This window comes from Mangifera indica, chromosome 10, assembly GCF_011075055.1.
Source record: "Mangifera indica cultivar Alphonso chromosome 10, CATAS_Mindica_2.1, whole genome shotgun sequence".
Classification (NCBI taxonomy): Eukaryota; Viridiplantae; Streptophyta; class Magnoliopsida; order Sapindales; family Anacardiaceae; genus Mangifera; species Mangifera indica.
In genome coordinates this window covers 9,398,041-9,542,219 of record NC_058146.1, presented here as the reverse complement: position 1 = coordinate 9,542,219, position 144,179 = coordinate 9,398,041, and the positions used below count along the sequence as shown (strand labels likewise).

The 144,179-nt window shown below is 32.6% G+C and overlaps 7 protein-coding genes and 1 pseudogene across 16 annotated transcripts; 4 read left to right on the top strand and 4 right to left on the bottom strand.

Annotated features, from left to right (window-relative positions):
* Positions 1–44,206: 44,206 nt before the first annotated feature.
* On the top strand, positions 44,207–47,121 carry LOC123226704 (eukaryotic peptide chain release factor subunit 1-3-like). The gene is made up of 3 exons (XM_044651240.1): positions 44,207–44,313; positions 44,890–46,302; positions 46,451–47,121. Exon 2 carries the CDS (start codon positions 44,907–44,909, stop codon positions 46,218–46,220), a length of 1,314 nt encoding a protein of 437 aa, XP_044507175.1. The 5' UTR covers positions 44,207–44,313; positions 44,890–44,906; the 3' UTR covers positions 46,221–46,302; positions 46,451–47,121.
* A 17,572-nt stretch (positions 47,122–64,693) lies between these two features.
* LOC123226909 (hsp70 nucleotide exchange factor FES1-like) lies at positions 64,694–70,688 on the top strand. 2 transcript variants are annotated; one of them, XM_044651476.1, is made up of 8 exons: positions 64,694–65,018; positions 65,109–65,200; positions 65,400–65,550; positions 69,023–69,150; positions 69,333–69,491; positions 69,582–69,767; positions 70,038–70,239; positions 70,320–70,688. In XM_044651476.1, the coding sequence occupies exons 1-8, from the start codon at positions 64,760–64,762 to the stop codon at positions 70,343–70,345; spliced, it is 1,203 nt and encodes a 400-aa protein (XP_044507411.1). In that variant the 5' UTR covers positions 64,694–64,759; the 3' UTR covers positions 70,346–70,688. The 2 variants fall into 2 exon arrangements, with proteins under 2 accessions (XP_044507411.1, XP_044507410.1); XM_044651475.1 differs by having other exon boundaries at positions 64,696–65,018; positions 70,038–70,244.
* A 10,647-nt stretch (positions 70,689–81,335) lies between these two features.
* Positions 81,336–81,506, bottom strand: LOC123228439 (dolichyl-diphosphooligosaccharide--protein glycosyltransferase subunit 4A-like). Its single transcript, XM_044653873.1, has one exon. It carries the CDS (start codon positions 81,504–81,506, stop codon positions 81,393–81,395), a length of 114 nt encoding a protein of 37 aa, XP_044509808.1. The 3' UTR covers positions 81,336–81,392.
* A 2,245-nt stretch (positions 81,507–83,751) lies between these two features.
* LOC123226962 (DNA repair RAD52-like protein 2, chloroplastic) lies at positions 83,752–86,305 on the top strand. The gene is made up of 4 exons (XM_044651548.1): positions 83,752–84,266; positions 84,369–84,406; positions 84,563–84,654; positions 85,934–86,305. The coding sequence occupies exons 1-4, from the start codon at positions 83,932–83,934 to the stop codon at positions 86,069–86,071; spliced, it is 603 nt and encodes a 200-aa protein (XP_044507483.1). The 5' UTR covers positions 83,752–83,931; the 3' UTR covers positions 86,072–86,305.
* A 14,461-nt stretch (positions 86,306–100,766) lies between these two features.
* LOC123227660 lies at positions 100,767–111,081 on the bottom strand (annotated as a pseudogene).
* Positions 111,082–111,137: 56 nt separating this feature from the next.
* LOC123227658 (probable glycosyltransferase At3g07620) lies at positions 111,138–113,914 on the top strand. The gene is made up of 2 exons (XM_044652755.1): positions 111,138–112,076; positions 113,122–113,914. Exons 1-2 carry the CDS (start codon positions 111,259–111,261, stop codon positions 113,603–113,605), a joined length of 1,302 nt encoding a protein of 433 aa, XP_044508690.1. The 5' UTR covers positions 111,138–111,258; the 3' UTR covers positions 113,606–113,914.
* A 190-nt stretch (positions 113,915–114,104) lies between these two features.
* LOC123227659 (UPF0664 stress-induced protein C29B12.11c-like) lies at positions 114,105–116,602 on the bottom strand. The gene is made up of 5 exons (XM_044652756.1): positions 116,290–116,602; positions 115,634–115,745; positions 114,727–114,798; positions 114,434–114,645; positions 114,105–114,345 (listed from the first exon to the last, which is right to left on the bottom strand). The coding sequence occupies exons 1-5, from the start codon at positions 116,397–116,399 to the stop codon at positions 114,237–114,239; spliced, it is 615 nt and encodes a 204-aa protein (XP_044508691.1). The 5' UTR covers positions 116,400–116,602; the 3' UTR covers positions 114,105–114,236.
* A 17,215-nt stretch (positions 116,603–133,817) lies between these two features.
* On the bottom strand, positions 133,818–137,768 carry LOC123228350. Of its 9 annotated transcripts, none has more exons than XM_044653714.1 (8): positions 137,611–137,768; positions 136,820–136,950; positions 136,619–136,681; positions 136,482–136,529; positions 136,324–136,380; positions 134,589–134,646; positions 134,379–134,449; positions 133,818–134,207 (listed from the first exon to the last, which is right to left on the bottom strand). In XM_044653714.1, the coding sequence occupies exons 2-7, from the start codon at positions 136,910–136,912 to the stop codon at positions 134,406–134,408; spliced, it is 363 nt and encodes a 120-aa protein (XP_044509649.1). In that variant the 5' UTR covers positions 136,913–136,950; positions 137,611–137,768; the 3' UTR covers positions 133,818–134,207; positions 134,379–134,405. The 9 variants fall into 9 exon arrangements, with proteins under 9 accessions (XP_044509649.1, XP_044509653.1, XP_044509651.1 ...); XM_044653718.1 differs by having other exon boundaries at positions 134,379–134,443; XM_044653716.1 differs by having other exon boundaries at positions 136,324–136,377.
* Between the last annotated feature and the right edge of the window lie 6,411 nt (positions 137,769–144,179).

The window sequence follows — 144,179 nt, the reverse complement described above, 5'->3', positions numbered from 1 at the left end:
AGAAGTGGATATAGGAGGCTTGCAAGAGAAAGTGTCGAACTACTCTGAATGAGCATTTCTACAACTCTATCTCCCTAAATATTATTTGTTATTATTGATATTTATTGTTGTTCTTATTATTATTTATTGCTATTTATTGTTGTTATTATTGATATTTATTGTTGTAGTTAATATCGACATTTATTGTTACTGTTATTAGTTATTTCAGCTTGTTATTTGTCTTTGTTACTGTTATTGTTTATTCCTGCTTTAAAGTTCATTACTGTTGAATTTATTGTTAGTATTTCGGTTGTGTGGTTAGTAAAGTTTACTCTAAAATTTGTTACAGTGTATCATTTAATTTATTTTTAAGAGTCTATTCACCCCTCCACCCCTTTAGGTTTATATTAGCCATTACAAGAGTGTTTAACAATTGGTATCAGAGCTTGGACTCTATTTTTATTAAAGTCAACGATTTTTAGAGATACAATCCAATTTTTGAATGGCTAATACGCCTACTCCTATTTTTACTAAACGACAATGCACCATTAAGCCTCCCTTATTTTGTGGAACAAATTATACTCAATGAAAAATTAGAATGAGGCTTCATGTTAGGTTTATTGACTTTAAATTATGGAGAATTATTAAACATGGTGATTTAGTGCTAATAGACCCTAGAACTAATGAACCTAAAAATGAAATGGACTTTAATGATGAGGATGAAAAGATGATGAGCTTAAATGGTAAAACCATTAACATCTTATTTTGTGCTCTTGATGGTATAGAATTTAATTGGGTATCGACTTGTGAGTTTGCTAAAGAAGTTTGGACCATATTCCAAACCACACATGAAGGAACAAGCTAAGTTAAAGAGTCAAAGATCGAACTTCTCTTTCGGGAATATGAATTATTTGAAATGAAGTCTAGAAAAAATATAACCAACATGTACAAACGCTTCTCTAACTTAGTGAATGATCTTAAAGGGCTCGGAAAGAGGTTTGAGACGATCAAATTGGTAAAGAAGATTTTGATGTCATTACTGGATTCGTGGACCATAAAGGTAACGACTATTAAAAAGTCTAAGGATCTTAGTAAGATGGGAATGGATGAACTCATAAGAAGTCTTTTTACTTATGAAATGAAGAGAAAACCAAAGGAAGAAGAAGTTAAGACAAAAAGAGATACTGCATTAAAGGTGATGGATGAAAAGGAAGAGGAAGAAAATTCTTCCATGGATAAGGATGATGTGAGTCTCTTAGCAAGAAAGTTTAGCAAATTTCTAACAAGAGCAAAGAGGAACAAAGGAAAAGGGTGAAAAGAGTAACAATGAGATAATATGTTATGAATGCAAGAAACCGAGCCACATTTGTCAAGATTGTCCTTTAAAAAAGAAGAAGGATAAAAAGGAAAAGAGATTCAAGAAGAAAGTGCTTGCTACCACTTGGGGTGGAAGCAACGACTTAAGTGATAAAACTGAGTCAGAGGAAAAAAAGGCCAACATATGTTTTATGGCCAAGAGTGATTCAGAAGATGAGGTAAATGATTCAAACTCATACTCTTTGCATAAATTACAAGATGCATTTGAAAACTTGATGGATGAGTATGAAAACATATAAGCAAAGTATAAACCATTAAAGAAACAATTAATTTGCATTAAAAAGGAATATACTTCTACATGATTATGCTGAGTTGACTAAGAAATATGATATTGTTCGAAATGAAAAGGATTCATGCCATTAAAGAAAAAGGCATCTAGTTCAAATGAATTATTTGAAAAATTTTAAATAGGTACTAAAAGGTTAGATGAGATGCTTGCATATAAAAAAGTGGTCTTAATAAGGAAGGATTAGGGTATAATGGAAATAACCCTTTTTCAAACACATATAGGCTTTTAAAGAAATCTCATACATTACATATGAAATGCAAATTTTGTTCATTTATTGGGCATACTATTGGACATTGTCCAATTATGAATGGTAAACCTTTTAAAATAAAGAAGGTTTGGGTTCCTAAAGGGACACTTAAAACTAACATTGTTAGACCTAAAACTATTTGAGTACCAAAAAGTAAATGGATATATTTATCTTATAGGCTTGTTTACAATCTTCTTTGAGGTCCTCTAGCAAGTGGTATTTAGATAGTGGATGCTCAAGACATATGACAGGAGATAAGAGTTTATTCTCTTCTTTGAAGGCTAAAAATAGAGGTAATGTCAACTTTGGAGATAACTTTAAAGGAAAAGTTATTAGCATTGGCATTATAGGTAACTCTTCTTTTTCAATAAATGATGTTCTACTTGTTGAAAGTCTTAGGCATAATTTACTTAGCATAAGTCAATTATGTGACAAGGGCTACAAGATTAATTTTTACTCTTTATGTTGTGAAATTGTTGATGTTGGCACAAACGTAATTGCATTCATTAGGCATAGGCATTTAAATATGTATATTATAGACTTGCATGACATTGCATCTAGAGACCTATGTCTCATGTCAACCAAAGAGGAGGGCATGTGGTTATGGCATAGAAAGTTAGGACATGCAAACATTGACGTTCTTCAAAAGCTTTCAAAAAGAAACTTAGCAAAATGTTTGCCAAAATTAGTTTTCAAAAAGGACCATGTGTGTGATGCTTGCATGAAAGGAAAACAAACAAGAATTTGTTTTAAGTCTAAAGATTGTGTTTCAACTTCAAGACCTTTTCAACTTTTACATATGGATTTATGTTGACCATCTAGAACTACAAGCCTAGGTGGAAAGCAATATTGTTTTGTAATTGTTGATGATTTTTCAAGATTTATTTGGGTCTTACTTCTTGTAAATAAAAGTGATGCATTCTATGCATTTGTACCATTTGTTAGGAAATTACAAAATCAAATAAGTTATGCAATTGCATACATTAGAAGTGATCATGGAAAAGAGTTTAAGAATTCATATTTTGAAATGTTTTGTAATGAACAAGGCATTGAACACAACTTTTTGGCATCTAGGACCCTTCAACAAAATGAAGTTATTGAGAGAAGAAATAGGACACTTGTAGAAATGACTAGGACCATGTTATGTGAATATGATTTGACTAAGTATTTTTTGGGTGAAGCCATTAATACTTTATGTTACATTATAAATAGGGCCATGATTAGGTCAATTCTCAAGAAAAATCTTTATGAGTTATTCAATGGAAGAAAGTCTAATGCTGCACATTTTCACCCCTTTGGTTGTAAATGTTTTGTATTAAATATTGGTAATGATAACTTAGGAAAATATGATGCAAAGTCAGATGAAGCAATTTTCCTGGTTTACTCTTCCTCATCTAAAGCATATAGAGTCTTTAACAAGAGAGAACCCTCTTAGTTGAAGAATTTGTCCATGTGGTATTTGATGAATCTCCTAAGTGTGTAGAGAATAGAGATGAAGATGAAGTCATTAAACTCATGGAAGATTTACAAATCAAGGACTCATCTCAACTAAAAGAAGAGAAAGAAGATCATCAAGTTGAGGTTGAAGACCAAAAGGATGAACTCATGGAACCTCAAAAACCATAAAGAGAGATCACATATCCAAGGTTGAATGGTGAAGTGAAAGAAGAACGAATTATCAGAGATTCTACCCAAGGAGTAAAAACTAAAGCTTTATTGACAAACGCATGCCAATTTGTGGCATTCTTGTCATAAATGGAGCCCAAGAAGGTAGAAGAAACTCTTAAAGATGAAAGTTGGGTGCTTGCAATGCAAGAAAAGTTGGACCAATTTGAGAGAAGCAATGTTTGAGAACTAGTTCTAAGACTAATGAATCATCCTGCCATCATCACAAAATGGGTATACCAAAACAAGGTAGATGAGTCCAACATTGTTATTTGAAACAAGACAAGACTAGTCGCTCAAAGGTGCTCTTAAGAGGAAGGTATTGATTTTGATGAAACTTATGCATCTGTAGCTAGACTAGAAGCAATTAGGATGTTCCTTACATATGCATGTCATTTTGATTTCAAATTATTTTAAATGGATGTTAAAAGTGCTTTTTTAAATGGTTTTATTCAAGAAGAGGTTTATGTTGAACAATCTCTTGGTTTCAAAAATCATGAATTTTCAAATCATGTATTTAGATTAAAAAAGGCTTTATATGGTTTAAAGCAAGCTCTAAGAGCTTGGTATGAAAGATTAAGTATTTTCTTAATTGAAAATGGTTTTTCAAAAGAAAAAGTGGATACCACCTTATTTACAAAAAGGCATATGCAGGACATTTTAATTATTCAAATTTATGTTAATGATATCATCTTCGGTGCTACTAATGAGTCTCTTTGTAAAGAATTCTCTAAGATGATGTAGGGTGAGTTTGAAATGAGCATGATAGGAAAACTTAATTACTTTTTGGGACTTCAAATCAAACAAACAAAGGAAGAGATTTTGCTTAACCAAGCCAAATATGTCAAAGTCCTTCTTAAAAGGTTTAACATGCAAGATGCCAAAGAGCAACCCACTCCCATGAGAACTTCTCTAAAATTAGATATGGATGAAAGAGGTAAAATTATTGAAATCAAAACATATAGAAGCATGATAGGTGCATTGTTATATTTAACCGCATCTAGACCTGATATCATGTTTAGTGTATGCATGTGTGCACGTTTTCAAGCAAATCCTAAGGAATCACATCTAAATGCTGTGAAACAAATCATGAGATACCTTAAGGGAACCCAAAATTTTGGTTTATGGTACTCAAAGGGATCCTCATTCGAATTACGAGCATTTTCAGATGTCGATTTCGGAGGATGTTAAATAGATAGAAAAAGCACAAGTGGCAATTTTTATTTTTTAGGTAATATGCTTGTCTCTTGGTTTTCAAAGAAAAAAATTCAGTGGCAACATCTACTACAAAAACCGAATATGTTTCCGCAGCTAGTTGTTGTGCACAACTTTTATGGATGAAACAACAACTTATGGATTTTGGTTTTAAAATGAAAAACATTCTAATATTTTGTGACAATGCAAGTGCTATTCAACTTTCTAAAAATCCTATCTTACATTCTAGGACAAAGCACATAAATATTATACATCATTTTTTGCGTGATCATATTAGTAAGGGTGATTCGAATTGAATTTATTGATACCGACAATCAACTTGCTGATATTTTTACTAAGCTTCTTGATAAGGATCACTTTTGCTTTATTCGAAGAGAGCTTGGTATGATTAACGCAAGTCAAGTAAGTGTTTAATGCCCTTATTCATATAAATTTGTGATTATGATATGATATTAACTATATGATGTTTGCGTTTGTTAAGATGAATATGGATAATTTGTGATCACTTGAAAATCTTTTTCCATTCACATAGCATAAATGCATAATACAAATTTGAATCGAATCAATTCAAACCTGTGTTCAAAGTTGATCGAATCTCGAATTATATTAAATGTCCTTGATTCGATCAAAATATTCAAATTTCATATATTTTGCAATATTTTGATAAATATATATATATATTTTATATATCTATTTTTTTTTTGTCTTGTAGTGTCAATGCTTTATTACTTCTACCTTATTCCTTTTTTCCTCACCGTCACATGTTTTATTATTCTCATCTACTTTGTTTTATTCATTTGCCTAGTCACCATATGCTTTATTACTTTCACCTACTTCTTTCTACTTATTTGCTTTACCAACATACACTTTCTTGATTTTCTTTCCTTGCTTCATTTTGCTCCAGTGTGCTTCATTTAGCTCCAATTTGCAACATTCTGCTTCATTTTTTAAAAAAAAAATCTCACAAGGACAACACTCATAGCATACTCACATCACATTGCACTTCTTCACGAAAGATTCTTGTGGATAAGTTCTCATAGTTTACTCTCGAATTCATCTTGATTCTCACAAATTTGTGTTTACAAAAAAATTTCAAGTCCTTATTATTGTGATTCATCTTCATGGCTCCAAGAACTAGAGGTAATCCTCGATCATACTATAATATTCTTGTTGGAAGTGATGAACAAAGGGTTTGCTTGAGTGAAATTAGAAATAGAAAAATTTTTGTGGGAAGGTGTGTATTCTTGCCTATTTTAGAGGAAATTGGTATTATTGGTCCGTTTATGGAGATTGTAAATAGGATGAAATGGAGAAATCTACTTTTCATAAATCTTAACATATATAAAAATTTGGTTTACGAGTTTTACAGTTCTCTAAAAGTAGGTATGGATGTTGAACATCATATTGTTGGCTATACTGAATGGTTAGAATGTGATTGTGATGGAATAAAAAGTGCTCTAGAAAACTTTAATCATTCTATAGCTTGGAATGAGCTAAGAGGTCGAGAAGTTTATGATTCTCATCTATCTAAGTCTAGAAAATTCGATAATCCAATTTATAGGGTACTTCATAGGATAATCACCTATACTCTAAATGCCCGAATAGACTCTAGTGGATCTGTATCAATTCGTGACTTACAATTGATGTTTTCTACTCAACATGGAGTTCGAGTTGATACTGTTCGTTGGCTTATCTATTGAATATACCTTATCAAACATGATGATCATGCAATTTAGTTTGGCATGATCATATCCTTTATTGCAAGTAAACTTGGATTAAACCTAGCAGATGAAGATCCAAAGTAACTTATACAATTTAGAGATCTAGACCTCCTTTTAGCTCAATCTTTGATAAAAATGGAATTGCTTGAACAAACTAATCAAAGAGGCTCCCGATTTAGAGTTTACAATCCAAGGTATCAAAAACTTATTGATGGTGAAGAAGAACAAATTCCTCCAGAATATCAAGTTCCTTTACTACCTTGCAATCTTCTGGGAAACAGTTCTCATACTAAAAGACGACCCTGAATAGGAGGTGAAAAAATGATGAACTTATTCCAAACTTAGTATGCTAATATGATGAACTTCTTGAACGAAGGATTTTAGGCTCCCCATCTTCGTCTGGATGGCATATATGAAAGGCAAGATCATATCATGCTTAAACAACAATGTTTAAGAGAAGATCATGAGAATTTTCAACAAGAAGTTCGTGATTCGATGAATCATCATCCGTGATCATGCATTTCATATTTTTTGCATTTCATAATCTTAGTTTCTTATTTTTGCTATGTTTTGATGGTGACATTCATTTCTTATATATTGATATTGATTCCTAATGATGATATTATGGATAGTATGGATTAGCTTTATTATTAATTCTGATATTATGTGGTTGGTTGATTAATGTCGATTGATATTGGAAGTGTGTTTCTTTTATTAGTCATTTTGAGCTATTCGAAAAATTAAGGAAATTCTATCAAGTTTTTTTATAACAGAAAGGGGGAAAGACTGAGCCAATAACTTACTAAATTTGCAAGAAATTTATCCGTTTGGTATTGCATGCTCATATTTCTACTTGATTATTATATGAGTCTGTTGTTTGTTGCTAATTCTGATATCCTTTTTTTTTTATTGCTAACAAAAAGGGGGAGAAATTAGTAAAAGAAATATTTTTATGGCTTTAAGTGAGAGGGAGTAACTATGATTTATATTACTGTGACTTATATTTAAATTTTTTTTACTGTGTATTATATTTTTTTAAACTAGATTTTTCTCATCAATTAAAAAAGGGGAGATTGTTGAATCTTAATGTTTTGATGATGATAAAAATCTAAGTTTAATTTATTAATATGTCCAAAGAATGTTGAAATGCATTACAAATGGACAAAATGTGAAATTTGCAGATAAATTTGGATCATGAAAATATTCGTGAAAATTGGTCGCCTATGACCAAACTGGGATCAAACCATACATCAACCGTTAAGCTTTTTGGAAATAAAATGATATCTTCTAGCCATGTCCCAAAATAAATATTCATGCTTTTAAATATAAATTTAGTTGACCCAAATCAACTAAATTAGTTTCTTTTTTTTAAGCATTAAATGTCCTAAGGAGGACATTTGAAAATTGTCCCACCCATGACCTTTTTCCTCACATTTTCTTGCCAAGTGTCATCACTAACAAATTGCTTGCTGCCATGTGTCCAAGAAAGTTTTTTCTTCTAATTCCATTAAATGTCCCAGCTGGGACATTTGAAAACCATCCTAGCCGTGACATTTTCCTCTGTATTGTTGACAGACTTGTCCAATTTGTTATCGCTATGTGTCAAAATATTTATTTTTCCAGTCAGACCATTCTGAAAATTATCCCAGCCATGACATTTTCCTCTAAATTGTTAACAGACTTATCCAATGCGTCACTGCCATATGTCAAAATATTTATTGTCCCAGTCGGACCATTCTGAAAATTATCCCAGCCGTGACATTTTCATCTGAATTGTTGTCAGACTTGTCCAATGCGTTATTGTCATGTGTCAAAATATTTATTGCGTTGTCAGATTATTCTAAAAATTATCCCAATCGTAACGCAGAATCCAGTAAAAGTATGACAGGTGTAAAGTTTGTTGCTCTTGTGCAGTTTTTTTTTAAGCTTTCCAGCCGTGCCATTCTTAAAATTAAACCTGTACTTTAACCGTATGCAACCCAACATATACCCGTTCAAGCTTCTGGATTATTTTTTAAATGCAGAGATAAAGCAAGTCGTTCGTGACACAATTTTGCCACTCGTATTGAAAGTTATCCGTTGAAGCATTTAAATCTATCCGTTGAACTCTGATCAAGGTCCTTTTTCTTCACCAATTTTTTTAGAAGACTGTCGATAGAAACTCAACCCAACGGAATCAAATATCTCTATAAATTTGGTTTCAAATTTAATAGCAGGGTGATGAGAAAAAGTGAGAAGAAAAATCGAAGAAAGCAAAAAAAGGGAAAAGCTAAAAACATTTTACTTTGATTTCTTTGCAACTCTCTGTGAGCTTAAAACTTTTATTCTTTGAGAGTTCTATTCACTTAAAACTTATTCATATCTTGTAAGCAAATATTGTGGGCACACTCCTGTATCAATTAGTGTAATGGGTGAAATCTCGGATATACTACATGTAGAAAATTCTTCAAGTGATAGTGAAACTCTAAGACAGTTTGCTTGGAGAAGTGGATGTAGGAGGCTTGCAAGAGAAAGTTTCGAACCACTCTGAATGAGCATTTCTACAACTCTATCTCCCTAAATGTTATCTGTTATTATTGATAATCATTGATATTTATTGTTGTTATTATTGTTATTTATTGCTATTTATTGTTGTTAGTATTGATACTTACTGTTATTTATTGTTGTAGTTAATATTGACATTTATTGTTTAGTTATTTCAATTTGTCATTTGTCTCTGCTGTTGTTATTGTTTATTCCTGCTTTAAAGTTTATTATTGTTGAATTTATTATTGGTATTTTGGTTGTGTAGTTTGTAAAGTTTGCTCTAGAATTTGTTACAGTGTATTATTTAATTTATTTTTAAGAACCTATTCATCCCCCTCTAGGTTCATATTAGCCATTACAAGAGTGTTTAACACTAACCTATCATACCACAGTGATTAAACACAACCAAAATCTTCTCTTCAACACATTATCATTCACGACTTATGATAATTCCGTTAAACAAATTTAGCAAATAAAGGCATTGCTATTCTGATTATCAATATATCAATTAAGCAAACCAGCACACATTACACTATATAGATCAAAATGACTTAAAGATTTTATCTTTTCTTTGTAAAATCATAACTTCGTCATCTTATAACACAATCTTTATCATGATTCATATTTAAAATCTAAATTCATCCAAGAATAAGAGAGGGCAAGCGTTACCTTGATTCATATTTAAAATAGTGCATGAATAGACCCTCTTCTCCTTAGAATAGTTACTAATTAGGTTACGGGGAAGGCCACTAGAGTTGCCAAAAGAAAACTGGATGATCAAGCTTTTTCACCCACTCAATTTCTTAGGTTTTCGTGCATTTAAATATTATGAAATTGTAATCCCAAAAATGCAGCGACATGTCATATATAAACTAAAAATGCATTACACACACAGGCGTTCACTTGAAGCACACGACTATATGTCACTTAATTTTGAATCACGTAGAATTAATCTTATCTTACTGATACGGCACAACACACGAGTGTGGCCTCCTTATACACAGTTGTGTGCAACCAAAACTCACACTTTGCCTTTCAAATAACATTAACACAAACATAAAGACAATATCACCCTTAAGACATACCTATGGGTGTTACAAGTAAGCTATCAATGAATAGTGTGTATAGATGGTATAAATAATTGCTAAGGGACTTGAATTAAATTTTTGCGTGGTTAATGGAGTTTTAAAGTTTAGTGATCATGTATATGTTCCTCAAGATGATGATTTGAGGACTCAAATTTTAACAAAGATGCATAACGCACTTTATATCGCCCACCCTAAAAATGTAAAGATATACCAAGATTTGGGAAAAACTTATTGGTGGGTTGAAATGAAAGTGGCGGTGGCAGAATTTGTGTCAAAATACATGATTTGTTAACAAGTTAAGGTAGAGCATCAATGACCATCCATATTATTGTAGCTTTCGACCATTCCTAAGTGGAAATGGGAGGAAGTTTCAATAGACGTTATGGTTAGACTACTGAAGGTTAAAGGTGGATTTAATGTCTTATAGGTCATTATGGACTGATTAACCAAGTTGACACACTTCATTTTGGTAAAAAATAATATAGGCATAAATAAGTTAAGGCAAATTTACGTGCGAGAGATAATCAAGCTCTATAGGGTATTAAGAAGGATTATACCAGATAAAAACACACAACTTGTTTTGGCTTTTTGGTAGGGACTACAAAAGGCATTGGGTACTTGGTTTTCTTTCAGTACTGTATCCCACCCTAAGTCGAATAATCAAATGGAGCAAGTCAATCAAGTGATTGATGATATGTTAAAGGTGTGTTGTCTAGTTCATAGGGTGAGTTGGATTGACATTTTACCTTTAATGGAGTTCACGTACAACAATAGCTATCAGACAACTATTTAAATATCATCGTATGAGGCATTTTATGAGAGAAAATATAAATCATCATTGCATTAGGATGAGATTAGAGAGAGAGATGAATTGACTAGAACTTTGGGGCCTGAGATGACCCAATAAATGATTAATCAAGTAAGGTTGATTGGAGAAAGGATGAGACAGGCCTAAGATCAACAAAAGAGCTACGTTTATCATAAAAGGCATGAATTAGAGTTTGAGGTCGGTGATTATGTGTTTATCAAGATTGCCCCTTATCGACATGCAATGAGATTCAGTAAAAAGGGAAAGTTGGTACCGCAATATATTTGGTCGTACAAAATCGTCAAAAGGATTAGCAGGGTGGCTTATCGACTTGCATTGCTAGCAAACATGGAACACATTCATCTGTTCCATGTATCGTTATTACCTAAATGTTTGGGAGATCCATCCTAAGTTGTTAGACTTGAGGATATGGAACTAGAAGACAATATAGTATATGAGGAATGCCTAATACGGATTGTGGATTGACAAATTAAGATACTTACTCACCAGTCAATTCCTTTTAACAAGGTTCAGTGGCAAAATCATTGAGTGGAGAAGGCTACTTGGGGTATAAAGGAGGAAATAAAGTAGAGGTTTTCCTAATTGTTTAAGTGAATTTCGAGGTCAAAATTATTTTAAAATGGAGAAATGTAATACCCTGGGTAAGTGTAAATGACATTTCGATCATTTCCCTATTATTCGGTAATACATTTTATTGCTCAAATTTTAGTTTAACTGTGTGCACGTGCCTATATTTAAAGATTGTGTACACCTAAGTGTAAACTCGAAGGAGATTGTGTAAGCCTGTGTATGTAGTTATATATATAAATATATTTTTGTAAGTTGGGAATTAAAACTGCAGTTACGTGTGTGTGTACACACACACACACACACATATATATATAAAAAATATATGTATATATTATTTTCGAATTTAGAAATCACGATCCCATAAACCTTGCATGGGATGATCATGACTTCCAAAACTTACGCCACATAGCCATGAGTGGGAGAGTTGCCATATGGAGAACATATGTATACATACGTTCACTCGACATCCATTCACGAAGAAAGGGAGAGGGTACAGTCTTACGCGCTCCATTCAAGGAAGGAAACTGTCAAGGAAAACTTTGCCACGTGAAGACCGCTGTAGTCATCGTAGGAAATGTAGGCCACCCACCTTTATTTTCTGGCCTTGGAATTTTTGATTTAAAATTTAGTATGTTATGTATGTGCAGCTCATAGGCTTGATGATGATGCATATAATGGTGCCAATGTGTTCATGTTTCTGAGATGTTAGAATCAAAGGGGTTATGGCATTTGTACATGGGTGATTTAATATATGATTGGTGATAATGTTTTGTGATATCTCCTTATGCTTGGGACTTCGGAGGCTGATAGGTATGTCTTATTTGGGTCACCGTCGAAGTGGTCAAGAGCTAGGCTACAACATACAAATGTCAGACGAGCACTGCGCACGTTCGACGAGTGTCCTGTTGCTAGACAAGTAGTGCACACGTCGGATGTGCATGTGCAGGAGCTCAGACTGATATGCCTTTATGCATCAGAGAGAGGCAAGACTTCGTGGATAATTTTTTTTAATGCGCACTTGCATGCCAAATATATATCCTTGAGCTGATAGGCTATGCGTGCATCCTTCTATGTTATGGTGCACTTCCTTCATTTAAAATATACTCCAATAACCCATAATTGCACCCATGCCAAATAGGTCATGTGTGCGTATCTTGGGAAGGTAATTTTCATGATATTCATAACATAGGAACAGGGTTAGTGTTCGTAAAGGATTAGGCTCAAAAACATAGGCATAATTATGAGTATAAGTAATTACAAGTCATAATAGAGGCTAATTGATGAAACGTCCTGGTTTGAGAACACATAAGCTGATTGATATAAGATGTCTTAGTTTTTAATTGGAAAGTGGAATTAAATTGATTGACAATAATAATATAAGTGGCATTTGAGATGGCTGCCCCTCCGAACCATTTCTACAAGGAAGGAAAATTGACACCATCCAATACGAAAATGTAGGAGGCACTTGAGGCAAATGTCTAATCGATTGTGTTTAATATTTGTAAGGAATATTATATTTAATATAAATGTCTATTGATTATTACAACTCACATGTTTGTTTTTGAGTGTTTAAGGTATGAAAAATAACAGGACAAGTGAAGAGGCAGGTGGATTATCACACTAAGGTACGTGTTCGGCTATAATTGTTTTCTTTAAGTAAATTATTGTTAAAATCAGAGTCTACAAGGTTCATGCACATTGAATTAATAATATTATCCATAACTACAATTTTTTTTTTTTTTTGGACGCCTTTCTGGGCATGCGTGTTTACTTCAATAAACACATAATATTTATTCTTCATGAGATTAAATTATTTATTTTATTTTATTTTTATATTCCCATTTGACACATTATTTCAGAATAATTACTGCTAGGGTATGTTTTCGAAGCGGTATGTTACACTGATTAGGCAAAAAGAAAAGGATAACCGCAAGGAGAAGGATCATGGCACGACACAGGACGCCAACCTGCACTCAAGAACTCGACAAACAATAAACTCCCAGAGTGAATGGTTGATACAAAATGAAGGAAGACACCATTTTTTTGCAATAGCTAAAGCGGCGCTAGGAGGAGGAAAATTCGACAACTCTGCCCCTTTGTCTCTAACAATCTGCCTAATTCTTTCCACAATGACTTCTTTTGGTGAGCATTTCTTGGAAAATACTCTGGCATTTCTCTCCCTCCAAATTTGGTAAACCGTGGCTTCCAGACAAAATTTTCCCATAACAAACTTTGAATGGTTTCCACTCCATTCCACGCTATTTCATCAATATATCTTGGCCAGTCCAGCGCACTATATTCTAAACAACTTTTTTCCAAAATTGCTTTCCAGACCCCCTCGACTAAACCCACAACGGAAGAAGAGGTGATTAAGACTCTCACCATGATTCTTGCACAGCACACACGTTGCATTATTAATCATCCCAAAACTTAAAAGTTTATCTCAGGTAAGGAGTCTTTGTTTAATGGCTAGCGAAAAGATAATAGTATGTATTGGAATATGTTTCTTATGCCTTGGAATATGTTGGAAGATTCAGTTGTAATGATTAATTTGCTTATAGTAGATTTGAGATTTCTGAATTTGGTCTCATTGATGTGGTTTATGTTTATTGTTGAACAATGTGAAAAATAACTCCCTCTTTACATTAACTGCACGTCTATATTTTCCGCAGCATGAGCTCCCAAATTTGTAGTTACATGTATTATTGACGTAAATACTTAAATTGCGTTAACGAAGTGTGACCACGGCCAATATGTTTGTTATTGACAGACTAGCCTTTGAAAAAGCTTTATGATCTCATCCCTCTTTTATTCATTACAGATATGTTTGCATACATGTTCAACATGAATTAAGAAGATATAACTAACTAAAACACATTCAGATAACGAAAGAGTTTAAAACTAATTGGAATGATAAAAAGATGCTCAACTAGTTAGCCACCGGGTAAATAAGAAATAGGAAATGGGCATCAAAACAAGTGGGAAAATAAAAGAAGTGGGACTGTAACATGTTGTTTCGTTACTAACGAAACACGAGTTTTTCTGACATACAACTAAAAACTAATTACTTGTAACGTGATATTCTTACAGTGTACCTTTTTAGCAAGTGACAAGAATTATAGTATCATGCGAGAGCCTTTTATTTGTAGCTATGTAGTTAATTCAAACGATTGTTGCGGCATCATTTGGATTGCCTATGGAAGATTTGTCTTTGATGGACCAGTAGGCTTAGGGCTGCTTGGAGGAACCTCAACACCTGGAATTAAGTCATCAGAGGTCGCCAAAAGGCTAAATAGAAGAAGGAACATAATGATCAGAAGGAAAGAACAAATAAGTGAACGAGAAGTTATAATAGAGCTAGCCATTTATGTATTCTTCTGGCTTGTTTATTAATAAAAGATGGAAATGCCTACATATATAGGAAGAGAGTAGTGACCTGACCTGAGACATCACTTGCAGGAAAATTATCAAGAAAATTAATTCACTGTTCCTTGTAGACTTCAAAAGCGTTTGCTTGACGGGGTTGCTGAAAATCATGGTGTATTAAAAATGGTCAAACATTTGTTGAAATACTCTTTGGTATTTGTTTCTAAAGGGGCAATATTTCAAAAAGAAAAATATATTAACCTAGTTAAAAAGAGGGATTCTTTTCGACAAATCTATACAAAAATTGGAGTGACATATCTGAAGGTTGTTGTTGATCAAGTCCTCGAGAGATTGTGACAAGAGAAAACTATTATAATAAAGTAATTAATTCAGCGTGCCAGATACGTATGCATGATTTATTTGTACCGTTCTATAGTAATTGGCGGAACCGTTCAAGAGATGAGATAAGTCCAAGGCAGTTTCCCTAGAAAAAGGTATAAGACTACTTCAAGAAGAAGACCTCATATGAAGAAAGTAACAGCTCCAAGAAGATGATCTAGTAAGAACAAAAATGAGTCAATCCAATGAATATATAGGGGGAGAAGGTAGGTAGTAGCAGTTAAGGAAGTAGAAGAAATGAAGAATGAAATTAAATCGGTTATTTCCTTCTGGAATCTTTTTCGTGGCTGACGGTGCTCCATGCGCAACAGAACAAAAATTAAATCGATGTAATCACATTCCGCTTGGGTGATGTTTGACGATGGTTGATGATGCCAATTGGTACTTTTAATTATTGTCTAGTCAGAAATTCACTTTTAAGTTTGTTCTCTCATTTGAGATTTTAAATTTATTTTGAAATATTGAAAATTTTTATTTCTGTTGTTTAATGTAATGATTGTGTTGTTTAATATATTATTTACCCAATCCCTACCTAATTAATTGACTGAGTAATTTTTTTTTCTGTTAGTAGAGACCCCAATACATGCCTGTTCTGGATCAAGTCCCAGTTCACCATAATAATTTAGTCTATAGTTGGTTGGTCCAAGGAGACTTCTTCCTTATCGAATACATATATTTTACTGTCTACAAATTTTTGTATTATTTCTTTCTTTGTTGACCTGACATCTTAACTTATATATACTTTACTGCAATAGGTATTTGTCTAGATTTCTTTAAGGAATATATTAATTAATAGTAAAATATCTTAAAAGAATAGACGCAAAGCAAACATAATTCTTAAAAATATAAGAAGAAATAAATTGTAAACTATATAGATAAATAAGTTAAAATGTGATAACGCTGTCAGAATTGTTGACAGGACAATAATTGCAAAACAGTTAGCACTTGCCCTATGCATTTTATTTGTTCTAGAATAGATTGAGTTCTAAATTTGTATAAAATATTTTTTTAATGAATTGTGCTTGATATAAATACTTTTCATTATAATAAATTTAAGTGGATCGTTAAATTCGTATAGTTTTTTTTTTGCTTTTTTTAGATTGAGAGTTTTTTTCATATAAAAAATTATTTGTGTTATTACACCCTTTTGTTTCATATTATTTCTTCTGTTCAATCTTTGGTTGTTTTAAACTTGAAACTTGTACAATAGTTGGTTTGGGATTATGTCTAATACAGTAATTATTCAAGATTTCACCCAAAAATGTTTGATTGCAAGTTTTTGGTGTTCAAATGTCACTCAAAATTTTGAATTTATGCTTACTCTACTCCAAATTATCTCAATTTATAAGTAATAGTCGTTTGAAAATGTAATAGATCCATTGGGTTTGAAAATATAGTGTTGACTTTGAAAAGTAATATTTTTTTTCTTTAAAAATGTGGTTAAACAAACAGTACCAGTAATTAGAATGGTTGGTAATAACATTTTCGACTCAAGGTGAACTTTGGTCAAATTTCTCAACGGTCAAATTTAATTTCTTGCGCCACAAGTGAAAGATTGGTACTGATGAGATGCACGGTTGTTCTTCTCTTTATTGCTTTAAGTCTTCAAAATTCTAGAGTCATGAATGATGGGGATACCAACTTGATGAACAAGCCTTTTAATGATTGAAATTTGCATTAAGCTCGAGTAGTACACCCTTATGCATAGTCGATACTGCTTTCTTGACTTTAAATCTCATTGACTTTGAGTTTGACCATGAACAAAGTGTATGAATGCATATCATCCTCACTACTCTTCACAAATCTAGAGGAATGGATTGTATAAAGCTTGATGAAAGGATGATATGTTATGGTTGACTTTTTCTCCAGTTAATTGCGTTTGACACAGTGAACATACATGGATACTTATTAACCTTCTTTGTGCATAACTTGAAATCGGTCATGAACGTTTGGTACACAACCAAGAACACTTGTGCATGACTAAAGTTAACTTGTCCAAAATTCCAAAAGGATGAACGAGGAATGAATGAGTTTTTGCACGACTTGAGGAATGTGTCATTTTTGTTCATGGAATGAACGTGTGCTTTAAGATTCCAGTTGTTCATAGGGTTTATTCCTGTATTTTTCATATTTTATATATTTTGTATTATTCTAATACATTTTTTAGACATATTAGTCACTTTAACTTAAAGTTTTAATCATTATCAAAACACTTAGGGATCAAACAATCTATCCCCTTTTATTAATGGAAAAAACTAAGTACACATTTAAAAATTTATCAAAGTGAGAAAATGCATTTTAATTTAAGGTGCTCCCTCTTTCTTTTGGCCTATAAACTCCCTTCACTTTAACACATTTCAGCAAATTACCTTACCAAGTTTGTTGTTAAAACAAGTTCATTTTACACAATTTTTGAAAAATTTGGCATGGTCTCCCCTGTATATTCTTTCTCCCCTTTTGGTTATCAATCAAAAACTCAACCAACTTCAAGCAACTCCAAACCAACTTCAAAATTAAATAACAACCAACACAACTTCAAGCAAATAATCTCAATTCATCCAAGCCAGCTCCAGTTTGATACAATTTCATGAAGCTGAATGGCACTTCAATTTAAGCAAAACATATTCATTAAAATAAGCAACATGAATTACATTAGCAATTGATTTTGTCATTTATACAAGATAACAAAATTAATGTCGAAAGAGCAAAATTATCAAAAACTAAATTAGGCAATAAACAAAGTTTCAAAATGTAATACAGAATGTGCCTCAAAATATATGCAAGTGCAACAAAATGATGTAAAAACATGAGTACTATGTAATGTTTCATGGAAGCCTATCCTGAATGTCCTTGACTTGCTTGTTTGTCTGATGTGGACGAGCATCCAAACTGGTAACAATCTCCCGCAAACCATTCATTTTTGCTCTAGCCTTTTGAAACTGTCTTTCCAACTTCGCCAATCGAAGATGCATGGCTTGGAACCTTTTGCTCATAAATTCGATCATACAAGCGAGTTGCCTGTCGATCCTTTGAAACGGATCCTCATTACTCTCATCCAGTCTGGGTCTCTTTTCTGCCCAGCAGCTTGACTCACGAAAATCATAAACTGGAGCTAGAGGAGCTTCAAATTCTTGAAGGGCCAAGAGGCTTAGGAATATCAACTTGAGCAGCTTCAGGATCATGTCCAGGGGTTGGTGCTTCTCCTTTTTCCAGAGGAGCTTCTTGTTTATCCAAGCTCTTCTCTTTGGTCTTTCTTTCCTAATTCTATATCCATCACCTAAAGCCTTTTCAATCATCTCCATTCTCATAAGGGATTGAGCTGTTAAGAAATCATTTTCTCTAAACTTGATTCAATTCTCAGCTTCTTCTTCATCAAAATTAAGTTCCAACTTCGTAGCAATTAATGAAATAAGCATTTCAAAATGAATTTCGTGCGTATCATTCTTAATATAGTACAACCATCGAGATGTGTCCACTTGAATGTGGTTCATCGCTGCATACATCTATACGAAGTCTTGAACAGTTACTTGCCTGTTGGACCTTTTTTAGGCATTCAAAGTGAAGGAAATTATCTGATGCAACATCCTCAAAACACAGCTATTCAACTTGGTCGACTTGGATGCATGTGAATCATATTGTCCTCTATCGCCTAAATCTGTCCAAGCTCCAACCAAACTGAATGTCGAGGGTGCATTTAAAATACCCTCACAATCACATTCCAACCAAACTACCAATGTTTCAGGAGACATAGTACAATTATCCCCACGCAATTGGAAACTTCTTTCATAATAAAAAATGTTGTCTCCATTTTAATTAATAAAAATGTGAATTATTCGCTTTTCCATCTAATTCACGTTTTAAACACATTATTTTAAATTTTTTAATCCAAAATATATTAAACACGTATTTTTGTTATTTTTATGAATTTTTTAAAGTACAAAAATGTCCTTTATAATTTCAATTAATTATTATAATGTCATAACAAAAAACCTAATTTTTCCTCATCTAAATCCCTAACCTCTTTCAATAATTTTTGACAATGATTAAATCTTAATTATATATTATATTACATTAAGTTTAAAAGTCAATTAGATACTTTACATTTAAATTGTTAAGTAGAAGAACTATGAAAAGTGTTAAAATTATTATTGATATTATCATATTTTTATATATTATTGACGATATACCATATTAAACTTGTATATATATATTTCATATCTTTTTCATATATGACTTTTATAAACTTTTTTTTGTAAATGTATTTTTCACTAGTTAAAATATTATACTTGTATAATTTCTATACCATGTAATCTAATAATCTCTCTAACATATAATCTTTCCAACTGATCTGTGGTAATAGTATCTTTGATGGGCACGAAATGAGGTGACTTGGTTAATCTATCAACAATCACCCAGATAGCATTAAATCCATTCTGAACTCCAGGGAGTCCACTGATGAAGTCTATGGAGATATGCTCCCATTTTAATTCTGGAATAGGCAGAGGCTGAAGCAACCCTGAAGGTCTCTTGTGTTCAGCCTTAATTTGCTGACATGTGAGACATCTGGTAACAAACTCACCTATATCCCTTTTCATGCCTAACCACTAAAAATGTCTTTTTAAATCCTGATACATCTTTACACCCCCACGGTGGGCAGTGTAAAGAGAACTATGAGCCTCTGTAAGAATTCTCTGTCTCAATTCAGTTATTTGGGGAACATACACATCTTTACACCCCTAGGGTGGAGATCTCTAAATTTGAGAACTCCATTTGATACTTGAAACTCTATCTCGAGACCCTCTTGCACTTTCTGAATTTTCTATTGACACCACTCATCTCTTGTCTGAGCCTCTCGAATCTCATCTATGAGAGTGGGTTGAATCTCTAATCTGGCGAGGGCTCCAATCACAAGCTCAATCTGCTCTCGGTCCATATCTCTCTGAATTTCTTTTTGGACCGTCAATTGTTATATCATCACATTTCTACTGAGGGCATCTACAACCATATTAGCCTTGTCTGGATGGTATTTAATATCACAGTCATAGTCTTTTACTAACTCGAGCCATCGTCTCTATCTCATATTTAACTCTTTCTAAGTGAAGAAATATCTAAGGCTCTTATGGTCAGTATAAATATTACATCTTACCCCATATAAATAGTGTCTCCAGATTTTCAAAGCAAAAATTACTATTGCTAACTCCAAATCATGAGTAGGGTATCGGGTTTCGAATTCTTTCAACTGTCTTGAGGCATATGCTATCACCTTGCCTCGCTGCATCAATACTACTCCTAAACCACCATGTGAGGCATCAGTGTATAAATCGTACTCAACTCCCTCCTCTGGAAGTGCTAACACATGAGCAGTAGTTAATCTTCTTTTCAATTCTTGGAGGCTTGCCTCACAAGCATCTGACCACTGAAATGGCGTTGCTTTCTTTGTGAGGGTTGTAAGAGGTCTGGCTAATATGGCAAATCCCTCCATAAACCTCCGATAATACCCTGCCAAACCCAGGAAACTACGAACTTACTTGACTGTCTTTAGTCTCTGTTATTCAACTATAGCCTCAATCTTATTGGGATCTACAGATATACCCTCTACTGAAATCACATACCCCAAAAACGTAACTCTATCTAGCCAAAATTCACATTTCGAGAATTTGGCATACAGTTGTTTCTCTCTCAATCTCTGGAGTGTAAACCTCAAGTGTTGTTCATGCTCCTCTCAACTACGAGAATACACTAAGATATCATTAATGAATACCACAATAAATTTATCTAGGCAGTCGTGGAATACCCTATTCATCAAATCCATAAATACTACAAGGGCATTCGTCAATCCAAATGGCATCACTACAATTTCAAAGTGGTAATACCTCGTTCGGAAAACTATCTTGGGTATATCCTTCTCTGCCACTCTTACCTGGTGATAACCAAATCTCAAATCTATCTTGGAGAAGACCACGAATCCCCTCAACTGATCAAATAAGTCATCAATCCTGGGTAATGGGTACTTGTTCTTAACTGTGATTTTATTTAGCTCTCTGTAATCAATGCACATCCTCATGGACCCATCTTTCTTTTTCACAAACAGGATGGGAGCTTCCCAAGGAGAATGGCTCAGTCTGATAAAACCATGATCTAATAACTCTTGAAGCTACTTCTTCAATTCTTGTAACTCAGTAGGGGTCATTCGATAAGGTTCTCTTGAAATAGATGTTGTGCCCAGTGCCAACTCTATACTAAACTCAACCTCTCGCTCACTTGGAAACATATTTGGAAACTCACGTACCACTGGCATCTTATCAATAGTTGGGTCTGACTTAACCTTGCTCACTACATGAGCCAAATATCCTATACACCCCTTTTTTAACATTTTACTAGCTTTCAACATATTGATCATCAAACTCCAGATATGACCCTCACTGAACTCGAATTGATCTCCAGAGTTTAGGTTAAATCTCACTTTCTTCTTTTTACAATAAATCTCAGCTTTGTATCTCCCCAAAAAGTCCATCCCTAAAATCATGTCAAAATCTGGCATTTCAAACACAATTAGGTCTACTAGTAACTGTTGACCCTAGATCACAATACTCTATCCTAGCAGCATCATCTCATTAATGACTGATCCCCCATCAGGTAACTCTATCATAATCCTCTGTGCTATTCTAACAGGTTATACCTTTAGCCTTTCAAGCAAACTCTTGGCTACAAAATAATGAGTAGCCCCACAATCAACTAAAACATAAATGAGAGTATCAAGATAGAAAATCTGACCTGTGACTGCTGATGGGTTAGCCTTTGCTAGGCCTTGGGTGATCATATAAACTCTAGCTGTGGCCTTTCCTATAGGCTGCTATTGCTCTACTCTCACTGGGGCATCTATACAAAAATGAGCAATATGTCCAGGTTGACAATATCTGAAACAAACTGTCTGGCCTGTCAAACACTCTCCTTTATATTGCTTCCTACATTTCTGGCAAGCTAGTATCTCAGGTCCTCTCTGTTTCTTTCGACTCTTCTAGGTCTTTTTCATGCCTTTGAACTAGAGAGGTCATTTACCCTTTCTGTCTCAATCTGGAGGAGAGTCTCTCTGTGCTAAAACTGAACCACTGCTCATCGAGGGAACTGGCATGGTAGTAAGGGGTGTAACCTTTTACCCTGTGGTTTGACCAAACCTCCTCCTCACAAAAACCTCTACCCTCAAAGCTATATCAAAGGCCTATGTATAAGTCTTGAGTGACTACACCTCTGTCATAACATCTCGAGCTATCTTCAGATCTAACCTATACATGAACTTCTACATACGTCCCATCTCTATACTAGCTATCTCGAGGGCATACTGAGACAATTGATTAAACTTCATGGAATATTCTTTTACTGAATCTGTCTTCTACACTAGATTAATAAACTTTTGGGCCCTAATGTAAGTAACATCGACACCTCTATACTCTGCCTCATATCGACGCCTAAACTTGGACCATGTCATCTCTGAGACATTGATCGTCTCATTGACTAAGTTCCATCATATTCTTGCCCTTGACTTGAAAAGATAGGTGGCATATCTCACTTTCTCCTAGTCGGTCATATCAAATAGGGTTATTGCACTCTCTACTGATTCCAACCACTATTCAGCTGCTATTGGGTCTTTTACACCATCAAATTTTTGAGGCTGATACATACAGGGAGGTTAAAAATAGGATGCAGTTGAGTCCTCATTGGGGCTGCTGTAGATGCTAAAGTAACCTCTATCATATCATATCCTCGGGTCGGCAGTGTATGCATCGTCTAACTTCCCTACGTAGGAGCACTTCTATGCTCTCTCATCATCTCTCTGAAAATCTTTTACACATCATGTGCACTGAGTGCCCTTTAGGGTACCTGGGGAACTGCTCCTTCACTCTGGCTCCTCTGAAAGGGATCTACTAGTGTTTAACTCATAGGTCCTAAAAATGAACATATCAGTCCTATAAAACTCAGCAGGTATAAGTGAAAACTTTACTTACAGTGATCGGTTGCGAGGGTGGTCAGCATGGCTAGAAGGTATTCCATCTTTGTGTTACTTGGATTACTCCATTTTGTTTTAAAAAACATCTTTTGGGTTTCCAAAATCATGCTCTGATACCAACTTGTAACATCCCTCATCAAAAGTACTACCCATTGAAGAAAAAATGTTACGAATTAATATCTCATATAAAAACTCATCTGAAACATTTAAGATCAAGGAGTAATCATATACATTCCCTTATATACAACTATACAACTATCTGAATAGGGCCAAAACTTAACAGTATCATATGTATGTAACACAAACAATAAGAAACTAGCCCCAGCCTGGGTCTATCTTCGTTGACCTGACCTTACCTCACAGCTAACTCAATCACCCGTACTTGCAATCATGAAAGAAAAGGAAGTGAGAGATAAGAACACTCAGTAAGGGGAAAAAATTAAGTAAACTATCTCATTGTCTGTTCTAACTAACTCTTGGGACTCAACCCCACATCATAACTTCCATAAGAAATTGAGGGGATAATCTAGTTCATTCTTTACTATTTGGATTATACTTTGTCTCATCTGGTATTTATTTGACACTTTCTGGAAGCTGGCTATAAGGATTTGGCATTTTCTAAGCTCGAGCTCTCTTCCTTTCTCTCACTACACTATTTTTGAATTACGCTCTACTACGAGTATGCTTTACTACGAGCGGATCCTATTATAGGTCTATGTCCTACTACGGATGTGCCCTATTACAGGCGGTGTAGTGTAAAATGCCCCTTCATAGTTCATAGCATGCATGTGTGCATTATATCTTACTAATCTTGCTTCCATCTAAAACTATTCATAACTCACCAGACTATACTCTTGGGATGACCCCTGAATGTTGAGCCCCAAATTCCTTTTCTTACTTTTCTTTCTTTTCTTCTTCTTTTCTTTTTCTCTCATTTCTTTCCTTTCCTTTCTTTCTTTCTTCCTTTCCTTTTTCTCCTCTTTTTCTTTCTTTCCAAAAACTGGAAAATATGTTCACATGACTGTTCATGAGTTAGGGCAACCTTCTTTTTCATACAATTTAATAGTCCCAACATTTTCTACATCATACAAACTATATATCGTTGAAAAGAGGATTCAAAGAGCTTTCCAAAAAGCTATAATAGCACTCATAATTAATTAGATAAGGCAGTCAAAATGGGAGATGAAATTAGTGGCAAAAAACTGTCTTCACTATTTATTTGGTAAAGCAGTCCTTTTGGTTCATACAATATTTAATAGTTCAAACGATCTCTAATTTATACAATCTATATATCATTGGAAATAGGATTCAAATATCTTTCCAACACGCTATATTAGCACTCATGATTCATCAGATAAGGCAGCCAAAACGTGGGATGAAATCAGTAGCAAAAAACTGTTTTCACTGTTTATTTGGTAAGACAGTTTGTTTTGTTCATGCACTTTAACAGTGCAAACGGTCTCTAATTCATACAAGCTATATATCATTGAAAAGAGAATTCAAGGAGCTTTCCAACAAGCTATAATAGCACTCATGATTCATCAGATAAGGAAGCCAAAACGTGGGACAAATTTAGTGGTAAAATTGTAAATATTATCCAACTCTCTGTCATCAACAAAATAACACACATAGATACCCCAAATGGCAAAACAACATTTCTCAACCTCAAAATCATCATTTATAACATAGATCCAAGGAACCAAAAGCATAAAGCATGAAACATATCAAGGATAATGCCCCTTACCTTGTTTCAAGTTAATCCTTGCAAGTTGACTTTCCCCTTTTTGTCTTGTTTCCTTTATCACCAAAACCACCTTAAATCAACACCAAAACACATTAACATATTCATATAATATGCAACCAATATATATAAACAGAGGTAAAGGGAAAGGAAGGAGATCTTTTGGTAACCAAGGCTTCCACAATTCTTCCTCTTATTTTTATTCCTTATTTATCTTCCAAAACCCTTCCAAATCACCCACTTTTCTTTAAAAACACAACAAGGAAAGGAAGAAAACTGCCCTCTTTTGGAAGAGAAGAGAGAATGATGGAAAAAGGGTAAAAGTTGCCTTTTTTGAATTTTCTCTCTCTATATATATTTACATACTTTTTAATATATTAATATATATATATATATATATATATATATATATATATCTTTGTTTTTCTTTGTAATTGTTTTGCATATAACACACATACATACATTTCAACATATAAATTTAAAATTGGAAATGTCTCAAAATAGGACCAAAAGACACAAATGGCCTTGGAACGTACCTAAAAGTATTACAGAAAGGTTAAGTTTAGTATAGAGTTAGCATCAGACACAACACCTATTTTGAGAACACCTTATCGAATAGCCCCTGTTGAGTTACAAGAACTGAAGAAACAACTCTAGGAGTTATTAGATCATGGTTTTATCAGACCGAGTCATTTTTCTTAGGGAGCTCCCATCCTATGTGTGAAAATGAAAGACAGGTCCATGAAGATGTGTATTGATTACAAAGAGCTAAATAAAGTTATAGTTAAGAACAAGTACTCATTACCTAGGATTGATAACTTATTTGATCAGTTGAGAGGATCCGTGGTCTTTTCCAAGATAAATTTAAGATCTGGTTATCACCAGGTGAGAGTGGCAGAGAAGGATATACCTAAGATAACTTTCTGAATAAGGTATGACCACTTTGAGTTTGTAGTGACGTCGTTCAGATTGACAAATGCCCTTGTGATATTTATGTATTTGATGAACAGGGTATTCTGTGACTGTTTGGATAAATTTATTGTGGTATTCATTGATGATTACTTAGTGTATTCTCGTAGTCAAGAAAAGCATAAGCAGCACTTGAGGTTTACCCTTCAGAGGTTAAGAGAGAAACAACTATATGCCAAATTCTCAAACTGTGAATTTTGGCTAGACAAAGTTACCTTTTTGGGGCATGTGATTTCAGCAGAGGGTATATCCGTGGATCTCAGTAAGATTGAGACTATAGTTGAATGGTAAAGACCAAAGACAGTTAAAGAGGTTCATAATTTCCTAGGTTTGGTAGGGTATTACCAGAGGTTTGTGGAGGAATTTGCAAAATTAGCTAAACCTCTTACAACTCTCACAAAGAAAGCAATGTCATTTTAGTGGTCAGTTACTTATGAGACAAGCTTCTAGGAATTAATAAGAAGATTAACTACTACTCTTGTGTTAGCATTTCCAAAGGAGGGAGTTGAGTATGATTTGTACACTAATGCCTCACACAGTGGTTTAGGAGCAGTGTTGATGCAACGAGGCAAGGTGATAGCATATGCTTTAAGACAGTTGAAAAAATTTGAAACCCGATACCCTACTCATGATTTAGAGTTAGTAGCGGTGATTTTTGCTTTAAAAATTTAGGGATACTACTTGTATGGGGTAAGATGTAATATTTATACTGATTATAAGAGTCTCAAGTATTTCTTCATTCAGAAAGAGTTAAATATGAGACAGAGGCGATGGCTCAAGTTAGTAAAAGATTATGATTGTGATATTAAATACCATCTGGGCAAGACTAATATGGTTGCATATGCCTTTAGTAGAAACGTGATGATATCACAACTGACTATCTAGAGAGAAATTCAAAGAGATATGGACAGAGAGCAGATTGAGCTTGTGATTAGAGCCCTCGCTAGATCAGAGATTCAGCCTACTCTCATAGATAAGATTCGAGAGGCTCAGACAAGAGATGAGTAATGTCAACAAAAAATTTAAAAGTTTAAGAAGGTCTCAAGACAGATTTTCAGGTATCAAAAAGAGTTCTCAAATTCAGAGATCAAGTGTATATTCCCTAGATAACTGAATTAAGATAGAGAATTCTTGTAGAGACTCATAGTTCTCTTTATACTACCCACCCTGGGGGTGTAAAGATGTATTAGGATTTAAAAAGACATTTTTGGTAGTCTGACATGAAAAGGGATATAAGTGAGTTTGTTACTAGATGCCTCACTTATCAGCAAATTAAGACAAAACACCAAAGACCTTCAAGGTTACTTCAACCTCTGTTTATTCTAGAATGGAAATAAGAGCACCATAAACTTCATCAGTGGGCTCTCCAGAGTTCAAAATGGATGCAATGCTATTTGGGTGATTATTGATAGATTAACCAAGTCAGCTCATTTCCTACCCATCAAAGATACTACTACCACAAATCAGCTGGAGAGATTATATGTTAAGGAGATTATTAGATTACATGGGATACTCAAGACCATAGTATCTGATTGTGATACGAGATTTGTATCAGATTTTTAGAAGAGTCTTCAGAGATCCTTAGGTACTAATTTGACATTTAGTACAACCTATTATCCTCAAACAGATGGTCAGACAGAAAAGGTTAATCAAAATTTGGAGGACATGTTGAGAGCTTGTTGCCTGAATTATAATGTTACATGGATATTAATGTTACCTTTGGTAAAGTTTTCTTATAATAATAGTTACCAGACGACTATTCAAATGACACCTTATGAGACATTATATGATAAGATGTGTTATTCTCATCTCTATTAGGATGAGATAGAAGACAGAGATATGTTATCTCAATCCCTTGGGCCCGAGTTGACTTAAAAAATGGTCAATGATGTCCAGCTGATCAGGCAGAGAATGAAACAAGCCTAGGATCAACAGAAACGTTATGCAAACCATCGACGTCGAGACTTGGAATTCAATGTATGAGTTTATATTTGTAAAGATTGCTCCATTCAAGCATTTGATGAGATTCGAAAAGAAAGGAAAGCCAGCTCCTAAATATATTGGTTCATATGAGATAGTTGAGAGAGCTGGTAAAGTGGCTTACAGATTGGTCTTACCAATTAGTGTGGACTAGATTCATGATATATTTCATGTCTCATCTTTGAGGAAGTGTCTTGGTGATTATTTCCAGGTCGTGAATACAAATGATATTCAGTTAGTAGAAGACCTTAGTTATGAAGAAAGACTGATTAAGATACTTGACAGGAGAATTAAGTAGCTAAGGAACCGACAGATTCCTCTAGTAAAAGTCTTATGGAGAAACCTGAAGATAAAGGAGGCTACTTGGGAAATGGAGCAGACTATGAAGGAGAAGTACCCAAAGCTATTTTTGTGAATTTTGAGAACGAAATTCTTGTGAGGGGGGAAGAGTTGTAATACCCTCAGGAATATTCCAAGGGCATTTATGTCTTTTAACCCTATTTTAAGATATTTCTAGTTTTCAATATATATGTTCACATGTATATGTGTTTATATATATATATATATATATATATATATATATATATATATATATATATATATATATATATATATATATATAATAATTACAAAAAGATAAAGAGATATATATGTATATATAAATCCATATTAAAAGGTATGGATATATATAAAGAGAGAAAAGACAAAAAGAGAAAAGGAAACTTCAAGCCTTTTTCCATCATCTTCTCCTGTCCATTCTCGTAGCCAGCCTTTTTCATGCTATTTTCTTTTGTTTTGTGGTGAAAAAGGAAGGAATTGAAAGGGTTTTAGAAGACAAAACAAGAAAAGAAAAAAAAGGAAGCACTTTGGAAGCCTTGGTAACCAAAAGATCTCTTTCTTTCCCTTTACCTATGTTTACATATATTGGACACATGTTATATGAATATGTTAATGTGTTTTGGTGTTAATTTAAGGTGGTTTTGGTGATGAAGGAAGCAAGACAAAGAGGAGGAAGCCAATTTGCAAAAATTAACTTAAGACAAGGTAAGGGGTATTATCCTTAGTATGTTTCATGTTTTATGTTTTTGGTTCTTTGGCTCTATATTATAAAGGATGATTTTGAAGCTGAGAAATATTGTTTTGCCATTTGGGATATCTATGTGTGTGATTTTGTTCATGGTAGAGAGTTGGATAATATTTATAGTTTTACCACTAATTTCATCCCACGTTTTGACTGTCTTATCTGATGAATCATGAGTGCTATTATAGCTTGTTGAAAAGCTCTTTGAATCTTTTTTTCAATGATATATAGCTTGTATGAATTAGAGACCATTTTGACAGTTAAATTGCATGAACAAAAAGACTACCCTACCAAGTGAACAATCCAATAAATAGTAACTTACAATTTTTGGAAAGAAAATAAAGAAAGGAAAGGAAAAGAAAGAAAGAAAGGAAAGGAAAGAAATGAGAGAGAAAGGAAAGAAAGGAGAAAAAAAGAAAAGAAAGAAAAGGAATTTGGGATTTAGGATTCAGGAGTCATCCTAAGAGTATGGTTTGGTTGGTTATGGATAGATTTAGATGGAAGCAAAATTAGTCAGAGATAGGCATGCATGCATGCATGCTATGAACTATAAAAAGGCACTTTACACTACACCGCCTATAGTAGGGCACGTCCACAGTAGGACACATCCATAGTAGGACATAGACGTGTAGTAGGGTTTGCTCGCAGTAGAGCATGCTCGTAGTAAAACATAATTCAGATTTAGAAATGGTGTTAGTGAGAGAAAAGAAGAGAGCTTGAGCTTAGAAAAGTGTCAAATCTCTGTAATTAGCTTTCAGAAAGTATCAAATGGATACCAAATGGGACAAAGTGTGACCCAAATAGTAAATAATGAACTAGATTATCCTCCCGATGCCTTAAGAAGGCTATGATGTGAGAGTGAGTCCCGAGGGTGATTTAGAACAGGAATGAAGATAGTTTACTTAATCATTTCCCTTTACTGAGTGTTCTTATCTCTCACTTCCTTTTCTTTCATGATTACAGGTACGGGTGATCGAGGTAGTTGCGAGGTAGAGTCAGGTTAGTGAAGATAGATCAAGGTTGGGGCTAGTTACCTATGGTTTTTGTTACATGCATATGAGATTGTTGATTTTTAGCCCTATTCAGCTAGTTGTATAGTTGTATCTAAGAGCATGTATATGATTACTCCATGATCTCGATATTTTTAGATGAGTTTTCATATGGGATATATACATCTTTTGTTCGCTTCTGATTTTCAATTTTCTTATAATAATTTGTAAATACTTTTAATGATAAGTTTATTTTAAAGTATTTTTTTAGAATGATTTCTAAACACTTTAAAGTATTTCTAAACACTTTTAGTGATAAGTTCATTTTAAGGTATTTTAAAAAAAACATAGATGCTCCGAATATTAATTCGTAACATTTCTCCTTCGAAGGGCAGTACTCCTAGGGAGAGATGTTACACTTCACTTTTATAATAATTTGATAGAGTGTTATCTTCATTATCACTATCATCATAAATAAACTCATCTTCTTTTTGCAAATTTCGTTTCTTATTTTCAACAATATTAGCTTTAAAAATATTTGGATCTACATCCCCTCTAAACAATAAATCAATTTCTTCATCCCCATTTGTGGCCATATTTGCATTTTCTTCCAACTCATTTTCTTGATAAATTTCATTACTTGAACTAGATAATTCATCCTCATCCATTACCTCTTTTTGCAATTTTGGAACACTGAAAAAAGTGTCTCTGTTGAAATTTTTGCATTACTCGCCAATTCTTTCCCAACTGTGTCAAGAGCATAAAATATTTGTTTTACATAAGAATCATTTTCATACTAAGTGCGACTAACATTGACACTTGTGAAATTTCCATCAACACAAACACTTGCTTTTCTATTACTAAGATCAAACCATTCATATTTAAAAAGCACAATTGTTTTATCTTTTAGGTAATCCAACTCAATAATATCAATAAGTACACCATAAAAATCAATCATGCCATCTTCATGATTCCCTTCAACTTAAACCCCACGATTTTGGCTTCTAAGTTAGCTAGCTCGATCCTTAGTGTGAAATCTCACTCCATTCACAATGTAACATTGATACTTCTTAACAGTTTCTTTTTGTCCATAAGCTAACACATGTAATGCCTTACTAAAATCTGGTGCTTGAGAATTATATAAATACATCACTTACAAAATGTATGGAATAGCCTAATGATATTGTATAAAATCTAAACTAATGAAAATTACTTTTTCATATATAATTAGTTACTTACCATTTGTTTAAACCATAAGGGGAACTTTGTTTGTGTCTTTCTTCTATGTCAACTTCACTTTCTTTCATAAGTTCTTCATATGTTCCCTAACAAGTATTGTATTGTTATCAATTATGATTATATGACAACCACAATAACTAATTATTTAAGTTTGACAAAACTAGCAATAACTTACTCAATGTAAACCAACACCTCTTCACAATTATTTAAGATACACTAATGACACATATTAATCTCCTTCTCCATGTCAACATATTTTGCTACTCCAATCAGCCTTAACTTATGCGAAAAGACTAACAATCGACCATCCTTAACAATATCATTGTTTCTCTCTTCTCGATTAAACTAGGTTTCAATATCATTGAAATACATTGAAGAAAATGTCAAACATTCATTAACAATGTATGCCTCAGCAATTGAACCCTCTAGACGAGCTTTATTTTGAAAATATTGTTTCAAATGTCCCAAAAACCTATTAAGAGTTAGAATTATTTGTTGCAATTTAATCAATTAAATAATTTAGAAAACTTGCCGCTTAATGCAAATCATCCATCTAAATTGGATTGGACCTCCAAGAGTGGCTTCTAATGGTATATGAATAGCTAGATGCATCATTACATCAAAAAATGTTGGTGGGAAAATCATTTCAAGTTTACAAAATATTGAAATGATATCTCCTTGTAACTTTTTAAGTTCGTTTACCTTTAGTGTCTTATAACATAATTGTTTAAAAAACTCTCCCAATATAGCTAAGGTAGAGGAGATATCTTTTCATAAGCATCCTCGAATGCCAATAGGAAGCAACCTTTGCAAAAGGACATGACTATCATGACTTTAAAGTCCTAATACCTTTCCCTCGTTCATATTTACACACCTAGAGATATAAAAAGCATACCCATTGAGAAACTTTACTGATTTTAAGAATTCACAAAATTCTTGTTTCTTCCTCTTAGATAGTGTGTAATGTGTCGTTGGAAATGTATAACTTCCATCATTAGTTTTCACTAAATAGAGCTCCCTTATAATATTCTTGTCCTCCAAATCTTGTCTTGCTTTAACTGTGTCTTTATTTTTCCCATCCATGCTCAATAATGTGCCTAAGATATTCTCACATATATTTTTCTCAATGTGCATAACACCTAAATTATGCCTCAACATTATTGTATGCCAATAGGGCAATTCAAAAAGAACAACCTTTTTTGTCCAATTTAGCTCTTTAGGTGAATGTTTTCTCTTTTTGTTATTTAGGTGTCTTACAAAAGAATTCCCTCTCAAATTCTCTAGTTAGAGCAAGACATTGTCCTCAGATAGCTTATTAGGTGCTAATCATCGTTTAGTTTTACCATTAAACTTCTTACTATTTCTCTAACAATGATTTTTCAGTAAAAATTAACGATATCCTATGTAGCAAATTTTACTTCTTAATCTTTGGGAAGATGTGTCCTCATTACAAATTGGACATGCCATGTATCCTTTTGTCATCCATCTAAACACAGTACCATAAGTAAGAAAATCATGTATTGGCCACCAAATAGCAACATGCATTTGAAATTCATCCCCAAGAGGTTGCATATATATATATATATATATATATCAAAGTCCCTCATTGGAGCATTAGGCCTTGGAATTAATATATCTCAAATGTGGTAGGTTATATGGCATTAAAATAACCAGCCACATGCTATAAGAGTTACTCATATTACTAAATGGATTGAATCCATCAATTGCCAGACCAAGACATACATTTCGAGATTCTTGTGTAAACCATGGAAAATCCCTATCCAAATCTTTCCATACTTGAGAATCAGTTGGATGTCTCAAAATTCCATCATCTACTCTTCCATTTTTATGCCACATTATTTCTACAGTTGTTTTTCTTGACATAAACAATCTTTGAAGCTTTGACTTTAAAAGGAAGCATCGTAGAATTATATGAGGAATTTTCTTACTTTTCAAATCATCTATTTTCCATCTAAAAGTACCATACCTAGAACAAAGTTTATGCTGCTCATAATCTTTCCAAAATAAGGTACAATCATACTTGTATGAATGTATAGAGATATATCGTAAACCTAAATCATGTAACATATTTTTGGCTTCATAATAAGATTTTGGAAGTTTCTCACCAATTAATAACACTTGTTTAAGTAACTCAAGCAACATGTCAAATGATTTGTTGCCATTTGTTACACGCCTTCAAATGTAGCAACATTACTATGAATGACAATATTGTGAATTTTGAACAACTCAGATACAACTCTTATTAAGCTTCCTTCAACAATTTATCAAAACTTGTAGATGAATGTCCTACTACCTCACTGTGAACATTGCCATAAGAACCACTTCCCATACAATTATCTCTTAATGTCTTAAAGTCATTTAACATTTCATGGATCTCATCATCCTCTTTATCATCATTAGATGTTCCATGGTATTCCGTTTCAATATCACCACTATTAGAATGAGAATTAGATCCTATATCAAAATTAGAGTGCTTGCCATGATAGATCCATCTATTGTAGTCGATATCCATCCCTTGAATAAGTAGGTGATCACAAACAATATTTTGTCTTTGGATGTACAAAATTCAAACAATCCATGCATGGACATCTAATATCACATTGCCTGCCTAAATTATTTTCCACAAATTTTATAAAAGATCTTATTCCTTCCACATATCTTTTAGACCATTTTTTTTCCTTTAACCAAGTCTTATCTATGATTAATACCTATAAAGTGAAAAAAATAAAACCACTTCCTAAAATAAAGGACTAATAAAATCAATTAAACTATTCATGATTAGAGGCACTTCACACATACATTAGTACTTTTAATGTTCATTTATAAACATATAACAGATTCTACTTTTCCTTCTTATGGTTATAGTTATATAGTTTTTCTAATTCTGGTTTGCCTAGTTATCAAGTTCAATTTCAAAACTCCTCAAATTAAATGAACTAATGAGGTAACAAAGACAAAACCTTCATCCTAAGCATTCACATATTTTTTCTAGAATACAATTATATTGAAGAAGCAAACAACTTTCTTAAAAAGCTATAGTAGCTTAAGAAATTAACATAAAAGGATTGAAACCATACACTGAATGTCTGACAACTTTGAACAAAAATGCCCATGAAGTTATGTTATTCAATTTCTATATAATATTTTGACTACACCACAAGTTCTAATGAAATTAAGCCCTTATTTTTTGTTCTTCAATTTTCTCTTGCAATTCAACACTCAACCTAATGTACTTCACCTTTGTTGAAACCAAGGTTTTCGAAACTGGATTGGGATAAAAACCATTTTAAGTACTAGTTTCGATCGAATCGGTTGGACCATTTGAACTGATCGATTGGACCAAAATTACAGTTTTATGTAAAAACCTAAAAATATTATGTCTAATTAGTAATTACATGTGCTTTACACAGTAAATTTTATAATATGCATACTTTTCAGTTTTCACAATTAACAAAGTATATGCATCATTGAACATAAATCTAATAAGTAATAACAACTAACTTTGCATCAAAACAAAACATATGCATTAAACAAATCCAATTCTACAAACACATGCACTATTAATTATTGAACACTCAAACAAATCAAAAATCTAATATATGTATTAAATAAAATATAAAATCAACCAACCAACATAACCATTATTAAACAAATAATATTTAATTCAACATTTAACAAAACATACCAAAAACATAATTTGTTTAACATAAAATTTAATAAATGAATAATTGGTCATTCTTCATTATCACTAATGATAAAAGATCATGTCATTGCTTCTGTTGCACCCTCTATCAATTGTTCATCTTCTTCTTCAGTAGTAGTATCTACAAAATTTATAATTGAACATTTTATTTTCTTTTAGCCTAAAAAATCAATCATTTATATAAGTGTGTAAATATTTGTGTAAGTACTAAAAAAATGTTTTTACCTAGAAAATTATGTGACAAATCATAATTTGCTGGATCATTATTGATGGGAATAAATCCCTCTCCATAAAGCATTTGATCCAATTCATCTGCATTAAGTTCACCAAACTCTTCTTCCTCGTTTACTATCCAGAAGTCTGTTATATCAATACTTTCATAATCAATTGGATCAAAATTTGATTTCTTGTAACATAACCTAAATAGCCAAAATAATAAAAAGTAAATAATTAAAAGATTAAAGAGCACTATACTAATAGCCATTAAGTAGGGCACAATCATATGTGAAGTTGTAAATAATCATTAAACATGATAAAATAGTTTAAATAAAAATATTTATAAATGTAATGATGCATAATTGATAATTGAGTTACCTATTTTGCAACCGTAAGTTATAATGAATAAAAACAAGATCATTTACACGTTGATGCTCTAATCTATTTCTCTTCTTAGTATGTATGCATTCAAAAACACTCTAATTACGCTCACAGCCTAAAGATGTTGAAGTTTGACAAAGAATTTTAATTGCAAACTTCTGTAAATTAGGAGTATTGTACCCATATGTTCTTCACCATTCATCTAATACAAAATAACACGTAAATAATTATGTAATAGAATTTTACAAATTGAAAAAATAATCAAGACACAAGAAACATATATTTAAATTCATACCAGGTCGTGTGGTTTTGCATGTTTCAATAGCAAGCCGACATGAGAAACTTCTCTCATAATCACAAAACATTATGCTCTTTTCTACTAACTTCGCCTTATTAACATTAAACATACATGTTTTACTCTCAACAACATCTAGAAAACCCTGTGATACCTTTGGTTTTGTGCAGAAAGATTCACAATCATATTGAAATGCAAGATTCAAGTAATACACAGCTACATGAATACCTCGACGCAATGTCCTATCCCACCTCAACTTGATTATTTGAGTATAAGGCTTATAGAATTTCTTTTTATTCTTAAACAATTTCTTTATCCCCAACCTAGCTTTATACATTCCATCATAGACAAATCCCAATGAAGGTCTTTCATCTAAGTCTACAATACCAAGCAAACGCATCAATGGTCTCACAACTTTTACAATTATACCCATTTCGTTCAAAAAATCATTATTCAAAATTATGGTCACAACCTCTTTACCTTGATTGCTCTTTGCATATCTAAAATCAACAAAAAATATGTTAGTGACCATCGCTCGTAAGTCATGCTTATGCTCAAAAAGACTTTGCAATACTATGAAAGTCGTAGCAAATCGGGTTGCACTAGGCTATATAATTTCTCTTCAACCTTCTCTTTTCCTTAACCAAGCTATCAATAATGTATGATTATAAATAAACTTTGTGACAAGAGATGCACATTTGGAAATTCTGACAATATGATCCATTTCACCAATATCCTTTAAAATCAAATTAATACAGTGTACTGCACAAGGTAACCAAGTAATATTTTGATATTTTTCAGCTAACAATCTTCCAGCTATTTTATAGTTAGTTCAATTATCAGTCATAAAATGGACAATACTTTTAGGCCCAACCCATAATACTATTTCCTCAAACATCCCAAATAATGTGTTTGCCCCTTTTACAACATCAAATGCATCCACTGATTTGATAAAACAAATCCCTTTTGGACAATACACTAAGAAATTTATCAATGACCTACTAAAAATGTCTGTCCAACCATCAGCCATAAGTGTACAACCAACATCTTCTCAATTTTTTCTATAACTATCAATAAGTAATTGAACTTCCTTTTTTGAATCGTTTAACAAATTCACTCGTGTTTCATAATATGTTGACTACTTATATCCAAACCCAATTGCAGTTGTGGCATCTAACATAGGCTGAAAATAAATAGAATTTAGTGCATTAAGAGGGATGCAAGCATCATATAGAAACCTTACAATAGCCATGTCAGCTCTCCATTTGACTTTTTTTCTAGTCAAAACACACGTTGTTGAAGGTTGAGACCTACTAGTAGTCCTTAGAGTAAAAAAACCACCAACACCAATTGGTCTTTTTCTTTTTGAATCATTTGTCGTTCTATTTTCTTTTCTAGAAGATCCAGTATTACTTTCATTTATGTTCATTAGAGAAGACAACCCTTCGAATTCTTCACATGCAATATCACCCTCAAATTGAGATACACTAGCACTAAAAGGAGTTGCATGCCTACGAAAATCTTGTCTTTCTTTATTTTTTACAACAATCTCATCTAATGCATTTATCATTTGATATCTAACATCATAAGGAACTTTAGTGCATGGACAAACATCACCTTTCTTTCTAGCCAAATGTTTTTTCATTCTATATATACTACTTCCTCTAGTTGTCTTATCACAATATAAACAATTCAAGATTTTCCTTTCATTCTCATCAATATTCTCAGAAATATGTGCCCAAGCAATATCACCTTTTACTCGACATTGTGTCGAAGAAGCTCCAGCCCCAGATGATGACATACTTCTAGTTTATATATCTATTGGACATAATAACAAACCACCATGAAAATATATATCAAATATATATACATATATACACACACAAACAGAGAGTATTATGAATAGAAAACTTCTATAATTCGCATATGTCATTTTTGAAATGTGAAACATAATTTCTATATGTATGCAAATAAATGTATATATTTTTATTATAATAACATAATTAGGTTTTTAAAGTATAACTTTTAATTTTTAAATTAAATAACAACAATATTCGTAATGTAAAAGTTGGAGACTCAAAAACTCATAATCAAGTTTATTATTCAACATACATAACTTTATACATTCGTAATAAACAACAATATTTGTAATTTGATTAATCACTACTTTGGCTTGCAATAAGAAAATTGTGATATATTGGTTTATTATATATATATAGGGTGTCATAGAATACCAATATTCAACTTTCAAATTCTTAGAAATTAATTACATTATGAATGAAGTACATCCAAACATATAACATAGATTCATAATAAAATTACAAATTAATAATAACATATTAAATACACAATAACAATAAGTTAATTTTAAATTAGCAATAACAAATTCACTTATTATTAAGCACTAAAAGCCAAAACATATTGAATTACAAAAACAAATAAACATGATGATGATTTTGCTGGCTTGCTGTGCATCAATTAACCAAAAGAAAACAAAAACTTACTGTTACACGTTTTGACAAAAGAATACAAATATAAAGTGTCACTGTTGCAGCAATTCAAAATAAATATAAACAGTCTACTTTTACTTTTCCAGAACGCACTTTTCCAGCTATCAATTTATACATTCAAACGGAAAAAATTTAAATCAAAATTACACAAGCTTACAATGACTAGCCTACCATCGATACTGTTGGAGTACAATCGTTGGTTACTGTAGCACAAGAATTTGTCGCCTCAGCTTGCGATATCGTCGACAGCAGCAGCAAATACAGACATTAATATTTGTTGTTGTATAAACCTTTGATCAAAACTAATATTTAACAGTGTCCTTGTCGTCATCAATTGTTGTTGTCGTCGGCAAAAGTCTTCCAATCGTCGTCAGCAAAAGATCAACTATTGGGATGAAGTTAGAATAAGTCGTCGGTAGCCAAAACTTCACAGCATGGAAGAAGAAAAAAAAGAAAGAAGAAAACTGTTCACTTTTAAATAAAATACTGAACAGTGAACCGCTAAATCGGGTTTGACCATGAACCGACTGTGAACCGATGGTTCAACCACGATCCAACCCGATTTTTACTCTAAAATGGTTTTATCCATTATATAAATTGTCTATAGTACCGGGTCACATTTAAACCAGTCAAACGGGTCGGTCTGATCCAATTTTTAATCATTGGTTGAAACTACCATAGTGACAAATGAATTCAACCAAACCAAACAAAGATCTAATTTAAAAATTAATTTAAGACCTTATGTTTTTTTTGGATACAGTGGTATCCACCTTGCCTTTTGAAAAACTATTTTCAATTAAGAATGTACTAAGTCTCTCATACCAAGCTCTAGGAGCTTGTTTTAAATCGTAAAGAGCTTTAGTTAATTTGAAAACATGGTTTGGAAATTGATTGTTTTAAAAATCCAGATGTTATTCAATATATACCTTTTCTTGAATAAAACCATTTAAAATAGGACTTTTGACATCTATTTGAAAAATTTTTAAATTTAGATGGCATGCATAAAGAAGTAGAATCGTAATTACCTCTACTCTAGCTATGGGAGCATAAGTTTCATCATAATCAACATCTTTCTCTTGAGAGTAGTCTTGGGTAACTAGTCTAGCCTTGTTTCTTATAAGAACACTATTTTCATCCATCTTGTTTCAGTATGCCCATTTTATGTCGATGGTAGGATGATCTATTAACCTTGGAACTAGTTCTCAACTTTATTCCTCTCAAATTGATTCAACTTCTCTTGCATGGCCAATACCCAACTTTCATCTCCAAGAGCTTCCTCCACCTTCTTTGCCTTTATTTGTGACAAAAATGCCATAAATTGGCATGTGTTCCCTAATAAGCTCTTGTTCTAACTCCTTGGGTGGGATTTCCAATGATTTTGCCTTTCTCGACCTCATCCCTTAGATAAGCAAACTCTTTTTGTAGTTCATGAGGTTACATAAGTTGGTCTTCTTGCTCCTCAATCTCAATTTGAAAATCTTTTTCCTCTTTTGGTTATGAGGTCTCTTTGATTTGCAAGTCCTTCATATACTTAGTGATCTCATCTTTATTTCTATTATCTACATATTTAAAAGACTCATCAAATACCATATGCATAGATTCTTCAACCAGGAGTGCTCTCTTGTGAAGACTTTATATGCTTTTGAGGTGGAAAAGTAACCTCATTCAACTTGATATCAAATTTTCTTAAGTTATACTTCTTTTTGTTAAACACAAATCATTTATATCCAAAGGGGTGGAAGTATAAAATATTAGGTTTTTTCCCTTTGAATAACTCATTAAGAGTTTTGTAAGGATTAATCTAATCGTAGCTCTATTAATAATGTAACATGATATATTGTTGACTTCACCTTAAAAATATTTTGGTAATCCTATCAATTTTATTAGTGTCTTTTCTATCCTCTCAATAACTTCATTTTGTTGAGGAGTCCTAAGTGCCGAAAAGTTGTTCTAAACATGCTAGCATTGATTTCAAACCAAAAATGGCATATAAGAGTAAAAATTATAATAAACGATGACTTCAGTCTAGACGCACTTGTTCTATTTGATACAAAAGCAAATTTAAATTACATTAAAAAAGGATTAATTCCCACAAAATATTATGAAAAGCATATGAATTAGTAAGGTCAGCCAATAGTTCAAAACTTCATATCAAATGTATTAATAGATGTAAAAGTTTGTAATCAAGGCATTTGGTTCAAAACAACCTTTGTTTTAGTAAAAGATTTATCAAGAACAATGAATTTAGGAACCCCTTTCATAGGATTAATACAACCATTCATAATTGATGAAATCAGAATTGAAACCAATATAATGGGAGCAAAAATAATTTTTAAATTTATTCACAAACCAATAACAAGAAACATTAACATACTAAAAGAAATATCGAGTCAAAAAATAAAGTAAATAATATTATTCAAAATAAAGAAAAACATATGCAATATCTTAAAAATGAATTAAAACAATAAAGAATTAAAAACCAACTTCAACAAAAAGAAATTTATAAAAATTTTCAAGTTTAAAATCTGAAATAGAAAATCAAATATGTTCTAATGTCTTGAATGCATTTTGGGAAAGGAATAAATATATTGTAGGGTTACCTTATGAAAATTCTTTCAATGAAATAGATATTTCCACAAAAGCAAGACCAATCTAAATGAGTGCTAAGTTAGAAGAATATTGCAAAAAAGAAATTAATAATATATAAATCATTGAACAAAGCCTTAAAATGGATGAGACACCCAATACCAAATAAAAGAGACATTTTACAAAAATTGTGCAAAGCTAAAATATTCTCAAATTTTGATATGAAGTCGGGCTTCTAGCAAATTCAAATTGATAAAAAAACATAGATATAAAACTATATTTATGGTACCATTAAGACAATATGAGTGGAATGTAATTCCCTTTGGACTAAAAAATGCTCTATTAGAATTTCAATGGATAATGAATTAAATTTTTAATCCCTATTCAAAAGTTTTAATTGGATACATAGGTGATGTTCTAATATATTTTTCTGATATAGATTAACATTTTAAACACATTAGAATATTCATCCATGTAATTAAACAAAATGAACTGGTAGTTTCAAAAACACAGATAAGTCTATTTCAAACAAACATAAGATTATTAGGACTTAATATACATAATGAAACAATAATACCCTTCTAGAGATCAATATAATTTGAAAATAATTTTCCTGATAAAATAACTATTTTCCACTATTTTCTTCAAACCAATAACCCTTACTATTGTACTCATAGTGGATCGAAATCCCATTACATTAATTCTTTCATTCAATTTGATGAATAAGTTTGAATTAATTAAATAGATAAATTTCAAATTAATCACAAAAAGCTGATGATCTCAAGTCAAGTGTTTTCCCAATAAATCATTTCATATCAAATGTGACTCTCGATATCAATGTATAAGGCAACTTCCATGATTTTAAGACTTCTTATTGATTGTAGTTGATTATGCCAATTATAGACAATCAATCTATAATTATTTTGAAATATTTTCTTTTCCTTTAATTTCTTTAGGATAGTTTACTATAGTAATTATTGTACAATCAATATGTGATAATTCTATAATATTTTCTTTCTTGTAATTACTATAGGATAGTTGACTATGAATATAATCTCTATAAATATATAATTTATATCAAGAGAAAATAATAACCAATTACACCAATTCTTATACTTATAACTCACAAAAAAAAAAAAAAAAATACAAAAGATTGTTAGAACATTGTCTTCAGTAAATATTTTCTTTGCTTATATCAATATTAATAATATTTAAATCATATGATAAATGTTACTGTCATAAATACTAAAATATTAATAATTATATAAATATAACACACTAGATAAAATAAGTTCAAATTAGTAGTATTTATAATACACCAATGAAAAAAAAATAAATTTAGAGGAGTATTAGAACATTGTCTTTATTGAATAATTTCTTTGTTTGTATCAGTATAGAGATGTCAATGGGCCGGGCAGGCTCCAGCTCGGCCCATTGGGTTAATGGGCAGGGCCCAAGGCCCAAACAGTAATGGGCCTTCAGGTCGGGCCAACCTATTGAAATATAAAGGCCCAAGGCCTGGCCCATATAATAACAGGCCTTAATTGGGTTAGACTAGGCCGGGTTGGGCTTTAATCGGGGGGGCCCGACCCGTTTAATCAATATTTTAAAAAATGTTTAAATACAAATTATTTTTCAATTATTAAAATCGATGACAGTATCCCGAATATTTTATTTATAATCTCTCACTTGTGGTGGAGAAATACCGTAGTTACATGATAAAAAATATTATAAATTGATAACATAGTACAAATAAATTAATTTATATACGGTATAAATTACAAAACATAAATAAAATATATCTACTATATAACATTTATCTACTCATTTTTTATATCTAAATCTCTGAATTTTTCAAAGATAAAGAATTATTATTTGTGAATTTAGATATTTTATAATATTTTGTAATGATAAAATTAAATTAAAAATGAAATTATAAATATAAAGAATTATTATTTACGAATTTAGATATTTTTCAAAAGAGAGTTAATGAGAGAAAATGAGATTGAAAATATAATGAAATAATTGAGATTGAGAGATTAAAAGATTTGTAAATAAAAGTGAAAATGAAAGAAAATATAATAGATTTATTTAAAAAAATAAATAAATTTTAAAAAAATTAAGCAGAGGCCAATCTGCCATTTGGCAAAAGCAGATTTTCTGCTTCTGTCGTAAGGCAACAGAACCAGAAAAAATAAAAAATAAAAATTTTTATTTTATAAACAGTGTTGGACCGGGCCAGGCCAACCTATGGGCTTAATATTAAAACCCTAAGCCCGACCCGATACTCTACAATGTCAAGTCAGGTTTTATCGTGCCCGGATTTTTTTAGTGCTTTGGGTCGAGCCTCCATTTGTCACAGCCCAATTGACATGTCTATATCAGTATTAGTAATATTCAAACCATATGATGAATGTTATTGTTATAAATACTAAAATATTAATAATTATATAACTATGATAAATTAAACATAATAAGTTCAAATTAGTAGTACTTATAATACAAATATATATATATTTTAGAGAGAGAGAGAGGAATGTTTGAGCATTATCTTTATTAGATATATTTTTTACTTTATATCAATATTAGTAATATCCTCCATAAGCTCATTCAATTTAAAATTATTATTTCTAAATCAACATATAAAAAAGGGTGAAAAATAAATATATAAATCATTTTTGAAATAATAATAATTTAATAGTAATGTTATCAATTTAACCAAACAATCTATCTCTAATACTAACAAGTGTTTTTATTACATTGGGTTGGTTTTCAATACCAATTTTAAGTAGTAGTATCACCAATAATAATAATAATTATAATTCAAAAATAGTGTTACTCATTTTTAGATTAGTTCAAGTTAGTTTGTATTAGTTTCGTATCAATCCAAACACAATTTAATTTTTTAAGGTCAATGAGAATATAATTTGAACTATTTTTTACATCAAAATTACAACCTCAATTTAATTATTTTTATATTATATCATATCAAATTAACGAATCGTATTAAATTTTATCATGTCTAAATTATATATTCAGGTATAGTGTTGCTCTTTCTGCTTAATGCATCCAAAGTGTAGAGAAAAAACCCAACGTTAAGTGCTCAAGTGAAGTCAGTTTACTTAACTCAAGTAAACCAAAGCCTAACCATGGTTAAAATGTCCGGACAGGGTGGGATACCTGGTTAATAGTAAGACTATATATGCCTATTTATATTTATTTTATTTTCTAATTGGCGTCTCATAGCAGCCTCTCCTCGTAGAATTTAAGCAATTGCAATCCTGTTCTTCTTCCTTCTCTCAGCAAATTCGATCTGCCATTCTCAGGTGTCTGTCTCTTCTCTTCGACCGCATGCATGTATCTCTTTTTAATCGATTTATTCGTAGTTTCATCAATTCATCTGAAATCCTTTTCAGTTTCTTTGATTATTTTATATTATTTTATTTTTGTTGATTTTGTGTATCGATTTACTGAGAATGAAAAAAGTGAAATTTGATTGATATCAGAAATGTGATGTCTCCGTAACATGACCGTAATAGCATTTGTGTATCGATTGATATTAGAGAATTTTACTGTAATAACTTTTGAATTCGATCATTTCAATTCTGAGAATAATAATAAGAATATATGTATGTTTGGCTTGAATAAGGAAATAATATAATCTAATATGTTTTCTGCATGGGAGATGTGTTTGTATTTGCTAGTTAAAGATTTGTTGTTAGAGATTTGTATGTTCTCTTTTGAATATTAATATTTTTTATGTTGATGTCTCCTTTTTTTTTATTTAGTTAGTGATGTAGCATCTTTCTGCAAGTTGCTGTTATTTAATATATAAATTTCATTGATTATGGTTTTGCTTGCTGTTTTAATGTTTATTTAATCTTTTTTTTTTTTTTGGGCAGTTATAAAATATATTGCGATGGCAGACGGTCATGAGACTGATAGAAACATTGAGATATGGAAGATTAAGAAGCTAATCAAAGCACTTGAGGCTGCAAGAGGCAATGGTACGAGCATGATTTCTCTTATCATGCCTCCGCGTGATCAGATTTCCCGGGTCGCTAAGATGCTTGGGGATGAATTTGGAACTGCTTCCAACATCAAGAGCAGGGTTAATCGTCAATCTGTTTTGGGTGCCATTACTTCTGCCCAGCAAAGGTTGAAGCTCTACAACAAGGTTCCTCCAAATGGGCTTGTGCTTTACACGGGAACGATTGTTACAGAAGATGGCAAGGAAAAGAAGGTCACTATTGACTTTGAGCCTTTCAGGCCCATTAATGCATCTCTTTACCTTTGTGACAACAAGTTTCATACTGAAGCTCTAAATGAACTTCTGGAATCTGATGACAAGTTTGGTTTTATTGTCATGGATGGTAATGGGACACTATTTGGTACACTAAGTGGAAACACCCGCGAAGTCCTTCATAAGTTTTCTGTTGACCTTCCAAAGAAGCATGGAAGAGGAGGGCAGTCAGCACTTCGGTTCGCTCGGCTCCGTATGGAAAAGCGCCACAACTATGTTAGGAAGACTGCTGAGCTTGCTACACAGTTTTATATCAATCCTTCCACTAGCCAGCCAAATGTTTCAGGGTTGATACTTGCTGGGTCAGCTGATTTTAAAACTGAGCTTAGTCAGTCAGATATGTTTGATCCCCGCCTTCAGGCAAAAATCCTGAATGTTGTGGATGTTTCTTATGGAGGGGAGAATGGGTTTAATCAGGCAATTGAGTTGTCTGCTGAAATCCTGTCTAATGTGAAATTTATACAAGAGAAGCGCCTGATAGGGAAATATTTTGAAGAAATAAGCCAGGACACTGGGAAGTATGTTTTCGGTGTTGATGACACACTGAAAGCTTTGGAAATGGGTGCTGTTGAGACACTTATTGTTTGGGAAAATCTGGATATTAATAGGTACACCTTGAAAAACACCATTAACAATGAGATTATTATAAAACATTTGAATAAAGAGCAAGAAACAAATCAGAGCAACTTCCGTGACTCACACACCAATGCTGAATTAGAGGTTCAGGAGAAGATGCCACTCCTTGAATGGTTTGCTAATGAATACAAGCGTTTTGGTTGTACACTTGAGTTTGTTACCAACAAATCGCAGGAGGGATCTCAGTTCTGCAGAGGCTTTGGTGGGATTGGGGGAATCCTCCGCTACCAGCTTGATATGAGGACGTTTGATGATTTTTCTGATGATGGAGAAGTTTACAGTGATTCTGAATAGCAATCAATCAAACGTACTCCACTGCTGGTGCAGGGAGATGGGGTGAAAAGCCTGCACCAGCACACACCGCATTGCGCCTGAGGTTTAAATTCCTGCTTTTGTCTTTAATCCTAAAGTTTCTTGTTTTGTGTATTAGCTGTATTGATTGATGTTTCTCTACAATTAATAGTAGAGTTCACTCTTAACGGTTTTCTTTTTTCCGTATATCACCTTAAATCTTTCTTTATCAGGGGCAATCGCATGATATATCTCTGCAAAGCAAGCTTAATTCCGTTACGCCATATGGACTTTGCGATGGAGCTGCTCTGTATGATCAAATGGAAAGAAATCATGGATACAGAATGTCGGAAGGGCTACTGCTTAAGGATGGAGGAGGCCTCTGCAGTCTGTATGTTGCGCACTTGGTTATTGCTGGAACAAACACCCCTTTAAAATATATGATAGATAGTGTATATATATATATATATATATATATATATATATATATATATATATATATATATTTATGTCATTGGTATGAAAGCCATGGATTGTTTGTGATAAGTGCTATGTCTCTGACATACCCTCTCACGGTTTCGATTTTTTTTTTTTTTTTGAGAAGTAAGGGTTTATTAGACAAAAACAAAGCCCATACTTAACGAAAGGCAAGGGAGAAACAGCTTAAGCTCATTTTGTCATGCTATCTCTACAAAAACAAGATAGGGGACAAGATAGCGCGAAAACCATGCATGGAAACTATTTTATTTTTTATAATATGTTTTAATGGGCAAATTTTGAGTGAGTTTTAGGCAGCAAGTGGTCTGCATTGTTTACAAAAGTATTAGTCAAAGATTCTTTTTATACCTGTCTTTGCTAATTGCAACAGTGATTTTTGTAAAACTTATATTTTTACCATTTTACAGTTTGTACTCTCAAAGCTTATATTTTTATTAATTCCTTAGTCTCTGCTTGTTCTCAAACTCGCATCTTTTTTCGAAGAAGTTTGAGAAATCAGTTGTAAATCAACCTAGTTAGTGACATTGTAATCAGTTTTTACTTAAACAAAATTGGGCAAAATTTTGTATAAATATTATATTGGGAAATATCTTGATAAACTATTACAAAGGCGGAAGACCCAACAAAACTAGTGTATTGAGTTGATACATGTTATTGGAACTTTAAGGGGGTCTCATTGAAGAAGTTGAATGTATGAGATTTGGGATAGAAATTTTAAACCTCTGTAAACTGATTGAGCAATCTCTTCTCTTCTCTCTCCTTGATTAACTGCACTTTATATATTGTTTAATTTTTTATTATTCGTCAAGATTGATTGTGTTTGATTAAGTTTCTAATTCACAATATTTTTAAACTCTTGTTAACTCTCTCTCCAGGAGTAATTTAACAATATTAGTTTTACAATTAACATCAAAACTTGGATCCTAGAATAAAAAATTTAACTACTTCTAAGGTTGAAGACGATTAAAATATGGCTAGCACATCAACACCTTTGTTAAGTGAACGATAATTCAAGACTAGACCACTAGTATTTTGTAGTGTAAATTATACCTAATGGACAATTATAATGAGACTACACTTTAGGTCCTAGATTGTAATTTGTGGAAAATTATAGAATGAAGAGATTTTATACGTAAAGACCTTTAACAAAGTCGAATATACGGTTGATAATGAAAAGAAATTAAATTTATAAGTAAAAACTATTAACATTTTGTTTTGTGCTCTTAATGCTATAAAGTTCAAATCAGTTGCGCATGTGAGAGCACAACAAATATGTATTAGAGCTTTCCAAATTTAGTTTTGAAAGGATTAGAAGAGAAATTTGAGACCATCAAATTTATTAAGAAAAGTCATTACCAAAATGTCGGAATATTAAAGTAACAACAATTGAGGAGTCAAGGGACTTGAGCATAATGCAAATGGATGAGTTGATGTAGTCTTCTGACTTTTGAAATGAAAAGAAAATCAAGGGAAAATGAGAGCAAAGAGCAAAAAAGCAAGAAAGGTATAACTCTCAAGGTAGTTAGTGAAGAAGGAGATTCCTCTATGAATGAAGAACAAAAATGAAGAGGATGTAAGTCTTCTAGCAAGAAAAGTACACAGTTTCTTGCACGAAATAATAGAAAGTGAAGGAAGGAATTTGCATAGGCATAAAGTGAGAGATGATGATGAATATAAAAGGCAAGTCATATTATATGTTATGAATGTAAGATGTCTAGTCACATCAAACAAGAATATTCATGGCTAGAGATGTCAATGCGTAGGCCAAGTCGGCTTTGGCTTGGCCCATCGGACTAATGGGTCGGGTAGAGCCGAGCCTTAGGCCCATACAGTAATGGGCCTTCGAGCTGGGTTGACCTATTGACTTGTGAAGGCCTAAGGCCTAACCTACATATATAGGGTTGGGGTACCATAGTTATATATATAGGGTTGGGATGCCATAGTTATATAGGTCTGGCCTATATATATAGGGTTGACCCATTGACTTGTGAAGACCCATTGACTTCGAGCTGGGTAGAGTACCATAATTACATAATAAAAAATATTATAAGTTTATAATATATTATAAATTAATTAATTTACATACTATATAAATTACAAAACATAAATAAAATATATATATTATATCATTTATCTACTCATCTTTATAAAATAAATATAAAATTATAAATACAAAGAATTATTATTTATGAATTCAAACAGTTTTTGAAAGAGAGTTGATAAGAGAAAATGAGATTAAAAATATAGTAAAAAAAATTGAGATTAAGAGATTTGTAAATAAAATTGAAAATGAAGAAAAGTTGAATGAGTTTATATAAGGAAAAATAAATAAATTAAAAAATTAAAAAAATTGAACAAATTAAAACAAGTTGAAGATGGGCTTCTGCCACAAAGGAAGAAGACCCTCTTCAACAATAGAAGCCATTGAACAATTTTCCTAAAAAATAAATTAGATATTCAAATAACAAATAAATTTCAATACAAGAACTATTGAATGGAAAGAATAAACAAAAGTTCAAAATTTTAACCCAATCACACAAGTTAATATATTGTTTGATGCATTGTCAACTACAAATTGAACTACATGTTGTGCACCAATCTTCTTCACCATTTGATCAAACAAAATTTCCCCTGTTTTTGCATATGTAGAAGTATCAACAGACTCAAAGATTGATCTGCTAGGGAAGTTCACCAAAAAATTAATTAGAGTCCTATAAGTCTTATTTGTCCATCCATATACCATCATGCTGTAACATTATTTTGCCTACTTTTCCTTATATTTTTTAATTGAATTATTCACCCTTTCACACTCCTTATTTAGTAAGGGAACTCTCACATCATGATAATTGGGAGGCTTCATCCTAATTTCATACTGCCCAATTGGCTAAATCATAACCATAAAACTACACAGTATTAAAAGTTATATCTGCATCATATATCATAGTTATATCTTAACAAGCTTTATCCCTAAATTCTTTCAAGTAGGCCATATTTATGGTGGATTGTCTCCTCCCATCTTTCTTCTTATCTTGCCATATTTTCTTATAGTCTTTAGCTATGTATGCATCCATAAGGCTCTAAACATTAGATCGTTAACTGTAGTTGTAACTTTGAACAAAATATTTACTTCCACCACTTGTAAATTTCTTTGCGGAAGAGACAATATCATTTTCATTGTCATCATCTTTCAAACAATCGACATTACATATATCAGTAAACAAGTTCCCACTTTTAATTGCTTTACTTGAAACTTTAGCATTCAAGTAACGTAAATCTCCTCACGGACATGGGGGGCATTTGGTACACTGCTTCACATCTTTATACCCTCCAGCAAGGTGTTTCTTTGCTTAAAATACTCCCCTTCTTTTTACTTTCTCACAAAAATTACATATTAAATTCCTTTTGTTGTTAGGATCAACTAAACCTGCATGCTTATAAGTTGGATCTCTGTTAGCGTCATTCTAATCTTGAGAAGAAGACTTATACATTGCACAAAATTAATAAAAGTAGAATATATTAATAAATTATTGGATGTATAGTGTAATGAAAAACATATTATATTATATTACATACATAATAAAAAAGTACATTGATATGTCAATGTCACAATAAATTTTACATACACAACAAATATATTACAAGCTCAACACTACACCAACAAAAATATTTCGTATTTTACCAAAGATGAAAAACTTTTTAGACCTAAAAGTTGTCAAAGACTTGCTAAAAAAGTTCATAAACACACCGGAAAGTGTTCAATGTTGACAAAAAATATTATAGTTGCCAAAATAATTTCATAACGCACTAAAGAAACTCCAAAGAGTCAGAATATTACAAAAATCTACCGAAAATCTTGTTGGGTTGATAGAGATTCCATGAAGAAATAGACCAAAAAGCAAAAAGTTAGTTGCTATAGTAACTTGTATATAAGAGTGATATAAAAAAACAATAACTTATATTTATAATATTAAGGTACGCTAAAAAGCGCATTTTGTTAGCGTTTTTTCCTTCTTCTAAAGTGTAATAAAGTGACACTTAGAATATGCCTTTGAACTTTCACTTGCCTTGGATGTCCAAAAGCATTGGACCTATTGCCTTAAGGAGCTTGTCGTCTAAGCACACTTTTAACAACTATGTTGGCTTGCTATTCAAATATTGTAATATTTTGTAAGTAGCATTTATATGTTTTTTAGTAGGGTTATTCATAAACCTACTCATCATACTCACAACAAAACAAATATCAAGTTAGGTATGAGAAACATAGATTAGTTTTCCAACTAAGCTTTGATATATTCTTTTATTTACTAGAGCGTCTCTTTCTTCAACCCCTAGTTCATTTAAAGGATCTATAGGGGTTTCAATTGGTTTGCACCTAAGCATATCGATCTCCTTTAGTAGATTAATAACATACTTTCATTGAGAAATAAAAATACCAACTTTTGACCTGATGACCTCCATTCCCAGGAAATGCCTAAGATTTCCCATGTCCTTAATTTCATATTTTTTTGGCCAAACGTTTCTTAAAATCCTCTATTCCTTTATGATCATCTTTGGTGATAATAGTGTCATTCATGTGAACTATGAGAATAGTTTAATTACCCATATGAACCAAGTCCGTGGAAATTGCTTTAACCTGTATAACAACTTGCAAAGTTTACACACTTTCCCAGTATTGGATGTTGATTCTAATCTTTAAGGAATATCCTTGTAGACTTATTCCTCTAGGTCAATATTTAGGAAAGTGTTTTTAACGTCAAGTTGATGAAGGGGCCAATCCATATTAACTACCAGAGATAGAAATACACAAATGGAGTTATGTTTGGCAAAAGGGGAAAATGTCTCCTCATAATCCACTCCATATGATTGGGTAAACCCTTTTGCAAGAAGAAAAGCCTTGAATCTATTTATGCTTTTGTTAGTGTTGTGTTTGATGGTAAAAATTCACTTAAACCCGATCAAATGTTCTCTATTTGGAAGCTCTTGTTATTCCCACATGTCATTCTTTTCTAAGGCTTGAACTTTTTCAAGGACAACAATTTTCCACTTAGGGTGACTTAAAGCCTCATTTGTATTATTGGGAATTTTAATGTCTGTTAAGCATAATTGTTAAAAGCATGCTTTAAATGCGCTTAAGCAAGAATCTCCTCAATACAATAGGTCCAACGCTTCTAGATATCCAAGGTGAGAAAAAATTCAAAGACACAACTTAAGTACCATTTCATTGTGCTTCAGAAGAAAGAAAAAGGACCAACAAAGTGCACTTTTTAACTTACTCTAATATTATAAATATAAGGTTTTTTTTTTTATATCACTCTTATATACAACTTACTCTAACATCTAACTTTTTGCTTTTTTGTCTATTCCTTCGATGGAATCTCCATCAACTCAACAAGATTTCTGATAGATTTTTGTAATATTTTGGCGCTTTGGTGTTTCTCTAATGGGTTGCAAAATTATTCCAACAACTATACATATTTTTCGTCAATATTGAACACTTTTCGATATGTTTGTGAATTTTTTCGACAAGTCTCTAATGACTTTTAGGTTTAAAAAATTGTTCATCCTTGGTGAAATACGAAAGATTTTCGTTGATATAGTGTTAAGTTTGTAATATATTTGTTATTGTGCAAGTAAAATTTCTTGTGACATTGACACATCAATGTATTTTTTTTATTACATATGTAAATATAATGTAATTTGTTTTTCATTCCACTATACATCTTACATTTTATTACTATATTCTATTCTTGTTAATCTTGTGTTGCGTGTTTTTTTTTTATTATATATGAAAAGAGCTGAGCCTAAGTGCACTGTACAATACAGTGTAATCTACTACAAGTTCTTACATTGGTAGGGTTGAGGCCACAACAAAAAAAAACCAAAATCTCTTCTTTTGTTAAATCTAACCCTAAATCAATGTATAAGGATAAAGAGCTCTTATAATACAAATCCTCTTATGAAGAAATGGATGAAATCGGACATTAAAAATTTGATAATGAAGAAGATGCGATATTTGATGATGAAAATGAAGACTTAGATTTTAATTAAAATACATGTTTGATAAAAGTTTATATAAATTGAAGAGTTTTAATATTTTTTCATGTTTATTATAAAAATTTATCTATGCTTTTGAGACTTCATCTATGATATTATGTTTTGGTATTTGAGTGATTAGTCTCTATTATTTTTATTTTATCACTTTTGAGTAATTAGAACTCGTAACATATATCTTCGCTCTTCATCTGTACATGGAGATAAGGATGCACTAATCTTGAAATGAGGAGCAAATGAAGTATTTACAGGTTTTGACTTCTCAGAAATACCAAAATGGTGTAGCACTTTTTTCAAATATTTTTTCTGAGACAAACTAACCTTGCTTCTTTTTCTATCTCTACTAATCTCCATGTCTAGAATCTTCTTGGCTTCTCCCAGATCTTTCATTTCAAATTCTTGATTGAGTTGTGTCTTCAATTTCTTAATTTCTTCATGATTCTTTGAAGTTATCAACATATCATTAACATACAATAATAGATAAATGAAAAACTTATCTTGTAGTTTGCGAAAATATACACAATTATCATACTTGTTTTTTGTGTACCTATGCTCCATCATTAATCGATCAAATTGTTTGTACCACTATCTTGGTGATTGTTTCAATCCATAAACTGATCTTTTCAGTTTGCAAACCCAATTCTCTTTATTAGCAACCTTAAATCCTTCAGGTTGAGTCATGTAGATTTCTTCTTCCAAATTACCGTGTAGAAATACAATTTTCACATCAAGTTGAACTAGTTCAAGATTCAATTGTGCTACCAAGGCCAACAAAATTCTAATGGAGAAATGCTTAACAACTAGAGAAAATACCTCATTGAAATCAATCTCTTCTTTTTGAGCGTAGCTTTTTGTTACCAACTTTGCCTTAAGTGAACATCTTCTTTGTTAGGAAATCCATCTTTTCTTGTATACACCCACTTGCATCCAATTACCTTCCTGTTCTTCGATAATTGAACTAACTACCAAGTTTCATTTTTCTAAAAGGATTGTAATTCCTCATTCATGGCTTTCTTGCACTTTTTAGCTTCTAAACTTCTAACTGCTTCTTTATAGGTGGAAGGAATATCATCATCTACAATTGGAAGTGTATAGGCCACCATATCAGCAAATCGAGTAGGTTTACATATTTCTCATTTTAGCCTATGTGATGTAATTGATTCTTGTTGCTATTGAGATTCTTAGGTTAAAACCTCTCCATTTCACTCTCTTTCTCTACCATTGGAGTATCACTATCATTTTTAACAACTCTTGTTGGGTTTATTGTTGTGATTGTCTCAAACTCCACCTGTTGCGGAGTACACTCTACTTGTAGTTGGGTATCATCGGTCTTCTTTGTTTCCTTTTTTAACATGACAGATTCATCAAAGGTAACATCCCTACTGTGAATGATTTTTTTTTTTTTAATTTGGACACCAAAGACGATATCCTTTCACTCCAAAACTAATCCCCATGAAAATTGTTTTTTTAGCTCTTGGATCTAATTTAGACTCTTTTGTATGATAATAGACAATAGAACCAAACATACGTAAGGAATCATAATCATTAGTATGTTTTCCAAACCATACCTCAAGGAGTGTTTTTCCCTCAATTGCAATGGATGGTAAACGATTAATAAGATGACATGTATATGTAACTACCTCAGCCCAAAATGTTTTGCCCAACCTAGCATTGGACAACATACGTCTAACCTTCTCCAACAAGGTTCGATTCAGGCGTTCAACCACCTTATTCAATTGTGGTGTTTATTTGACTGAGAAATGACGTATAATACCTTCAGCCTGACAAACTTCAAAAAACAAATCACTAGTATGCTTACCACTATTATCAATCCTTAGTCGTTTGATCTTTCTGATAGTTTAAGTTTCAACCATCTTTTTTCCATTTTAGGAAAATAACTATTACGTCATTCTTCTTCTTTAAAGTGCACACCATGTTCTTCTAAAAAAGTCATCAACAAAAGTAACAAAGTAGTGTTTACCTACCATGGAAGTTGTTTTAATAGGTCCCCACACATTAGAGTGAACATAATCCAAAATACCTTCAGTATTATGAATTGCAGTATTAAATTTTACTTTAGTCTATTTTCCTAAGACACAGTGCTTACAAAAATCCAACTTGCAGGTATTTACTCCTTTCAATAAGAGTTGTTTCACTAAACTAAATAAAGTTTTTTCCCTTGCATGTCTCAAATGCATATGTCAAAGTCTAGTTGCTTCATCATCTACATCTTTTTTGGATACTGCTACTGTTGATTCAAAAACTGTACCACTATTATAATAATACAAGTTATTTCTTCTTGTACCTTTCATCACTATAAGGGCATCAGAGATAACTTTCAAAACTTCATCTCGTATTGACACATTGAAGCCTTTAGATTCTAAAACTCCTTAAGAGATGAGATTTTTCTTCAACTGTGGTACATATCGAACATTTATCATAACTCTAGTTGATCCATCATTATTCTTTAACCGAATTAAACCTATCCCCATTGTTTTACAAGGGCTATCATTACCCATGAAAATAACTCCACCATTTAGTTTTTCATAATTGAAGAACCATTCCTTGTGTGGACACATTTGGTAAGTGCAACCCAAATCTAGAAGCCATTCATCACACTAAGATATCGATGGTAGACTTACTAAAGCAAAGTCTGACTCATTTTCTTCAAGTTCAACTACACATGCATCTAGAGTAACTTTGGTCTTACCTTTATCTTTCCTTTGTCACTTCAAGCAATCTTTCTTCCAATGTCCCTTCTCTCAGCAAAAAGCATATTCATCTTTATTAGGTCTTTTTTTTACTGAGATCTACCCTTTCTTTCTTGCTTATGACTTTGTAATACCCTCAGGTACATTTCAGGGGCATTTATATCTTTTGACCATATTTTGGGATATTTATAATTTTAAATATATATATGTATGGGTGTGTTTATATATATATACAAAAAGACAAAAAAAAAAAACAAAAAGAGATAAAGAGATAAAGAGAAGGAGATAAAGATAAAAAGAGAAAAATAAAAGACAAAACCAAGAAACTTCAAGACTTTTCCATCATTTCCCGTCCATATTCCAGCAACCACCATTCTTCATGCTTTTTCTTTGTTTTCTTGAAGAAAAAGGAAGGATTTGAAGGAGTTTGGAAGACAAGAAAGAAAATAAAAAAAAAGGAAGCACTTGGAAGTTTTGGTAACCAAAGATCTCCTTCCTTTCCCTTTATCTATGTTTATATGCATGTTATGTGAATATGTTAGTGTGTTTTGGTATTGATTTAAAGTGGTTTTGGTGATAAAGGAAGCAAAACAAAGAGAAGGAAGCCAACTTGCAAAGATTTGGCTTGAAACAAGGTAAGAGGTATCATCCTTGATATCTTGCATGTTTTAGGCTTTTGGTTCCTTGGATCTATGTTATAAAGGATGATTTTGAAGTTGAGAAATGTTGTTTTGTCATTTGGGGTGTCTATGTGTGTGATTTTGTTGATGGCAGAGAGTTACATAATATTTACAGTTTTGCCACAGACTTCGTCCCATGTTTTGGCTACCTTACCTGATGAATTATGAGTGCTATTATATCTTGTTGGAAAAATATTTGAATCCTCTTTCCAATGATATATAGCTTGTATGAATTATGGATAATTTGGACTGTTAAATATTGTATGAACCACAAGGACTGTTTTACCAAATAAACAGAAAAGGTAGTTTTGCTATTGATTTTATCCCATATTTTGACTGCCTTATGGAATGAATTATGAGTACTATTATAGCTTGTTGGAAAACTCTTTGAATCCTCTTTCCAATGATATATAGCTTGTATGAATTATAGATCATTAAACTGTTAAATATTGTATGAACCACAAGGACTGTTTTACCAAATAAACAGAAGGGGTAGTTTTGCTACTGATTTTATCCCATTTTTTGACTGCCTTATGGAATGAATTATGAGTACTATTATAGCTTTTTGGAAAGCTTTTTGAATCATATTTTCAATTATATATAGCTTGTATGAATTGGGGATCATTTGGACTATTAAATATTGTATGAACTACAAGGACTACTTTACCAAATAAACAGATGAGGCTATTTTTGCCACTGATTTTTATCTCACCTTTTGACTGCCTTATTGAATGAATTATGAGTGCTATTATAGTTTTTTGGAAAGCTCTTTGAATCCTCTTTTCAACTATATATAGCTTGTATGAATTAGGAACCGTTTGGACTATGAAATTGTATGAAAGAGAAGGCTGCCCTGTCAAATGAACATGGTTGTGAACAGTATTTCACAGTTTTGGAAAGGAAAAGAAAGAGAAGAAAGGAAAGGAAAGGAAAGAAAGGAGAGAAAAAGAAAAGAAGAAGAAAAGAAAGAAAAACAAGAAAAGGAAGAAAAACAAGAAAAGGAATTTGGGGCTCAAGATTTAGGGGTCATCCCAAGAGTAATGTTTGGTGAGTTATGAATAAATTTAGATAAAAGCAAAATTAGTAAGATATAAGACCGCATGCATGCTATGAACTATGAGAGGGCACTTTACACTATACCGCCCGTAGCAGGGCACGTCCGTAGTAAGACATAGACCCTTAATAGGGTCTACTCATAGTAGAGCATGCTCGTAGTAGAGTTTGATTCAGATTCAGAAATGGTGTAGTGAGAGAAAAGAAGAGAGCTCGAGCTTAGAAAAGTGTCAAATCCCTATAGTCAGTTTTTAGAAAGTATCAAATAGACACCAGATGGGACAAAGTATGACCCAAATAGTAAAGCATGAACTAGATTATCCCCTCGATTTTTATGGGGGTTATGAGTAAGGATTAGTTCTGAGAGTGAGTTAGAACAGGAAATGAGATAGTTTACTTAATTCTTTTCCCTTACTGAGTGTTCTTATCTCTCACTTCCTTTTTCTTTCCTAATTGCAGGTATAGGTGATCGAGGTAGCTCCAAGGCAGGGTCAGGTCAACGTAGGTAGATTCGGTTAGAGCAGGTTATCTATGGTCTACAGTGGCATGTTCTTGTCGACTTTTAACTTTTTGAGATTATGGTATAGTTGCATATGATTACTCCCTGTTTTTAGATACTTTCATATGAGTTTTCATATGAGTATATACATCTTTTGTTTGCTTCCAGATTTTTAGTTTTCTTGGAATACTTCCTAAACACTTTTAATGATGCGTTTATTTTAAAGTATTTTAAAAAGAAAAAAAATAGACGCTTCAGATATTAATTCGTAACATTTCTCCTTCGGTGGGTAGTACTTCTAGGGAGGGATGTTACAGACTTTGACTTTATCCTCTTGTAGTAAGGGTTTCAATAGTTGTCTTTCTATTCTCTTGTCGATCTTTCTTTCGAATTTCATTATTATTCAAAGTAACACATACTTCATCGTTAGTCAATTTCTCCTTTCCATGAAGTAATGTAATGCTTAGGTGATCTAATTCTTTAGGAAAAGATCTTAGTAGAAGTATTGCCTTATCTTCATCTTTAAAGGTTTCATCCAGATTCAGTAAATCAGTTATTAACTAGTTAAAAATATCAATATGATCACTTATACTTGTACTAGGTTTCAATTGAAGACGAAACAATCTCTTCTTCAAATAAAGTCTATTCTTATTGCTCTTCTTCGTATACTTGTTTTCTAATGTTTTCTACATCTTACTTGCAGATGTCTCTTTCATGAATATATATTTCTACTCTCTACAAAGACACATATGGATTGTACCACAAGCTTGGTGGCTGATCCTCACCTATTCTTTGTCATCCATCTTCTCTGGTTTTTCCTCCTCCAGAGCTATATCAAGATTTTCTTAATATAGGGGTCTATCACTTCACATTACCACAAGCCAAAATTGTTTTAGCCATCAAATTTTTCCACATCAATTTTTGCAGTTGTCATAATTGTCTTTGTTGATGTCGATGTCATTTTTTGCTAACTACAATTTACTTGGTAAATAGTTTTTCAAATAACCAAGTCTCACAAATTTATATTCAATAGCTAAAAAATTACTATAACCTATGTTAGTAGTAAGTGCCAAAAAATGATAATATATGCATTAGGAAAATACCCTGGAAAGATTGGTAGGAACAAAGCCTCCTTAAAAACCAACCTTCTTAGATAGTATTTTCCTAAACATGCATATAACCATATAAATAACTACCCACTATCCTAAACTTAGGCTTTGATACCACTTGTTATGTAGCGAAAATATAAAACACAATTACTATGCTATTAAATATAAGAAATAATTAAGGCAGAAAATAAAAATGCAGAAAAATAAAAGAAAAAAACACAAGAATTTACAAGGTTTGGTAAATATACCTACATCTTAGGTATCTCTGACTACTTTCACTATTTTCAAAAAATAGTTACAAAGGAAAAATAAACTATTAGAGTTCCCTAATAATAGGATTCTTTCAATACAATTATGTTTGACTACAATTGTTTTTGAGATGATTTTGAATCAAAACCAAGGCCTCTATTTATAGCCTTTGGTAAAATACAAAGAGAATAAATTAACCAATGTGGGACCTAAAAAGCCAATTTTTTAATAACCATACGTGCACTTTAACCCATTTCTATCAATAATCTTCCTTACTTTTGTACACACATGGTTAGGAGTTCATTAATTGACCATTTTTCCTTATGTGTGTTATAAGAGATTTTGAAAGGTCTATATTGCTATGAAAGTGAATTCAGTATGAAGTGCACAAGAAAGATTCGGACATCTCAATCTCAAGAGCCTTTAATTGAGCCAATATATCCCTTATCTGCATGATATGCTTAAGCACACTCTAACACTATTCTAGTCAAACAAAATTTTAATAAAATTTTGATGAATTTTGAAAACAGAAGAACCAAAACAGCCCAATGGTATCCTAAGGAGTTGTCTAACAACAATTCATATATGCAAATTGCAAAATAGTTTTATAAAAAATAATTTTGATTATAAATCAATCAACAAACTAATAGTATAATTAAACAATGTAATCATTAAAAGAAGTAAAAAGCAAAACTAGTTTAATGGTTCAACAACCAAGTCAGTAGGTCTCATTATCGAGTTTAAGTCACCTAAAGACAAAAACCTTTTTTTTATTAATAGGAGATAAACGACATGTTGTATACATATTCTAAATGCAGATGACATGTCTACTGAATAAGGTAATATAGAAGACACTAGAGAAATAAGTAAGACATGTAGGTTGCAAAAACCATGTGCAACCAACATGTCATCTAAATGTCATCTCTAACCTTTAGTCGGATCATGATTCGGATTGATTGATCTAGTTTTAGACCCAAATAGAGAAAACACCCTAAATCAGCCTACAAAACTCTAATTTTGATGTTCCATATATCAGAGTTCCCAAATTTTCATGTAAAATTCACATAAACAATAATTGTAAGCAGAAAATGCCTAAAGTAAATTTTCACTCTCTAAAGCAAAATTTGATTAAACATAAAATTCAGGGCAATTCAACAACAAAGCAAGGCACAAGTCATAGATGTTCTAATACCAAATGTTGGACATAAAAAAATGTTTCTATTTATGCACAAACACAAAATATGCAAGATAGAAATACAAATTTACAGAATATAAAATTACTAACCTCCCACCATTGCTTGATGATTTACTACAAAATAAACCACTGAAAACTTTGAATGTTGAGTCTTCTAGGTGATACAAATTTTGACAACAGATAGTGTATGTTTGTTTTCAAAAATTCATCACGTTAGGACCTTCATTTTGTGAGCTTTAATATATCCCACCATTAAAGATATAATCAATGGTTAGTGGAGGAGTTAACAAACCATTTTAGCTTATATAACAGTTTATACATTAAAGCCTTATTAGAGTAGTTTTATGAAAGGAAAAAAATCATCATCGCATGACCATTATAAGATCACCATTCACACTCGAACAAAAGCATCTCAAAGAGAATACATAATCGACATAGACCTTACTTGAAGTGCTCTTCAACTACCCTTGGCTCAACTTCTTTTCTTTGAATATACAATTAAAAAGTCCCCATTTTTGTGCAATCTTATCATTCTCTCTAGAGATAGGCATATTAGAGAGTTCAAGCATAGCCAATGAAATGAATAACTCGAAACAATCTCAACCTCTAGTGGTACATAAATATGAACTAGATTTGCATGCTAGAAACTGCGTGTACCTTAATTACCATAATTGACATGGATTCTCTCCTCAAACTCAAGTTAATTAATAAGAATAACATCAATTTCTTGACCACAATAAAAAAGGGATCCCAGTTCAAATCTTTTCTTTATTTCCATGTAACTATTCCATATAGAAATAGTAACTACAATCCAAATTTAGGGTCCCCATCTCTCCCTCACCCTAATAGAGAGTGGATTCTCCGATAACAATAGGAAAGGGAATGATGATGAAAAATATTTTTGTAATTAAGGATAGGCTAGAAACAAGGACACATGTATCTTATCCCCGTTCTGTTCCGTTTCCACCCCTTTATATTACTATCTTTAGAAATTTCATAATTAAATATATAAGTATAATATTTAAAAAAATCAATATGAATGTGGGAAAATATCAATTTACACATGTATAGTAAAATATTAATTTACCCTCCACATGGTCAAATATCAGTTTCCCCCTATAGTAAAATATCCATTTATGCTAATACCAAAGTTTCCTATATATATTTCGTAATTAAAATAATGAGAAATTTCATAACTAAATGTATAAATATACTCTAAAAAAATTTAATACAAATATTGTAAAATATCATTTTACTCTATCTATGATAAAATATCAATAAACCCCTACATGATATAATATTAGTTTATCCCTCACTTGGTAAAATATAAAAAAACCCCTATATAATAAAATATAAAAAAAAACTCGAATGATAACTATCAGTTTACCCTTCCTACATGGTAAAATATAATTTTAAAAAACTATATCATAAAATATTAATTTACCCTCATGTTTTTCTATTAAAAATATATCATGTTAGTCATTTCTATCATTTTTTATTTTAAAATACATTTCAAAGCTTGTCAAATAAATTCAACACACCAAAAATAATAAACAATCATCAAATAAATAAAATTTAGAGTTAATATTAGTATAAATACATGAATTTAATGAATTTCCTTCTTCTCAAAGTTTATAAGGTTTGTTTATGATGTTTTGTATAAAACATTAGGATTTATAAAAGGAGTGACGGTATTACGTTAGACATTTTTGTTTTATTTGTATAACCCTAAAAAGTCAATCAATTTCTTCTAAATCCCCTTGAATTTGATCATTTTAATTAATTTCACATTTTTAAATCATTACTTAGTTGTATGCTTAGTGTTGTTGTTGGTTCCCATTTTGTATATGGTTCTTGGGCGAAGTTAGGGAAAGGGATAACTACTTATTAATTTATGATGAAGATCACCTTTACACTAAAATTTATATAGCTCATTTTTTTTACTATATTCAATTCAATTAAGTTAAAATCAAAGCTCTAGTGGGGGCTAACGAGGATAACTAGCCTTTGTCGTAACTCTAACTGTGTACATATTTTGAATAATACATTACATAATTCCTAAATATGCAATCAATATTGTGATAGTTGTAATATTATAAATTATGGTTGAAATTTTGCGGAATCATTTTAGATAAAAAGGGTCGTTTGGTTGAGGAAAATTAAATATTACTTGAATAATTTATCTTTTATTACTTATATTACTTTGTTAGGTTTATAAATAATAAAATATTTCGATAATCTGATTACCACATCTACCTTATGTATTAAATAATAATCTTAATTTTATTATAATTATATCTTTATTTATTAATTTTTTGAGAACAAAAATAATATTATTTTCAATTAATATAACAAATAAAATAAAAAATATTTTATAATAATTATACCCAAATGTATTTAAGTAAAATGCCCTAATCAAAGTCTCAAGTAAAAATGCCCTAAAATTTTTTTAAAATACCAAAACTACTATTTACCACTTCTCTATAAACTTTCACTCTCATACATTTCTCACATCATTTAAACTTTCACTCTCTCTTTCATTTTTACTCAATATTTGATACTATGAGTTTGTTCGAAAGAAAAAAATTTGTATTATTAAATTTGAGTTGAAACAAATCAATTCATGAGAAAAACGTATTTATACAAATCTTAACTCAAAACTTAATTTTATTTATTAAATCAAGTTCGTATATTATAGGGGCATTTTGATATTGAACAATGTATGAAGGTTTTAAATAAAATGTTAGAAAAATATAGGGGCATGTCAATATAAAATAACATATGAGAATGTTACATGAAATGTTAGATAAATATAGGAAGTTAAATGAAATGTTAGAAAAATATGGGGGCATTTTGATGATAAACAATGGATGAAGGTTTTAAATGAAATGTTAGGAATATGGGGACATTTTGATCCAAGACAACATATAAGGGTGTTAAATAAAATATTAGATAAATATAAAGGGCTATATAAAAATGTTAGAAAAATATGAGAGATTTTGAAATTAAAAAATGTGAGAAAGTTTTAAACAAAATGTTAGAAATATATAAAGATATTTTGATAAAATCTAAGGACATTTTGATACAATACAATATTTGAAGATGTTAAATAAATGTTAGATAAATATAAGGGTATTTTAAAATTAGATAAAATATGAAGGTGTTAAATAAAATACACAAACAAAGAGAAGGTATTTTGATATTCTAAGAATATCAAGTTTGTATATGTTATGAAAATATAGGGTTTATTTTGATAGTATATAATATATTAGGGAGTACAATGAAATATTAAAAAAATCATATTTCCCCCTTATATATTTTCTATTCTCCTACAGGTCATATAGTTTCAAAATATTAATTTTTCCTCCACCACCCGAATTCTCCAAGGTCCCCAAGAGCACCCCTTACTTTCCTCCTCAAGGTTTCCCCCGTCGTCCCCCGAGTCCTTACTGTTTCAAAAATTGCATTCCCTCCCTCTCACATGGCATCGTTTCAATCTGGAAGAGATTTTATTCACCCTAGGGAATCCCAAGATTTCCCCAAGGTGGATCTTTGGTCAAACTAAGCCATTTTTAGATCAAAAAATCATTTCAGTCTTTAATTTCAATAAAAATCGAATCTACACATTCTATAACACAATAGCTCTAAAAAAAATAAATCAAAACTAATAAGAATCAATACATTTTATGCATTATTCAAAACCAAAACTCTAAACATTCAAATCTTGAAATTTTCATCAAATCAAAATAATCCTAACAATAAAATGATTCAAATAAGAGTAGATTTGAATAATTACATTTTATGCATTATTCAAATATATTGATTCAAATAATCCTAACAATAAAATGATTTACATAAGAGTAGAGATGATATACTAACATTTTTTGTCATTTTCATCCTCGAAAACAAGAAAAATGTAAAAAAATTTCCGAAGAAGTTGAACAACCACTGAGCCAGTAGAAGTCTCAGGTTTTCTACTGAATTTTAATAGTGAATTCAAGGGAAAATGGATAGGGATATGAAAAATTTTATGCTTAAATACAAGAGCATTTTAATTATTTTAGATAAATAGGACATTTTTACTTAATTTTTAATTTTTGAAGTAATTTTGTTTAAACCCTTAATATTTATGCTAATTAATTTAATTTTTCTTTTTTTATTAATTTTAAGATTATAAAATACAACAAATATAATTATAATTATAAATAAATCCAAATATGAGTGGTGCAATTTGCAACGGATGTACCTTTTTTTTTTTTAATTTTGCAAGTTTCCTTTTATTTTTTATACTTTAGAACTCTATCATATCAAAGTGTTATAATCGCTACAAGTATCCAGGACCGTCAGATGGAAAACCAACGGTAGTAATTGAAAGATGTGACGTGTTAAGGAAAAATCAAAGAGACAGTTCATAAATTCCCAAAAGCAAGAGCAACATAATTCACCAAATAAAGGGAAGCTGCGTGGTGTAGCGGTGATAGTATCTGGATTATATCCATGGCAGGACGACAGAGTGTAGCCTCACGTTACTCTCTTTCTCTGTGTCTAATATTCTTACTGACAGCGGCGGCGACGGCGGAGCGTGAAAATAACTCATTTTCGTCAAGTCTGTTTTGGTCTACTGCCAAAGAAGGGGAGGATCTGCTGCGAAAAACCGAACCCAACGATGATACTTCGGCGGCTTCTGTTGTCAGAGATCCTGATCAACTTGACGGTGGTTTTTCTTCACTTGATGGGATGTTACAGTGGGCCATAGGTACGGTTACTTAACTAATCGTTACTTCCATTTTTTTTCCCAATAACATAATTCTAATTCTAATTAAATTAAATTTCAAATTGTTGTCAGGTCATTCTGATTCAGCCAAGTTGAAGGAAACTGCGCAGGATGTCCAGCGTTTATCTCCTTCTGAGCTCAAGAAGCGCCAAATGGAAATAAAGGTCAAACATTTTCTCTTTAAAGCTGATTCATTTTGGACTATTTGAAGGAGAATTAATCTTGTACTAAAACATTATTGATTTATGTTTGTCACCAATTATTTCAGCTATTCCAAGTGGATTTTACATGTTTGGTATGCCCTGTTTCTACTATGTTTAGCACATGTTTCGGATTTTTATTTTTGTTTCAGTGCTGACACAGGAACTTATGGAGAAGTTGAAAATGCCATCAGATTCACAGTTGATGCAAATTGCGTTAGGTGATTTGAACAATTCTTCTCTGTCCGTGGAAGATCACTACCGTGCCCTGCAGGAGCTTTTGATTCTTGCGGAGTCCATAGATAACGCAAATGGTATGTATGGTTCTCCTATTTTATCTTAATGCACATATACACTCCAGTGAAAATATAATTTACTGCATTCGTTTTAATATTTTTGATAATGATCTTTCACATTTTTAATTTCTGTTGTCAACAAAAAATGGTTTCAAAATTAAAAATTGGTCAAAGGAAGTGAGAAGATCTTTGTAAAACATTTTAGTTCTTTGAATTGCCACCTCGAGTGTTTTTATGCTTCTTTTGGGATGTAGCAATGACACATGATAAACACTGATGGGGATGTCGTTCACAAGAACGTTTAGGGTTGATATTGTTCAACAGATGCAAAGAGATAAACAAGAATTCAATGCAAATTGCAAAACAATTATTAAAAAACTCAAACTGAATTTTATTAATAATATGATAATTGATTGACTAAAAGACTTAAACCCTTTATATAGGCTAGTGACTTTCCTAATTAAAATAAAAATGCTAATTCTATTAAAATAGAAAAATTATTAAAATAGAACAATAGTTTAACTGGAATTAGGAAAATTAATTAATTTCAAATTCTAGAGAACTATAATTCTAGGAAGTAATATTAATAGACTTCTAATTAAAATTGAGTTTTCCTAATTAAATAAGCCTAAAAAGCTTTTTATTTCCTAAATCAAAATAGTATTCCTTTAAGACTTAATAATTAACCCAAAATAAAAGAAAATTGACTTTAAATTAGAGACTCAATAACATTAGGAAAGCTAATTAAATTAAATTCCCCACAACTAAGAAACATGCCAACTCATGCCACATTGCTTTGCCATGTCATGCCAAACATGTTGTCATGTCATTCTTAACTGCTACATCATTCACTCATCCTCTCTTTTGCCTCTGGTTCGTTTCTTCAATGTCCTCATTCGCCTTTTCCACCCAACCCCTCTCTTTCCTCATATTTTCTGTCGACCTCATTTCCTTTCATAATGTGGTCTTATTTTTCCTCCACAGTTGAAATGCCTTGGTCTCCCATCAAGTAATTAGTAATGTCAGAGTGGCAAATGAAGCCCCTTTAACAGTCTAAATAGTTAAAAAGTTCTTTATTATTGGGCCTAGGCATAAATATTACTTTGCAGTGTTTGTGTGCACTTTGAAGTTCAAATTCTTTAGGATGAGGAGGCACAAAATGAACCTGTGCCAGTACTCTTCTATCTCCTTTCTGTAGTGTTCTCAAAAATATATGTAGTTTCTGGTATCTAACCTTGAAGTAGTAGTGTTTGAAAAATATGATCTAACAATACCTTTAATTTATCTGAATACCCTGTTGTTAGGAATGAAGCCCTAACTTTTTTCTAATATTTTTTCTCTTAATTATATTTCACTCTTCCCATTTATTTGAATTAAATTGAAGAGTTTTCTATTCATGCATATTAGATTGATGGTTTTTCAGTTTGGGTAAAAAAACTGATGTGCCCAAAAATCAAAGTTTGAATGTAATAAGAATCAATAAGAATTAATTGCTTAGATAAGAATTGGAATAAAGACAAATAAAACTATATGTAATTATTCTTCAAATCATATTCTTAATTTGTTTCTTACAACCCTTTATATAGGTTAATAACTCTTGTAATTGAAATAGAAGCCTAACTCTATTAGAACAGAAAACTCTAATTTGACGAAGACAAAAAATGCTAGGAAATTATCCTTTTAAGAAACAACTCTTAATAGAACTAGTACTCCAAGACATAGCCCTTCAATTAAAATTAACTTTCCTAAACATTAAATACTTCTAAATACCTTAGGACTCTTTAAAAACTCAAAAATTCCATAACAACTAGGAAACTGACTCCAAATGAATTCTCTTGCTTTCTCCACATGAATTTCCACCTAATCAATTTACCTCATCATGTTTTGTCAAGTAAACGTGTCACCAAGCATGTGCCACATCATTTTCCACATAATCTTTGGCTTCCAAGTCATATGCCACATTATCCTTGGCTGCCGTGTCATTCCTCTTGCCTTTAGCTTGTGTCTTAAACATTTTCAATGACTTTGGCTTGTGTCCTCCATTATTGGATCAAACATTCTTAGACTTCTATGGATCACATCAAAAACAATAACTACTGATGTGATAGTGTCATTTCTTTCCATTTATATTTCTAAAAGTTCATTATCCACTCTTTTTATATTAATTATCATAAGCAATATCAGGAATAAAGATTTTCATTGCTTTCTTATGTTCCCCCAAGTTGTTAAGCATAAATATGCATAGAATGATGAAATACTTCTTGAGGGCTCAAAACTACCTCTTATTTAGTGAATTAGATATATATTAGTATGAATGCAAAATAATATGATCATTTGTCATATTGGATAGTATCTTTAACTCATCTGAAAAAGTTTCTGCATAGAATGCTTGGACTGTGAATATTTGTCTCCTTTGAACAAAATTTCATCTCTTGAATATTGAAGATATTTGAAATAAAAAATGTGAAAATAGTGGATAATGAATTTTTTGGGATAGAATTAGAAAGTTATGGCAATTCAACAACATCTACTGTAGTATTTTTTTTCAAATTGAAAATTCTTTAGTTCTCTTTTATGGATGAATTAGCATAGTGGGATATTACTATAGGAGATAAATCAATTACAATTATACCATGGGTTCATTCCATGACAACTTATTACTGCTGTAAATTAGGGACACTCATATGTACTCAAGTAATTTTACAAACTTATTCTACAAGTGTATTAGGCTTAATAGTGGGAACTTCCTTAATTACTTGAGCATCTGATGGTTTTTATTTGGCCACCCTATCAATTTAAGTGGTCCATTCTAGATTTCTTGCAATTATTGTGGGATGAGCATTAGACTCCTGAGATCGATGTTAGAACCTTAGGTAACGATTTTAAACAGTTGAAATCATTCACAAGTTATTCTCACTTGCTCTAGCTAATTTTTAGGCATGGCTCTTCTTTGATTAACAAAAACACTCGTTAATCTATTTTATTTCCTTATAAACCCATGTTTCCATGAAAGCTTAAAAACTTGAAGAAATGTCAAAATATGTTCCAATAATTTTTCTTGTGCTGACATTTTTCAATAAGAGAGCTCAAACACAGCTCAATGATGGGCCTCTGCACAGAAAATTTCTTTCTTGAATTAGAAGTATGCACCTAAGTATTATACTGTGGAGTGTATGTGTAGTGCTGAAGAATGCCATTTTTCTTCTCATTGTAGGCGATGGGAAATTAGTGTACGTATCTTCACAAAAGCTGATGATAAATGCTATCAGGGCATTATTACAGTGAAGTACATTATATAACAAATTGTTTTTTGAATTCTGGGGTCTCCCAATTATTGGGGTGTCCTCATGTTATTCTCTTTTTACTCAAATTGGTGGTTTCTGAACAAATCATTTTCTGAGTTCTGGGGTCTCTAAATTATTGGGTTCTCATGTTATTTTCTCTTTTTACTCAAATTAGTGATTTTCATAGCTAATCTTATGCCTCACAGATCTGAGCAAACTTGGGGGCTTTGATGTGCTTATACGAGAGATGAATCACCCAAACACAGATATAAGGAAAATTTCTGCATGGATTCTTGGGAAAGCCAGTCAAAATAGCCCATTTATTCAGAAGCAGGTAGTTCATTTTTTTTTTGTCTTTTTTGGTTACAAGGAAACCTTACTTGCGCCATCATATGGTTTTATGTTTTATTATAATTGTCATGGTGAATATGATCATATGTGTTTGAGGATTTGACTTTTAGTTTGAATGAGATATGTGAAATTAAAATTGATTAACAATAATTTTAAGTGTCTTAGGTCCTCAGACTTGGAGCGCTGTCAAAGCTAATGAAGATGGTAAAATCTAGTTTCATAGAAGAAGCTGTAAAAGCACTATATGCTGTTTCAGCCTTGATTCGAAATAATGTAGCTGGCCAGGAATTATTCTATGCCGAAGCTGGAGATCTGATGCTTCAGGTGACTAGAGAAGGGAGCTTGAAAAATTTTTGTATATATAAAGTAATTTATTTCCCTAACTATTGCTATTTATGATCAATATTTTATCAGGACATACTGAGCAACACAAGCATTGATATCAGACTTCGCAGAAAAGCTGTGTTTCTTGTTGCTGACCTGGCTGAATGTCAATTAGAAAATGTACACAAGGTGGAACCGCCATTTTTCAGCAATTGCTTGTTCTTGAAGTCTGTGGTTGATCTAACAGCATCAGCTGATCTTGATCTACAGGAGAAGGTGTCTCTTAAACTTCTCTCTTGCGGTTTAGTGTTTCACACATGTCCATGCTTTGTTAGCACTGCTGCCTGATTGCTGAATTGATAATTTTTAACTTGGAATGTGAATATTTTTAATAAGAACTGAAGCACCATATTAGTATAAGTGATATATAAGTATGCGCATGACCTTTGCAAAAACTTTGCTCCAAAAAGAGTTAAGATTACAACTGTATTTTGATGGCATGTATTTGTTCTAATATCATTATGGTGCTGATGCACTTTTTTACAGGCCCTTGTTGCGATTAAGAATCTACTGCAATTCCGAACAATAGAAATCCAGGTTTTAAAAGACTTCTGTGGTTTGGATACTGCCTTGGAGAGGTTAAAGCAGCAGCTGCAGGATTTAAGCGTAGAGGAATATAAGAGAGATTATGCTACGGATTTGGAAGCCCTCCGGAAAGAAGTGGAGCTGGCCTTTCACAGAAGGCTGGGTATGGTAGGAATTATTCTTTGCTGGATTTAGATTGTTATTAGGAAAGGCTTCATATGACTGTTGTTTCTTTTCTGGCAGGGGACAAAGATTCCAACTTGATTTGATGATTGCATTCTCTTGCCAACTACACCGTGTAACTGTATTATGGTGGTTGTTATTTGATCATGTCTCACTGGTGATCACGGATCTGTAAATCTCACTCTTTTTTGTCAGGTTACTTTGCCATGGAGAAAGACCGATAACAGGGTTTTATTTGATTCCCAGGCTTGTCTTCACGTAAAATTTGAGGAAATTTCATTTTAGCAAGTGAAAATGTTGATAGATAAAAGGAGCTAGGATATTAGTGTTGTTTTGTTGTTTGATTCATAGATGATAAAGCTGATGATTTGTAAACATATCTTCTGTTACCTGATAATTAGGGTATCTATTGCTCTCTTCCCTTACATTTCATACTGGTATTCCACCATACACTGCAAAGTTGGAAAGCAATTACTTATTGGAATTCAATAATATTGAATATATATTGAGTTTATAAGTGTAGAGATTGAAACTTATATTATACAAAATCAATTTATTTGTGTTTAGGTTTAATCTCTTACATTTATATCTTACTCTTTTATATTGTATTTATTAGAAGTTTAATTTTTCATATTTATATATTATTCTTTTATATTGTATTTATTAGATGTGAGAGTTTAATCGTTATAAATAAATAAAATTTGTATAGTATAAAAAAACGGTTGAGGGATTTCATGAAAATTTCTAACCAATTCTGTGTTTTCGGGTATACAATTTATTAAAATTATATTTTGATCTTATTTTTTCTTTTAAAATTTTTATTTCAGTATAATTTTGGATCAAAATATATATATATAAAAGTTGATATTTGTTGAATAGGTTATCAGTGTTAACCACAGTTATCGGTTTTGACTAACAATTGATTAATGTTGATCGGTGTTGACCGAGCATAAAACCGAAGTTGATGGCAAATAACCACTATTGAGCAAACATCTATAAAATTCTATTTTTTAAATTGGAGCATATATGGTTAAAGTTATGCTATTAAAAATAAAAAAATATAGTAGGAATATTATTTTGTGTTTTATTATTATATTTTTTTAAATTATTTTGTGTATGTTATGACTCTTAATTTTTAAATGAAATGATATGGATTCTAAAATTGAAGCAGTGACTTCAAACGCTAATGATAGAGACGTGTTTAATTGATAGTGTAATAATACACACAATTCTTAAGGAAAATATTTTTTTTTCAACTTTAGCAACGATTGAAGCTAAAATAAATATTATATCAAGATCAATAAATCTGATTGAAAGCTTCGAAAAAGTCATAATTTTGTTAAAAAATGAGATCAAATTATGCATCAATAATGCATTATATTCAATTAGATCTAAAAGGAATCTACTTAGTTTTAAAGATATAAAAAATAATAGTTTTCATATTGAAACAATGAATGAAAATAATATAGAATTCATATGTATAACTAGTAATGCCTCTGAAAGACGGTTTTTATTAAAAAAATTATTTGTTTTATCATCTAGATTGTATTATACAATCATAAAGGCAATTGAAACTTACGCAGTCACGAACTGGAAGTTCTCTGATACAAAAGTATTTATACTTTGATATGACTGTTTATGTTACCCTAGATTTAAAATGATGCGTAGGATTATTGAAAATTTATATGGATATACATTAAAGAATCATAAGATTTTATTCCCTAGTGAATAATTCTATATCGCCTATTCACAAGATAAATTAATAATCAGATCGTCTCTCTTCAAAGTTGGAGTTGAATCTTCATCATTTCTATAAAGGATTCAAAGAGACATATGTGAATCTATTCATCCACCAAGTCGATCATTTTGTTATTTTATAGTCTTCATTGATGCATTTGTAAGGTAATCTCATGTTTGTTGTTTGCCAACTCAAAATGTTGTTTTTGTTAAACTGTTTACTCAAATTATCAAATTAATATGACTAGATAATATTGATGAATTTACATATAAGACATTTGATGATTATTATATGTCTATGGGGATTAATGTTGAACATTTGTCATGCATGTTCACACTCAAAATGGATTAATTGAATCTCTTATCAAACAATTCTAAGTAATTGCACGTACTTTATTATTACGAATTCAATTACCAACTTCTATGTGGGGATATACTATATCATATGTTGCAGTGTTAATTTGCTTGCAACCTTCCTCTTATTATTAGTATTCTCACTTACAATTGGTTCTTGATTACAAATCTGATATATCTCATTTAAGGATATTTAGTTGTGTTGTATATATTCCTATTGTTTCTCCTTAACTCACAAAAATGAAACCCTAACATTGTTTGAAAATTTATATTGGATATAATTTAACATCCATTATTAGGTATATGGAATCATTAACAAATGATCTTTTTATTACACGATTTATAGATTGTCATTTTGATGAGACAACATTTCTACTTTTGGGGCGAAAGAAAATATCTCTTTAAGTTAGACATGAACTTACTTAGCACATATTTGTCATATGTCATCTAAATTATCATACATCTCGAAGTGAAACTGAAGTATAGAGGATTATGTGTTTACAAATTATTACTAACCAAATGTCTGACGCATTTGTAAATACGACAAAAGTGATAAGATCACATATACCAATTGTCAATACACTAACAAGAATTAATGTAACTGCTAAATAGTCTATTCAAGTCATAACTGATCAATCTATTGTGCGCTAGAAGCATAATAGACTTGTTGGATCAAAGGGTGTTGTCCCTCAAAAAATAAAAACAAATAATCAAGCAGATATCAATTATGATGATTCTAAAATAATTGAAAAATTAATATTTCTCCAGAAAAGATTATAGTCCCTTAAAGAACAGAAAAATGAGAATACTAAAATATCTTTAAATTATGCTTACACATGAGAGATGTGGAACTGTGAAATGGTTAACATTGATGATTTATTCTCATTTACAGTAGCTATTGAAATTATGAATAATAATGACTTTGAACCATACACTGTAGAAAAGTGCAGACAAAGATTTGACTGACCTGAATAGGAAGAAGCAATTTTAGCAGAATTAGCTTCTTTAACAAAATGTCAAATATTTGAGGTTGTAGTTCTAATATCTAAGGGCATACAACTTATTAGATATAAATCAGTATTTGTGAGAAAAAGAAGTAAGAAAAAAGAAATTATTAAATATAAAACAAAGCTTGTAACCCAAGACTTTTCCCAAAAGCCAAGTATAGACTTTGATGAAACATATTCATTTGTGATGGATATACTCATATTTAGATGTTTGATTAGTTTAACAATCGTAGAAAGATTGGATATGCATCTAGTGGATGTAGTTACTGCTTATTTATATTAAGGTTTTCAAAACCGGATCGGGATAAAAACCATTTTAAGTGTTAGTTTCGATCAGACCGGTTGGACCGTTTGGACCGGTCGGTTGGATTGGAATTACAGTTTTATGTAAAAACCTAAAAAAATTATGTTTAATTAGTAATTACATATGTTTTACACAATAAATTTTATATTGTGCATACTTTTCAGTTTTCATAATTAACAAATATATATGCATTATTGAACATAAATCTAATAAGTAATAACAATTAACTTTACATCAAAACAAAACATATGCATAAAACAAATTCAATTCTACAAACACATGCACTATTAATTATTGAACACTCAAACAAATCAGAAATCTAATATATACGTTAAATAAAATATAAAATGAACCAACCAACATAACCATTATTAAACAAATAATATTCAATTCAACATTTAACAAAACATATCAAAAATATAATTTGTTTAATATAAAGTTTAATAAATGAATAATTAGTCATTCTTCATTATCATTAATGATAAAAGCTCTAGTCATCTCTTCTGTTGCACCCTCTATCAATTGTTCATCTTCTACACCATCTTTTTCAATAGTATTATCTATAAAATTTATAATTGAACATTTTATTTTCTTTCAGCCTAAAAAATCAATAATTTCTATAAGTGTGTAACTATTTATGTAAGTACTAAAAAAATATTTTTACCTGAGAAATTATGTGACAAATCATAATTTGTTGAATCATTATTGATCGGAATAAATCCCTCTCTAAAAAGCATTTGATCCAATTTATCTGCATTAAGTTTATCGAACTCTTTTTTCTCGTCTACTATCCAGAAGTCTGTTTTATCAATACTTTCATAATTAATTGGATCAAAATTTGATTTCTTGTAACATAACTTAAATTGTCAAAATGATAAAAAGGAAATAATTAAAAGATTAAACTTTAATCATTAAAGAGCATTAAGTAGGGTACATGTAAAGTTGTAAATAATCATTAAACATGATAAAATAGTTTAAATAAAAATATTTATAAATGTAATGCATAATTGATAATTGTGTTTACCTATTTTGCAACCGTAAGTTAAAATGAATAAAAACAAGATCATTTACACGTTGATGTCCAATCTATTTCTCTTTTTAGTATGTATGCATTCAAAAACGCTCTAATTACGCTCACAACCTGAAGATATTGAAGTTTGACTAAGAATTTTAATTACAAACTTTTATAAATTGGGAGTATTGTACCGATATGTTCTCCATCATTCATCTAATACAAAATAACATGTAAATAATTATATATAATTTTATAAATTGGAAAAAAGAATCGAGACATAAGAAACATATAAATTAAATTCATACTAGGTTGTGTGGTTTTGCATGTTTTAATAGCAAGCTGACGTGAGAAACTCCCCTCACAATCATAAAACATTATGCTCTCTTTTACTAACTTCGCCTTACTAACATTAAATATAAATGTTTTACTCTCAACAACATCCAGAAAACCTTGTAATACCTTTGGTTTTACGCAGAAAGATTCACGGTCATATTGAGATGTAGGATTCAAGTAATACGTAGCTACATGAACACCTCAACACAATGTCCTATCCCACCTCAACTTGATTATTGGAGTATAAGGCTTGTAGAATTTCTTTTTATTTTTAAACAACTTTTTTATCCCTAATCTAGTTATATACATTCCATTATAGACATATCCCAATAAAAGTCTTTCATGTGAGTCTACAATACGAAGTAAACATATCAATAGTCCCACAACTTTTACAATTATATCTATTTCATTCCAAAAATCATTATTCAGAATTATGGTCACAACTTCTTTACCTTGATTACTTTTTGTATATCTAGAATCAATAAAAAACTTGTCAGTGATCATCGCTTGTAACTCATGCTTATGCTTAAAAAGACTTTGCAATGCGATAAAAGTTGTAACAAATTGGGTTACACCAGGCCGTATAATTTCTCTCCATCCTTCTCTCTTCCTCAACCAAGCAATCAATAATGTATAATTATAAATGAACTTTGTCACAAGAGATACACATTTGAAAATTCTAATAATGTGATCCATTTCACCAATATCTTTCAAAATCAAATTGATACAGTGTGCTACACAAGTAATATTTTTATATTTTACCGACAATAATCCTCCAGCTGCCTTATAATTAGCTCCATTATCAGTCACAAAATAGGCAATGCTCTTAGACCCAACCCATAATACTATTTCCTTAAACAACCCAAATAATCTATCCACCCCTTTTACAACACTAGATGCATCAACTGATTTGATAAAACAAATCTCTTTTGGACAATATACTAAAAAAATTTGTCAGCGACCTACTAGAAATGTCTGTCCAACCATCAGCCATAAGTGTACAACCAACTTCTTCCCAATTTTTTCTGTAACTATCAATAATTAATTACACTTCATTCTTTGAATCGTTCAACAAATTCACTCGTGCTTCATAATATGTCAACTGCTTATATCCAAACCCAATTATAGTAATGACATCTAACATAGGTTGGAAATAAATAGAATTTAATGCATTAAGAAGGATGCAAGCATCATATAAGAACCTCACAACAGCCATGTCGACTCTCCATTTGGCTTCTTTTCCAACCAAAACACTTTTTATTGAAAGTTAAGCCCCATTAGTAGTCCTTCAAGCAAAAAAATTCCCAACCCGAATCGTTCTTTTTCTTTTTAAATCATTTGTAAGTCTAATTTGTTTTCTAGAAGATCCAATACCAGTATTGCCTTCAGTCATGTTCATAAGGGGAGACAACCTTCAAATTCTTCAATTGCAATATCACCCTCAAATGGAGGTATAGTAGCACCAAAGAGAGTTGCATGCCTACGAAATTCTTGTCTTTCTTTATTTTTTGTTGCAATCTCATTTAATGTATTCACCATTTGATACCTAACATCATGAGAAACTTTAGTGCATGGACCAACATCCCATTTTTTTCCAGCCAAATGTTGCTTCATTCTATATATACCACCTCTTCTAATTGTTTTACCACAATATAAACACTTCAACATCTTCCTTTCATTCTCATCTACACTTTTAGAAACATGTGTCCAAGTAATATCATCTTTCACTCGATATGGTGTTAAAGAAACCCTAGCTCCAGATGAAGACATACTTCTATTTTATTTATCTATTGCATATAAGAATAACAATAAAATCAAAATACTAATATATATATATATATATATATATATATATATATATATATATATATATATATATATATGTATGTATATGCTGAGCATTAAAAATAAAAACTTTTATAATTAGGTTTTTAAAATATAACTTTTAATTTTAAAATTTAATATCATCAATATTTGTTTTGTGAAAGTAAAGACTCAAAAACTCATAATCAAATTTATTATTTAATTTTATAACTCTATACATTCATTATAACTAACAATATTCGTAATTTGGTCACAATACATAACTTCATACATTCGTAATCTGAATTTCAATATTTGTTATAAATTATCATATATTGGGTTATTATATGTAAATACGAAATCACAAAAGACTGATATTCAACTTTCAAATTCTTAGAAACTAACCACGTTATGAATGAAATACATTCAATCCAAACATTCAATACAGATACATAATAAAATTACAAATTCATAATATAAAATTACAAATTCATAATATAAAATTACAAATTAATAATAAATCAATTAATATTTAATAATTTATATATTTTCAAATTGAGAATTATTATTTGTTTATATAAATTGACCTATTATTTATAAATTTTCTAATTTGTTTGAACTTTGAAGTTTCAATATATACTGTTTCAAATTCAAGTGATAATACACTGTTTCAATACTTTAAATTCAAACAAACCAAAGCATTGTTTTTTCAAATAATTTACAAATTCAAGTGATAATATATTGTTTAAACATAGTAAATTCAAACAAACAAAAACATTGTTTTTTCAAACAGTTTACAATGCTTTGTGATAATATACTGTTTAAACATAGTAAATTCAAACAAACGAAAACAATGCTTTTTCAAACAGTTTTCAAAGCCTTAGATACACACTAACTTCCTGTCGTGTCCTGAGAAGTCAGCGGTCACAACAGCAACGAAACCTTATCGTCGTCAACCATCGTTTGAGCCTAAGAAGTCACCGTGAAAGGTTACAATATTGTCGTGAAATTGCTATCTTGTGGCCTGCAAACCACCACCCCTTAGTAGCATCGTCATCGTCGGCAAACATCTTTAAACAGTCATCGACAAAAGATGAATAAACGGTAGTTTCAACTTGTGAAGTAGGAGATATTCATCGGCTACAACAAATCCTTTTGCGTCTACGTGCAGTGCAAGGAATAGGGTACAGAAGGAAAGAAATAAAACTGTTACTTTTATATGTAGCTTATGTACTGGGAACTGCCTTGACCGGTTGGATAGCAGTTCAGACGCGAACCGATGGTTCAACCGCTGTCCAATTCGAATTTAACATTATAACGATTTTATGTTAAATAGTAATCAACTATAGTACCAATTCACGGTCTGACTGATCGGCTCGGTCCGGTTTTAAAATCCTTGATTTATATAAAAATTTGGATATTGAAATTTATATGAAACTCTTTGAAGAATTTAAATTGTCTAAAACAAAAAAGGTTAATTCAAAAGGTATGTACTCAATTAAATTACACAAATCATTGTACAGATTAAAATAATCCAGAAGAATATGATACAACCACCTTGGTGAATATTTGAAAAAAAAGAGTTTTGTGAATGACTTTATATGTTTATATATCTTTATCAAAAGGTCAAAATTGGGATTTGCTATTGTAGCAGTTTATGTTGATAATATGAATTTAATTAGGATTTCTAAAGAGTTCTAAAAAATTACTGAATATCTAAAAAAAATTGAGATGGAAGATTTTGCAAAAACAAAATATTGTCTTATCGTGCAGATTGAACACAATTCAAATAGAATGTTTATCTATCAATCAATGTATATTGAAAAATTATTAAAATACTTTAATATGGATAAAACTTTTTCTTTGAGTACCCCAAAGGTTATTCGGTCTCTCAATCAGAAAGAGGACCTATTTCATCATAAAGAAAAAGATGAAAAGATACTCAATCCTAAAATATCGTATCTTAATGTCATTGGAGCCTTATTATATTTGGCTCAATACATTAGATTGGATATATTCTTCGTAGTAAATTTATTGGCTCAATTTAGCTTTACATCAATATAACATCCTTCCCTAGAATTATTACCCTTCGAAGGAGAAATGTTACGAATTAATATCCAGAGTATCTATTTTTTTTTAAACTACTTTAAACTAAATTCATTATTAAAATGTTTAGAAATTATTCTAAGAAAACTGAAAATCTGGAAGCAAACAAAATATGCATATATCTCATATGAAAACTCATCTAAAAACATCTGAAGACATAGAGTAATCATATACAACTATACAACTATCTCTAGAAGGTCAAAAGTCAACAAGACATGCGATTGTATGCATGTAACATAAACCGGAGATAACCTGCTCCAACTGAATCTACTTCGCTAACTTGACCTTGTCTCGTAACTATCATAATCACTTGTACCTACAATCATAAAAGAAAAGGAAGTGAGAGATAAGAACACTCAGTAAGCGAAAAGAATAAAGTAAACTATCTTCTTTCCTATTTTAACTCACTTTCAGGACTTAATCTCATATTATAACCTCCATAAGAAATCAAAGGGATAATCTAGTTCATTTTTTACTATTTGGGTCATACTTTGTCCCATCTGATGTCCATTTGATACTTTCTAGAAGCTGACTATAAGGATTTGACACTTTTCTAAGTTTGAGCTCTCTTCCTTTCTCTCACTATACCATTTCTAAATCTGAATTGAGTTATACTACAAGCATGCTTTACTATGAGCGGATCCTATTGTAGATCTATGTTATACTACGGATGTGCCCTAGTAGGGGTGGTGTAGTGTAAAGTGCCCTCTTATAGTTCATAGCATGCATACGTCCGTTATATCTTACTTATCTTGCTTCCATCTAAAACTATCTACAACCCACCAAACCATACTCTTAGAATGACCCCTGAATCTTGAGCCCCAAATTCCTTTTCTTGCTTTTCTTTCTTTTCTTTTTCTCTTCTTTCTTTCCTTTCCTTTCTCCCTTTTCTTTTTCTCCTCCTTTTCTTTCTTTCTTTCTTTCCAAAATTGTAAATCACTGTTCACATGATTGTTCACTTAATAAAGTAGTCTTTTTCGTCATACAATTTAATAGTCCAAATGATCTCTAATTCATATACGCTATATATCATTGAAAAGAGGATTCAAAGAGCTTTCCAACAAGCTATAACAACACTCATGATTCATCAAATAAAATAATCAAAACGTAGGATGAAATCAATGACAAAAAATTGTATTGACTGTTTATTATGTAAGATAGTCTTTTTGTTCATACAATTTAACAATCCATACAGTCTCTAATTCATACAAGCTATATATCATTAGCACTCATGATTAATCAGATAAGACAACCAAAATGTGGGATGAAGTTAGTTGCAAAAAACTATATTCACTATTTATTTGGTAAGACAGTCTTTTTGTTCATACAATTTAACAGTCCAACAGTCTCTAATTTATACAAGCTATATATCATTGAAAAAAGGATTCAAAGATCTTTCCAACAAGTTATAATAGCACTCACGATTCATTAGATAAGACAACCAAAACATAGGACGAACTCAGTGACAAAATGGTAAATATTATCTAACTTTCTGTCATGAACAAACTAATACATATAGATACCCCTAAATGGCAAAACAATATTTCTCAACTTCAAAATCATCATTTATAACATAGAGCAAGGGAACCAAAAGCATAAAACATGAAACATACCAAGGATAATACCCCTTACCTTATTCAAGCCAACATTTACTAAATTGGCTCCCTCTTTTTTGTCTTCCTTCTTTGATCATAAAAACCACCTTAAATCAACACCAAAACACACTAACATCTATATATAACATGCATCCAATATATATAAACATAGGAAAAGGGAAAAAGAAAGAAATCTTTTGGTTACCAAGGCTCCAAAAGTGTTTCCTCTTTTTTTCTTTTCTTACTTTTCTTTCAAAACCTTTCAAATCATCTACTTTGTTTCTAAAAACAAAGAAAAAGCATGAAAAAGGCTGCTTTTTCTGGAAAAGACGGAGGAGATGAGGGAAAAAGGTATAAGTTTCCTTTTTTTTTTTACTTTTCTCTCTTTATATATATATATATATATATATATGACGATCAGCAAGGCCTGTCAAGTCATGGTCCATGTACTCAAAAACCATATAAGTGCTACCTTTGTACTTGTTACCATCTGGCCTCCCTTGCTCATCCCTCTCTGGACCTAGAGAAGTAACAATCTCTTTCAGGTTAATAACATTTTCATGGTAAAGCTTCTTTAGAATCTTAATTTCACGTATGGCACTGATAGGGAACCTTTCTTTCTCATTATCCATATGTATCTTTTTCAAAGCAACAATCTCCCTAGTCTTGATTTCCTTGGCCATGAAAACTTGTCCATAAGTTCCTTTACCAATCTGCTCCAATCTCTCGAAGCAATCAACACTACGAGAACCCCACGCCGGCAGAGGCTCGTCCACATTGAGTTGGCCGAGTGCCGCCATTACCATCTCTCACAGCCACCTAGTCTATGAAACTAACATGGCATCTCTACTGCAAATGGCATCAAAATACTAAATATCCTCAGTTGCCTTCATATTTAGGGTTAGCCATCACATAATGATACGCTATAACCGGTACAAAAATGAAGATGCCAAGAACGTTTGCAATGAAGTCCAACGCCATATCATCAATCATTCTGTAGATTTTGATTACCGCCGGGTACTTTTTAATATATATATATATATATCTTTGTTTTTCTTTTGTAATTGTTTTGTGTATATATATAGATATATATAAACACATATACATTTGAATATATATATTTAAAACTAAAAATATCTCAAAGCAAAGACAAAAGACATAAGACATAAATACCCCTAGAGCGTACTTAAGGGTATTACAACCAACCCGTCTCTATTGGGACAAAATCAAATATATACTTTGTTACCTATGTGAAACTAGAGATTTGAGATTATTTTATTTTGTCAAATCCCTTAAAAATTTTCGTTTGGTTGGATATACAGATATTAATTATCTTTCTAACCCATATAAAACTTGTTTACGAACAAGATATGTTTTTACTTATAATGACACAAAAATATCACGACACTCCACTAAATAGACTTTGATTGCAACATCTTCAAATCATTTAGAGATTTTAACTTTCTATGAAGTCAACCGAGAATGTACATAGTTATAGTATGTCATCCATCATATCTAGAATATATATAGAGTCTTCTTTCCACAATAGACACTTTTTCTATATTGTAGGAAGACAATGCATCATGTATTAACCAAATTAAATGTGGATACATCAAAGAAAACAAAACCAAACATAGCTTATTGAAGTTCTTTTATACTCATGAGCACTAGTAGAGTCAAAAGATTGATGTTAAACAAATACAATCTACTGACAACCTTATAGATTTGTTCACTAAAACATTACCGACATCAATACTTGAAAAATTAGTGCATAATATCGATAAACGACAATTGACAATCAAATTAATTTCATTATAATCAAATGGAGTATTCATTAGTAAGAACACTTATCAAGGGGAGTTAATTGTTTAAGTGTATCATATATTAGACAAAATATGTACTATACTTTTTTTCCCTTCATTAGGTTGTTCCGTTCGGTTTTTTTAGTAAAATTTTTAATGAGATAATTTAAATATGTCTAATTCTACTTTACAAAGTATTAAATAATTGTTTTGTTTTTGTTTTTGTTTTTATTCTATTAGATTTTTTTAATAATATTAATATAATTATTTGTAAATGATGGAAATATAAGGAGTGTTATATACGGTGGGCTTTCTACCATGTATACAAGTTTGAAAACCTTGTGTGAAAGCATTAAATGTGAGATAGACAAGCATGAGAAAGAAGTGGCATAAACATTACATGTGCAAGGTGGGGGCTAGTAAGCTTTTCTTATATAAAGCCCACGCCCCGCCCTACCACCTCCACGCGATCGCACAGCTCTTGATGCTTCACTTCTTTGTTTGATAAAATTCTGCACAACCATTACTTTTACTCTTCCATCTCTCTTCATTCCTTTTGAACTCCGCTTGCGATTCTCTATTTAATTTTTCATTCATCTTCTCAGTGAACTTAAATTTATAACAGATTTGAGGTTTTAGAGGGATAAAAGAATGAATATGTTGAACTGTTCCTTGTCTTTCGCACAGATATGTTAGGGTCCTTCTTAAAAGGAGTGGATACGAATTGGATCCATCTTGAATACTTTTAATTCAAATTTGATTTAAATAAAAAATGATTCAAATTAAATTTGATTCAAGTTTATCAAATCAAAATTAAAACCGATTTGAATTCAATTTGAAAGAAAAATAGTTTAACTCAGTTCAGTTTGAGTTCAATTTAATTTTATAGCTTGAATTAATAATTGAAATTTATGGTTCGATTTGGTTCGAATTCATGATTAAAATTCGTGACTCGAATTTATAGTTTATTGATAAAACGATATTATTTTATCTAAATAATATTCAAAGTTATTGATTTAAGCTATAAATTTGAACCATCAATTCGAACTATGAGTTTAAATTGATTCAAACTGAATCGAGATATAAATTTAAACTATGAATTCAAATTGAACATCTCATAGCTCGAATTCAGTTTAATTTAAAAAATAAGTGAAATCTTCTAACCTCAATCGTTTAAATTTAAATTAAATAAATTTGAATTAAACGAATTCAAATCAATCTGATTTAAACTAAACTAACTTTCTTCACTTAATCTATTCAGATCATATCCAGGCCTCCTTCTTGATGTGGGACACCAACATATTCAATAGTCTAGTTCATTCAACAAAATAGTACGGAGCGGGTGATTTTAGGTTTTTCACGTCAACACAAATTATATTTAATTAAATTAATTGATTTAGAATTATGGTTTTATTTGTCCAAATAACTTTTTTAATTGTTAATGCCAATATAAATACCCAATAAGGTGGCTTTTCCACTCGGAACCAAGTCGCCAATTTTTTAAGAATTCAATTGTAATTGCAGTTGCGTTTTGGTTGAAGATAGACCAACAGCAACCAATTCCTATTGGTTGAATCCTCCTGTTTCCAATTCCTATTGCATTGGCAATTTCAGAAATGGCATTGCAATTGCGTTTGCAAACAAACTCCCAAAACGCCACCGTTTCCCTGCTCCCGAGATCTTCATCATCCTGCCGGATCACTAAGAACCTCGTAAGAGTGAATCAGAGCAGGAGAATCAGATGGTCAGGATTTGCTTACTGCAGTGGAAGCGCCAACGCCAATGGAAGTGAAAATAGTCAGACTAGCAAGAAAGGAGTCCCAAATTCCAACTATGTGGTGCCGCTCAACAATTCTTCCTCTATCACTCGTCCTCTAGCAGAAATTCTACGAGATCTTAATAAGAGGATCCCCGATAACGTCATCAGTCCTCTTCATAAGTCCATTCCTTGGTAGAAATGTTATCTTTAATGATGTCTTGATTCATGTTTTTGTCTGATCCAACCTAATTTGATTTATCTATTTATTTATTTATTTTTGGTTTTGATTTGCAGGTATCATGCTAATAGGATGTTGAGTTTCTATGCCCCTGGTTTGTGCTTCTTTCTCTCAACATTATATTACTGTTCAAGATCAACCAATAACATTCAAAATAATTATGTAGAAGGATACACTGAAATCAGTCCTTTCTATGGAAGTGAATTTGTTTCTAGGATTGGTTATTAACAGCTATAGCTTTGTGGCTCAGGATGGTGTGGAGAAGTGCGAGATGTGATCTTCTCTGACAATGGTAATGTCACTGTTGTGTACCGACTCACTGTCAGAGGATCCGATGGAGAGGTCTTCTTCTTACTCTGAATCATTCATTTAATGCCATGTAACTCTACTGCATTATCATAGATGAGAAAGTTTAATAGTCATTCATAGATTTGATGTCTTGTTAGCTGCTGTGAGATTTTCAGAATTTTTGCAAGAATTAATGAATCAATATCACCACTCAAATCAACCAGCTACAAAGCACTAATAGTTCATATATTTTTAATGTTAATCTGACCTGTTAATTGTTTGCACCTCTTTGCTTGATATCTAGATACTCTCATGTACTTAATCCTTTTTTTTTTTTTACCCCAAGTCACTTAATATTTATAAGGGGAGCTTAAAACTATAAAAATCAAAGCAATTCATTGTTCCCTGAAAAATCTACAAGTCCTCCTTTTTCTTATTTGTTCTCTATTTAGGCAATTTGGAAATTTTAATTTTGATAAATTAGACATTTTATCTCTGCCCAGTTAAGACAGAAATTGAATGTTTCATTCTACTAATTTATCTCAAGGCATAGGACTAATATAAAGATTTTATGACAATCTGGCCTATTAAATGTGTGCACAATAATCATATGCCCAAAAAAAGTATCCCAAATGCTGCAATAATTGAATTGACTAAGCTATATAAATAATTGGATGTGATAAATGACACAACTGTATCAGATGAGTTGTTAAATCATTTGCCATGTAAACTTAGGTATGTTACTTTCCAAGTATAGCATTGTGCGATGTCTAATATAATTGTGCTAACAATAACGAACAATTTATTTGAGTACAGAATTAGAATTTTGACTACAATACATCGACGTTAGGCACTTTACCAGAATTTGTGAGATAATCATTTCAAGTGAATTAATCTATTTTTTTCTTCATTGAAAGTACAATATGTAGAGGTTGTGATATTGATTTGTGTATTTTTCAAATGAAGCATGTCTTAGCTAGTAGTTCATGTTGTTATACTAAGATTACTGCTGCTCTATATAAGTATATTTCATCACAGTACCTATTATGGTGATTTGTATAACCATGTCCCATGGAGAGTGTAATTCCCTTGATTTGTGAATCTTGCCTGAGAGTTCAGGTCTTTGGTTACCCTTTGGTTATGCATCTATTTGAGTGACTTTTTCCCTTGTTATCAGGACTAATCAAAGGAATAGGCTTTTCGTGAAATTACAAAAAATTCAACTTGTATTCTTTCAGATTTAGCTTATTTGATGTTCAAGACTTCCTTGTGTGGTGTAAACTAAACGCGTGATTGATTCATCTTTATATTTTGACGGCGTATGCTGTTACAGGCACACCGTGAGTCAACTGGCACAGTATCTTCAAGTGACAGTGACATTGTAGACCCAGTCGCTTCAGCGGAGGAAGTTGCTTTCTGCAGAGCTTGTGCTCGGTTTGGTCTCGGCTTGTATCTTTATCATGAAGAATAGATACTATAGACAATGAGGAGGTTGACTTCCTCAGAATATATCTAGTTGTTTTACTTTGAGAAATGTCTCCACGAACTATATGTAGTTGCTTGTGTACTTAGATTAGAAATTTATCCTTGAGACTTGTTCCTTGTTTACTTGGATGAGAAATTTGTGTTGTTGAGAACTCAGAGCCATAATCAATGTAAACATTTTCCAGCTGATGTATCTATGTAAGTATTTACAACTTATCAAGTTTGGTTTTTAGAAAAATAAGCCTTTTTTTGGTGCTTTTATGATAGTCAGAGCCGTCTTTTTATTGTTGTGTGGAAGTGGAGCTGAATTTCTCACCACACAAATTGTTGAAAGACTCAGTGGGTCTGTGGGGAAACTGCAATCACCTGGAATGACCTAGACAGCCCTGTACACTTGTGGAGTAGCATTATGTTCACAAACAATTTACACAAATTTGTACACCAATAATAATTTATCACTATGTAATCAGGGGTTATTTTATCTTTAATTCAAAATCACTTAATCATAAAAAAAACTACAATTCAGAGGGTAGTGCAGTTTATTGTAGTACTATTTTATCCATTCAATAAGCATCCCATTTGGGAAACCTAGTGCAAACATGTAATATTCAAGCTTAACAAAAAGTATCATACTACCATTTGATAACACCACTTTTAAATAACTGAAAACACATTACAGAGAGAGAAGTTAAAAAAAATAATTTGAAAAAGAACATTACAAGATCAAGATGTCAAATTTTATAAAATAACAAAATTCAAACACGAATGGAAAACAAGGAAATCTTAGTAGAAACAAGCAAATGTTCATCACATAAATAACTAAAAAAAAATTGAGGTAATAAATAGGTAGAGATTAAGCATACAAGTCGGCTAGTTTCTTCTAGTTCAGGAGTGAAATCTTCTCTTCCTTTTACTAAGTACATGTACAAAGGAGGGAGCTGCTCAACAAAAGGAAAAACTTGCTTCATGATGGGAAGGCTAAGGTTTTGCATATGTTTTACAATCATTTTGTTAGAGCTCGAGTGTATGTGAAGAACAAGAGAGGAAAAAGAAATGCAAACTCAAGTTAATAGGATGTGAAGATGACAAATGACACCATTAATACTAACATAGGTGGATATGTTGTGAAAGTAGCATATGGCAACACTTCAAAAATTACACTAGCAGCAAACGAACAACAAGAAAATAGGGACATGCAGGAAAATGAGGGAACCATGAAGATATTGTATCCTAAGTTGGTGCAACAAGATTAGGAGAGCAGCATCAATAGGCAAAGAAAAAAGGACCTGGAGAGTATGGAGAAGGCAAAGAAGAAAATTGTGAAAGAAGGAAATTGAGGAGAGAGCCAACCTCTTGAAAGCTGGAGTGGACTTTAAGAGTGGCAACTAGGTTTAGTTCACCTTTTGTACCATTGTCCCTAGAGATTCAAGTTGTTGAATATGCTTTGGTTTAATCTTTCTTTTGTTATGAATATTAAGAAGGCAATGTATATGTATAAACCTCATGGCTATATTTCCGTAGCATAATCAATACAATTGAAGTTTATTGTCTTAGTGTTATTACAAAATCATATTGTTACATTGACATAATTCAACCATTGAAACTTATCCTTACAATAGTTTACAAGCTTTTGCAGATTTCTACTTCTAGGAACAAGGTCAGTTGGTTAATCTAACAAGAGCATTCTCTAGGTACTTATCAATTGATATCATAGCATGATAAGGATGAAGAACCGAGTGGAAGAGCTTTAGAAGGAAATGTCAGTGGTTCACAATAAAATAACAAATATGGGTAGTCGACTAGAAGATATGAACAAAGAAGTAAAAGAGAAGATAAGTGATACCCAAGCTAGGTTGGAATGTCTAGAGAGCATTATGGAGGTTATAAAGAGGTAACTCCAGGATCTTAAAAGGGTTAAGGTCGCAAAAGATGGTGGTGACAAAAGGAAAACATTGATGAACCTTGGACTATCCTCATTTCAGACCTTGGGTTAGAATAATACAACACTTGTTGAAAGGGAACCAACTCTAACCCATCATCTCTGCCAATAAGGATATAGGAAATAGTAGAAGATGAGGAAACGATTAAGAACAAAAGAAGGTTAGGTTATTACTGGAGATGAGTTTGCAAGGATGTTCAGTTCTGCCAATTAGACTTGTCGTTTTTTGATAGGGAACATATTTTAGAATGGTTGGAGAAAGCTGAATGATATTTTGATATCAATAGAATATCGAAGTTGGAAAGACTTACAACAGTAGGGGTTGTGTATGGGAGGAGTGACATTTCATTGGTTTTGATAGAATAAGAGAAGGTAACCATTCTTCGGTTGGGAAGAATTCCAAAATTTAACCCTCAAATGCTTTAGACTAGACGAACAGATAACTTAGGAAGAGTTGTTCTCCATTTGCCTAATCAATTTGGTTCATGAGCATAGATGCCAGTTTGAGCTATAATTGACAAAAGTTGAAGAGTTATTGGATAATATACTAACGGTGATATTTATGAATGGGTTACTGATGAACTTAGGGAGAAGGTGAGGTTGTTTCAGTCAACATCACTAGAGGAGACGATAGAGAGAGTGCAGGAAATCGAAACAAAAAATACGTTGATAGAGAATGAATCAAAGGTTCGATCTGAGAAATCTTTCCCCAAGGCCTTATACACCGTGGCCCAACATCCTTCTTCCCTAAACACAAACCTAATTGTTGTGTTTAAGAGCCTATTACAACATCTAAATACTTGGCCCAATACCCAATACTCAATACAATTTCAATCGAACAAACAACTCAACTAATCAACCAAACCACCCAATAACTAACCCACCAACGACCCAAACACATTGCCTAGATCACCTTCCCTTAAACCATTGCCTCTTTAGCCAAAATAGAGCAAACAATGTGCTCCCTTACACGAATGTTGTGTCTTCAATTAGGGTTCCAAACATTTCATCATGTCATCCTCTAACCAATAAAAAGACAGTAATTCTTGATGATTATTTGACAAAGAATATTGTTCCGAGAATGAGAAAGGGTTATGTTTCAAATATGATAAGAAATACACTTTAGGGATATTGGTGCCAATTTTGATAGCTCTAAGTGAGGATTGCCTGCGAAGATGAGACATGGGAAGATGAAGAAGAGGGGGTAGTGGAAGAAGTGATCAAAGGTAAAAAGTTGGAAGTGAGTTTAAACTCCAGCTCAGTAGTGGGAATTGACTCTCTAAAGACAATGAAGTTCATCAGAATAGTAAAGGAAAAAAATGTTAGTACTACTAGACATCAAAACGATGCACAATTTCATCTCAGACAAATGATGACCAAGCTACAAATTCCTATTAGGCCCACTAACTTTGTTATGGTGTTGAGGGATCACAGAAAGGTGAAATAAGTAGAGAGAAATTAAAGAGTGGTTGATTGTCTAGGGGGTCCAGATAGTTGAAAAAATTTTTCCTTTTAGATTGAGTGAGTGGATGTAATACTCAACATTGAGTGGTTAAGTCAATTAGGAGAGGTGACATCGAATTAGGAAAAACAGAAAATAAGGTTTGAGTGGGAAGGACAAAAAGTAAAGATAAAGAAGGGTGTTCTGTTGTTTAAGTTGGAGTCATCAATAAGGATTTTACTAAAGCTTGTCACACATAGGGGCGATGGTTTTTCTTAAAATCAAGGGATGAAAAAGAGACATTTAAGATCGAAGTTGAAGAGATTCCATTTGATTTAATGCCTTTATTGAATGAATTTGAAGACATATTTAAGGAGCCCCACGACTTACCTCTAAAAATAAAGTAAGACTATGTCATCTGGTTAGTGGAATGAGCACAACCACCCAACTTAAGACTCTATTGTTGCTCACATTTTCAAAAGAATGTGATAAAAATAATCATGAAAGAGATGTTGATGGCGAGAATAAAATGATCTAACATGAGTCCATATTCAAGCCTAGTATTGTTGATAAGAAAGAAGGATGAAAGTTAGAGGTTTTGTGTTGACTACAGGACATTGAACTGTCTCATTATACCTGATAAATTTTTTATTTCGATGATAAATGAGCTCCTCAATAAGTTGGTAGGCATCAAAATTTTCAATAAATTGGATCTATGATCGAGATATCATCAAATTCGAATTAAGAAAACTAATGTGAAAAGACAACTTTTTGAATGCACAATAATCACTGTGAATTTTTAGTGATGCTATTTGGCTTATCAAACTAACTAACAACCTTTCAAAGTTTGATGAACAATATATTCGACTTATTCTCAAGGAAGTTTGTGTTAGCTATTTTTTTTTTTTAAATGACATATTGGTATATAGTAAAAGGTTTAGTAACCACCTATGACATTTATAGAAGGTGTTGGAACTATTGCAAACTCACCATCTTGTGGTTTATAAGAAAAAATGTCAGTTTGATCTAGATAGAATTAATTACTTAGGTTGCATTGTGTTGAAAAAGGGAGTCAAAGCTGATCCCCAAAAAATCAATGATATGCAAAGTTAGCCAACTCTACAAGACCTGCGAGACTTGAGGGGTTTCTTGGGTCTCATAAAATATTATCGAAGGTTTGTGTGTGGGCATGAAAAAATTGCAAAACCTTTGACTAATTTGTTAAAGAAAAATTCTTTCTGGTGGAGCAGCAAAGCATAAGGGGTGTTCAAAGCTCTTAAAGGGGTCATGGTAACTATATCATTTCTAGTGATGTCTAACTTCTCAAAGGAATTTATAATCAAGACTAATGCATCCAAATCGAGGTTGGGGGCTATCCTCATGCAAGTTAGGAGACATATGGCGTATCTAAGTAAGATATTATCACCTTGGAACAAGGAGAAATCAATTTACGAACATGAACTAATGATGATCGTTATGGAACTTTTAAAATAGTGTCACTATTTGTTGGGTCGCCACTTCCAAGTGAGAACGGACAACGAAGCCTTAAGTTTTTGATTGAACAAAAATAATGAGACTTGAGTAGCAAAAATTATTGGTAAAAATGTAAGGATTTGACTTCAACAGTGTCTATCGACTCAAGTGTGAAAATAAGGCAGTTGATGAGTTATTAGGATCACCGAGTGATGAAAATAAATTAAAGGCTATGCCAACTATTGCCCTAATTGGCATTAATGAAATATAGGAAGAAGTGACGAGAGATGATATGTTACGATAGATTATGCAAGACCTGCTTAGAGATGGGTATCTTATTGTTGTTTGTCACACTTATACAACAAGGGATGTTGCATGTATCTTTATTAGAAAGATAGTAAGGCTCTATAATTTTCCCTACACCATAGTCTCGAATTGAGACTATATCTTCATGAGCAGCTTTTGGTTTGAATTATTTAAAGCCTCAAGGATAACACTCAAATTTAGCTTAGCTTATCACCCTCAAACCAATAGACAAACCAAAGCTTACAGACCTACCTTAGATGTTTTTGCTTTGAATAGCAAAAAACTTAGCCAAATTGGTTACCATGGGTAGAATATTAGTACAACACCATATTTAATGGCTTAGCGGGTATGTCACTATCCAAAGTGGTATATGAGCGGGACCCCCTGCCATTTTTAAGGTTGGTGGAAGAGTCAATAAAAACAGATGAGATAGATGTGATGATCAAATAACAAAATAACGTCTTGGATAGATTAAAAGGAAATCTCCGTGCTACCTAGGAAAGGATGAAGAGAATGGCAAAAAAAAAAATATAAGAGAAATGGATTTAATGGTGGGGGATTAAGACTTTTTGAAGTTGCAACCTTATAGATTTCGGTTCTTGATTGAAGGCCAAACGAAAAACTAAACCCTTGCTTTTATGAACCATTCGAAATAGATGAAAAGATAGAATAGGTTGTATACAGATTGAAGTTTCCTAAAACAACAAAGATTCACTCCGGTTTTCATGTTTCACAACTGAAGAAATGCATAAGACCTTCAGTGACTAGCTTACCTTTTCCATGTTGTTTGAATAAAGAGAGTTAGAAGCACAACCTAAAAAGGTGTCAAATTTTTAGTATTTACAGTAAGGAGATCTAGAATTTCTTGTTAAGTGACATGGCCTAAAAATTGTGAAAACTCTTGGGAGCTATACAAGAACTTAATTTAGACTTTTCCACACTTGCACCTTAAGGACAAAATGCCCTTGGATAGGAAGGGTAATGTTAGAGTTTAGATATACATGAAAAAGAAGAAATACAAACTCAAGTGAACAAGATGTGAAGATGATAAGTGACACCATTAATAATAATATAGGTGGACAAGTTATGAAAGTAACAGATGGCAACACTCTAGAAATTACACAAGCAGTAGATCAACAAGAAGAAAATAGAGACATGTAGAAAATCTAAGGAACCATGAAGATATTGTATGCTGAGTTAGTGCAACAAAATTGGGAGAGCAACAATAATAAGTAATGAAAAAAGGACCTAGAAAAGGTAAAGAAGAAAATTGTAAAAGAAGGAAACTGAGGAGAAAGCCAACTTCTCAAAAGCTAGAATGGATTTTGAGAATGGCAACTAGGTTTAGTTCACCTTTTGTATTTTGCTTCTATTTATGATTCATGTCACTGTTCTTAGAGATTTTGTTAGGTACAACGTTTACGTAAGGAAAAAGAAAAGAGGAAAGGTTCAAAGGTACAGAGCCAATCTGCTAGAAGCTATAGGTGTTCAGTAACTAATAGGAAAGAAACATATAAGCAGTAACCTACCACCAAAGGATAAAGCAGAGAGCAAACAACAACATGTAAGGTGGGGTCCACAAAAACTTATGAAATTAGAGAAGCTGCTCGTGTAAGGTGGAACCACTATGGTTGCCAAGAAAAGAGGATACCAAGGAAGAGAAGGAAAAAGATAGGCAAGAAGAAATCAGAAGAATAACAAGGAAAGGATAAGTCCAACTCTTGATACTGAAAATGAGTCATTTCAGTTGAGATGTTATAAGGGAGTTATGTTTTGTTGATGTTTTACTGGGAATCTTGTAATTAGGCCTAGTTGAGAATTTAGTATTATGTCCATTGCAGGAAACCTTGTATTTAAGTCTTTTGCTGAAAATATTATATTTTTCCTTTTTTTTTGGTCAATTGAAAGCTTATGTAACATAATTATAGAATTACTTATGGTATTATTAATCAAAGAAATTTAATATAAAGATTTTTTTTAATTATATGTGTCACTAAATACAATTGCAATATTTGGACTATATTCATCTGATGCCTTTTTGCTTGACTGGAGCTCTTGAAGAAGATCTTAGAACTGAGAGGAGAGACCATTTAACAAAACATCTAAAGCAATACACCCAGGTCTGTATCTCCTAGTATCAAAGCCATAACAAAGATAAAAGCTCGAGTAGAGTCGTTGGAGGCAGAAATGTTAGTAGTAAAAAAGGGAATGGATGAGATGAAACAACAAGTGGGGGAAATGAATTCCAAAGTAAGCAACATAAGGGTGAACATGGAAGCCATTGAGTATTTACGTGACCTAAGAAAAGCAACCCTAGTAAAAGAAGGAAATGACAAGGGTAAGGCTCTGATGCATTCAGAACCCTTCCCTTCATATTCACCACTAGTGGGAACCGTTGTTACCACCTTCAAAGAAAGTCAAAGGTAACAGGGGGGAAGAATAAACCTAAGAGCACTAAGAGAGGAGGATACATTTGAAGGAAATAAATGGGACCTCTAATACTACTGATAAGAACTGTCATTGTTTAATTGAGAGAAAGTTTTAGATTAGGTATCGAAGGTGGAACGTTATTTTCAAATCAACCTTTTAACGGAAAGAGAGAAGTTAATCATGGCAGGGATATGTATGGATGGAGAAGTTTTGCATTAGCTGTAATGAAGAGAAAAAAGGCAACAATTTACAAGCTGGGATGAGTTCAAAAGTGAAATCTTTATACGATTTAAACTAGACGATTATTGGATGCCTTATGAGGAATTGTTGGCCTTCTAACAAACTACCGTAGTGTAGGCATTTAAGAGTCAATTCAAACTCCTATCAGCAACCTTCAAAAGACTAACAAAAGAAACCCTGACGGTGGTATTCATGAATAGTCTATTGGAGAAGATTTGGATAAAGGTTAAAATGTTTTTTTCTTGGATGTTAGAAGAAGTGATGTCACACACCAGGCAGGTGGAGAAGAAGAACCTCATTATTGATAGCAAACTAGAGCCTCGACTTGAGAAAGCCCACCTAAAGAACCCAACCTATTTCACCAATTTCTCACAAGCCAACTCAACAACTCATACTTTCTAGCCCAAAACCATTAACACTTCCTTCTATAGCCCAAACCCACAACCTCGTGGATCCTCCAACCCATGATCCGTTAATGCACCCAACTCGTATCTGTCTCAAACTTAAATCCATCCACCTTCTTTCACTTGACCAATAACCTATACTAACACCCCGACAACCTTAAACTTTTTTAGGGCTTTAACAACAACCAATGTCTCATAATCACTACTTAGAAGAAACAGTAGTTTTTGATGATTGTCTAACGTAAAGTATAGTTCCAATGTTGAAAAAAGATTATATTTTCGGTGTAAGGAGAAGTTCGTTCTTGGTCATAAGTATTGTTTCAGGTAAATGCGAGTTATGATCTGTGATGAGGAAGGAACAAAGGACGATGACACCTTGATGGAAGAGGAAATGCTAACGAAAGATAAAAAGATGAAAGCTTGTCTGAACTCTATCACAGTGGTAGGATGTAGCTCACAAAAAAACATGAAACTCGTAGGTTAGTTGCATGAAAGAAAGGTAGCAATCTTATTAGATAGCAGAGCGATGCACAACTTTATTTCAAAAAAATTGGTATAGATTCTAACACTTCTGATGAGCTCTACTCATTTTGCTGTGACATTCAAGGATGACAGAAAGATCAGAAGAGTCGGGAAATGCAAAAACTTAGCTCTATCATTCCAAGGTATTACCATCATTCGAGATTTTTTTTCATTTCGTTTAGGAGGTTGACGTAATATTAGGAATTGACTAGTTGAGTTGTCTTAGGTAACTGAAGGTAAATTGGCAAAATCAAACGATATATTTCAAGTGGAGTGGAAAACTAGTTGAAATTAAAAGAGATATGAGATTCACTAGGTTGAAGGCTTCTTTTAAAGTGTTAGCGGAATCGGTTGTTGAGGGTGAAAAGGGGTTTTGGATTAAGCCACAAGAGAAAACAAAAAAAGCAAAAAATGGAGAAAATATACCAAAAATCACAAGCTTGTTAGTAGAGTTTGAAACATTATTTTGGGAACCTCACAACCACTTAACCTGAGACCATATCGATACCCTTATTTTCAGAAGAATGAGATTGAAAAGATAGTGCAAGAAATATTCTCGACAAGAATCATACAACCTAGCGTTAGTTCATCCTCAAGCCTCGGAATATTGGTGAGAAAAAATGTGAAAGTTAGAGATTTTCCGTCGAATATCAAACATTAAACAACATCACCATTTCGGATACATTTTTTATTCTGACAATTAATGAGCTTCTGGACAAGTTGGTAGGAGCCAAAATATTTAGGAAATTAGACCTTAAGTCGAGATACCACCAAATTTAAGAGTAGAGGATATCAAAAAAATAGCCTTTCAAACACATGAAGACCATTACGAGTTCAAGGTTATGCCTTTTAGATTAACCAATGCACCAACCACCTTCCAACATTTAATGAATGATATATTTTAGTTGTATCTATGCAAATTCGTTTTGGTGTTCTTTGATGATATCTTAATTTATAGTTAGGAATTTGAAAAGGCCAAATGACTATTTCCCACCCAAGGTATGTTGCAATCTCAAGTTTCCATCCTTTAACTATGGAAATACAAAAAACCCACCTATGAGCAGTTAAAATTAATGGTGGTAAGGGTAAAATCATCATTTTTCTCTATAATATTAAAAATAAACTAAAATAGAATCCCTTTTTGCCCCTCTAAACTTTAAAAACTATTTTTTCCCCCAGCCTAAGTTTTAAAAAATGACAGTTTCACCCTAGGGTTTCCTTTTGAAATCTCTAGTGACATCTCCGGCTCCATTACCGACGGCCTCTCCCTCCCAAAGCACCCTCTCCTTTCGACGATCTCTTTCCTCCCATTTGAACACCCAATTGGTGTCGGAGAAGCCGTGGAAGACTAAGTTTCGTCTTCCCAGACAAAGAAGAGACAACTCGTCATCCTCTGGGAAGATGAGTTGTTTTCATCTGGGAAGATGATTTCTCTTCCCAGACGACGTCTCTCGGTGTCAGATGGATTGGGGTGGCGTTAAGCGGGGTTGTCGGTGAAAGAGAAACCGTCAGAAGGGAGAGACGGCTGGCGATGGCGTCGGAGAAAGTGAAGGGGATTGGAAACTTAATTCTAGGGGGGGAAAATGCAATCTTTTCAAACTTAGCTTAGGGAAAAAATGTTAGTTTTTGAACTTTTAGGGGGGAAAATGAGATTAAATTTTCAGGGGTTAGGGTTCTGTTACATTTAACCGGCCATAGGTGGGTGTTTGATATTATCAAAGTTAAAGGATAGAAACTTAAGATTGCAGCATACCTTGAGTGGGAAATAGTCGTTTGGCCATTTGAAAACCATTTATTACATTTGAGGATTGTATTAAATCTTTTGTAGGATCATTAACTAGTGTTGAATAAGAAAAAGTGCTCTTTTGGGTAGGATTGAATTGAGTACCTCAGGCACGTAATATCGAAGAAGGGAGTCAAAGCCAACTTAAAGAAAATTCAAGATATGGTTTTATGATCAATACCACTAGACCTCCAAGACTTTCAAGGATTTCTAAGATTAACGGGTTATTACCGATAGTTTGTCAAAGAATATGACAAAATCATGGCCCCACTAACCAATCTACTTAAGAAAAATGCTTTCAAGTGGGGAGACGAAACGTAGCAAGTATTTGAATCCTTAAAGACAGCCATGGTGACAGTTTCGATGCTAACCATACCAGATTTTTCAAAAGAATTTGTGGTGGAGATCGACGCTTCTGGAATAGGATTAAGAACAGTATTAATACAAGAGAGGAAACCAATATATTATTTGAGCAAAGCCTTGTCTCTTAAAAACCAAGACAAGTTGGTTTACAAAAAGGAATTGATGGCTATTGTTATGACCCTTCAAAAATGGAGATACTACCTACTTGGAAGGCATTTCAAGTTACAAAATGACTAAAAGAGTCTTCGATATCTAACAAATCAAAAGGTTATGGGACAAGATCAATAGAAATGATTAGTCAAAATGCTTGCGTTTGATTTTGAGATTGTTTATAAGTTGAGGTGCGAAAACAAAGTCGTTGAGGCCTTATCTAGGAAACCCCGTTTTATGAAAGAATTACGTGTCATCTCGTCTACTCAACTTATAAGAATAGAAGATATACAAAAAGAAGTTAGGGAACACAAGAAGCTGCAGAGTATCATCCAATAACTCCTACAAGACCCCATAACTCATCAGATTTATGTTTTTAGAAATGACATCTTGTTTTATAAGGGAAGAGTGGTGCTATTGAGGACTTTACAATTCATCTCTCAATTTCTTACTGAATTTCAATTGTCTCTTTGTGTAGGTCATTCAGGATATTTTAGAACATATAAAAAAGTTGCTTCGATTTTCTTTCGAGAAGGCATAAAGATGGATATCAAAAAGTATGTGATGGAATATGAAGTAAGCCAAAGGATGATGTACACAGCCATAACACCAATGGGTTTATTACAACTGTTATTGATACCTTCACAAATATGGGAAGACTTATCGATGGATTTTATAATGGGTCTCCCAAAAATCAATGGCGTTGACACCATTCTAGTGGTAGTAGACAACTTATCTAAATATGCCCACTTTCTCTTAGTAAAACACCCCTTCACAACAAAAGATATTGTTAGAATTTTTATTTGCGAAGTTGCATGGTTGCATAGGTTCCCTTGCACGATTGTTATAGATCGAGATTGTGTCTTTATGAGCAGATTCTGAAATGAGCTCTTTAAGGCAGTAAGGACTTTTCTAAAATTTAGTTCATCCTATCATCCCCAAATAAATAAGAAAACCGAAGCTTAAGAAACTTATCTTTGGTGTTTCTGTATGGGGCAGCCACAAAGTTAGGTTAAATGGGTAGCATGGGCAGAATATTGGTATAACACAACTTTCCACAACTCGACAGGTATGACACCCTTCAAAATAGTATATGGGAGGGATCTTTTGCTACTTTTGAGATGGGTGGAGGAAGAGTCCAAAATAAAGGAGGTAAATATCATGATTCAAGAAAAAAAATGGCCAAAGGACTATTTCCCACCCAAGGATTGCTATTTTCCCAAGTATCATCTTTTTAACTTTGAAAATCTCAAATACCTATCCATGAGCAGTTAAATTTAATGATAGTAAGGGTAAAATCGTTATTTTATTTATAATATTAAAAATAAACTAAAATATAATCTCTTTTTTCTCCCCTAAACTTTAAAAACTAAAAGTTTTCGTCTAACCGAAGTTTTAAAAAATGATAGTTTCCCCCTAGGGTTTGGTTTCTAGATCTCCGACGTTAAATCCGGTAACATTACAGATCGTCTATCCCTTTCAAAGCTTCCTCTTCCTTTGACAATCTCTCTCCACCTATTTAGACGTCTGCTCAACGTCAATCTTCTTCTGAAAGACGAAGAGTTTCGTCTTCCCTGACGAAGCTCTTCATCTCTCGTCGTCTTTCAAGCCTCATTCGACATCGATTAAACGTCCAAATGGGTAGAGAGAGACCGTCGAAGGGAGAGAAAGCTTCGAGAGGGATAAACAACCTGTAACTGCTCCGAATTTGATGTCGAAGATCTGAAAACCAAACCTTAGGGGGAAACTATCATTTTTTAAAACTCAGGTTTAGGAAAAACTTTTAGTTTTTAAAGTTTAGGGGGGAAAAAAGAGATAAAATTTTAAGGGGTTAGAGTTTCATTAAATTTAACTACTCATGAATGGGTATTTTGGGATTTTCAAAGTTAAAGGGAGGATACTTGAAAATATAACAATCCTTCGGTAGGAAATAGTCCTTTGGCCAAAAAAAATTAATTTTAGATAAGCTAAAAAGCAACCTAGGTTGCTCCCAAGAGAAATAGAGTTCGCTGTTGGAGACTATATGTTTTTAAAATTGTAGCCTTACCGTTTTCGCTCTTTAGTGTCACACATGAATGAAAAATTGAGTCCTTGTTATTGTGGCCTTTATGAGGTGATAAAGAAGATTGGACAAGTTGCTTACAAACTAAGGCTACCGGATTTCGTTAAAAATACATCTAGTGTTTCATGTCTCCCAGTTAAAAAAATAGTTGGGGCAATATGTTATCAGTCAAGCATTACCTAAAGGTTTAAATGAAAGACTTAAGCTGGAAGTTCAACCAGAGGGAGTGTTGAACCATAGATACTTTACACAAAGGGAGTTAGAGTTGTTAATTAAATGGCAAGGGTTGTCCGAGCATGAGTGTTCGTGGGAATCCTACATGAACATATCTCAGCTTTTTCACAACTACACCTTGGGGACAAGGTGTCTCGCGATGGGTGGGGAAATGTTAGGTACACAGTTTACGTAAGGAAAAAGAAACTAGGAAAGGCTAAAGGTACAAGCGTTAATCTATTGGAAGCCATAGGTGTTCAACAACCGATAGGAAATAAACACATAAGCAGCAACCTACCACCAAAGGATGAAGCAGAGAGCAAACAACAACATGTAGGGTCCACAAAGACTTGTGAAATTAGAAAAGCTACTCGTGTAAGGTGGAGCCACTATGGTTGCTAGGAAAGGAGGACATCAAGGAAGAAATCAGATAATATAACAAGGAAGGAGAGATCCAACTCTCGAATACTGGAAATGGGTCCCTTCAACTAAGATGTTATGGGAGAGTTATATTTTGATGTTTTGTCGGGAATCTTGTAATTAAGCTTAGTTGGGAATTTAATGTTATGTCCATTGCAAGGAACCTTGTATTTAAGCCTTTTATTGGAAATATTGTATTTTCCCTTTTTTTTTGTGTCAATTGAAAGCTTATGTAACAAAATTACATAATTATTGATGGTATTATTAATCAAAGAAGTTTAATACAAAGATTCTCCTTAATTATATGTCATTGAATATAATTGCAATATACAAACTCTATTCATCTTATGCCCTTTTGCTTGACTGGAGCTCTTGAAAAAGCTCTTAGAACTGGAAGGAGAGACCGTTGAACAGAATATCTAGAGCAATTGTTGAACATGCTTTGGTTTAATCTTTCTTTTGTTATGAATATTGAAAGGGCAGTGTATATATACAAACCTCATGGCTATATTTTTTTAGCATAATCAATACAACTGAAGTTTATTGTCTCATTCTTATTGCAAAATCATACTGTTACATTTACAGAATTCAACCATTAAAACTTATCCCTACAATAGTTTACAAGCTTCTGCAAATTTCTACTTTTAGGAACAGGGTCGGTTAGTCAATCCAGCAAGAGCATTCTCCAAGTACTTATCACATTTCTTCCTATAAGTATTCCATGGCAAAGATAAAAGAAGCCATTGAGAAGAAAGTAAGAGTATGCAGCAACCACAATTTTTACAGTAGGTAGTATAAAGAGCTACTTCACATCATGGTAATTCTTCATGGCACTCATACCATGGAGTAATTTAAATAGATGATGACAAGGAAGAATATATCATCAATTAGAGAATACAAAAGTCAACTTGAGGTCAAAGCACCTGTATCTTAACCATATTTGGAGAAATATTAGACCAGAGAGACAAAAAACCAACCAAAGGAAGAACTGTAGATTCATAAGTATAAGAACCTTAAAGCATGAGAGATAAGCACGGTTTAATTGCAAGTAACTCTATGAATAATATTCAGCAAAAGAATTCTAAAGAGAGTTAAATGAGCCTCCTACTGATGGTCCTCGAAAATCAAGTATCATGAAAAGTACATATACAGGTTCTTTATGAATATCTTCATTGCAGATTAATAAAGGAGTTGTCATATAAATATCATAAAGAACCAACAAATGCTACAAATGGAAAAATGAGATGATAACAAAAGCAGTGACAGCAATTAAAAAAAATGGTAAGCTCTAATAGCATACTTCAAGATTATTCAAACTAAATTGAATTAGTAAGTTAGATCCTCACTCCAAGCAGGATTGTCGGTGATTCTGCAATTTGTGATAAAAGGGGTCCAGTGTCTTGGGCCATTGAGACAATAACAGAAGAGAAAAAGGGGACAACTAAGCTTGCCTCCTGTGTAATTATAAGTGAATTTTGTTTCAGAATCAAATCAGTTACAGAGAGTTTAGATAATCTAAACTTACGATGATAGTTTACTGATAGAAAAAAAAATTATTCGGATGATAAAAATCAGAAGAAAGCCAAAATTAAGTTTAATATATCTGCTACCTAATAGAACAGAAGGATAATAGTTTTCCTTGTTTATGCCCATTTGTTTATGCAAATAAAAAAGGATTGCCCCACCCCATATTCACTAATGGATTCTTTTTAAGTGTTTTATCGTTAGTTTAATTAAAAATCTGAGATTGCCAAGGCAATTTTTTTATTTTGTTGGGCGCATGGAATGAATTTCTTTTTATTGATCCCCTCATGAAGTTAACTAATGTATGGTGAAGAATTACCATAACCTGTTGAGACCATTAATATATTCCCACTTCTTTGCACAGCATATCTTTACCCTGATCACAGTTAAGTCAAATTTCTCATGAACTGTTGCAAGCAAACTACCTGCCTCCTTTAAGTATTACAAAACATGATGATCTTAACCTATCAACTAGGAGATGGATGACAGACCCTAGAGAAAGGCCAAAGCCGAAAGTAGAAAGATCTTTTACCTGTATATGAAGCATCTTTGAGTTCTAAGAATCTTACTATATGGAGGTGGGAATGTGTGTCTTTGTATGGCGAAGCTTTAAACAATAAGAATGCTACTCTTGTAGATTATAAGTCAAATGCACCGCTTCTTGTACAAACCATATGCACCTGTCAACTATGAGCTGAATTTCATCAGCAATGTAGAAGTGATCAAATCCAGTAGGATTTGGTGTTGCAATCACCAAAACACATCTACCACACAAAAATTGAATTAAATCCTCATTTTCCTAGTTCTAGGCTATAGATGATTATGTTGAAGTCCACCAATAATTGTAAAGATAAACCAAAAAAAAATGCTTTCAAGCTGATGCAAAAAAGATAAGCTTCATTATATTATATATACTGTGCATATATGTTAGAACTAACATATATGTTACACGTAGGAAAAGACATAGCCAGCTTGGCGAAAAACAATTGGCCCAGGTGGCAGTGAACCTTGACCAGGAAGCTCCAAAAGAGGAAATGATATGTGGCAAAGAGTTGGTGAGAGTGGAAGGAAGGGATGAATAGGAGGAGAGTAGGGAAGAGGCAGGACAGAGGAAAAATTCAGAAAAGAAGTAAGGGAGGGTGCAGGCCTCTCGAATGCCATGTGAAATGTTTTGTTACTATTTTGTGGAACTTGTTCTCCAATATTTTGTAACCTGAATTTAGATTCTGCAATCAAAAGAGAATGTATTTTGTAATTAAACTAAATGTATACAGAACTAGGATTAATGAATACACTGTTTCATTGATTGTGGTTTGACACATGCACTGTTTCATTGCTTATTCATTTACAATATTGAACCTTGGTTGATGTTGAAATTGTTGAGGGTTGGATATCTGTATGTTGGTGTGGCTGGTGCGGAAGAAGGAAGCTGCAAGTCTGCTGTGGAGTGATTTTCTGGAAATTCAGCCTGGGAAAACAGAGGGTGAAGTCAGGTACGCATCAATATATAATATAGTGAAATATTTCTATTTACTAGTAAAACATTTTCTCATGCAAGGGATGCTGAAGTATATACTATATACTACAAGTAGGCAAAAGATCTTGAATTGATAGACATCATATATACTTCAACAAGTAACAAATATACACAACCAAAGCACTTATACTTGCTAAATAAATTATGTGATGAGCGTGAAATTGCAGATTGATGGAAGCCTTATTTCCAGAGTTATTTTCGCAGGCCTAAAACTAAAATCCAAAAGGGCAGCCCACAAGATGATCCAACTGGAAGTGTCATGAGATGCAGGGCTGATGAGGATATTCTGGAAAATTCGGAGGAAATGCTGGAAATAGAGAAAGTGCAGCAAGTAACTGGAAGTGGCCCTAATCATTTAGAAGGAAATGGATTAGTGGGAAAGAAACCAACGTGGGCAGAAGATTAAGCAAGAAATTAAGCAGCCATGAGGAAAGTGGAAGAGAAAGACTGCCTATAAATACGAGAAGAGAAGGCAGAGGACTTTGCAGAATTGATTTGTTACTAAATTGCTTTAAAGTTGTTGTTGTGTCATTTTAATTGTTGTGTTCTATTGCTTTGATTAATTAGATTGTTATTGCATTGGTTATGTTAATTTCTGTAATTAGATGTTGCAATTACTATTGAAATTGAACCTTTTATTTCTCTTTTCATTCAATATTGAATTACAATTTGTTGCTAAGTTTACATTCTGAAGGCTATGAATTTTACTTGAATATTTTTTCTTGTGAGAGATCCACAATCTTGAGTAATCTGGAGGCTTTCTTCTGGAATTCTTTGTCTATAGGTCTGACTCTTCTACTCTACAAGTCTGAATTTGTTATTCTATAAGTCTATAACAAATTTGGTATCAAAGCCGATGAATCTAGTTTATGGTGAAAACTCGAATGGGTAGAAAAGTTGAAGATTTGGAAAAGGATCTAAAAAGTTTGGCTGACAAGGTGGCCTTCATGGACGAGAAATTCATGCAATCTGAAAGCCAATCGACGAACCATTTTGACAAAATTGATAACAATTTCCATGAAATTCGTTAATTGCTTCTTCGGGATGTTAAGGGCAAAGAAACAGAAATTGTACCACCTACAACCACCACGCCACCTTATGGCCAGCAGTTACCACCACTTACCTCAACCCCAGCTAATGACCAACCGTCAACACATTTTCCTATTACACCACATATGACCACAACCTCATTGCATGGACAACCGACATATCCCTCCCCTATGCTTCCTTCACAAACTCATTATTCCATAAATGTAGGAGACAACTTTGGACGTCCCTTTCCACCACCACATTCTCATGGTCTAAGAACCACTTATGGCGAAACTTCAAGACAACAATTCATACCCCGTTACCCTCTGATAGAACAGGGGTGTCGACGAGATCACCTTCACCGAAAGATGGAACTACCAGTGTTCAATGGAGAAAATCCTTGGGGTTAGGTTGCAAAGGTTGAACGATACTTCCAGATGAATGGAATGGATGATCGAGAACAGCTTCTAGCAGTCATCCTTTGTTTTGAAGGCGAAGCACTATCATGGTTTTAATTTCATGAGTTGTGGCAACCATTCAGAGAGTGGAGAGAGCTTAAAAATGAGTTGTTTCTTCGTTTTAGATCGTCGTAACATCGGTCGTCGTATGAATAGATCATCCTTCACCGACAAACAGGGACAGTGGCCAAATACCGAGCACGGTTCGAATAGTTAGTCGCCATGTTGCCGACTGTATCTATTGAATGTGTGCGCGGAGCCTTCTTGGCTGGCCTTAAACATCCTATCTAGGCAGAGTTGCATCTATTGGCACCGGCAAATCTAAGAACACTAATGCAGATGGTGGCTAAGATAAAGCAGAGAGATTGGGCTTTGCACGGGTTGGGTCGAATTGGAGCAGCCTATCAGGTTCCGGGTCAGGCCAACTTGTTGCTGAGTACACCCACTCATTATTTAGTTTACCCTTCCAACAAAATGACAAGCTCACACCCAAATCAATGCCCCACTCACTAACAATCCACTCAAGCAATTTCTAATTTCACCAATCCAACTATTATGCAACCCCACATGACCAAATTTTCTTTGGCCCAAACCACTAATCTAAACCTCACACCAACTCAAACTCAAAGCCCACACACAAACACTTTTCACAAACTACAAGCCCACCCCGTTACATCTCCCCAAGACCAATATCTCTACCCACATACCTATTCAACCCAAACCCAGTCAATCTACCCATCTATATATCCAAACCCAGCCCAAAACCCATCACCCTACCCAGCCATTCCACGTCCACTCCTCAACCCGCCGCACCTACCTTCAAGCGTCATCGAAACTCACCCAATAACTATGTTATCCGTATCCATACCATAAACTTCATTCCACCGTACTGACGAATGCTCTACCCAACCGACAGAAACACCAACCTCCACTACAGTCTCTCTCAATAGACGATCGCCACTACCACAACAACCACGACGTCTCTCCCAGCAAGAAACACCACCACCACAGCAGTCTCGACACCTCTCCCAACAAGAACTCAAGTTTCAAAATGAACAAAAACTTTGTTACAACTGCGGTGACAAATACAGCCCCACCCATGACTGTCCATATAAGCAATTTCGACTGATGCTTTGTGAGAGTGATATAATGGAAGAAGTAGATTCTCCAGTGGACGACGATGAAATGCAACCAATGAAGCCACCAACCATTAAACTATCTCGTCATTCAGTGGCAGGGGTAAACTCCCCCAAAACAATGAAACTACAGGGCGTTATAATGGGAGAACCAGTAATCGTTTTAATTAACTGTGGAGCGACCAACAGTTTTCTCTCTCAACAATTGGTGTCCGCTTTAGCGTTGCCTGTTCAATAGAAACGATTTACAGTGACAGTTGAAACAGGGAAACAAATCACAGGAGACGGTATTTGTAATAACGTTAAGCTGACGATGGGAGAACTTGAGTTTGTGCAAAACTATTTAGTATTTCAATTGGGCAATATCGACGTCATTCTCGGAATGGATTGGCTAGCCACCCTTGGCATAGTGCGCAATGACTGGAATTCGTTAACAATGTGGTTCGAATGGAAAGGGCAACAAGTCACACTTCAAGGAGATCCTTCCTTAGACACTCGAGAAACCTCTCACAAATCTATCTAGAAGACATTAAAAAAAAGCAAGATGGGATACTTAATTGAGTTGGCTATAGCAGACATTAATTTCCTTTTAGAAGAGCAATCGACACTGGAAGTTTCTTCCCTACTACAGAATTATCACCAATTATTTGACGAACCAAAAAGTCTTCCCCCACGGTGTCCTCATGACCATGTCATACGCTTGATTGAAAGAGCCACACCACTAAATATCCGACCTTATCGATATCCCCACGACCAAAAGAATGAAGTTGAAAGGCAAGTTCATGAAATGCTACAAGCCAGTATCATTCGCTCTAGTGTCAACCCCTATTCCAATTTGGTGTTATTCGTCCAAAAAAAAAGAGGCTGGTGTTTTTGCATGGACTACAGGGCATTAAACAAACTCACCATCCCAAGTAAGTTCTCTATACCTGCTATTGATGAACTTTTAGATGAATTATCTGGTGCAACTATTTTTAGTAAGCTAGATTTAAAGTTTGGATATCATCAAATACATATCGTGGAAGCTGATGTAGAAAAAACTACATTTCGAACCCATAATGGTCATTATGAATTCTTAGTAATGTCGTTTGGGTTATCTAATGCTCCAGTTACTTTTCAAGCCTTGGTGAATGAAATTTTTTTAGACTAATTAAGACATTTTATCCTTGTCTTTTTTGATGATATCTTAATCTATAGCAAGACATTGGCAGACCACCTGAAGCACTTAGATACAGCCTTGCGCCTTCTTTCCAAGCATCAATTGGTGTTGAATCGAAAGAAGTGCTTATTTAAGGCATCTCGTCTTGAATACTTAGGCCATATCATTTCAGCCGAGAGAGTTGCCGCTGACCCTAGAAAGATTCAATGTATGGTTGACTGGCCACGTCCGAGAAATATCAGTGAACTTCGTGGATTGTTGGGTCTCACCGGTTATTATAGACGTTTTATGCAAGATTATGGAGGAATTGCAGCCCCACTCACTCAATTATTAAAGAAGAACTCTTTTCAGTTGAATGATGAAGCAACGACCGCATTCGAAGCCCTCAAGAGAGCCATGATCACTGTCCCTGTACTTGCCATGCCAGATTTCACTCAAACCTTTATTGTTGAAACAGATGCCTTAGCTAACGGAATTGGAGTTGTTCTTATGCAAGGGAATCGACCAATATCCTTCATGAGTCATGCACTATCACAATGAAATAAGGCAAAATCAATTTACGAAAAAGAGTTAATGGCCATTGTCATAGCCCTTCAAAAATGGCATCATTATTTATTGGGAAGGCACTTTATTGTCCGCATCGATCAAAAGAGCCTCAAACACCTTATGGAACAGACAATTATCAGCGGCAATCAATAGAGATGGGTTATGAAGCTATTGGGATATGATTTTGAAATACAATACCGCCCTGGGGTAGAAAACAAAGCTGCAGATGCTCTATCTAGGCTACCCTTAGAATCAATGTCACTGAACTCTCTCTCTGCAAGCCATTGGATAGACGGTGCCATTATAGATGAAGAGGTTCACAATGATGCTCATTACAAAGGTATAATACAGGATTTATTAAAGGATCCAACAAGTCACGCCAATTTTGAGTTGAAGCACGGCACTTTGTTCTACAAAAAGAGATTGGTTATCACTCCTCAGTCTAATATTCTTCCAATAATCCTGAATGAGTTCCACTCTTCCCCATTCGGAGGCCATTCGGGATTTTTTCAAACTTATAAAAGGATTGCTGCAGTGTTTTATTGGCTCGGAATGAAAAAAATTATTAAAGACTTTGTCGTAAGTTGTGAAATGTGCCAACGCAACAAATACGAGGCTATAAGTCTTGCACGATTATTGCATCCTTTGCCAATGTCGGATAGAATTTAGAAAGACATTTCAATGGATTTCATTGGCGGCCTACCTCGATCTAATAAAGGCGATACTATTTTAGTGGTGGTAGATCGACTGACGAAGTACAGTCACTTCTTGGCCCTCTCTCACCCTTACACAGCAAAAGAAGTAGCTATCATATTCACTAAAGAAATTGTTCGTCTCTATGGCTACCCTCGTTCAATTGTGTCCGATCGAGATAGTTTATTTATGAGTCAATTTTGGGCTGAGCTATTTTGTTCTGTGGGTACCACTTTAAAATCCAGCAGTGCTTACCATCCACAGACCGATGGTCAAACTGAGATTGTGAATAGAACCCTCGAGACTTATCTTCGTTGTTTCTGTGTTCAACAGCCTCGTGGGTGGATTAAGTGGCTGTCGTGGGCAGAATACTAATACAACACCACATTTCATAGCTCTATTGGTATGACCCCATTTAAGACTGTTTATGGACGTGACCCTCCTACTTTGCTCCGATGGGACTCTGCTACTTCAAAAATTGATAATGTGAATAACTACCTTCAGCAGCGTGATGTTATTCTAACTGAATTGAAGGAAAAATTGAATATCGCATGGGAGCGCATGAAAAGGCAAGCTGATTTAAAAAGGCGAGAAGTGCACTTTGAAGTAGGAGATAAAGTATTTCTTAAATTACAACTTTACCGTTTCAAGAATTTGGTTAAAAGACCCAATGAAAAACTGAGTCCACGGTTCTATGGACCTTACGAAATTACAGAAAAAATTGGCTCAGTTGCTTATCGCTTGGCATTACCTCATGGAGTTAAAATCCACCCGGTGTTTCACGTTTCCCAGCTTAAAAGGGTTATAGGTGCCTCAGTTCAGTCACAGCCTTTGCCTTTATGCCTATCTGATGAGCTAGAATTACAACTACAACCAGAGTCATTGCTGGATACTCGTTATTCTAAAAATAGCCACTTAGAAGTTCTTATTAAATGGCATAACTTACCTGATTGCGAAAATTCTTGGGAGGAATTTGTAGAATTAAATGAGCAATTCCCATCTTTTCACCTTGAGGACAAGGTGAAAGTCCATAGAGGGGGGGGGGGGGGGGGGGGTATTGATGGAAGCCTCATTTCCAGAGTTTATTTTCGCAGGCCTAAAACTAAAATCCAAAAGGGCAGCCCACAAGATGATCCAGCTGGAAGTGGAGAAAGTGCAGCAAGTAACTGGAAGTGGCCCTGATCATTTGGAAGGAAATGGATTAGTGGGAAAGAGGCCAACGTGGGCAGAAGATTAAGCAAGAAATTAAGCAGCCATGAGGAAAGTGGAAGAGAAAGACTGCCTATAAATACGAGAAGAGACAGCAGAGGACTTTGCAAAATTGATTTGTTACTAAATTGCTTTAAAGTTGTTTCTGTGTCATTTTAATTGCTGTGTTCTATTGCTTTGATTAATTAGATTGTTATTGCATTGGTTATGTTAATTTCTATAATTAGATGCTGCGATTACTACTGAAATTGAATCTGTTATTTCTCTTTTCATTCAGTATTGAATTACAATTTGTTGCTGAGTTTACATTCTGAAGGCTGTGAATTTTACTTGAATATTTTTTCTTGTGAGAGATCCACAATCTTGAGTAATCTGGAGGCTTTCTTCTGGAATTCTCTGTCTACAGGTCTGACTCTTCTGCTCTACAAGTCTGAATTTGTTATTCTAAAGGTCTGCAACACAGATGGACAGCCTTTGTAGGTAATAGCAACTGACTTTTCTGAAAGGCACTCAAGAAACCAGTGATAAGAAAGCTAAGAGGCAGCTCCAACAAATATACCTCCAATGAAATGGACCACTGACCAGGGTTTAGTGCTGCTGGGTTTGAGAAACCGTGCTCCCTTAATGTTATAATGGTGTACTTGTTAAATTATGTTATAGGTAACATCCATGTAAAACAAAGTACTTTTGATAAAAAATAAATAAAGAGTCACTCATTACATGTCATTGCTCTGAGACATGTATTGCTGTGTTCATCTCAGATTTTGAACCACTCCGAAATTTTTTTATGACCTTGAAATACTACATTCCGTGTGCATCTCCATTCTAAAAATTTGTTTGGAAAGCCATACTTTTGATATGAAATCAAAATATATCACTTAATAAATCTTGTGATTGTCTGTTTTGGCAATGGATGTCTAATTTTAGCTATTTGTCAGAAACTGTTCAGATTAGCCATTAATTTCTGCATCACATCTTTCTTTTTTTGTTATCTCCCTGATGCAATAGTTTTATGGGTTTTGAGAATGAAAAAGTTTATGCAAGAATAAAATAGTGATTTATATATCAGCATTTCTGTTTTTATATTGTCAAAAGAGTTCCTGCATCTCTTATAAAAGCTTAATCTTTTGTTGGTATTCTTGGGCAATTTCCTAAGAGCTCTTATCGATGTTATTTTTAAACAGCCTATAGAGAGATAACCATGTGAGGGGAGTGGCCCATCAAGGCCTAGGCTTCTGTCCTCAAGTCGGTCTAAAAGAAGCTGAACCGTGGAGTTCCTATATATCATAGTCCACAGTCACTCCTTACTTCTATTCTCTGGTTACAAGTAGTGGTGGTTAGATACAAATTAAATGTTTCAGCTATCAGGATGGGTGCAGCCTTCAATAAAACTCGTATAAGTCATTGCAGAAGAAAATTTTCTAATAAGAAAATAAAATGATATAAAGCTAATTAAACTTGGCACAAAAATTAACAAGCGGACGATGTAAAAGGGAAAATTTATAAACAAGAATTATTAAAAGTAACAGGAAACCAAAAACCCATGGGCAATGAAACAACACCTCAACTTCAGTCCAGTCTCTTGAACCACCCAAAGCATCTTGTGATTGCTGCAACATCTCTGTAAGTAATCTGAAAGTAGAATAAAGCAGGTGTGTCATGTTATGAAGTTATAGTAACTAACAACGAGAACGTCTTGAATGAATTATGTATTACAAAAAAAAGCTATAAAGCTTGGCAAAGAGAAATTCAGTATGAAACGACCCAAAAAATAATTACTTTGATAACATATAAACATGTTTATTGCAAAGGATGAGATATTGAAATGAAATGATAAAAGAACCTCTAAATATCACGGTAAAGTTGAATTCAAGCAGAATTAGGCAGCCGGTTAATAAATTTCATGGGGATGATGAAGATGAGAAGAACCAGAGAAGCTGACGAAGAAGAAGATGCGGATGAGTGCAGAGACAAGTTGCCATTCTTCATCTAATCTAAACGACATCTCACTTTTGTCGTTGTTATTTATTTCTTGTTATTACAGTGGACCCCTAACCTTCTACTTTCTTTATTTGAGTCCACTTTTCTAAGTTGCATAATTCTCTTAGAAAAGCTTCCATTCCCTTTTTAACTCCCATGGAGAATAAGAGAAAGATAAACCCACCTCTTCATATTCTTTATCTATGGGGGTTACTGGCGGTGCTGGTTATGGTGCTATTCCTCATGAACGTAGCCTACAATCCCCCAAAACCCCTTCAATTACATCCTTCGCTTATATCACTCCAACCATATTACCATAATTTTTCTTCTTCTACTCCTCCAAAAGCACCCAGACCAAGTATAAATGCTATAGCAAATATCACAGGGGAAGTTCAATCGGGCCCTTATCACAATTGGAAACTATTTGTTGCTGAGTTTCAGGAAATGATGAGCAATTTCAAGATCTATGTATACCCTCATGTCTACAACAACAATATCACCATGGACCCATTTGCTAGAATTTTTGTTCCCCACACAAACCCTTCGAATCCAAAACTAGGAAATTACTTGAGTGAACACATGTTTAAGGTAGCCCTCCTTCGTAGTTCTCTAATCACAACCAACCCTCAACATGCCCATTTCTTCTTCTTGCCTTTCTCCATCAACAACTTGAGAAATGACCCTCGAGTCCGTTCGGAGGCTTCCATTGCTGAATTTGTGGCCCAATACTCTAGAACCATAATCAAAGAGTTTCCATTTTGGAATGCCTCGGGAGGTGCTGACCATTTTTATGTGTATTGTCATTCTGTGGGACGAGCGGCTGCTTCCAGAAATGCTGAATTGCATAACAATGCGGTTCAGGTCACTTGCTCTTCTAGTTACTTCCAAAAGTTTTATGTATCTCACAAAGATGTGGCTCTTCCTCAAATCTGGCCTCGCTCCGATCCTGTGTCACTGAATCCTCCTCATGCCAGGTAAATGATCCATCTTATTAATTAAGCTTTTGGGTCAAAATAGTTACTTACGTTCGCCCAAACTGTTGCTTAAATTGACACTGAGTAATGGTTGCTAAACATAGCATCAACAATCATATAGTTACTTGACTTTGTATCAAGGTTACTTAGCATAGTATTATAGCAGATTGATCTATAAATTGAACCTTCTATTTCAGTTAGAAAAAGAATGATCATTGTCAATCTCATAAGTTGGATTTTCAATATCAAAATATATGCAATAGCTGTCCTTGTTACTATCCCAAAAAAAAGAGTGAAGGGAGATGAACTTTGTAATGTCCCTCACACTGAGTGTGCTGTGCAGGCAAAGGGATGTGTGTAAAGCTTAAATACTATTGAAGCTTTATCTACCAAACTGGTTGCAACTCATGTTTTTAACAAATTCCCAAATGATTATCCCCTTTACTTGCTCTGTTTCAATCTATTTTAATACAAAGTCTAAGACAGTAGTTGAAGCATCATGCTCGTCTGTTTTTGGCATAATGATTTATATAATATTTGAGATTTGAGACCTTTGTTGCAACCAGATATTAGAATCCAATTTTATGTTTTTTTCCATTTTCTTTTGCATACTGTTCCTATTTCATTCGATCAAACAAGCTTCATCCTAGGTGTCAATTACACAATCTTGAAAGGCCATGTTCAAAAATGGTAATAATTAAAGTATTTGTGCAATTACAATCTAGTGGCTTCATCTTCTTTTTTTTGGCTGAATATCTTTTTTTTTTTTTTTCAAGGTTTGTAGTGATACTATAACATATTACCGCTAACGAATTTTATATTTTACATTTTTAGTGATCATTCGTGATGTTATTATTTAGAAGTTTAATGTTAATTATGAACTGACAATTTGTCTATTCTATAGTACAAAATTAGCTTTCCGTTTACTCTAACAAATTATTCTCTTTAACTGAACTTAGCACTGATAAACATTCTCTTGAAATTGAGACATTTATGTGTTATCTATCTTTTGCAAGCTTACGGATCATTTGTCTATCTACTGCAGGCATAGACTTGTTTACTTCGCTGGACGAATACAAAACTCTCTTGTTCGCCAAGAACTAATAGCTTTATGGGGAAATGATACTTCTATGGACATATTCCCTAAGAGTCCTTTTCCTTATGAGGAAGGGTTTAAGAGGAGCAAATACTGTCTCCATGTTAAAGGTTATGAAGTGAACACAGCGAGGGTCAGCGATGCCATACAATACGGGTGTATTCCTGTTATACTCTCCAATTATTATGACCTCCCATTTGGAAATGTCTTGGACTGGAGCAAATTTTCTGTTGTAATCAATCATGGAGAAATTTCATTTTTGAAGGAGAAGCTGTTGTCCATATCAACAAAAATGTACCTGAGCATGTACCATAATCTTTGCCAAGTCAGGAGGCACTTTGTGTGGCATAAAACACCAAGAGGTTATGATTCCTTCCATATGACTGCTTATCAGTTATGGCAGAGAAGGAACATTCACCGTTTATCTTACTAAATCATGGAATGCTTATCAGTTATGGCAGAGAAGATACATCTAATTAACAAGGGCATGGATGAATATGAACTGCACAGATTGCAGTTCGTGAAGCAGTGCAATAGCCAAAATCACAGAATTTGGTGTTATTTTACGTCTCTACCATTTTCCACAAGCAGTACGTTGATAACACATCAGAATGCTGCCTACCAAAGAACATTCACAGAACTATAAGTTAAAACCTTTGTAAATCTTCTGACTCATAGGTGCAGTATTTGTACGCTGAATCTAGTGGTTTTCTCAATCTCAATGTTTCATAAATTTTGATGAGATGGGATGTCTCTTTTCTACCCACCAATGCATGTGTTATCAAAACTTGAAGTGGGAGGGAGGAAGAGAAAGGACAAAGATGAAGCCTAAACTAGGGTTCAGGATTACAAGATAAACGAGCATGCCTACTTTGTTTGTTCCAAGCATGTCGACTTGAATGTATGGAGAATTAAGATACAAAAATACAAGCTTACTTAGAAAGCAGATATTTATTGCAATACAACACCCATATATGTTTATTATGTACTGGAATGACACAACGTAGTTACATGACTTAATTCACTGGAAAGCAGTATCACATTCTGCAATTGTAAGATAAAAATCAGATTGAGTTTTCAGCTGGGCGAGACTGGTAGGTGCGGCGTCTAAGTTGAGAATCCGGGGTGGGCTGCTGCAAAAAGATTCTTGTTGGATCATTTGGATCAACATATCTGCGAGAACGTTAATGAGGTTTTAACCAACAAACCCTTGATAAAATTATCTTCACCACAAAATGATAAAGCTAAATATGCAACTTACGCATGTCTCATCATTTCCTCAACAGGAGTTTGTGCAGCTTGTAAAGGATCTACACGAGGTTCTGCTGCCATATTTATTTGTTGATTATACTGTCTAACTGATGAAATCAAGTTGAAAAAAAGGGGAACAAAGGTACCACAACCCCCTTCCTTAAACAAAATTTTGAAAGAGTGGGTGGAGTACAGAGCCCTATGCTCATTTTCAGGGACCACCTGTGATTTAGGGCATGCAATAATTAGTCTCTACTAAATTAAAGATAGTAAGAACAAGAGGGCTCTTGATGGTATTCTTACAGGCTCCACGAGACCAGAAATATTGTTGCAGTAAAATATTGGCTGGTTAAATTTCTCACCATGGACGTAGAGCTGTCAATAGACCAGCTTAAAATTAGTAACTTGGTCATAAAAGCATTAGATCAAATCACAAACCTACTCATTGACCAGCCCCCCGTCCCCAAAACCCTTCTCTTCTACCGCTCTTTCCCTTGGTAAAGAATTGAAACACAATAACCAGAACAAAAATTTTGAAGATGATTATAAAGCTATTAAAAGTTTAGCAGTAAACCTGTGACCCACAAGAATTATACCGAAAGAATGTAGACTCACAAGGCTGCACAGGGTCTTGAGGCGGACCCAAAATGACACAAATACAAATTACATATAAGGAAACTTGTGGGCATATAATATCCCTAGAGGCTTGCATCAGCTAGTTAATGCACTTCTTCCAGAATTTGCATAGAAAATTCCCCAGAGAGCCAGTATTCTGCATAACTCCTTGTCTAATCTGACTTTCACTTATTTATCAGGGCAATCCATCTGGTGTACTTATGATTCAAGGCATAGAGATGGCTGTTCATTCCTTAAGCATTTACACAACCACATATACACCAATACCACATGATAAATCCCAGTCACCATTTATTGATTATGACTAGATTATAAACCTAACACATGAGGAGAGTATTGTATAATAATTTGTGGAATGTGCTAATATCAGATAAGAAATTTTAGTGATTTAGAAGCACTAGAAACTGTTAAGAAGCACATGAATGACATTAACCAGCACCTGACTCAAGGAAAGGAAAAAGAGAGAGAAGCTGGCTATAACATTAAAATCTGCTATCAATTTCTTATATGAATTTCAGAAGAATCAAGGAGAAAGATTTAAACAAGAAAACAGTATTCAGGGTCAGTCACAAACCAGGGGCATATCAAAAGCAACAAAGTTTCCAACAGGTTTAGTGGCAACAAAGACCATGCGAACATTTGACAAGTAAATTATCCCCTTCGCCTTTACATTGCCTCCATGAGCTCTGAAAAAACAAGACTAGAGTTAGGTAAATTACAAAGGCAATGCATCTACATCATAAAAGCTTCTCAATACCTACTATCACTCAACTAGTTCAAAATCACTAAGCTAGTTATTAACTTAATTAGACTTCTAAGATACATGTACTAAATTTACAGAATATATCCTATTCTTCTTTCCCCATTATATTTCCTTCTTCTAACAAGCCCAAACAATGCTTCATTTCCAAGAACACAATAGCTTTCAATGCCCAATACATCAATATTCAATAATCATATTCACAAGAAATATAAAATCAAGTAAACCAAAGGCACATGTACAGATTTTGAAAAGCACAACAAGAAATAAAATTTAAGACCATTATGAGCTCTCTTAGAAGTGATTATTTCCACAGTAAGTTATGTTTATAATTTTCCTGTGAGGGTGAGGCAGTAATAATAATCTTCAATTAACCTAATTTCCTTTGATCCATGAAAAACTTACCAAGAAAAGAAATAGAGATGAATATAGGTACAAATTATGATTAGAAAATCAAAAGAAAAACATACCCGGGAATCTTATCGACATTAAACTCAACGCCATCTCTATTGAGGACGAAAAACTCGTTGACGAAGGGCACCGGCATCCCATTGTTAAACAATTGAGGATTGAGAGCCATGGATCCAAATCGAAATCCAAATAGATTACCTCCTGCCTCCGAATATGATTAACTATAGAGCCCAAGCAAACGCGTATCCCAACGAGTGATGCCGACCTTCTATTCTACAATCTTCTCGACAAATCTAATATTAGTTTTCTGCGAATTGAATTACCAGCTTGCCGTGCAGCCCCTTGCTTTCCCATATAGGGCCAAAGGACTTGTTCCATCCCAAGGTTTATCCTACACCATTACATACCCATGGGATTTAAAAACTTAAATATGTACCCATAAACTATTAAACTAAACCAAAACTGTTAGTTATAAGGGGTAAAATAGTTATTTTACTATTAAACCCTAAAAATTTATATTATTCTTTTTCATTAGTTTGAAAAACTAACAATTTTCTCTAATGATTAAATTTTAAAAATTTATTTTCCCCTCTTAGGACTTCAAAATTTTCTTTCTATTTTTTGTCAACCAACTTTGAACGATAAATCATTTGTCATCTAAAAGACGAGTCATCTAATTCATTTGGACAACAATGAATCATGTTAATCCCCAATTGGCTACTTTTTTTTTTGGTATTAGCATATTTTTCTGCTAAGCTTCCTAATTTAATTCTCTTATTGTTAAATGTTCTTATAATTATACACTATTATTGCATGATTGATAAAAAACTAAACATAGGCGCCTTTGTTGTTATACTAATCCTTCATCCTCTAACGACAACCAATCCAAAGTTTTTATCTTCATAAATCTCTTCTTCTCTAGTCTCATCCAAACAGAGCCACAACAAAGTTAAGTAATATATGTTTATTTATGAAACCAAAGTTTTGCCTCAAAGAGAAACTTCCTCTATTGGAAACATTGATATCCATCTCGACTATCATTATCTTAACATTTTTCATGTTAGAGATACAAAAAGGGATTTTAGACGCAAAGTTATTTGGTTCCTATGATATATGAGAAATAAACATTGAAATAGTCTTATGGTTTTCACAATTCACACATGCATCATCATGCAACCTTTAGCACATTCATTGGGTGTTTCAAAATATTGATGGAGTGTTTTCAACCCATATCATGGTGGCAAACACAATTCCATTACAAAAGCTTCAAAAATCTCATTATAAGACAACAAAGACAAAACCACCACTCCATCTTTGTGTTTGGACGCCTGAGCTTCATTGGCCACTAAAACAAGCTCAATTTCATTATAGATGCATAGGAATATGCAGTTTCCTCATGTAGATTAGCTAATTAAGAGTAGCCTACCAAATAAAGGACATTCAACCTTATCCAAAGAAGTTACTACCGAACCAACAATATCATTAGAGAAATCTAAAAGAATCATGATAGTTTATCCAATAAATAACACAACTAACCTCAATCAATAATGTCTCAAGACAAATCTTTTCAAGATTCACAAGACCCTTTATTATAAGTGTCAAAAGTCGTCATGATTATAGTCACACATCCCTTATATAAATAAAGTTTGCAGTATTAAGTTTGTTATCATGAAGTGTGTATTATCAAAGTTTATGTTATTAGTCTTATGACTGGGTCAAGCTTTTGAGTTGCAATGCATTACAAGAACATAACCCTTTACTAACAAAAAAAAAAATTGATTTAACACTTAAGTGCAACATAATCTCATTGTGATATAACAATTGAATATATTGTAATCTCTCTATGATATAACAACTGAATATAAATTTTCATTGAATGGAAATAATCTCAAGTGATTAGTATGAGATGGATGACAAAATAACAATAAGAGTGTTCACCCCTCTTTTGAACAATGTGATTGAATGTTATAAGAATATAATATCAATTACTTATATTGTTCTAGAAAGTTAGTAAGGGGATGCACACGCCCATATGGTAAACCCTAATGCATGCAACTTTGGATTTCAACTAAAATCATATGATAAAAAAAAAAGGATAATATGACTATATTAAAAGATAATTTTCTACTACCACTTGAATGCAATAAAGTGCTGCTAATTATATTTAAAGAATTCATTTGTTTTTAGAAAATTCTTTTCCAATGTAGGTGCATTATCACCCTTATTATCACAGTCTTAGTCAATGACTTAAAATCCAAGGGTGCATGCACTAAGGTTTGCTATAAAAGTGTATGTGTAACACCCCAGCTCAAGATCATCCCCCTAAGAGTAATTTACTGGGATGATATGCCACATATACATTAACAATTCTCATATAAATGCATTACAAAATAATTTCATGAAATACCTCAATGATTTTATTAATTTAAAAAAAATACCAGATTCACTACTTACTAAAATCATAGTAATAATAATGATAAATGATATTTCCAAAATGGTTTACTTCCAAGATTTAAAATAAAAAGTCTTCAATAGTGGTTGTGTTGTCATTGAGCTAATCCACTAGCGTCGTTGTCTGCCCCGCCCTCACGTCTATCTGTAAGTCAAAGCAAAGCACATAAATGATAATTCACCTAATAGGCACACACAATCATTGAGCATTACTAGAATATCCTCAGACAACCTAGTTGTCTATTTATCCATTTCATCTAACGTCCCAAACGTATATCAAGTGGACGTATCAAATGCCTCTTATACCTTATTGAAAATTGGGTGGACGTCTCAGACGCCTCTTATAACCTATGTATCAATGAGACAAACGTCTCAGATGCCTCTTACAACTCGTATACTGATGAGACGAACTTCTTAAATGCCTCTTACAACTTATATACTAATAAAATGGACATCTCGAATGCCTCTTATAACTTGTATACTAATGAGACAAACATCCCGAACGCCTCTTACAACTCATATACTAATGAGACAAGCGTCCTAGATGCCTCTTACAACTCACATACTATCATGACGGATGTCCTAAATACCTCTTATTTGAATCTGATCAGAATGGATGTCCCAAACATCTCTTACATCCCCTAATCATCGTACAGAGGGTAGAACGTATTTTTTTCCTAACCCTTGGTATAACATTCTTTTTCCATTAATGTGAGGGACAATTGTTCCTCCCTAAAGAATGGTCATACTCTACTTTATGAAGGACAATTGTCGCAAAATGAGTAAGGACGATTCTTCCCTTCTGACCTCACTCTCACGTGTCAAATATTATTAACGGTTAAATTACCAATCTACCCTTATGCAAGACCACTATTATCGTCGCCTTCCTCATAATAGGACGGGCGTCCCTTGCCTTTGGAACTTCTAGCACCTCACTATTTCTAATGACAGTTCGATAATCTGACAATCTAGAATTAAATTAGGACTGCTCTAAACCTATTCAATTCACCAAAACCTTTTCAAAACACCCATAAACCCAACAATCAACACAATCTGAAACGAACATAATCTAATTCATGCATATTCTTAGCATTCTATCATCATCGTAATCATACTCATGCAGATCAATCATTCATTCATGCATACACACACACACACACACACACACACACATCTTGCAATCACCACAAATGCAACTATTCTAGTGCAAATTACATATACAATATTGTTATAGCATGCCATTACCCAAAAAAAAAGAAAGGAAGGAGTTCGCCTACCTCTCCTATGACAGTGCTTAGTCTTTGAGTGGTAAGAATCTGACAGCGATCCTCTGCTCTAGTGACTCTCCAAGATTCTTAAATCCTCTTTGCGCTCTCTGATACAAAAAAGTAGGGCTAATAATGCATAACCCTAAACAAAATGCATGGAGGAGTTTTATAACTGCTGGAAACACCCCTAAGACGGTCATCCCCTAAAATGGGATAAAGATCCCTCAAGACATGCATCACAAAAATTATGCAAGCGTGATTTGAAATTGTCAAGTCATAGGGACGAGTGTCCTACAGCTTTGACTTTTACATTGACTTTGAAAATTCAACACTATTAAACCTCCATGAAAACCTTGATCAAGCCAAAAGACCAACCTACCCCTGAACATACCTAAGGTTGTTACAGTATCCTCCAACTCACTTGCAAGACGAATATCAGTAACTCGTTTAAACTTGTCAAATTGAGCATCAACTTCAATTTTTGTTTCCTCATCTAGATATATCTTTTCAATGACCTGTACAATCCAATTTTAACTTTTTTATCCAGATTGAAGTTTGAATCATAATAGTACCTAATATATAACAAAACGTAATTGAAAATTTAAATTCAAAATTTTAAGCAATTTTTTTATGGATTAAAGTAAAAGAATCAACACTTACTGTCGCTACATGAAGTGGCTTATAGAGTTGAAAATTCCAACAAATGTCATTGATCTTCCATACATGTGCATATCGATGCTCAACATGGTTGAAATTGTTTGCAATTTGATTCTTTACTCTACTCATAGCTTCATATATTTATCTCATTGCTAATTTCACATCACCATCTACAAGCCTAAAAAATCTACTAGTGGATTCACACATTTCAAGCTAAATTGGATAAATTTCCAAAATCTTCCATCAGTTAAAATAATATTAACCACTTTTCCCTTAACTGTAGTAGTATATGTACTTTTTGCCCATACATCTGATGCAAACATAAATTTAAGAGCTATTTTTCTATCCATGATGCAACTCAATGTAAGAAAAATGTTGCAAATCTTGTTATTGTCAATCTTGCTAGCTCTTTATGTTTTACAAATTTTTCATATAAATTAAACACCCACATATGTCTATAAATGAAATTTGTGACTTGTTTAACTTTTGCAATGTTATCATAGAATACTGGAATTTTTTCAATATCGTAAAGATAAAGTCAAGACAATGAGCCGAACAAGAAGACCAAAATAACTTTTTGCTTTTCCCTTTTAACATTCTACCGATAGCTACATAATTGGATGTCTCATTGGTTATCACTTGTAGAACATGTTTTTATCATATCTCCTCCACTATACTATTAACTCAAATATATTTTGTACATTTTTTACAAATTTTAAAGTATTAATGGATTTTAAAAAAAAAAAAAACTATCCCACTTGAACTATTAACAAGAAAATTAGTGAGTGATTTATGCTTTCCATCCATTCACCCATCCGACATTAATGTGCAACCTTTTTTTTCCCACTCATTTTTATATTTTTGTTGTTTATTTCCCATAAGATCAACCTCTTTCTTCAAACAAAAAATTCATGTTTCATGATAAGTAGGAGGTTTCAATCCCATTATAATCACCTACTAACTTTAACATGATAAGAAAAGAGGATTTCTCACTAAATTAAATAGTAATACATTGTCATAAATACATCTACATATATCTTGAATTACACTTTCCCTATCTTTTACAACTATATTTAAAGTTTTTTGGCTTACAAACTCTTTTTTTTTCTCTTAGTGAGAAAACTATTAATTTTACCTTTAATTGGATTAATATCTTACTCTTTAAATATATCATCATCATCATTACTATTTTTTTTTGTTGCTTATAGCATCTCTCGAAATTTCATCCAACATATTCGGAAACTTGACTACATCGCTTAACTTGATCATAAGTTCTAACAAGATGATTTTTCATTCTTGTTATATCATCCCAATATGATATACCATAATAGTTACATAGCATAAAAGATGCAATCTATTCTCTACCACATTCACTTATTTACAATGCTCCCATATAAAATTATGTACTTTTCCTTTATTATTTCTCATGTTTTAGTCTAATTATTCAAATCTAAATCTTAATTTAATTGACTAAAACAAGTTGTAACAAGCCAAATGAAGAAACAAAAGCATAAATAGTCAAGTATAAAAAATATAAATATAATAAAGTAAAACACATAATTTATATCGTTTTAAAAGATTCCAATGGATTTTCACTACTAAATTCTACATAACATAAATAACCATAATAAAGTTGTTAGATATAACATTCATTTCAAAAAAAAATTAGAAATTAAAAAACTAATAAATATGTTTATTTATATTGAAGGTACTAGCCTCAGTAGCTACTCCAAACACTACAAAAAAAAAATTGGTATTAGCACAAGAAAAATAAAAAGCAAATAAATATTTAATCATTATAAGTGTTATTTTCATTATTTTAGTCTGTAATTATTTATACTCTTATTAAAAATAAATAAATTTATGACTTTAATAAAAGAAAAATAATTATAAAAAGTTTATTTCTTGTCATTAAAAAATATTAATGATGAAAAAAAAATTCGTCGTCACTAGTTATTATAGTTTTTCCCTTTAAAATTATTTTCATCATTAATACTTTTAACAGAGAAAACTATATTGACAAATGACGATGTGATTTTTCTTGTCATTAAAACTTTTTAATTATGAGAAATAAAGTTTTAATAATCATTTTTTCTTATTAAAATCATAAATTTATTTAGTTTTAATGAGTGTATAAATAATTTGTCACTAAAATTATGAAAATAGTAGTTATAACGACCGAATATTTATATGCTCATTATTTTTCTCTTGCTAATGCCAATTTTTTTTTTTTTAAGTGAAAGGATTACAAAATTATTCATTTTCTTATTGTAACTTTACACCTAGAGGGCCACCACTTCACCCAAAAATCTCATTTCTTTCAAGTTGCATATGAAGTTTGCATCTTTTAATAAAACAATGATGAATATGACAAAAACAAACATATTTTGCTCATGTGATTGTCGACATATATCATGAAAAATTTTGTTTCCTTATGTGATTATTGTTGACATTTGGCAAGTATATGAAACAAAAAGATAATTTAACTTACCTTTGTTGCAATGTTTATCCATTTTAGTTGGCACTCAGCAGAATGATTAATGCTTAGTTTTGCTGCAACAAAAAGATAATTTTTCAATTTAGGAATTTCGAAAGTACAGTAAATACTAAATAAAGAGAAAATGATGGATTGTAGACCCAATTAGGAATTTAAGTTCAAGATAAATTAAGGAAAGTTAAAAAAATTTTTTAGGTTCAAGCAAACTCTTTTAGGCTTTCTTTGTACTATTCAAAGGCAATTCATTTAAATATTTTGGGCTTTGGTCACAATTTTGGGCCTATACCGGACCAAAAAAAAATTGTAAAGATTCATGGGTATTGAAATCTTGAGAACATGCTTATTCAAGAAACATGTTACAAAGTTTAATAAATACTAAAATAGAAGAAGATAAAAACATTGGCTTTGTAATTACTTTGGTCCATCCCGTCTAAATTAATTTTTGATTTTGTTAGATCAAAGGGCTTTAAGGTGAAAGATGATGGAAAGCAAGAAAGTCATTGAATTTCAATCAAATATTTGTGCTATTAAAAAACTATTGTCAGAGTTCACAACCAAACTTAACCCATGTCATGATACTATTGCAACCAAAATAATACCTCAATAATGGTAACAAGAACCAGACATGGAAGTCTGTCCTCTACCACTTTATGGGTCAACTTTTTAGAATGTCAAACAGGAGAAATTTACCTGGAAGTTTAATTTGGTCTAACAGGAGAAATAAGAAAGATGAGACATTATAAAAGGCGAATAGTTGGAAAGAATTTTTCGTTAAGGAGAATTTCGCCAAGTTAATCTTATTGAAGTTTGTTCCAATCCTAGGATGAATTCTTCTAAACGTCTTCTGTTCCTTGTATGGCAGGAACAACAAACCAGTTTTCTCCATAATATCAATCTTCTCCCTTACTATAAAAATATTTTGGATCTCATGATTGGTTTTACCTTCATGATTTTCCCAAACCTATTCTTCACACCATCCCTTACTTTGTCATGCAGTTCATCATCCAACAAATTATAACTATTGGAGTAGGTGATCTAAAGTCAATCTTCATGATGATATGAATCTATAAAGAGTCATATTTAAACATTCAAGTGATAATTTTTCTCTATAAATATATGTGTTTATACCTATATTTGAATAAATATCTTTAGGTTGGTAGAACCGTGATGAGAGATCAAAATGGTGTCCTTAGGATGTTTGATCAAAAGGTTGGTAGAATTATTGAAATTTTACATCAAGTAATATTAATTCCCAATATTGGGTGCTCATTAGAAGCATCAATTGAATCAGATCAAATGGAGGCCCGATCTGACACTATAGCGTGTCAAGCCTAGCTTATAAGTCTTTCAGGTTAGAATGTGGGCCTAAGCATTAGGCCCATGGGCCTTCTAACCCGATATTGTTGAAATATTAAAAAAATTAAAAAAAATTATAATAACAAAAGCCATTCAACAACTACTGACTCGTTGTTTTAATTTAATTTTTTTTTATTTTTTCCTCTTATATAAACAACTCAAATTTTCTTCATTTTCTAATTTTATCTACAAATCTCTTAATCTCAATTCTTTCATTATATTCTCAATCTCATTTTCTCTCATTAACTCTCTTTCAAAAATTGTCTGAATTTATAAATAATAATTTTTTATGTTTATAATTTTATTTTCATTTCAGTTTTATCATTACAAAATATTACAAATGGATCGTCAAATGAATTAATCCATTTGAATATTATTATGTTGGTGCTAAAAATATTATTGATGATGTACAAGGTGGAACAGGTGGAACACAAACAGATGAAAGTGGTACAAGCACAGGTTCGCATTCAATAGAGAGAAAAAAAAAAATAAACGTCAATAATGTTGAAGCACTTCAATTAAATACAGGAAACAATGAAAGGAAAATTAATTCGTCAAGTAGTATGTAAACATTATGGTTCTTGTTTAACATATGTAAGTACGAGTGGCACAAGGTATCTTTGTCAACACATTACTGATTATTGTAAAAAAAATTTACACAAAATCAGAAGGCAAAAACAAATTGCATTCACTCGATCACAATTCGTTAGTCATGTCGCCAATTCAGTAAAAGGTCTAAACAGTTCCAAGCACACGGGACAAATGTTAACTTTCACGTACAATCAAATAAAAATGCGAGACTACATGGCTAGGTATGAGTTGCTTCTGATCAACCTTTTAGTTATACAGAAAATGAAATTTTAGAATAAATGAAGCAAAATAATATTCAACCTACATTTAGAAGAATTCCTAAGTCAACTCATAGGTCAAATATCCTAAAAAATTATGAATAAATGAAATTAAAAATTATTGAAGAATTAAGTAATTTTAATAATATTATTTCAACATCTTCTGATTTATGGACAACTATAAATCAAGATATAGGGTATATAGTACAACTGTCCATTATATTAATTATGATTAAAAGTTATGCAAAAAAATTATTACTTTTAGAAATTTAGAATAACTGCATTATGCTCTTACAATTTATCGTGTATTAGCAAATATTTTTTAGAAATATAAAATTAATAATTATATTTTTTTCAATTACTTTTAATAATGTCAAAAATAATGATAAATTTATTGAATACATGTATAATAATTTATCTCCTACATTTAATAAAAAATTATTTCATATTAAGTGTGTATATCATGTTATTAATTTAATAGCTCAATAAGGCATGAGTCTAGCTAAAAAATATATACAAATAATTAGACATGTCATTACATATATTTCATCATCCCTATCACGGGTACAAATATATCATCAATTATGTAAATTAATAAAGTTAAAATGAAAAAAATTAAAAGTAGATATTAAAACTATGTGGAATCCAATATACCTCATGTTGAAAGCATGCAGTTGGTATAAAGTTCCTATAACACCGTACTTCAATACTCAACTAAAAGATTCAACAAATCTTTTTTTTTTTTTTTTTACAGATCAAGATTGAAAGATAGTTATGGCTCTAATGAATATGTTAGAGTCATTGAAGGCAACTATATACCATTGCTCAAATATATATGATCCAACTACTTATTCAATAATATATAGTATGATAGAAATAAATGATTTTTTAAAAAACATGGGTCTCATCATACTTTTCAGAATATATCTAGACAAATGAAACAAAAAATTTAAAAATATTAGAGTGAAATTTCTTTACTTTATTTTATAGTTACTGTCTTAGATCCTAGGGGAAAAACTAATGGACTTTAAAATTTATTTGATATTATTAATGAAAATTTGTCAATTAATAGCAATGGTAATTCTATTGAATAGATTCAAGATTTTTTACTTAAAATATATAGTATTTTTAAACAAAAATACAAAGGACTGGACAAAGTTCAGAACCAAAGGTAAGTTCTGGTAGTTCAAGCAAAAAAAAGTCACACATATAATCGCTCTTGCACACAGGTATGCAACCTACGAGTCAAAGTACAAATTATAGTCAGTTTTATAATTATATCAACATTGACCATTATCCAAAAATTGTTCAATGATATAATGCTAAAAAACTAGATGTTTTGGCATAGTGGAAAGACAAGGTAAAACTTTTCTTGTGCTTGTAGTCATGACCTGAGATCTACTAACACCTCTGATGTTAACTTTAGCATCAAAATCCACTTTAGTATAGATGGATCGTGTTGGATAATAGGCAATCAAATTTACACCTAAATATGGTCTAAGTGATCATGTCTATGAATGATTGGGTTAAAACTGATTTCAAATTATAAAATTTAGTGGTAGAAGATATTTTTGAAGAATTCAGAAATCTAGACATTAAGGACGAGTAGATAAATGATATAATATTTATTTTTTAGGGAGAAGGACTATTTCCCACCTAACTTTAGATGCTTTTTCAAAATACCACCCACGGCAGATGAAAATCCACTTTTCCCACCCATGAGCTGTTAATATGGATGATTTCTGTTTGCATAAGGATAAAATGTCCATTTTACCCTTGTTAGATGAAATGACAAAAATACCCCTCAATTTAGTCTGCAAAATTCATCCCAAAATTGATGTAAGGGTTTTACCATTCACCCCCCTTAGGTTTTAGAAACTAACATTTCACCTTATCTAAAGTTTTTAAACTTTGAAAACTAACATTTTCACCTCCAAACCTAAGGTTTCCATATTTTTCAAAATGCAGCCGCCCCCCATAACTTTCAAAACTAGCAGTTTCACCCCTATTCTTCAACTTCATCTCCTGACGTAGTCTCCGATGTCATCACCGGCCTCCTTCTTCTCCTGGTGCTACGACGATGGTGCGATGAAAAGATATTCATCTCCTTGTCGCATGGTGCGACGAAGAGACGGAGATCTCTTCATCGCACCACCGTGCGACGAAGAGTCTCTCTTCGTTGCTCCACCCAGATGACGAAGGACGACTCTTCGCCGTCTTTCGTCGCTCGTTGCGTGGTCCAGAGGCTACGACGAAGCGTCATCCTTCGTCTGTTCTTCTAGATCTGGATGATGCTTCGTCGTCTAGATCTGGGCGATGAAAGGTCGTCCTTCGTCGTCTTTTGTAGTCGGAGATGGGAGATCGATCGATTGCGTCGACTGTCGATGGTGGCCAGTGAAGGAAGCAAACCCTAGGGGTGAAATCTAAACTTTTCAAACTTTGAGGATGGGTTAGTTATTAGTTTTTGAAACCTGGAGGGGGGAAACGGTAAAGTTTTAAAGTTTTAAGATTTTAAATAGTAAATGACGATTTTGCCCCTGTCCCTAACTGAAAAATTGGATGGCAGTTTAGCCATGGGTGGGAAAAGTGGATTTTCATCTGCCGTGGGTGGCATTTTGAAAAAGCATCTAAAGTTGGATGGGAAATAGTCCTTCTCCCTATTTTTTATTTATAATTGTAATTGTACAGTATATAAATTAATTTATTTGTACTATGTTATAATATTTTTTATCATATAAACATGACATTACTATGCCACAAATGAGGCATTATCAATAAAATGTTCAAGATATTGTCCTCGGTTATTATAAAACCCCTATGTGGTGAGTAGGGCTTTTTTGGAATAACAAAGGAAGTGTTTTAATACAAAACACATTACGGCTAATTAAAAAAAAATGAGCCATCAAACATAGGTATGAAGGTTTCTAACATTTCCCTTTACATGTTTAATTACCCCTTGATCTGAGGGAACGGGTTTTTCAAGAAATTTTTAAATTTACTCACTACATATTTTGCATTTTATTATTAGAATACATGAAAAATCTTTATAGTGATATCAAAGCTCAAGGGTATTCAATTATACATGTAAAAATTTAAAAAAAAGTTATTTGAAGTAATAATCATTAGTAGGTCTTTAGGGAAAAATTCTTATTATATATATTTGTGTTTATATTTGAATGTGGCATAGGTTAATTCTTGGTTCATACTTGTTTTAGTGAATTTTAAGCTAATGAATGGGGTGCGCATGAAGTGTGCACACCTGTTCATTTGATGTCATGTTAGCCAGTTGGATATTATGCCACAATGGAATATTTAAAGTGACCCACAATGGTGTGCAATTGATTATTGCATGAGAATATATATAAGATACTTATTAGAGATCTTGCGATTGTTATCCCATAAGTTTTATTTTGCTCTTATGTTGCTTTAAGTATTTGAGAAAGAGAGACTTGATATGCAAGACTTTCAATAAGGCTTTCCGACGACCTGAGGCTATTTACAACAATGAGAAGGAAGAAGAAGGAAAGAAAAGAACTAGTTCTGAATCATCTTGTTTTGGCATCCAAGTAAGTCAGGGACTATAATTTTAAGTTATGATATTATGTGTGAACAATTGATAATTTGGATGTTTGATTTTCTATATTAAGGAAGGATTACCAAAAATCTTTTATTGAAACATATTGCCATAAACACTTGAAATATGCATGATCTTGATATGATGAATGTTAGATATTTCGATAGGGTTGTAGTCATATTCTTCCATGATAAAAGGCATGATTTTGTGTGATGAATTTGTTAGAAAAATGTTAGGATGACTTAGTGATTGTCATGATCAAAGAATAATGTGGTTTTATATGTCTCTTTGATGGGACCATGTTTGTACCATTTTAGTGTTTGTTAAAGACTATTTTGCATCTTATTTGAGTTAGAGACTTTATTGATCTGTGTGGAAACTAGGTAGAAATAACTTGAAATTAGGTTTCCAGATATATATGCACAATTGTCCCAAGGACAGGCATGTTCAAGGCATGCTTATGTTTCTACAAAAACAATGTCATGTATAGTCATGCATGAAGACATACACACCTATACATTTGATACTTATGAAGTTTTTTACTATTGTCGAACACTCATGTGGAGTACATGCATGATCGTTTGTGATATATATACTAGGTTGCAGTGAGTACCCATATAAAAGAGGTGTACGACTGCTCATATAGTAGAATGATGAAATTACCCCTAGGGAACATGTACTATCGTAAAGGAAATGTAGGTTGTTCATGGGAAGGGATAAATGCCTGTGCATTCGACTATGCACGCCTGCGCACCAAGTCACACCCAAGGATGCTCATGAGGGTTTAACCTGTGCACAACAAGAGAAGGGTGTACGCCAGTGCACTCTAGTATGCACACTTGTATAGTATGTCACAACCAAGTTTGCTCGTGAGGAGTCAAGTCATGCATAACAATAATTGACTTCTAACCCTAATTGGTAAGATTATTTAACTTAGATACTAATTCTTAATAAATTGATATTCCTAATTGGTAATATATGACTAATAACATTCCTAATTAAAACTTGATATCCTAAAGGAAATATTTGTGACATACATGGACTATTTGTGTTCTTCATTGGTACAATGCCCTTGCGAAACAATCCAAACATGCGTGAGCTTGACTTAGCATCCTCAAATTAATGCTTTGATATCCTATGCTTGGCAAACTTGTGTTCTTCAATTATACTTTGATGGAAATAATACAAACACATCACAGTCATATTTAAGTTCAGGTTCATATAAAGTAAATAATGTTAGGGTCTATCTTCACGAAAGATAAACAACCAATAAGTTAAAACTCTTCTTTCAGTGATTTAAAAATTATATGAATATTCATTTGTTTGAAATCATGATTGAAAATGATCAATTTGATATTCTTGCATGGTAGAAATCACATATAAAACATATCGTGTAATTTTTGTCATGACACCTGATTTATTGACACTTGCAATGTCTACCGTAGTATCAAAATCAACTTTTAATGTAGGTGAATGTGTGTTGATGTTAGATACAAGTTTACACCCAAGAGTTATTGAATGTGTTATGCAGGTGAAAGATTAGGTGACAATAGATTTCAAGTTGTAAAATCATGTTGCTGATTATATATTTTAAGATTTTAAGATTTTAAGAATTCAAATATATAAAAAAGTGAAAATTTATGATACTTGTAAACTGTAATACATATGTTTTATTTTTTCATGTATGATTTCTTTATTTTATTAGTTTAATTGTCTTTATCATGTAACTACAATTTTTCTTTGTTTGGTGAGAGCTTTTAGATAAAATTTTGAAGGTATTGCTCTCGTTTATTTAAAAAAATTATGAAAATTAATAATAAAAAAAATTATTGCCAAGCCAACACACAAAGCATGTGGATTCACACCCCCTAAAATCCAAAGGTGTTAAGGTGTGTTGAGTCGACACGTTGGGCTCACTGACAGACCTTGAAGCGGCATGGTTGAGCATGACACAATAGTGTGCAAGTGAGGCAGTATGAGAAGACTGATGATCCAAGAGGTCTTAGGAGCTCACAAGAATGTTGCTATAAGTAGTTGGCTAAGACGTATGCCAAAGACAATACGGGTTGTTGATTTTCACGTAAGTGTGCGGGTGGGCACACGCATAAGTGCAAAGAGTAGAGATGTCAATGGGCCGGGCCAGGCCGGGCTGGCCCCAGCTCGACCCATCGGGCTAATGGGTCGTGCCGGGCCTAAGGCCCAAACAGTAACGGGCCTTCGGGTTGGGTCGGCCCATTAAAATATAAAGGCCCAAGGCCCAGCCCATTAAAATATAAAGGCCCAAGGCCCGGCCCATATAATAACGGGTCGGGTTGGGCTTTAATCGGGCCGGCCCGGCCCATTTAATCAATTTTTAAAAAAAAAATTTAATTAACATTTTTTAACATAAATTTTTTTCAATTATTAAAACCGATAACAGTATCCCGAATATTTTATTTATAACCCCTCACTTGTGACGGAGGAATACCGTAGTTATATGATGAAAAATATTATAAATTAATAACATAGTATAAATAAATTAATTTACATACGGTATAAATTACAAAACATAAATAAAATATATCTACTATATAATATTTATCTACTCATCTTTTATATTTAAATCTCTGAATTCTTCAAAAATAAATAATTATTATTTACGAATTTAGATATTTTTCGAAAGAGAGTTAATGAAATTGAAAATATAATGCAATAATTGAAATTGAGTGATTAAAAGATTTATAAATAAAAGTGAAAATAAAAAGAAATAAAATAGATTTATTTAAAAAAATTTTTTTTTTTAAATTTTGCAAAGGCTTCTGCCAAGGCAGAAGCAGACCAAGGCAGAAGCAGATTTTTGCTTATGCCTTGGTCTGCTGCCGTTTGCTTCTGTTGCCTTTTGCTTATGCTGCCCAGGAAAAAATATATACATATATATATATAAACAGTATCGGGTCCAGCCGAGCCGGCCCATGGGCCTAATATTAAAGCCTTAGGCCCGGCCCGACACTCTACAATGTCGGGTCGAGCTTTATCGTGCCCGGGCCTTTTTTTGTGCTTCGGGCCGGGCCTCCATTTAGCCCGGCCCAATTGACGTGTCTAGCAGAGAGACAAGAGTGCAAGGACAAGAGCACAAGTGTGCAAGGACAAATGCATGGGAAAGGTGCATAACCAATGAGCGGGCATTCAAGTGGGAATGCTTTTTTCATGAGTTAATCAAATCCGGGAGCATGCGAAGACTTGATGCAGATACAAGTGGCTAAGGTTGTAACAAACTTAGCCAACATTGGTGCGGGCGCATGGAAGAGACACTGTGCGGGGCTATCTGTGATAATTGAGTGGGGTTTCCTACCTAAGTGAACGCTTTGAAATGGAGCATGTCAAGGTGATAGTTTGAAATCTTACGCACCCAAAACAAGGCAAGTTGGCATGGAAAGAAGACTAACACGAGAAATACAACTGATGAGCGAGAACTGGGCAGATTGGGCGACATTAACCTGGCTACATGGCTTGCATGGGAGCAATTAATAATTTGAAGCTGACACTTAAATGGATTTGCAATAAATGGAGATAGAATTGACTTAATCAAGTTGAGCAAATTGAAGGATTAGTCAACAATCAAGTTAGAGTGATTTGTAGGTTTGATTGCTAACATTAGTGGGACTGAGCTAAAGTTAGGCTGGAGTGATTTTTGGAGCTAATCAAGGAGCTAATTGTGGGTTTTGAATTTGAAATTTTAGCTTATCCAATTATTGAGCCTTGTGTATAAATAGGGAGCTTTATTCATGTAATTAGATATGAGAGACATAAGAGAAATATATGTGAGATACAAAAGAAAAGTGAGCTAAGGCAAGGGAGTGAGAGCAAACTATGAGAATTTATACAAATGAGTGGCTTGTAACTCCTATGTAAGATTGTGAGTTGATCAATAAACCAATAAATATTATTGGTCTCTTTATTTAATTGATGTATGTCAGACACACAATTGCACTAAAATCATTGTAGCTTCTTCCTCACACTTGAGTGCAAAACATTAAGCGGAGTTAGAGTATTGTTGAACCAAGTTTGGGAGGGTTTGGTTGCATCACATATGTTGTTTTAGTGTCATTGGCGTGTTGAAAAAATACCCTCATGACAATCACCTCATCAAAAGGCCTATCGAGGTATAATTCACAATGTTATAGGTTGTGTCCTGAGCCCTCAAAAATTGGGAGTCGACACGACCTGCAGTGGGTCTTGGCATGGTGGACCGTGACAAATTCAGCATCTAATTGTGGGGTGAAATTGACACGTGGAAATGGATTGCTGTTAAATTGAAAATCATTAGAATAAAATTGCGGTAGATATGGGTGGCTGTGTGGGTAATTTATTGAATAGAGGCTCATGGGAATAAAATTTAGGTGTTGACGTGTGTTTTCTGGTGGGTGGATGATGAGGTGGTGTTGAAATTGGCCCAGTTTGATGGAAGATTTTGATATATAGCGAAATTTGCAGCTGATTGTGTTATGGGGTGTGGTGTCGATTGTGGAAAGTATGGTCAATGTGGTGGGATTGTTTGTTGGACTAGTCACTAGTGCGGCTCATTTAATAAGTCTCCCGCTGCAGGCTACCTGGTAATTTTTGATAATTCGGCAAAGGCCAATTTTGTGCAGATGTTACTGTTTGATTATGGAGAAGATTGTAGCGTGGGTTGAAAGTTTAATCATAGGCTTGTTGGTGGAATTGATTGTGAAATTGACTTGGGGCTGTTGTCAAGCCAGGTTTTGGGTTGTTCGATTGTATTGGATTATGCATCAACTATTAGTTAGCATAGGGTGGTGATTTTGAAGGAAGTGTAGCTTGTCTCCCATTGTCCCATTGCACTCAACATTTCTTTCAACTTTCAGATTTGAAATTCCAAGAATTTCTCCACCTTCGATTTCCTTTTCCACGACTTCCAGCCTATTTTCCATCCTTGTATTAATTAACTATTTTAAATTTTAGTACTGAATAAACCACTATTACAAGGATAAAATCTTTTGGCACTTCACCTGGACACTCCAGTGGTGCTCCACCTCAAAGAATACAAAGCTAAGTTAAATTTAATTCTTGAAAAACCCCTCTGATCCTTCCCACAACTCTACCATTCATATAATTACAAATCTAACAGTAATCCAAATCGATAACATTATATAACTTAGACACTAATTCCTAATAAACTAATATTTCTAATTGATAATATGTTTCTAGTTGGATAAATATCCTATATTAATAAACCCAGGGCTAACACAGACACACCGTGTGTGTGTATAAAAAAACCTTGTTAATATTTGTAAAGCTACTCACTCATAGAACTAGCAATCATATCCTACATCAAGAAAAAACATTGGAACAAGAAGTTAGATCATACAAGGTATTAAATAAGTAAGAATATATTGTGGTTAGTTCCTTTTTAGCTAATAAAATTTGCACCAACTTTATTGTCCGAAAGTTACACATAACCTAAGAAGATACTAGAATAACTATCAATGGTACTCACATGAGTGAAAAGGTCAACAACAATCTCTCATTCATTTCCACTTGCTTCCTCAGATGGAGCACTACCTGCATCTGGGACAAAAGGCAGAGTAAAACAATTTACTGACTCCATTTTCACTTTTACAAAAGAAACTGTTGAATGAACAGTTTTTGACATTTGAATTAATAGCTTGCAAGCGGAAAAATGCAAACCAAATAATCATACATATACCTTCACCATCAGAAGGAGCATAAGGAGATTTTCTATATCGTGTTTGCTGTTGTGTGGGCTGAACATGACAAATATAAAGCTTCATAAGCAACCATGTAAACAATGACTTGTTTCATACATGAAAAAAAAGAAGTCCTATACAAAATAAGAAAATAGTATAACAATTACCCAATGTTATAGTACTTTTATAAAAAAGTTACAATAGTGTACATCCCACATTTATTATGACCTTCAAGTATTGTCAACAAAAACCCCAAATTCAAAGGAGATAGGGAACATTCTAAACATGAAAATTGATATAATCTATTAGAAGAACGTAAACTGATTTCAATTGAATGAGCTTTTTCTTTCACCCAAAACGATTTTTAGTTGAAAATTTAAATCTATTTCTACATACACAAACACTAGTTATACAGAAACTACTCAATTTCTTGTAAAGATCTCAAGTTGACTGCCCCTAATGTTGGCTTTCCAACAGCTTAGAGGATAAGCTCAATGTGACTTGCATGCTTTAAAAACTCAAATTCCAGATAAACCAACAGAGCTTGTCCATAATTTCTCCTCCTATAACTGAAATGTGTTCAAAAGCACGATTATTCCTTTCCTTTTGAAGCATTTCAGTAGAGAATGGACTTTTTTTTAAATCTTTTAGGCCCTTCATTAGTATAAGAAATATTAGAAGACACTGGAGCAACTTCATGAACACAATGTCTACAATAGAAAGCACATCAAAAAGCAAAGATCTCAATTTGAGAACTTGTGGAATTCCAAAAAGTTAACAATTCTGAGAAGAAGATAAACAGAAGGCCAGAGCCTGCTTCAAAAGCTAAATTTGACCACAAGAACTTTCACTCTCTACCCTCAAAGGCTCAATACTAACACCCAAGTAAAGTCAGTAAAAGTCAATCTCCACAAAATCAATTGGCATTCAATCATCTTAGAACTTTCAAAAGAAGTTTCTATCACCACATTAAAATCTCAGACAACCACCCCTGTATAACTACTTTTGCACCTACAGCATATATCTTTCAAGTTAGCACATTTTCCTTGTCACCAATTGTTTCTTCTAGCAGAGAAATTTTCTAAATTTCTCCAATAAATATTCAAATGGAAGTCCATTCATCACATCCAACTCTCACAAAACCACCTGTTAATGTAATCTCCCCTTTGCCCCAGCAAAAATAATGTGCATTTTCAATTAAACAAGTATTCTTTCTGTACCGGTAAAAATAGTGTGCATTTTCAATTCAAAAAGTATTCCTTCTATTCGCTGGTTATTTTCAGTGTATGTTTTAATGATTTTTTCCATTTCGCTTGCTATGTTAAGAAAATAATTGAATGTCCTTGTTTGTTTGTTCGATGGTGTTAAATGACATAAGGATTCAAATACAGAATCTACACTCCATCAAACCATCAGTCTCACCTTTAGCATCTCATTAAATCTAAAGCCCTCAATACAATAGTTACTTAACTTTGATTTTACACTCTGAGACTGAGATTAGTAGTAATATTTTTAGTATTATTACAGCCATTTATCAGCACTGGATTCACAGTAGCAAGCTTCGCTCCTTAACGACATAAAATTGTAGCATGGTGGGGGCAAAGTCACCAAATTGTTTGTTAAAGTCACAAACAAAACCACTTCGAACAGCCTATTCACACCAATATACATTTAATACATAATTCAATAAGGTCAAAACCCCTCATAGCAGTTCAAGAAAGTATTAACTAATACCTGCAACTTTGGCCGAAGAGCCTCAAGCGGTCCTTTTGGCTTCGAAACACCTTGCTGCTATCATTGAAAAGAATTAAAAAATTTAGGAAACTAACTTAATGCATATTCTCCAGCAAATTCAAGCTAAAGAAGAACTGTACAAAACAAAAGTAAAGTACCTTTCCAAGAGCCCAATCAGCTGAATCAAAATAAGCACGCTCATGGTCCTAAAATCAAGTTCAATTTTTATTAATAACAACAGAACCCGACATCACTTTTTTTACTATTAAAAAGAACATTCTTAATCAGAAATCACCTTAGAAATGAGTGGGGGTTTTTTGGGCATGATCCCTCCATACTTCTTTTTCACAGCTGCTTCCTACAATTTAAAAAATATATATATCAAAAAAAAAAAAAGAAAATGACACAGAATCAAACATCTCATAATAAAATTCTACCAGTCCACTTTCAAAGATTCAACAAAATTGAATATGTGCAGTACAAGATTTCAACAAACCTCCTCTTCAGATAATGGCATAGACTTCTGAGACTCCTCAGGGGCACTCCTATCCACCATTTCTTGATCTTTTAGCTCCACGGTGCCCGACATAATGCCACCCAACAAAAAGCAAATCAAATTGCCCAACACTTGTTTGTTACAAACACACAAAACTCAATTATTATCAATTGAACCAGACAGGACAATAGTCATTATGAAGTCATATCATTTCCAGGCAAAACCTATCTATTTGATTTATAATCAGAATAAACAAACAATCTCCAAGAATTTTTAGAACATTCAAAACCTGATTAATTATCAAATTTTAAAGGGATGAAAGAGATCTAAATGAAAATAAGCGATTTAATATTATGAAAAAAAAAAGTGAATGATAATTTACCACTCAGGAGCATAATGCGAGAATAAATATTATAGCAAGTCTTTCAATAAATTAAACCAAGCCACGCTACTTCTCTTCAATTTAAGTTGATTAACCAAAACAAAGAAATTGAAAGAAGACAAAAAAATAAAGCCCCAAAATGATGACACCAAGGTATATAATTTCTAATGGATCTCTACAATATCAATTTCTATTCTTCTTAACTTCACACAATCAGATTTGTCATTCAATATCTAAATTTCAATCTTTCGAAACATCAAATTCAACTACTTAAAACGACAGAAACAGCTTAAATAAAAGTTCAAATTCAATGATACCCAATTTCAAAACTGCTCCCGTGAATGAAAAATAAAAAAAAAATTTCAAAAATGCATGAACAGGTACAAATATATAAGAAAGTTAGACATACCCAGAAGGAAGCAAATGTTTATAAATCAATAACTGTCCAAAAAACTAAGAAATAAAGGAGGAGCTAATAGGGTTATCCCATTTGATATTCAAAGAAGCAATCATGAATAGCAAATCCAGCGTGGGGCCAGGATTGCAACAAAACTTGGACTTTTCCCTTTGTCACAATATAATCACAGTAAATAATGAATTTAATCAACAACATATTATTATATATATTATAGCCGAGCCAAATAAAGGCCTGTTTCGAAGTATGAAAAAAAGCTCAAGCACAATAAAGTCTGACCCGACACTATAAAGTGTAGGGTCAGGCTTATGGGCCTATCAGATCAGGCTTAAAACTTTAATATTAGACCTATAAATTCGCATGGCCCAGTTGGACACTGTTTATAAAATAAAAATAAATAAATAAATTTTTGAGCAGCAAAAGCAGAAAATTTGCTTCTGCTGTCTTGCGGTAGAAGAAGACTTCTGCTTCTGCCACTTGGCAGATTCGCCTCTACTTAATTTTTTTTAATTAATTTATTTTTTAAAATAATTTTATTCTATTTTCCTTCATTTTCACTTTTAATTACAAATTTTTTAATCTCTCAATCTCAATTATTTCATTATATTTTCAATCTCATTTTCTTTTATTAACTCTCTTCCAAAAAATATCTGAATTCGTAAATAATAATTCTTTATATTTATAATTTTATTTTAATTTTAATTTTATCATTACAAAATATTATAAAATATCTAAATTCACAAACAATAATTTTTTATCTTTGAAGAATTCAGAGATTTAGATATAAAATATGAGTAGATAAATATTATATAGTAGATATATTTTATTTATGTTTTGTAATTTATACCGTATGTAAATTCATTTATTTGTACTATGTTATCAATTTATAATATTTTTCATCATGTAACTACGGTATTCCTCCCCCACAAGTGAGGGATTATAAATAAAATATTCAGGATACTGTCATCGGTTTTAATAATTGAAAAATAATTTGTGTTTAAAAATTTTAATTAAATTTTTTTTTTAAATATTGATTAAATGGGTCGGGTCGGCCCGATTAAAGCCCAATCTGGCCTGGCTCGATTGAAGCCCGGCCCGGCCTAATTAAGGTACGTTATTATATGGGTCGAGTCTTGGAGTTTTATATTTCAATGGGTCGGCCCGATCCGAAAGTCCATCACTGTTTGGGTCTTGGGTCCGACCCGACATATTAACCCGATGGGCCAAGTCGGAGCCAACCCCGCCCGGCGCATTGACATCTCTATACCCAACACTGCAAAACATCACCTTAGATTTGAAAAAGATATTTTTTATTAGTATTTTTTAATTCAAGATCAGATTAAATATTTACTCCTTCACAAATAAATAAGGATAAAAAATACTAAGTTTTTTATATGCTTGCAGTTAGTCATCAATTAGTTTTTTCTATTTAGTTTATTTATTGGCCAAAAGACTTATTTCCACTATAGATTTATTGTATTCTTAAACTCTTATTTATTAAATTTTAAAAATTCAAATATTTATATATATGTTAAATTTTATTGTTATTATTAAAAATTAAATCATTATTTAGAGATTTTATTTATCTTTATATTTTACAGTTGCCCTTAAGTTTTAAATTTTTTTTTACCTCCTAACTTCATTTTTTTTAGATTTAAAAATTGTTTCCCCCCTCCCCCCAAAGTCTAGGGTTACAAACTCTCATCTTCTTCCCATTTGCAACTGTCCCCTAGCTTTATGGAAAATTTCATTTTTATCCCCTCTTCAATTTAGATTCCAGATCTCTATCTCCAATGATTTGTCTCCGATCAGCCCAACCTTTATCTCTGACAATTTCTTTCCCGATTGACACACTCTCAACATGACGTTTCCCTTTCCAATTGTCACCTGTCTCTTTCTCTCTCGGGTTTCATCGCGTGTCTCTTCCTCTTCCGAGAACATAATTATTCCACAAATCCTATTAAATATAGACTAAAAAATCCACTTGTTGAGGAGCTTTTTCATTATTAATTGATATACGCAATTTAGAATCCTGCACAAGATATGTTACGTTGATAACAATTAGAATTGAATTAAACTTGGATCAGTGTTACGAGTGTGTGAAAGAATAGTTAAGAAAGATAAAAGAAATTGATGAGGCAAAAGAGTTTTTACTTGGTGATAATAGAATAATTATGTTCACAATGTTCTCACTAATTTGAATTAAGCATAAAAATGATACAAGATATTATCAATATATATATATATATATATATATATATATATATATATATATATATATATATATATATATATATATATATATATATATATATATTGCATATAATGTCCTCTCTTTCACTCTTTCTTTTTCCTACCCTTTTTATGTATAAGTTTGTTGGAAGGAAAATACATTGGAACTCCTCTAATTTATTTCCTGAATCCACCATTTCAATTTTAATAAGCAAGAGTTAATGCATATATCAATGGCATCTTGTTTATAGAGGAAACTAACTTTTTATTAGATGGTTGTCATGAAGGTATTATGCGATAAAATTCAAATGGGTCTCTCTTTTGATAATTGTAAAAGAAACTTCTTTATGATCCATAAAGTTGAACTTGTCCTATCACTAGTCATTGTCTAGGTCTCAAATTCATTGTACTCTTTGAGTTAGAGAATTACTGAGTTGTTATGTAATACCCATAGGCATGTCTAGGGTTATTTTTGCCTTTTGACTCTCATTATTGTTTTGTAATTGTGTTAAGGATTTAGGGTGTACACGATCATGTGAGGGAGTTCACATGCCTTTGTGTGTGTTGGTAAGAGTAAAATGGTCATTTAATATAATGTGCATAAAAATGGTAATGGCTAAGTCTATGTGAAATAATGTTTGTGTAGGAAGAGAAACACGTCTATGTGTACCCAGTGAATTTGAATTTTGGATAAGGATCAATTTTGTGACAATTTTAGAAACTATCATTAATGAGTAACAACTTACACGCCCATGTGTAAGGAAACACATGACTATGTGTCATGTTTATATGGTAAAATAAAAGAAGTGCAAGTATGTTTTGCTCATTATTCATATCACATCTTCAAAGCATTGAGAGAGAGATAAGGGTTTTTTAGGAGTCTTAGAGCCAAAGGATGTCAAGAATTCAATCTTTGCCACTTGAAGACCATTGTTGTTGTCAGAAGAGAGGTAAGTATGGTGACTTCTCTCTCTATTTTTCGTTCGAGTTAACTTTAATGTGTATTAAGGATTATTCTGTGAAGTGAATGGATTGATACTATGATCTAAGATGATCAAATATGTGATTTGAATTTTTTATGTCTTGATTATGCAATTGATGGCATGAGATTAAACTATTCAAGTATATTAAATATATGTTACATTGTTGTATTGATAATGTTCATGTATTGTTATTTGGAAGTTATAAAGTACTTAAGCATGCCTAAGTAGCATAGTAAACAAATTCTTATGCGTGCATATATGTATGTAGTTGGGAGAATATTTGTTGTTGTGCTATGATTATAGATGGTGAACTTGGTGGTATGATTTGGAAATTCGAATATTGATTTCGATGTATTGCATGCTAGTAACTTGTTTAGGTTTGGATATGAGTTGAATGGTATCATTTGAGAGCTTTAGATTGATTTCAATGTATATATCTATGAGTTGAATGCTAGGAACTTGTCTACATGACTGATGGTCAAAAAAATGCAAAAATCTTTAGGTCATATTCTACATAAGTGCAACATGCCCGTGTTAGGTAGCAAACACACACTTGTTTCTTAATTTGGAATAGTCCTTGTGTGCATGGAAAGGATAAGCGTTCGAAATTAAAGGAATACACACTCATATGTTAGTTGTAGTTAAGACACAACACCTTGTAGGATACATGACCATCCCTTTGGGAGAAAGACACTTGTGTGTATTTGGAAAATTTAAAAATGAGTATGCATGGAGTTAGCCACGTCTATCCATGGATGTAAAATGACTATTTTATCTCTAAGAAAATAGAATATGAGAAATGAAATTATTATGCCCCTAAGAAGGCAAAATGAACTAGCTGAGTAATTCGGGGGTGTCTGACTATTCGAAAACAACATGGACCCCAACTAGAGTGATTCTGAGTCAAAAATTAAAAATAATGTATATTTTTATTTTAGCCACTGAGCTATGTGTAGTCTGGTTGTGAAAGCATTTGGGTTAGTTTGTATGACTTAACCATAACAAAATTAATAAGCATGATATAAATGCATACAAAATAAAACTATGTATATACATTTTTTGTATAAAAATATATATACACTTAGATGTGTTATGATGTGATTGAGTGATTTTGAATTAATGATAAAATAACATCTATTCACATGATGATAAATTCATGTGTATATATATTTGTGTACCAAAAATATGTACATATAACACTGTTTATATATATATATATATATATGACACACACAAACACACACACACATATACCAGCAAGCAAGGATCGTCAAAAGAAGTATATATGAAAATCGATATATAATTGAAATATTGGAAACAAAATTCAACTTTGAGAATTTTAATATTTACAACTTACTAATCCAAAATCTTCAAAATCCATATGAGCAAAATTTTGAAAGAATTTTTTATTGATATCAAAAGAATGCTATTGTAAGGGTTTGTCTCTCATCTAAGAACATACATTGATTTATGCTAAAATTTTTTGAACTATTGAAGAAACATCATGATCATTATTTTTGAAGTTTGGACGAATCTTTGTAATTTTGCAAAAAATATTAACTATGTAAAGGAATCTTGCAGCTTTGAAGAAATTATTTAGAATTTTGCAACTTTGCAAAAAAATATGTCAAAATGGATTTTTGCAATTTCTTCTTTTGAAATTTGGCTATGGGTGACAGAGCATCTTTTAAATACCAGAGCATACAATTTTTTCCTTTAGCAAACATATTTTTATTTCCTTTTTTTTCCTTAGAGAATCTTGTTTACTTTTGCTTAGAGGTGAGCTAGGTAGTTGTTACCTTCTTTGAGTAATTTTGAAAAATATTTCTAATTGTTATTTAGGAATAAATAAGCCAAAATGAAAATAATGATATGACACATAATGTAGCAGCCAAGGATGACATGGCATGATAGTGTATTGGGAAAAGTGATATGATGATATAGGCGTACATGATAATGTGTAGGGCTGGACTCGAGCCGAGCCAGCTCGAGCTCGAGCTCGGCTCGACTCGAGCCCGAAACGAGCCAGGCTCTGCTCTGCTCGGCTCGAGCTCGATCGAGCCGAGCAGAGCCTGGCTCATTTAGGGCTTGAGCTGAGCTAGCTCGAGCTACCTTGGGTTGGCTCGGTAGATTTTTTTTTTATTTTTATACAAAACGACGTCGTTTTGATCAATATATATTAAAAACAATGTCGTTTTGATAATGAAAAATGAGCTAAGTCGAGCCGAACCGAAAACGAGTCGACTCGAATAGAGCTAAACCGAGCTCGAGCCGAACTTGAGCCATCCATATATGAACCGAGCCGAGCCCGAGCTCAGCTCGGCTCGAATCCAGCTCTAATAATATGGAAGACATGTGAGAAGTCTAATGCATGTGGAATAAAGATTCCTAATTGAATATAATTTTGTTTAAATCAAGTTTCTTTGCAGAGTTTAGTTAAATTAATTTTTCTCTTCCAATTTAGTTAGTTGAGCCTTTTATTAATTTTAATTTTCCTATTATTTAAGAGTCCTATTTTAATTTAAGAAATAAAGTGTTTTTAGGAATTATTATTTAGGAAAACTCAATTTTAATTAAGAGTCTATTAGTATTATTTCTTGAAAGTCTAAGTTTCCTAGAATTTGTAATTGATTATTATTCCTAATTTTAATTAAACTAATATTCTAATAACTTAATAAGTTTTATTTTAGTATATTTAGAATTTCTATTTTAATTAAGAGGGTCATTAGCCTATATAAAGGGATTAAGTCATTGTAATTCAACAATTCAAAAAAATCAATTATTAGATTGTTAATAAAATTCAACTTGAGTTTTTAAAAATTGCTTTACAAATTGAATTGAATTTTGTTATCTTTTTACATTTATTGAACGATATAAACTCTAAGTGTTATTATAAATTATATCACAACCCCATCAACACTTGTCTTGCATTTAGGCGGTATCAGAGTCTTGTCTTGAGATGGTTGGGCATGAAAAAGACATGGAGAGGAGTTGTTTTACACTTTTACATAACCTAATGCCTCACAAAGCAAGAGAACTTTTCAGTGTGAGTGCACAATTAATGGTAAGGTGTGCAAGCTTGTGACTAATAATTTTAGTTGTGAAAACTATGAATCTCCCAAATTAGTAGAGTACTTCAAGCTAGAGTATTTAAGAATTCAACTTGAGTTTTTAAGAATTGTTTTACAAATTGCATTGAATTTTTGTTATCCTTTTACATTTATTGAACGATATCAACCCTAAGCGTCATTGTGAATGATATCACAATCTCATCAACACTTGTCTTGCATTTAGGTGATATCAGAGTCTTGTCTTGAGATGGTTGGGCATGAAAAAGATATGGAGAGG

What these genes read in the sequence shown, in the direction of transcription:
- LOC123226704 (XM_044651240.1), top strand. Translation starts at nt 44,907, where the DNA reads ATGGCAGACGGTCATGAGACTGATAGAAACATTGAGATATGGAAGATT.
- LOC123226909 (XM_044651476.1), top strand. Translation starts at nt 64,760, where the DNA reads ATGGCAGGACGACAGAGTGTAGCCTCACGTTACTCTCTTTCTCTGTGT. An exon ending in GCCCATTTATTCAGAAGCAG is followed by an intron (nt 69,151 to 69,332) that starts GTAGTTCATTTT and finishes TAAGTGTCTTAG; the next exon opens with GTCCTCAGACTTGGAGCGCT. An exon ending in ATCTTGATCTACAGGAGAAG is followed by an intron (nt 69,768 to 70,037) that starts GTGTCTCTTAAA and finishes ACTTTTTTACAG; the next exon opens with GCCCTTGTTGCGATTAAGAA.
- LOC123228439 (XM_044653873.1), bottom strand. Translation starts at nt 81,506, where the DNA reads ATGATTGATGATATGGCGTTGGACTTCATTGCAAACGTTCTTGGCATC.
- LOC123226962 (XM_044651548.1), top strand. Translation starts at nt 83,932, where the DNA reads ATGGCATTGCAATTGCGTTTGCAAACAAACTCCCAAAACGCCACCGTT. An exon ending in CTTCATAAGTCCATTCCTTG is followed by an intron (nt 84,267 to 84,368) that starts GTAGAAATGTTA and finishes TTTGATTTGCAG; the next exon opens with GTATCATGCTAATAGGATGT. An exon ending in GTTGAGTTTCTATGCCCCTG is followed by an intron (nt 84,407 to 84,562) that starts GTTTGTGCTTCT and finishes TTTGTGGCTCAG; the next exon opens with GATGGTGTGGAGAAGTGCGA.
- LOC123227658 (XM_044652755.1), top strand. Translation starts at nt 111,259, where the DNA reads ATGGAGAATAAGAGAAAGATAAACCCACCTCTTCATATTCTTTATCTA. An exon ending in CTGAATCCTCCTCATGCCAG is followed by an intron (nt 112,077 to 113,121) that starts GTAAATGATCCA and finishes TATCTACTGCAG; the next exon opens with GCATAGACTTGTTTACTTCG.
- LOC123227659 (XM_044652756.1), bottom strand. Translation starts at nt 116,399, where the DNA reads ATGGCTCTCAATCCTCAATTGTTTAACAATGGGATGCCGGTGCCCTTC. An exon ending in AATGTCGATAAGATTCCCGG is followed by an intron (nt 115,746 to 116,289) that starts GTATGTTTTTCT and finishes TTGTTTTTTCAG; the next exon opens with AGCTCATGGAGGCAATGTAA. An exon ending in TTTCTGGTCTCGTGGAGCCT is followed by an intron (nt 114,646 to 114,726) that starts GTAAGAATACCA and finishes CCTAAATCACAG; the next exon opens with GTGGTCCCTGAAAATGAGCA.
- LOC123228350 (XM_044653711.1), bottom strand. Translation starts at nt 136,912, where the DNA reads ATGTCGGGCACCGTGGAGCTAAAAGATCAAGAAATGGTGGATAGGAGT. An exon ending in TGCCATTATCTGAAGAGGAG is followed by an intron (nt 136,682 to 136,819) that starts GTTTGTTGAAAT and finishes TTTAAATTGTAG; the next exon opens with GAAGCAGCTGTGAAAAAGAA. An exon ending in AACCCCCACTCATTTCTAAG is followed by an intron (nt 136,530 to 136,618) that starts GTGATTTCTGAT and finishes ACTTGATTTTAG; the next exon opens with GACCATGAGCGTGCTTATTT.